The sequence below is a fragment of the Dunckerocampus dactyliophorus genome, chromosome 2, assembly GCF_027744805.1.
Source record: "Dunckerocampus dactyliophorus isolate RoL2022-P2 chromosome 2, RoL_Ddac_1.1, whole genome shotgun sequence".
Taxonomy (NCBI): domain Eukaryota; kingdom Metazoa; phylum Chordata; class Actinopteri; order Syngnathiformes; family Syngnathidae; genus Dunckerocampus; species Dunckerocampus dactyliophorus.
In genome coordinates, this window is record NC_072820.1 from 27506911 (window position 1) to 27651089 (window position 144179).

Here is a 144179-nt window from a genome sequence, read left to right on the forward strand (position 1 = left end):
CAACGCTGGACACTCGTCCATATGTGTGTGCCAGTCAAAAGGCTAAGCAAATAACCCGAAAAAATGAATTAATAGGACTCGATGAGCAGCCTTTCTTGGCGGTGGAAGACACTGGGTTCGCCGACTGCTGTCTCACTTGGAGCTGCGTGCTTCTGGAAGTCTGGCTAGAGCTCCACTAATGTACTCTCACATCCAAAGTCTCCTTAGGCGTCTCATCCTCTGTAAGTTTCACCACTGGTATATGTTTCCTTGGAGAAGTAAGTAAAATGTTTTTGTCTTAATTAAATTAATTTTATGGTTCTTTTTTTTTATATCACATAGCCAATAGCATGGTTGCCAGGGATTCTAGGCCCCATGAAAAAAAATCGCGTTAGCCCCCCCCCCTTTTATTTTTTTATAATTGCCTATGTTTTGGTTCCCATGGCAGTCAGGGGACCTTGGAATTGTCCTAACGTTCCACCCCTGGCCAATAGCACCCATCATAATTGAAAAATGTACTGTTAATCCATCTGATCGGGCTCGGTGTCAGACGATTTCACTCATGGGTGATCGGAATCAGCAGCATAAACCCCTAATTGGAGCATCCCTAGAAATAAGACATTATTTCTATACTAAACTCGCCATTAACAGTCAAGCACAATGAGCCCTTTGTGTTGATCACCACTAGATGACACTGTTTCCTTTGTAATTCCACCAGCTGGCACAATTATACCCACGCTGTTTTTTAACGGCCCTTGGCAATTCTGTAAATACAATTATATATGAAACAGAAATATAACAAGAAAATTAATAATTTTATGATAATAGTACAAATATTAGGAAAATAAAGATATAATGTCATGAAAAAAGTGGTAATCTTTCAAGAAAAAAAGCCCTCGTTTTACAATGAAGTCGTAATATTATCAGGGAAAAATATTCAAGAAGCATAAAGTTAATATTTTAAGAAAAAAAAGTCATAATATGAGAAACAAAACAAAGAATAAAGATGCACATTTTGGAAAATTAGGTTGGAAAAAACTTGACAATGAAGAAGAAAATAAAATCTAAATATTTTAGGATAATATGGAAGCTCAAAAAGTCCAAAAGTTTGGACACCCCTGACCTATAGGTATAATTCGTAGCTATACCGCTACCAGCCGCTAGAGAGCAATATCTAGCACGGTGTCATCACATTTCTATCGAGCTTTATCAAGCGGAACTTAATGTTCAGCCCTTTTTAAATCAAGGTACCCTAAATGGCAACGCAAACTCCCTGTCAAAATACAACAGACGCCACATTTATTTATTTTTTCTATTCAACTTTATTAATGCCATACAATTTACAATAACATAGCGTCAAACCATGGGCATTAACAAATAACAATTGGATAACAACAACACACAATAAATCCTATAGAAATCGAGATTAAGGAAATAAAAATGTAACAGAAAAGTGATTAAAAAAAGATAATAATAATAATAATAATAGTAATTAAAGTAAGATACACCAGGGGACGTGAGCAATGAAAGTAAAGGATATTGAAGTGGGAGCACAGATTTATAGTATTGATAGCTTTGTGGTTATTAGCAGAGGATATTGATTGGAGGTACAGCTTTAGTTACAACAGACGCCACATGTCTCACTAAAACGCAGCAGAACCGTGTAATTTCCCCCAGCCAATCAGAGACGAGAGCAGGGATAAGCGCAGCATCGGTCACGTGACTCGCGATAGAGCCATGGGTTATGGTAGGGGGCGGGACTCTGCGTCTGGGCGGACCAATAGTGTCACTGCGTCGCCTCAGCTTGCGGCAGCTCGGCTCAGAAGCAAAAAAGGAAACAAAAAGGCGAATAGCGGTGCGCGTGAGCCTTAAAAATGTCAGTGGATTATTTAGGCGTTTAAAAGCCGCCCTTACTGAGCCGGCAAACGCTGGAGACGACGGTATCGCGGTGCTGACGACAACAAGAAGCATGGTGGAAAGACGGATGGCCTGGCTGTGGAAGGTGAGTGGAGGGAAGGATGGGGGGCGGGGGTCGTTGTGTTCTTTTCTTCTAACAACAAGGCTGGAAGATGATGCAGGTGCTGCATCGCGGACGTGTTGACAGGGTTCAAATGGCGCTGCTCTGCGCTTCTCTGGCGGAGAATTTTGGAGGTGTAGCTTATTTGTAGCGGGTTTTTCCAATGGAATTAGGCACTCACGTTAATGTCAGGCAAGTCATGGAAGGACAGAAGCGAACTTTTGGGATGCTCAGCTCCCAGTCAGCCTGCAGTTAGTGTTTTTGTGATTATTAAGCCTTTATTTCAGTGGCGCTCGAGGCAAGCTTGCACGGTTATGCTACTTTTTGGGTCTTTATATAATCATATTGCTTGATTTTATTGTGTGAATGCTGAAAGCCTTGCTTTTTGTTCCAAGTGAAAGGCCTTGTAATCAAGCGTTATTTCTCTGTTATGAACAAGTGCAAATATGTTGCGGTACTTATGTTCCACTCCTTCCATACACTTGCTGCTTTCTGTTGAAGCAAGAACACCATGAATTTTGAATGGCAAGGTGGCAGAGTTGAAAGGTCAAATTGGTATCAAGCATTCAGAATCAATCGCATTATTTGTCTCCTTCTTTCTTCAGATTTTGCAGGATTGTTGCTTATTTCCATCACACCAACATAAATAAAAAATAAACTTTTACACCATGGCAAGCTGTGACTTTGTAAAACAATATAACACTACACTTCAGTGCCACGCTGTCAGGGTCCGTCAAGGAGAACATTCTAGTTGTTTTATAGAGCATATTACAGAGCTTAAACGTCGTATACGTTGCATCTCGTAGGGACTACGTGTTTGTTGAACACCTCAGACACACATCTAGTGTTTAAAAGACAAGCCATAAGTATTATAATGATAACAAGAGAGCAAGGTTGTTAAGTGACACTTTAAAAAGTAAGTTAGCGTGGATGTGATACCATTTCTAGCTCGCCTGTGATCCAGCTAGCTAATGCCAGAGAGGCAGTGCAAATGGGTAAAAGACGCCAGAAAGTGGAATGAGATTGAAACGTGAGCGATCACACACGCTGGCATACTGTAGATAGCTTTTTGCATGATAATAAGGAATAAAGTGCAGTGAAACATTTTTATGGCATTTTCAATTGTTTTCAAACTCATTGTGGTCAATATTTGCATAAATAATAAGCTATATATGTATCTATATAGCATATGCAGTATATACATTCATACAACATATTACTTAACACTGTTTTCAAGTTAATTTTTAAGGTGTGGCGACTTTTATTTTGTAGTGGCAGGCCCCCACGATCAATTACATGAGTGGAAACCCTGGGTGAGCTACGGGCTACAATCATCATCACAAGTTACTTTTTAAAGTGTCACTTAACAACCTTGCTCTCTTGTTATCATTATAATACTTATGGCTTGTCTTTTAAACACTAAATGTGTGTCTGAGGTGTTCAACAAACACGTCGTGTGTCCATCTTTAGACAGTGATGCTATCACAGGGGTGTCCAACAGGTACTGTAGCTCATATGCTAGCAGTACCTCACCAGCTGATGTTGAGTAGTTCACCAAAGAATATTTGCTTCACCTCTTAGTAGTTTTATAAGTGTTCTATTCAAACATGACGCCTGTATTTAATGACAAATTAGCACACAGAGTGGAGATGTTTGTAAATATACTCAGCAACTTTGCCATTAAATGAACAGTTTTGCAATGTTCTCTGTTCATGTTCTGCTAATTGTTGAAAAAGCATAAATAAATAAGTTAATCAATAAATAAGTCATATGAAATTGCTATTTGTCATTAAAAAAAATTGCAGATGCATCAGCGGCACGACACAGCGGCGACAATCCGTCCTCGCATGCATTGCCATTCATACACCACAATAAGTCTTGCTGGTGTTTTCTAATGTCAAATGTCATATTAGGTTAATACCATGTAAATCAAAGCGGAGGCTGGCGAATCAAAAGCTAACTTCAGCCTTGTGGTGCAGCAAAGGATTGAATATCTAATAAAACTTGAGTGATGTTACTGTGAAAATCAGTAACATACTTAATTGCTTACATTTATATCCTTCTTTTGATCTCTGCTCTGCCGTCTTGTCAGCGGATGTTGCATCCGAGGAAGCTCCTCCTACCTCTTCATTTCAAGTGTAGTTTCTAGAGCTGTACACCGCTTAACACTTACCCATTACCCCTTGATTTAAGGAGAATTGAGACGCCACTTGATGCTCATGAACGCATAAACCTGGGGTAAGGGCTAAGATAAAGGGTAATGGGTGGAGTTGGGATTCACACTTACTGTGTATTTCACCTGGCTTTGCAGCTATCCAACTATCCAACAATACGTGTAAGCACATAACACTATTTAAGTACATTTTCCACATCGTCATCCCATTAAAATAATGGTCTAGCTCAGGGGTGCTCACTTTTTTAGCTTGCAAGCTACTTTTAAAATGACCAAGTCCCAAAGATCTACCTACTACTATAAATATAGAAAGTATATATATTTACTATATTTATTTTAAAAAATATGAGTAGGTATTTATATACGTTATACATGTATATCAGGAGTGCACGCACTTTCTCAGCATGCAAGTACAAGTCAAAATGATCTACCTCTTTCTATAAAACAAACAACATATCCAAAATGTCAACAGTAAACTCTGAAATTCTATTGTAAATACTAATGATTAGTATTTCACATTCACATTTTCAAAGTTTACAAGTAATCAAAATAGTTTATATCATTATTAGATTCAATGTGGAAATAAAGATCATTCCACATAACTCCTAAATAGTTGTGTACTAGTGAGTGAGTACTGGTAATATGTCAGTCACATTAGCTATGTCACGTTCATTAGGGCACACAGTTCATGTATTACATCCAGTTAACATTTCTTATCAAACATTACCGATATACAAGAATGTAAAATGATGATGCAAGACAATGCAGCCCAAGTCAAGGCAACATATTGAAAAGGTTTCACTAATGAGCACATTTGTAATTTCATCATGAAATAATAGTTTAAGAAGCCAACGTGTAGAAAACACTCATTTCTGTAGTAGAGTTCATGACGCCAAGCAAAGCCAGTAAACAATACACTTTTTTTCTACGTAGCTAGCCGCTACAAGTGATCAGATAACTTTTGTTGTAGATAGACATTTTACCGCAGAGTTAGTTCATCCATAATCACAATCATAAAGATGAAAGTTGCATCTTCGTGTGTAGCTTGAAACGCTGCGGGGAAGCAAGCGCGAATCAGGAGGGGAGTTTAATGTCAGCTGACTGATGTCATATGACAACTACATAGTGACGTTTACGCGATCGACCCAAACTACCTCGGCGATCTACCGGTAGCTCGCGATTGACGTAATGGCCACCCCTGGTCTAGGTCATATTTTTTTTCTCAATATAATTTCTTTTTATTCACTGTTTACTACTAAAACAAAGCATATTTGTAATGATTCACAATTAAAATGAACATGAAACAGATTCATTTAATTATCTTTTAATAATTGGAAGGTTACATCTACCAACATACTGTATTTCCCATTGCACACAACCAGCATGAAAAGTAAAGTGCACCAGTAGCAGCTTGCAGGAATCAAATTAAGAAACTTCAGCATATTCTGAGTAACCAACATAAAAAAAATGCATTTATTCACAAAGACTTCTGAATTCAAACTAAAATCCTGAGCATAGAATCTCTTTATATTTATTTAAAATATTTTTGTATAGCAAAGTCAAAAAGAGCTTTCATAGAAAATATGATTTCTGTACCAGCGGCTCTCATACAAGAATAATGCTTGCAGACGTCAGTATATTATGAATAACCAAAAAAAACATGTTACCCTTATTCACAATTGCAGTGTCAGTAAAATGACGTTGCGATGGGACGTATCTGGGTTCCAAAGTGCGCAACAAAGCAGGAAAGCCCTGCTCCTTTAATTGAATACAGCCACAAATCCTTGGCAATAAAAGTAGCGACTGACTTTGTGATTCGCCTCACCTTTTCTGAGTTGGGTGGAAAATTAGTTATCACCTGCTCGATGGTTCTCTGGCTGGGAGCAGCTTCAGCTGACTGTTTTTCCTCCTGGTTTGGTGGAAACGTGCTATGTGCTTTCTCATATTTGTCGTGTTCCCAAAATATTTTAAGCTTGTATGACAAAGCTTGCATTTTGTCTGGCTCTTGTCCAGCTCATTTTTACCTGAAAGCCAAAGTGCTTCCAGTTATTTACACATACCTTCCACTTCTATCATGTTCTATTGATACTCTTAAAAAAAATATTTTCTTTTCAATGAAGATATTTCAAAATAACACATTTTAGAACTAGAATTATAATAGCGTGAAACAGTGATATTTTTGGCCAAGATTATCATACTGTCAGAATCTCATCCCGGCCCATGCCTTGCCTTTGGGTCAGTAGAGGTTAAGAAAGACATTCGCGATTCAGCATTCATGGTCCTGCAAATTTGTGCATTTGTGGTCGAAAGTTACCATATGTTGGTAATAATCAATAAATACGTCATAATAAGGCATTGTTGCTACATTTTGACATGTTTACGTCTTTATGCTTTACTGATCATTTGTCTTCCTCAAGCCTTGAGATTTCACACTTTGTTTGGCAGTCCTTGAAAACACCATAGTTGTGTTTGGCTATGTTAGCATTAGCTTCCCCTAGGTCTGTCACGATAACAAATTTTGCTGGACGATAATTGTCCTACAAATTATTGCCGATAAACAAGATTATTGTCAACATTATTTTGAGGCCATTTTTTAATTAATGTAATGATAATATATGGCATAATGCGAGTACACCGTATCAAGAGTGATAAACTTTAATTTCTTAAGAATATTTAACATTGCAATTGGAATGTCAAGAGCCTTTAAATTAAATTCATTAAACAAAGAAACAACATAATACATTAAAAAAACAAAAAATGCCAAAACCCCCCCAATGAAAATAAAATTGCTGCTTAGTCTCTTAGCAAAAATTGCACTGAACCCCCCCCCCCCCCAAAACAACAAAAAATAAACCCTGTCACTGTTAAGAAAAAAACACTCCACTAAAAACCACACACAACAATAAAAATAATAAATAAAATGGAGTATCATGTTTGTGTAAACAAAATTGCACTTCAATAAATAATGAACATTGGGTACTATTACTTAGTAGGAAGGCTTAACATGTAGCAAACAACACTATCTGTGAGCGTGAACCATGTTGCGCTGTTTTGTTTATATTTACTGTACTTTGCCGACCAAATGCCTCAGTAAGCGTTGACTGTCGGGACGAAGGCTCCGCTGCACACCGAGCAGCATTTTTTTTTGTTTTCTCACTTGCAGAGTGATTTTATCAGGTGGGCATTTTCACAATGGAGTGTTGTCACTCGCTAGCAGACCCGACTCCACACACTGGGACAAAGAGACTTAATGACTGACAGGAGGGTTCACTCACTCCGTTCATTCCGCTATAGAACCAACGCGCACAGGTTTTGAGACAGAAGCACAGAGTGAACCCTCTTGTCATTCAGCCTGTTTGGTAGAGGAAAACAAACACGCATCCACATGGCAATTTATCGAGGCCGGCAAAATGATCAAGTTTGTTTTTATGTGTCGTGTGATTAATTCATTTTTTGATTATTGTGACAGGCCTAGCTTCCACAGTCAATCCACCCACAAAACATGCAGCAAGGTCCAGGTTAATATAAGATGGTAAGTCCTTACTGGAATTCCAACAGGCAAGCAGTGTGGATTATGTAGCTGCGGCTTGGAGAAACGCCTTCTCTTGCTTTCGTGCAAGCCTGACGACCAGTCTACGCGGCTAAACGTCCTAAAGTTACAGTGAGAAATTTCAAGTCAATTTCAAGGCTTATGGGGTTTTAATAAGAGTGCCACCATGTGGTGTGTTTGCAGAGCAGCGGTGTTCAATCTCTCGGTTCTGAGCGTCCAAGCCTGCAAAGCCCGGTGTGCCCGTCACGTCAAGTGTGGCACGGCCGTCTTGTCAGAGCCAAGCTGTTGTAACCCTTCACGTACTCTCTCACCAGGCTCGAGGCATCGCAACGAGCCTCACTGCCCTTTTTCCCCTCTGAGTGGCGTCCGACGTGTCATTGAGCGGACGTCTGAGCGAGCAGAAAGTCTTGCTAATTGCATTAGTGTTGATCAAGTCTGTGTGTGCCAGCTGCTCCACAAGCTGCCGTGCTAGCATTAGCATCTATTCTAGCATGACATGTCCTACTGGGGGCACTGATTCTGGATCCAGACTGCTAATGAAGTCCAATTAACATCCCGGTGGAATGCGAGAGGAAACACACTTGGCTGTTGCACCTCTAACAAAGTCCACAGTAGAAAATGACGGGCCGAGTTTTTAGGGCGTGAAATAAGGAAATGTCAGTAAATCCTTTTCTGACATTTGGCAAATGGAAATTGATTTTTTTTCTGCTGCTTTTGCCCTTGAAAAATGCATACACACACACACACACGCATGCACACGCACTCACACACACACACACACACACACACACACACAGATGGCAGAAGATGTACAGCAGAGGTTTGGACCTACCTCATTTAGACCCAACAGGGATGTACATCAACACCAGCTTAGCTATCAGTGGTGTAACAATTCATTTGAATAATGATTAGATTAGTATCACGATTCGTGGTTGTCGATACGATTCAAGGACGATATTGGTTCATTTACAACAATACGATCCAAAACGATATAGCAACTTTAAATCGATTCAGTCATTTTTTAGCCAAAAATTCAACCAGTGTGACTGTGAAATAAATACCTGGATACCAGAGAGTACAGGTGACGTTTCCTAGATTCCTGTTGCTTTTTTGTAAGGGAATCAGGTATAAATTAATTATGGATACAAACAAACAAGTAAACGACAATTAATGGTAAATGCATTCACATTTTATTTGAATAAAGTGCAACCAGCACTTCAGGTTGAATTAACAATGAATGAATTAGGAGGTTGAATTAAATCAAGTCTGTGATTCATTCTATCTGATAAAACATGACTTGAACTTTACTTTGATACATCATTCACTTTTGTACCCCAAGTATTAAAGAAGTTAGTTGTTTGTTCAGTCAGAAGTTAGTTACATGTCATACCAGGAAGTAGTGTCTTTGGTTCCCATTGCTTTAACATTGAGTCAAGACAACGTTGATGGCCACGCAGGAGCAGGAAGCCGGAAGCATGTCGACAATCCAGAGGTAATTCGTGCTACCAGTGGTTTGGTAGCCGTCTCAGGAAACTGGGGAAGATAAACAACTGCGACCAGTACAGATCGTGGTTTTATACTGTATCGAAACTGCCTGGCAGATGTTAGATTGATGTAGTTGGATCATAGGGATATAAATCCATTCATTGATGGAGTGGATGAATCGTTACACCCCTAATAGTTATATGTGCTAAAGTGCTAATATTACATTTTAACATCATGCTAGGTTAGCATATTCATGAAAGACAAACTACAGTCGTCCCACATCGTGTTTGAAATTTCACTGTTTTTCAAAATTATATGAATTGATAAATGATGCTGTTTCATGGTTCAATACGGCAAAAATTTGTCAAAAATATGCATGTTTAAGAAAATGTCACATATTTTTTGCCTAAATGAAGCATTTTCAAATATTGTAACATTGTAAAATTAAACAAAATACAAATATAGGGCATTCAGAAGACAAAGACAAAAAGACAAAAGACATTGTAGATGATATGTAGTAGGAATGTCCGATATTGGCTTTTTTACTGATAACCGATATGCTGATATTGTCCAACTCTCAATTTACGATACCGATATCAGCCGATACCGATATTGATATGTGTAACATCACATATCTCCTGTCGTGAAAGCTAATGCTAATGGATACAGCATCAACAACAGTGTACAACATTGTAAATCATTTGAGAAATACTTGCGATTAGGCTTAGGCTGTGACGTTTGCTTTAAAAGTCAGCAGAGTAGCCATTTACATGTTTTTGATCATCCAGAAGTCCAGGGAAAAAAGTGTATAGTGAAATTTTACGTAATTTAATTAAATTAATAAATTTGTCTGGTGTTAGTGAATTCAAGTATTTTGAATATTGTGTCATTTTTATATACATTTTTTTTTCAAGTATTCGGTATTGTGTTTCAGTGTATATGATTTTATATATCTATATATTGATGATGACTCTCCTAATCACACACTCAGATCTTACTGTCGCTTACTTCCGGGAATTGTGACATTCCTACTAGTGAGGTTAGGCGACAGAAAATGGATGGATGGAAGGAGTGAGCTAGCTTGTTACTTACTAGCCACCCACGTTTGTTTACACGCTTGAGAGGCGGTTTGATAAGGTCACCTTTTGCGTGCCAGCAAATACAGAAGCCCATAGGTCTATATACAGCATTATGTTTATTATTAGCTTTCATTATAGGGAAAAATCCCGAAACCGATATTGACCAATATTACATTTCTATGCCAATATCGGGCCGATAACAACTGTGGGCCGATATTATCGGACATCCCTAATATGTACTATTCTACATTGGTCACTTGGTGTCAGGTGTTGTAATGTTGCTGGTGTTGGTGGACGTACGTCGCTTTTAATGTTAATGATGGATAAGGAGGAAGTGTTGTTATGGGAGAGAGAGCGAAGTGTTGTGTTGTGTTGTGTTGGAATTGGGCACTACTGTTTGCGTCCAGTTTGGCAATAAAATTTTAAAAGAGCGTCAGTCTGTGTGACTCTGTGTGCCCAAACTTCTTCCACCGAGTGCCGCATACTGAAAAATCATGATGCGGGGGCCACATTGATATTTTACATTTTGTAAAGCAACCCATGTTATATATATTTCAAGTAAAAAGACAAAGACAATTATGAATATGAATTTATTCTCCTTACATTAAACTTTTAGGCTCATTTTTCCATTTTAAAATGTTTTTTTTAACAGATATTTTAACTGTATTCTTTTGACTTTTTTGTCATAGTATTATGACTTTATCCCAAAATGTTTTGATTTTGTTTTTGTACTTTTTCAAACCTAATTTGTTTTTTTTAAATTATTTTTCTCATGATACTACGACTTATTTTCTGTTTTATTATTTTTATTCTGTTTTATTATTACTTATTTTCCTAAGCCTAAGCCTATGTCTTATTTTCTGTTATAATGTCTACTATATTGGATAATAGGAGTGTAAAGGTGACTATGGAGGTGTTATCGCATGTCTCGAGGGCTCTAGTAATGTTTAAAAGCGTATTTAGAAAGTTGTAAACAGGTTTTATATGCTCTAACTACCAAAATATTCCATTTATACATACTGTAAGAAATCCCCATGGAAATTCACTTGTCACGGTCAGGTCTAGAACCAATTAACCGCCATAAACAAGGGATTACTGTCCATGATAAAACTTACTGTACATCTCCCACACCTGTAACTGCCTGACGGATAGTTGGCACAGCTCCAAGCTGCATTTTAAGATGTGTAGTGAAGCCTGTTGTTTTAGAAATTGGTGGGCTTATTCACAGGGCGCGCTCATGTAGCTAGTGGCGGGTCTGAGCTGGTGTCACGTCCACAAGGATGGAGGTTTTTCTTTCATGACGTCATGGAAAGCAACCAACTGAGGGAGATGCTAGACGTGTGTTCATAAGCACGTATTACCGCTAGAACATCAGTGAAAAGTCCCTTTGGCATCATAGGGCACCTGTAAAAGCTTTGCTAAAAGGGAGCATGATATAAAATTGTTGTGTTAGCAAGCATCTTCTAGTACATGATGATGATGATGATGATTATTTTGACGGTGAACATGTGGTGCACAGGAAATATCCTCTGGGGGATTATGTTGCATTAGATGCGACTAATGCATTAGTGTAATGGCTTGTGACGGCGTGAAGGTCACACGTAGTGTAAGGAAAGTACGCTCCCACTTCCAACAAAAGGACATCGCCTATGTTTTGTTGTTGCCTCTTTCACAACACATTCACATCAAATAAGAAGCTTTTTTTGAGTGTAAAATGTACATTCTGATGCTGGCGGCACAGCAGATTAGCACTCATTTGACCTGAATTGAAGGATTGTGCTGTCACAGCTCATAGAAGATTTCGCTTTTTATCTGCGCTACGTGACACGGAAAGATCACGCCAACCGTCACCTGCACTTGCTCCCTATGCCAGCCCATTATACTAAACACATTTAAAGGTTATTTTTGAATCTTTTTTACCAATCCAAACCTGAGTAATTCCATAAAGATGTAAAATATCTCCCCATTTTCCTCCACATTTCAATGCCCTTTTAGTATGACGCCCTCTGCAGGATATGACGGGAACTGCAAAGCTGCAAGATTTTGCCCTTTTTTCCCAGCGCGCTCCTGTTTTAAAAGTTTCTTGTACTTGAACTTTGAGGAAAAAAAAATCCTCAGGCAAAATGGATGTAACACATCCAGGTAAAGTCAGGCCTTCAAAATAAAACAAGCGTGGCAGTAAAATAACATGTTTTTTCTTGCGTGCTGGTGGACATTCTGGTGGAAGAACACATCTTCCATCATCTTCTGTAAAATGTCCCTTAGTTTCCAACGCAAGTGTTGACAGGTATGGTAGTGTATCTCCCAAAGTGAGTACTTTACAGCTCTCATATTTCAGCAACTTCTCAAGGAATATTACTATAGACAGTAAACATGCATATACAGTGTATATATATATATATATATATATATATATATATATATATATATATATATATATATACACTAAGAAAAAATAAAGGGAACACTAAAATAACACACCCTAGATGTGAATGAATGACATATTCTTTTAAAATACGTTGTTCTTTACATAGTTGAATGTGCTGACAACTCAATCACACAAACATTATCAATGGAAATCAAATTTATTATTATTATTATTGGGGGTGTCTTGCTGTCCAGCTGTTGTCTTTTCCATTTGCACAACATGTGAGATTGTTGCTTCTTAGGTGGACAGTTTAATTTCACAGACGTGTGATTGACATTGTGATTGATTAAGTGTTCGCTTTATTTTTTTGAGCAGTATACTTTAGATCAGTGGTCCCCAACCTTTTTTGACCCACGGACCGGCTTGTGTTCCCACAAATCTCCCGTGGACCGGGGGGGGGTTTGTACATTATAGCGATCTAATTTATCTTATTTATTATGTATTGTGTAAAACTAAGACATGAATAACATCAAATTAAAAGCACAAAATGAATGCCAACCAACCATCCACTAGTTCAAGTTCCAGCCAAGTTTTTCCAGAGAGATGATTACATGGCTGTTTGATGTGTGTGGTAAAAGGCAGTGTGCTAGCATGAATTAACTTGAGACAAATGTGCACATTAGCACTCAATAAGGCATCAAAACTTACCTTTATGCATTCCCACATAGTATCAGCATTTGACACCAAATATGAGGTGAAGGAAAAATGGTAAAAATACAATCTGTCCGGCATGAGATAAAGTTAGCACACGCACAATGGACATGCGTCAAGTGAGACGGATGTAACAGAGAGAATCCGGCCACTTTTCAAAAATAAAACATAAAAAAAAATGAAATAATGGAAATTATTTTTCTTTCTGTGCGGCCCCGGTACCAAATGACCGGGCCGCGGCCCGGGGGTTGGAGACCACTGCTTTAGCATAGTCAGTGTGCAGCTTGTATAGCAGTATACTATAGGTGTACCATCAACACAGCCATTATTGTGTAAATATCTGCCAACACAAGGTGATTGTGTATTACGTCACAGTCTGGGGCTGCATGAGTGCTGCCGGCACGTGGCATCTGCGTTTCATTGAGACAGACAAGAACTCCCAACATCTACTGCAACATTGTGAAGCAGAAACTGGGCCGTATGGCAGTTTTCCAACATAATGTGTGCTTGCTGTGAATATTTAGCATGACCACCATTTTTATCAAGCGTTGCCTTAATCCTCTTGGGCATGGACTTGAGCAGAGCTGCACAGGTTTTTCCTTTCTTCACTCCTCCATGAGGACATCACTGCTGGACACCTTGCACTCCTCCAACTTCCCTTGCCCTTGAGGATGCCCCACAGGTGTTGACTTGGGTTCAGGTGTGGAGGAGACATACCTGTCCACTCCATCACCTTCATTTTCATCTTTCTGAGAAGGCATTTGATCATCTTGGAGGTGTTTGGGCTTCTTATCATGTTGGAAAACTGCCATGCGGCCCAGTCTCTGTCTCATATCAGCACCTTCCTGGTGCGGGCAGCATTCCTGCTTCCCCAGACCATGACCGGTGGTAGAATTGCGGCATCAGACGATGCTAAAAGACAAGCGTTTAGCTTGGAGATGAGCGCTAATGTGGCGTGACTTCTGTACCGTGAAGAGTCACCGTGTCATGTCTCTCTGATCCCATCGGAGCGGCAACTCCATCCAGGACGTTTGATGTTGCGGATTGGAGTCGGAGGCGTGAGAGAGGGCTGCAGGAAGGACGCCGCCATGGCACTGTGCTCCCACCCATCTTCTTTCCATCAGATGGCTTCAAAGAGTCCGTGCCTTCCGGAAAAAAAAAGTTTCCCTGGTGGATTCTGCCGGACTGGCGGTGCCACGCTGGATCTCGTGACTGAAAACAACTTTTTTCTTCCCGCTTCCACGAGCGTTGACGCGCGGCGCTGCCTCCAATCTAATGAAACCTTTTCTGCTTCTCCACCTCCTATTTGTTTGCTCATCACTGCCGCGTTTCCTGTCTGCTTTCATCTTGCACAAAACAAAAGCAGCTGTGTTGCTGAGACAGGAAGTGATGCCACGGCAGGGGAGTTGTCTACTCTGATCATCCCACAGACTTTGATCATGGCCAGACAAGAAATCTATTGATTTTTAAATGCTACACAACAAAAGTTCAATTCAGGACTTTATTCCATTTCAGGACTTTATTCTTTCAATGACGGAATGTCACTGGAAGAACCCTATTGATTTTATAGGTCACAGTAAAGCAGGGGTGTCCAAACATTTTGGCAACATAGTGAAAAGTGAAAAGATGCAACTTTGCCACTTTGCTATTTTGTAAAACAACACATGTGGATATGCTAAGAGGTTATATGCAGTATATATTTCAATAAAAAACTGCATCTCAGCTTATTGCTGTTATAGGTAAAAAAGCCTGACATGTTTATTTTGGTTCACATTTATTTCCTCTTTCTCGTTTGAGTGGGTCACAATGGGAAACAACACAAACGCTGGCCAATGAAAAAAACACCCGTGGAGTGCAAATGGCCCCCAGGCCACACTTTGGACATCCACAGCATATCAGAGCCACCATGCTTGCGGTTCATGCTTGTGTGTGTGTGTGTGTGGTTGTTGTGTTCAGTAAGAGTTAAAGGTGTGCTGCTGTTCTTCTGCGCCCACAGAGGAAGTCGGTGATGGCGACGGGCCTGGTTGTGGCGGTGTCTCTCTTCGTGGTGGCTGTCAACTTCCAGTGGCAGCCTGCGCTGAGTGAGATGTTGGGCGGCCGTTGGGCGTCGTCCAAGCAGGCCTTCCAGGCCTTCATGCCTCACCTGGGCTATGTCAGCATCCCCAAACAGGAAGTGAGTCTTTCTCTCATTGCATGTCACTTTCAAAGGTTCTCCTCCGGGATTGGCTGAATTCATGAAAAGGCGTGCATGATAGCTTCTCCACCGTGTGCGCACGTCCTGGCTTTTGTACCATCGCATTCTTCCGCCTTCAAACGGCTCGCTGCAGGATGCTCCCTGCACAATTTATGCAAATTGAAATAACAAAAGCGCCGTTAATTCCCAGCGCATCAAAATGTAGCTGCTGGCAACACGAGCGAGGATTCGCCGTTTGGGTATGTCGGCGGGAGGAACGTGGCAGAAATTGGCAGATTAATGTTGAGCCTCGGGATAGTGAGGGGTGCCAACACGCAGCATGCACGGAAAGGCAATCACGTTTGGGCTCCTATCTCCGAACTTCCTTCTGAGATTTATGCAAATGAACATCACATCTTCCACGCATTGCCACGCCTCCAAACAGGAGGTCTGGTCGTGGCGGTGCTCATGTTGGAGACGTCATAGGCACATGAACGCCGTCATGTAAGCCGCCAGCGACACCTCATACATCTCCCGGACAGTAATCTCCCACCATTCTTAGCGAGGTGTCACTCACAAGAGGCTCTCACCTGCTGGCCTCATGCAGGGTGGCGTCCATTTTTTCTTCCAGGATTGTGAGCTCATCCTGACAGAAAGCACGGCTTAAATTGCACTTTTTCTAAAGGAGTCAGGTGGCGACACGTACACATCTTGTGTTGTGTAAGGAACGTGAAATCATACAGTCATGGAAAAAATGATTAGACCAGCCTTGTTTCTTCAGTTTAGTGATCCATTGTAATGCCTGGTACAACTAAAGGTACATTTGTTTGGACAAATATAATGATGATAACAAATATAACTCATAAGAATTTAATTTAAGAGCTGATATCTAGCAACTTTCATGGTTTTCTTAATAACCAAAATCACTTAAGTTCTTACATGAATAGCTATAGCATTGTACTGCCAAAAAATGTAACTCTTATGAGCTATTTTTGTTGTCAATGTTATATTTGTCCAAACAAAGGTACCTTTAGTTGTATCAGGCATTAAAATGAACAAGAAACGGAAGAAACAAGGGTGCTCCAATAATGTTTTCCATGACTGTGTTTTTGGTTGAATGATTCATCCCCTCCTGGATGAATTCTGGCCAACAAGAAGGATGAATCTTTCAAAGCGAGACACTTGACCCAGCGGAGGCCCCTTCCTCCACCAGGGTGCTAACGTAATAATCATTACTTAAAAATGAGCGCCGTCTGGTGCATTTCAATCAGCTGGCAGCACAACAGCCATCATTTAACGTCTTCAAGTCTGCCTTTTCCCGCCGCCCGCTTGGCTGTGAAGGCGTCGGGGGTGCTGGAATTACGAGGATTATTAAAACCGCCTCCCCTTGAAACGCCTGCGGGAAGGCTGTAATATTTTATTCATTTACAGGATGTCACTCCCACATACTTTACACTTGCACACACTAAATTCTGCCTTTTTTAATGAATTGCAATGTGATGTCTGGCAGTTAATGTTCACTGCCACGTTTATTTTGGGATGATAAACTGGAAGTCTCCTTCAAGGCTTCTTCCCGGTAAGTTCGCCTTTATCAAAGTAGAGAAAACACATTCATGACGGCACTATAATATTACTCATGCTCACCTCGCCCCTCTGGTCGGCATCGTAAGTTCCTGTTTCACAATTCTCTTCACCGGTCTTGTGATGGGATACTTTATGGAGCGCTGTTAAGCCAATATAAATGAGTATCAATTGCTTGTATTTTACAAGCACTTTAACAAAAACAGCCTATAATGTTGTGATTGGACAGCAATTAAGGAAATCCAGCAAAAATGCATTGCTGCCTCATGTGGCTCCAGGATATACTGCAGTTATAACACACAGAGTAGGGGAAAAAAAAAAAAAAGAAAGAAAAAGAAGGGGGGAAAAAAGGTCGACAGAGACAGCATTGCAGGGCCATCCACCATTTTCTATGCTGCTTGTCCTCCAAAGAAATGCTTTACTCAAACGAAATTCATTTTGGGAAATCTTTAAAATGTTGTTTTTTCATTTTAAACCCGTATTGGTACATGTTTGTATATTTATTAGGTATACCTTTTGGGTGTTAAGTTGCTGTATGATGAGTTTAGTGTTTTATGTAAGATGACACCGTGTGTCACACTGTTATGTTGAGTAATGACCTCCTGTAATTTCCAATGGGTTGACAATCTCGTGAGTTTTTTCATAGCTCATGACTGGCTCCTGTCAAATAAAGAGTTGCCTGGTCCTCACAGACTCATATAATATGCCATTTTATATACATCGATGCGGCTTATACGGTATATCTGCAGATCAGATTTTTACTTTAAATTTAGACTTTATCGCCATAATATTTTCTTGTAACATTAAAACTTTTTACGCAACCTAGTTTAAAAAAAAAATGATTTTTTTAAATCATTATTATGATCATTATTTTATTTATTTGTATAATGGCTTTAAAATGATGTTATTTTTCTTCATAATATTATAACATATTATTAATATTATAAAATTCTGACTTCTTCTAGTTAGATTATTTTCTCTTAATATTTCCTCTTAATTTTTTGACTAATTTTTTGACTAATAATATATTGTATTAATATCATTCTAAAATTACTACTGATTTTTCAATTTTTGCTGTTATGTTTTTTAAAAACTTTTTTGTTAAATTGTATTTTTTGAATGTTCTGCAGGCTAACAAAAAAACAGATGTGGGCTGTACGTTGAACACCCCTGCTGTAGCTGGAATTCTGTACATTTATTTAAATGAAAAAAAAAAATCAAATGATTTACAGACAGGAAACAGGAAGACTTTCTGTAATGTGATGTTGAAATTGTCTGTAATTGTATCATATGTAATGAAAAATATTCATAATATGAATAAAAAAGTAAGAACATGTAAATAAAATCCATACATTAAATATATAAATTGTGTAATTTTGTCTTTGCACCAATCATTTCAGAACAATGTAGACTTCCCAAAAAACAAAATATTCCTTTATTTGTTTCAAATGGTCCAAACATGTCAGTACATTTTGAATATTGCACATTTACTTATCGATATGCTACACGCTAATGTCACTTAATTAGACTTTTTTACGATTTATTGGGTTATTCATTGCTACTGGCCCAACTCTAAAATCACACACCCAGTTTTCACCGGTCGTTTATTTATTACTGGCAGTATTTAGATTTTTTAAATTTATCATTTATCACAGAGAAGATGCACGGTGCTGCCACCTACAGGACACATGTGTCTAGCCTTGGCCATATAAATGTGAGAGAAATGCTAATCTGGTGCTAAACAAAGATGAATGTGTGTAAGTTTATTGTAGTAGTAGTGAAAGGCAGCAGAGACAGTTGTTTGGTGCGTTTATATGACTGACTTGTGAGCTGCTCACCTGTCGTCCGCAGCCTCTGAAGCTGAAGTGCGAGCTGTGCAGCGTGGTGTCCAGCTCGGGCCAGATCCTGGGCCAGGCGGCGGGCGCACTCATCGACCGCTCGCCGTGCATCTGGCGCATGAACAACGCGCCAACGCGGGGCTTCGAGCGTGACGTGGGCCGCCGCACCACGCTACGAGTGGTGTCGCACACCAGCGTACCACTACTGCTACAGAGGCCGCAGCACTTCTTTGGCGAGCACAACGACACTGTCTACGTAGTGTGGGGGCCGCTGAGGAACATGCGCAAGGACGGCAAGGGCATAGTCTACAACATGCTGCGCCAGGTGGCCGACAGCTACCCGCATGCTCGCATCTACGTCACCACAGAGGACAGGATGAACTACTGCGACATGGTCTTCAAGAAGGAGACGGGGAAGGACAGGTGAGTCCTCAATATCATTGCTTTCACACTTAAAGCTCCTCTGTGATGCAAAAGTGACTTTTGATTGATTGAATAATGTTCTAATAATAGTATGTATCCATAAAGCCTGTCTATTGTTAGGAATGGAATATTTTCCCACTGCTTTGAACAAGACATGTTGAAGTCTTGTTGATAGCAGAAACATGACACACTATCACCAGGCCATCTTGGTCGATACGCACACACTCTGTTCTCATAGCTATCTTGCACACAAACATGCACACGCGCACACACACGCACGCATACACACACACTTCGTTTCTAGATATGTCACCATATCGTAAGACAGGCTGGTGCCTAATATCCCAACAACAAAAGAAGGCTTCACAGAAGTTAGGGTGTCCAAAGTGCAGCCTGGGGGCCAAATGCTGGCTGCAGCTGTTTTTTCATTGGCCCGTGGCACATTCTAAAAATATCATTTAACAAGAAAAGTAAAAAAAAACAAAACACAGGAAAAATGGAAAATTCAGCAGTAATTTTACAAGAATAAAGTCAAAAGGTGTTGTTTTTAAAAAAATATATATATATAAATATATATTTTAAAATATTATGTGATATGAACAAAACAATGAATGGAAATTTCTGGAAACTTAGATTGCAGAAAAGAATATGTTACAAGAATAAAGTCAAAATAATATGAGAATAAATCATAATTATGAGAACAAAATTTACAAAGATAAAGTTGAAATATTTGGGACAACAGACAACAAATGAAAAAAGCAGTAATTTTATGAGAGTAAAGTCAAAGTATAAAGGAAAAAAGTTGTATTCTAACAAGAAAAAAAGTCACAGTTTTACGAGAATGAACTTGTAATATTATGAGGAACAATAATGTTATTTTAGTAGCATCGAGTTAAAATATTAAAGAAAAAGTCATAATATTATGAGAAACCAACAAAACTAATCGCTCTCTCCAGCGCTGGCATTAGAATTGCTTGTGTCTACTCCTGTTTGAATTAAATTGTAAACTGTCTTTCAGACTTCTAGACTCAATTCACAATTGTTAGAATCAAAGAATCTGGGGGTACTTTCCCAAGAATGGACAACATCGCATGCTCAATTCAAAGAAATAGATCTGATCTGAACACCAGAAGCTATCATCTCCATCCCTTTGGACAGAAGAGGCGTTCAAACACTCACTTTTCAAGTTGCGTTTTTTCATGACATCATAAAGGAAAAACCTCCTTCCTCATTGCATCATACCACCTCTGACCCACCACCACTTTGGAAAAAGCAGGCTTCACTACACAGTTTAAAATACAGCCTGGCACTCTGCCAACCTGGATGGTCCGTCCAGCATGCCCCATGTTAAATGGTGAGTGGGGATGGGGCGCATCATGAGGACTGGCTTCCACCCGGCAGACAAAAATGCGTGTGGGAAAGGACAAGCTGCTTAATGAGGTTGCGATGTTGTGTTGTGCTGCCAGCAACGTCTGTGGAAACACACAACCCTCTGACAGCGTGTTGGCGACACACTCCACATCAACACAGCAGCCAGATTTATTACCTCTGCCAAGTACAAAAGCTGCAAGGCTGATTGTTTGTTTCTCACTTAGCAGGATTCCTTTTTTGTTGTGGTGTTTGATGTGTTGAGGCAACACGCGGCGTATTTTTTCAGCTTCACACTGCATCACTGTGTGTGTGTGTGTGGTGACTCACATACCTGGAACATCGCCGTGACAACGAGGGTTGTAATCCAGCCTGGGACAGTTGTCATTCTTCTCTTTCTTTCTCGCAACATCCATCTTCATCCTCCTCCTCCTCAGTGAGCCACCTGTGAAACACAAAGTCATCAGGATGTGGCAGGAAGCCAATGATTTCATCAATTCACACACGCGCACTCCAGTAAGTCTTCTAACCAGGAAACATGAACTGCTGAAGCAAGCGGATGCAAAAAGACACGCAGTAAAAATGCACATTTTGAAGAGGCCTTTTATTTGTGGCACACCTGTGCAATCGTCATGCTGTCTAATCAGCATCTTGACATACTACACCTGTGAGGTGGATGGATTATGACCTGGATGAAGTGCTCACTAACACAGATTTAGACCGATTTACGAGGAATATTTGAGCGAGATAGGACTTTTGTGTAGAAAGAAAAAGTTTGACGTCTTAGAGGTCAGCTCATTTAAGATGGGAGCAGAAACAAAAGTGTTACATTTATATTTTTATTCTTAGTTAATAAATGACCACATGAGTGGTCAAAGAGAGTTATGTTTTCCTTTCCACTTTCTCATGCCCGCCAAATCATTATTTTGTAGTTTTGGTAAATAAACGCCCCGACTGGAATTTGAGCATTTGTGTTGGCATGTAGTGTAATATTGCTGCTTCCTCACATTTTATATTCATATTCAGCTGTTTGTGTTTGTTTTGACTCGTAAAATACCATAAATACCGATGTACAAGGCGCTACTTTTTTCTTAAACTTTGAACCCTGCGGCTTATACAGCGGTGCAGCTAACTTATGGCCATGTTCTACTCTTGTGACATCTCCTTTACTTCAAACTACTACTCGTTTAAAAACTGTGCTGCTCGCGAGTCAGTGAGGAAACGGTAGCTCTTTCTTTGGCAGGAGCCAATCATGGGCTACAATTGAACTCATGATGAGCTTGTCAACCTATCGGAAATCGCAGGAGGTCATTACTCAATATCAGTCTGACTCACCGTGTCATCTAAGAAAGAACGCTAGAATCATCACACAGCAACTTATTACGTAAAAGGTAGATAAGAAATATACAAGACCAGTACCGATACAAGTAAAAAACAAGCAAAACAGCAACTATTTTATTTCTTTCTATCATGCATTGCTTCTCATCAAAGCAGTTAACTCAGTTGTAATGATGGCAATGGCCGCAGAGGCTCCCTCCGGTGACGCAGGCCGTTATTGCCGTCATTGCAACTGATGCTTTGATGCGTAGCAGTGCATGATGGGAATAAGTTCAAATACACCCTTGTTTCTTCAGTTTCTTGTTCATTTTAATGCCTGATACAACTAAGGGTACCTTTGTTTGGACAAATATAACATTGACAACAAAAATAGCTCATAAGAATTACATTTTTTGGCAGTACAATGCTTTAGCTGTTCATGTAAGAACTTTGGTTATTATCAAGAAAACCATGGAAGTTGCTAGATATCAGCTCTTAAATTAAACTCATGAGTTATATTTCTTATCATCATTACATTTGTCCAAGCAAATGTACCTTTAGTTGTACCAAGCATTACAATGGATCAATAAACTGAAGAAACAAGGGTGCTCTAATCATTTTTTCCATGTTGTTTTTGTTTTGTTGTAGTGTTTTTTTTTATTCTACACTCCTGTTGGTACTTGTTTTGTATATTTCTTACCTGCCTTGGTACTGTGTGATCATGCTAGCATTCTTTCTTAGATGACACGGTGAGTCAGACTGTTATATTGAGTAATGACCTCCTGCAATTTCCAATGGCCTGACAAGCCAATCATGAGTTCCTTGCAACTCATGATTGGCTCCTACACTGTTCTCTTTTTCTTTCAAAGTACCGAAATGAGTAATTCAGTGGTGTCCAAACTCTGGCCCGAGGGCCTTTTTATTTTAAATGTTTTTTTTAAATTGGCCCTCAGTACATTCTAAAAACACAATTAAACAACAAAACTTCAAAAAAGTCAGCAAAAATTGAAAAAAGATCATTCATTTATTAATTAAGTTGGAATTTTTAGAAAATTAATTTGGGAAAAAGTTCTAATTTTACTATAATAATTTCAAAATATTATGAGAATAAAGACATAATTCTACCAGAAAAAAATGTACAAGAAGAAAGTTTATATTTATATAATATACAAATATATATTTATATTTGTATATTTGTAAAAATAAGTGTAATGTAAGGCGAAAAGGTTTACACAAATAACACACTTTTTCACTGATCACACAAATGTAAAAGTGGCCATCACATCCTTTCATTTTTCAGTATGTGGCCGTTGTTTAATTGTTAATTAATTGTTAATTTAATTAATTAATTGTTCAATAATTCCGCATGGAAAAAAACACTTTATATATTAAACATTTTCATACAAAATTTTTATAACATTTTTTGAAAAAGCTATTTTCTTTTGTACTTTCTGCTCTTCCCAGTCCCACATTGACTTCTGTGCTGTTCCTGTTGACTTCCTGTTTGGATTCCTAGCAGCCCATTTGGTCAGCAATGAATGGCTCCCTCTGCTGGCCAAGTGGTGACATGTGAAATGTAATTTATCACGTTGGCTGTAATCTGCGAGCTGCCGGCATTATTGGCCACTTTCTGCTGTTGGATGCTATCAGCGGGAGATAAGCGCCCTTACGAGCAGCTGGGACTTAAATCACACTTGGCAGCGCTGCCACCTGGTCCTGCTTTCCCGCCTAAACCGGGTCTGCGCCTCCGTTAGACGCCGCCATCCCGTTTATGGGTTTACGCCCCCCAAATCCATTCAGCCACTTTTTTACTAGCAACTGTTTTTCTTCTGCTTTTGACTGAAAAGAAATTCTTTCCACTCGACCAACAAACACAAGAAACAACATCAGTCAGTACTTTCTGACAGCGCCCATCAAAATACACACTTGACACACATGGCTGCGAGTCACATCCCTTATGACATTTTACAGCAACTTCCATCTTTCCACAAACAAACCTTGTCTTTCTTCACATACGCTCGCTGACACACTTACCGCCTGAATGGACAGCCTAAAAAAAACCCAAAAAATTAAAGCTGCAACGCAAAGGAGCATGAGCTTTTGTTGTACTCAAGGGGTGTTTTACAAGAACAGAAATTAACTACAGTGCTTTTCGTTATGAACTGATTCATGTTTATTTACCAAAACACTTTTCCTAGTCTTACTACACTGTCTTCTGTACCACGCCTTCTCTTACAGAAGTTTTTTTTTTAATTTTATTTTGTTTCTTTGCAATGACAAATGAGCCACGGCCCGTGGTTGGCTTCCAAGCCACACTTTGGCCACCCCTACTTTTGTGGATCTTTGTCGGGGTCGGGCTTGTGGTGTTGGCTCCATGAGCAAACTACATCTCGGATGGAGGGCGGAGTAGACTACGGGTGTGTTCAACAGTCAAAATGTCAGTGCATCAAGCTCTAGGTCAAAGTTGATTGTCTCCAGGTGATGAACTTTTAGTGGCAATTGACCTTAGCTGTAAAGAGTTGTCGAAGGTCAAAGTTCACTAGTAGCGAGGTAAAAAAAAATAAAAAGGCAAGAAAGCACATGGTGTCATACCTCAAAGGAAAGATCTGGATGAGAGCTTTCCAAATATGCCATTAGTATGCCCACATTCCCTCACATGATGGCTTGAAAACATCAACAATCTCCATCACCTATGAAAATAACATAAAAACACGTCCCGTCATTGTTTCTTCTTTTTTGTATGTTCTTTGACAGGTCAATGATCAAAATCAACTTTGCTGCCATTTTTACGAAGTTATGTCCAAATGTACTGTTGCCATCATGTGGTAACACAAACAGCAGGTGACATTCATTTGGGAGTTAGTTAGTTCGCCGTCCTGTCGTTGGTGTTGCACAAGAGAAGGAAGCAGCATGGTGTGTGTTGTGTGCTGTGCAGAGGTGCTTCTTATCGCCCTCTGGTAGAATGAAGAGACGCTCCAGCGAGCTCATGCGGCCGCATTGCTCATTCGTGTCATTAAAAATAAATTGCAGTTGCTCCGTGGCCCTTGTAGGAAGCAAAATAAAAAAATACATACTTGTTTGTACCCTGCGGCTTCTCACGCTTTGGGTTTGCAGAGTCCCAGAAGCTCCTGCCATCACACTCGGCTGCTGATGTTTCCAATTTTTTGTCGCTGTCATGGAGCTAAAGCAGGGCACGAAAACATGAAAGAATACCTCCAAAAGTCAGCATTATTGTATTTGCATTGGATTGTGCCGTGTAAAGAGGCCGTTGTGTATTTTTGTGTCTGCAGGATCCAGTCAGGCTCTTACTTGAGCACCGGCTGGTTCACTCTCATCCTGGCCATGGACATGTGCAAAGAGATCCATGTCTACGGCATGATCAACGACACCTATTGCAGGTAAAACTCCATCCATTTACAATAAACCACTCCCCCTTTTACACTGAACACTCCCGACTACCCGGGTTGGGTTTCCACTCCAAAGCAGTACCGCCCTAGTGGAAACCACGAAAAGCAAGCCTCATTGAAGGCGTCAGTGGGAACGTGACATGCTAACAAATGCAGGAGAACATTTGAACACATTTTGTTTACAGTGCTTCTATTGTATAATTGTAGTCAACTCTAATATTATAGGGGTGTTACTTCATGTTTCGAGGGCTCTAATAATGTCAAAAAATGTATTTAGAAAGTTGTAAACAGGTTTTCCATGTTTTAACTACGTAAATATCCATTCCATTTATAAATAAAGATATCCTACGTATCACGGTTGTGTCTGGAACCAATTAACTGCCAAAAACGAGGGATTACTGTATAAGGCATAAAACAAGCTAAAACGAGGGTGTCCAAGGTGTGGCCCGGGGGCCATTTGCAGCACGCCACTAGTTTATCATTGGCCCACGGCACATTGGAGAAATAAAAATAGACCCTAAAATAAAAAAGAAAAAATTGGAAAAATATAGCAAAAAATACACAATGTAAAGAAAAAAGCAGAAATGTTGATGCCAATAATTAATTACACAAAGCTCTGGCCTTAAATGTATATAAATTGTATTTTTTAAGCCTTTTTATGAGATGGAACAATAAAAAAAATATATCAAAGCGGTCCCCTGCACTGCGATTGGCTGGCGACCAGTCCAGGGTCCAGCATGCCCCCGCGACCCTAATGAGGAAGAAGCGGTATAGAAAATGGATGGATGGACGGTCCCCTGCATCCTTTGATTTTTCTGTGATTTTTTTGTGCATCCTTTTATTTTTATTTTTCATTGGAAAAGGTTTGAACACCCCTGATCTTAAACAATCTCATTGTTGTGTGGTGGAAAATTTCGGTTTGCTCCGATTGAGAGAAGAATTGAACTGCTCAGCGACAGATCTATCTTTTGATATATTTATGCTGCGGAAGGAGACAGTTGACAACAGGTCACATAGGAGTCTGACACAAGAGTCTCCTCAAAGGGTGGGGAGAAAGAATAGTTATACAAAATCTATCCGGAAGGGAAGTCGGTTGCAAGGATATGCGCTGCCTACTTAGCCTAAAGCACACCGCTAAATTAACTTATTTATGACGGCTGGAGGCCTTGTTTTGAGGACAGAGTGATTGTTTTTACAGACAGAGGGATTTGATAAACAGACAAAATGTCTCCAGCCTTGAGTCGTTGATAAACACAATATAATGAGTTATTCCAATAAGCCAAGGTTATATGAATGTGCACTACAGAAAAATCAAGTCATAACACATTCATAACTAACACTACGAACACTGAACGATAATACTGATAGAACATAAAGTTGCCACCACATTTCCACCCTTGATCATAGAAATGATCATAAAACTCAAGTAACTAAAACCAGGAATAAACGATCATGACTTCTACATGATCTATTTTGAGTAAATAGAAACGTGAGTATGTACTGATTGACATGATCATGAACCCTGAGGGAATAAAACAGACAGGCGTAAACAACAACAAACACACCGCGCTTTTCCAAGTTTAACATACATCTTCACAAAAACACCTTAGAAAATGCATGTCATGAAAGACATTGATTTTTACGTATTTAGAGAGAGCATGTTACGTTCTGTTGTGGGTGCAGACGCACATGCAAAGCCAGGAAACTGGTGTCATCGTAAGTCTTTTAATAAAATAAAGTAGCAACACAGGTAAATAACACGAAAGAAGCCAATGATGAAGGTGTAGGAGAAAAAACTGAGAGTGTAGTACCATGGAATAAAGTACAAAATAAAAACAGGGCACAGAGCAGAAGCCTTGGCTGGAAATCAGGAGCAACAACTGGGCAAAAGTTAATGGAGATGCTCACCATAACTGGTCCAAGGGTTGAAGAAGCTAAGTTGTAAACTGCATCAAAAATGACTAACTAGCAAAAAGCAATCTACAAAGCACGAAGTGTAGTCCATGCATGAATGACGAGCAGGAGTGGAAGAAAGAAGCAGCATCTCCCAGGTGCATACGGTCAGCGTAAGTAGAGCAGTAGGCAATCAGCAACAGCTGCGCCCAGTTGTTCTGCCTCCAGCCAGCCAGGCTTCCGAAAAGAATAAAAAAAACAAGCGAGGAGAAGGCAGGGACAACAACAAAGGACGGAAATGTGGAAAGTGACAGTACCCCCCCTCTTAATGGACGCCACCTGGCGGCTTACCTGGCTTCTCCGGAAAGCGATTATAAAAATCAGAGAGTAATGTGGGATCAAGAATAAGAAATTGGGAAATCCATGAACGGTCCTCTGGGCTGTACCCCTCCCAGTCGACCAGATACTGGAAGCCCCTGCCCCTTCCAAGATGGTTTTGACTTTAAAGGCCATCGACAAGCCTGGGAGGATGTGGCACCTCTGGAGGGCTAAGGTTGCTGGAGGTGACCGGCTTCAGGAGGGAGTCATGGAAAACAGGGTGTATCCTGAGGGAATCCGGAAGCCGGAGCAGAACACAAGAGGGATTAATGACATGCTCAACAGAGTATGGGCCAATGTACCTGGGTTGTAGCTTCTTGGAGTGGGCGAATGAGATGACAGCCGCACCGTTTTTCCAGGTTTATAATCCGGGGGCAGGAATGCGATGATGGTTGGCCAGGCGCTGGTTCCGTTCAGACGTGCATGCTAGAGCCGCCCTGGTGTTGCCCTGGCGGGCAAGCCGCAGGTGGGCGGACATGGAAGGGACTGCTGACTCCAGGGAGAGGAAAGCTGGAGGCTGGTACCCGTAGGCCCCATGAAATCGGGAGAGGCCTGTGGTCAAACTGATGAGGGTGTTGCAGGCATACTCGATCCAAGTTAAGTTGAGGACCCAAGAGGTGGGTTGCTGGTGGCACACAGCGGATGGCGGCCTCCAAATTCTGGTTGGCCCGCTCCGTCTGGCCATTAGTCTGAGGATGATAGCTGGAGGACAAGCTGGGCAATGCACCCAAAGCTTTGCAGAAGGCTTTCCAGACCGCAGCAGAAAATTGTGGACCTCTGTCCGAGACCACACCGACAGGGATGCCATGGAGCCGGAAGACGTGGTGGTCCAGCAGATCAGCTGTCTGAAGCTTGGGAAGGGTGACACTGGCAACTTGGAAAAATGGTCCACTATCGTCAGAATGACCGTTGGAAGGTGGAAGGCCTGTAACAAAGTCCAATGCAACATGGGACCATGGATGGGAGGGGATGGGCAGCGGGCGTAGGAGTTTGCTGAAGCCTGATGCGATGGCTTGTTCGGGGCACAGACGGACACCAGAACAGGGAGGGGCACCAGAACCGCTGTGAAAGAAGGAAGATGGTGCGAGACAATCCCGGGGCTGTGGCATGACCTTAGAGAGGTGGTTCATGCTCAAAAACCCTCCAGTGTGGCTGAATTGCAACAATTCTGCAAAGATGAGTGGGACAAAATTCCTCCACAGCGCTCTAAGAAGCTCATTGCAAGTTATCACAAACGCTTGATTGCAGTTGTTGCTGCTAAGGGTGGCCCAACCAGTTATTAGGTTTAGGGGGCAATCACTTTTTCACACAGTGACATGTGGGTTTGGATTTTCTTTCTCCCTTAATAATAAAAAGTTTAATTTAAAAACTGCATTTTGTGTTCAGGTGTGTTGTCATTGACTAATATAAAAAAAAATTGGATGATCTGAAACAAGCAAACACTTTTTCACACCACTGTATTTATGATGAGTGCTATTGGTTTGGTTTGGTTTAATTTATTTCGAACACGCATATGTCCGGAGTGGCCCGGAGTGCCGTATAAAGGGGAAATGTCAGGACAATTCCAAAGTCCCGTGGCTGCCAGGAGGCCCAAAAAATAGGTAATTACTAATAAAATTGTAATTAATTGGTGGGCTCCAAGTGAGAGAGCAGTCGGAGGAACCAGGTGTCTTCCACCGCTGAAAAAGGCTGCTCATCCCTTCCGATGAATTCTATTATTTTTCGGGTTGTTTGCCTAGCCTTGTGACTGTCACGCCCATACGGGCGAGTGTTGTCCAAGGTTTTGGCTGTGTTAGCTGCCGATTGACCTAGCTGCACCGTGAGCCTTGAAAAGTCCCCATACTCCGTCACATGTTTGTTCTTCAAATGCCATATTAAATTAAAGCTTTTTGATACCCCCACCAGATATGTGTTCACAGTTAAGTTCCACACGGCAGACATGTTTGTGTTTGTTTTGGCACGCCTGCGCAGTGTGAATGAAAGTGGGAGGAGGACACTACCCAAGATGTTGCAGTGCACTGCACGCAGGGATCACTACAGGCTGGCTGCACGCTGCAATAGTACGAGCCACGGGTGATCGGCTTTTATGAAAGGCATTTAAAATATTTATCACATGGTTTTTCACGGAAATTGAGCGATACTGACAGGTGGCCGATCGACCGAAGCATCCCTAGTTAAAATGCAATGTTAGCACTTTTGATAGAGATAGGTCCTTTTTTTTAAAATCTCCAAGAAAAATCTAGCAGCTCTGCAAGCGTGTCCTAATAAACATAAATAAAATAATCACCTTAAAAATAAAGCAAACAAAGCAAAAGAGGAGAGTTAAGAAAAATAAGAAAAGAAAATAAGAATAAATAAATACGTAACAGATCAGGTCAATTTCAAGAATACATAATAAATAATAATACATAGCCATAATAATACATAATAATTTAACAAGTCCAGTCCTGTGTCTTTAGTGTCAATTGCTAGTGTTGCTAATGTTTGTGTCCTTGTGTCCCACTTCTTACTGTTACTATGTCATATGTGATATGTGGCATTTGTTATGTTAGTGCAGAGTTACACTGTAAATGTCAAAAGTACACAACAGCACTTCTTGGGGACACACACTCTGTCAGAGACAAACACAGCTCCTTAGCATTAAAGTCACGCACACACTGGGTGCGTTCCAAGTTGGCTTTACTAAAAGCACTTTTAAAGTGTGTAAATTCCAGCATTGGGGCTAATACACTTCCTATACACTATTGTAACACCTCTTATTTACACTTATTATGCTAAAGTGCTAAAAGGATGTCATCTATTATCAATGTCTCTCTACCAGGACAGAGGGCTACCGCAATGTCCCCTACCACTACTACGAGGCGGGCAGCAGGGACGAGTGCGCCGAGTACCTCCTTCACGAGAGCGCCCCCTACGGAGGGCACCGCTTCATCACGGAGAAGTCCGTGTTCGCCAAGTGGGCCAAAAGCCACGCCATCAAGTTCTTCAACCCTCCCTGGCAGCTGTCCTGATCTGCCAAGAGCTTTCATCCTGGGTTCCGGGCGCCATCCATCGGTTTTAGGTTGTTTTTCCACAGACGGGGGAGGCTTGGCTTCTCATTGAAGTCATGCAGCAGCCTGCCAAAGACTTGTGTAGATGTCCACAGGCACCAAACATGTGGAGGATTCAACTCGACCAAACAACAGCATGGTCATGGTAGCCGTCTCAGAACCACGTGAGCCCTCCCAGCCTGAAGGTGGAAGGTGGACACTCCTTCAAGTTTCAGGATTCCAGCCTTGGAGGATGTCAGCAGCTTTTATTTTGCTTTTTGAGGTTAGCTCCACGTGTTGACTGGCTCATTTATCCCGCAGAGATGTGCGCAATTCCGAGCTCCGTCCTCACGGAGAAAAGGAGAGAAGGAAGGAAGGAAGCGAGCACTGATGCCATGTCATCGTGCTTCATCATGTCGTGCCTGCACTTCTTTTTTTTTATGTCTCGCTAGACTTTATGCCTCACATGCGCGCCCTGGAGGGAGCGGTCAGAAGGAGGGCGGCCCAGAGGGCGGCGAGGGCGGTGATTCACGAGGCTTCACGGTCAGCCTCGCTGCTACTTGCGCTCATTTCTGCTCCCTTTCAGCCCACTTGTCCTCCAAATGTGAGCTTAGGTAAAAGTATGGAAAAGCAAGCTGAGCAAGCTCTGCATTGAAGGCATTTTTCTAAATGTCACACGCGATCAAGGCAGTAATGACGATGTCTTGTTCCGTTCCTCTTGGCGGTAACTCCACATTTGCTTCATTTGGGTAGAAAGTGTAAACATTTCACCACGAATGAGTGCAATCCAAAGCACATTTAGCCACTAAGTAGCACAGTGGGACACAAATCACTGCTCTGTGTTTTGCTTTTGTCGTTTGAATCCACTCATATGCTAATGAGGTTAGCAGGAATGAACGTAGCACACACATGAATCTAGCTGCCATGGTAACCTGGTACATGCTGTAGCTGCAAGACGTGCTCTTGACTCACACTTGTGAACCCGCCCACATGATGCATGTTCTTAGCATGTAGCAACGAGGAGCTGCGTTAAGTCTTTGATTTATTGACATCACCTACCCGGGAAAAGAAGACAGTAGCAACACTGGCGAGGGTCAGAGGTTGGATTTGATGATGTCACGCTGCATGTTTATCACGTATTTGCTGTATTTCCACTCCCACAAACACCCTGACCGTGCAGTCATCCGGCAGCTTTTACATCACCTGACGTCTTCAGCCTGCGTTCATGGTTGGCAGGCCACCACTAAGGTTATTTGAGTGTGGTACACGCTGCTGCCCACAAATGGCCCTCGGGCTGCGATTTGGACACCACCAAAACCTTTGCCTCTACAACGATAACAATGCTGATATTTCAGGTATTGATGAACAGCATTACATGATAAAATATTACTGAGCTTGTACTCTGCTTCAGACTGGAAGGTGTTTCTAACACCGTGGAACCTCGGGTGGTTTGGTCATCGATCCCTTCCAGAAGGTCTGACCAAAACCCAATCCTTTTTTCCCATAAGAAACACCCAAAAATATGAACACACAAAAAAAACGCTCCTAGAGAATAATGATAATTTTACAAACATAAAACAAAATGAAACACATATAAATGATGAATGAAATGTATAAAAGGTCATTATTTAAGTAGACTAGCAAACACAGATGGATGCTGCTTCCTTCTAGTTGGTTAAAGAGTTGACTTTCAAGAGATGTGTACTTGCTCACTTCAAATGGATTGGAAACTTCAGCAGCAGGTACAATCATCATTACACACACTGGCCCGCTTCACTTGCTCTTATGTACGTATCCCTTCAACCAGTGATCCACAACCCCCGGGCCGTGGGTCATTTGGTACCGGGCCGCACAGAAAGAACAAATAATTTCCATTATTATTATTATTTTTTTGGATGTTTTATTTTGAAAAGTGTCCGGATTCTCTCTGTTACATCTGTCCCACTTGACGCATGTCCATTGTGCGTGTGCTAACTTTATCTCATGCTGCACAGATAGACTACTACTGTATTTTTACCATTTTTCTTTCACCTCATATTTGGTGTCAAATGCTGATACTATGTGGGAATGCATAAAGGTAAGTTTTGATGACTTACTGAGTGCTAATGTGCACATTTGTCTCAAGTTAATTCATGCTAGCGCACTGCCTTTTACCACACACGTCAAATGAAAGCGATGTAATCATCTCTCTGGAAAAACTCCAGATGTTATTCATGTGTTAGTTTTACACAATACACAATAAATAAGATAAATGAGATCGCCATCATGTATGACGACCCTCCCCCCAAACCTGTGTTGACTAGGACCCTTTAAATTACATTCCTGTTGGAACAGACGCTATCTTCCTGCTTTGCTACCGCTTCTTTCGTGTTTCTCACCTTCTTTAGCAAACTTTTTTGTAGCCGTATTTAATAAAAACCCGCCTTCCTCTATTCCTCTATCAATCAGAAATATGCAGTTCGCTTGAATGCCTCATCAGCACAGTGCTTTAAAGGAGGAAGGAAGGAGATCGTTCTGTGTGCGTTCTATGAACAAAATAAACCACATGCAGATAATAAAGATGATAAAGGATTCCCTGTTTGGAATCTGTCCATATCAGGGGTGACAAAACTTTTTCCACTGAGGGCCGAACACTGAAAAGACAAAGAATGCAGAGGCCACGTTGATGTTTTATATTTCGTAAACCTCTTGAGCTTATGTAGATATGCTAAGAAGTTAATGTGACAAAGCGTATTGTTAATATGAACTTTTTCTCCTCACGATACACTATTTTGCTCATTTTTGCATTAAGAAAATGCTTTTTTACTCGTAACATTACTAATATCTAATTAATATTAGACTAATATTAGAATATGTAATTACTATTAGACTTATATATTATACATATTGAATTTTATTATACAATTTTTTCAACCTAATTGCACATTTATTCTTTGTTTTGTTTTTTTTCCTCATGATAATAATAACATCCTTTTTTTCTTTAATGTTTCAACTTTATGATTCTAAAATATTTTTTCCCTCATAATATTACGACTGTATTTTTGTGAATTGACAACTTTTTACAAGATGTTATTTTATCTTTATTCCCCTCAAATTTGGACATTATTCTTGTAAAATCACTGCTCTTTCCTTTGATATTTGCTGTTGTTTTTTTTTTTTACTTTTCCTGTTTAATTTTATTTTTAGAACGTGCCAAGCGCATTTTGGACACCACTGGTCTATGTTGTCCCAACTCTAAAAGAAGCACTAACCATTACATGGACTAGTTTGTTGGCCGCACTGTTTGGCCGAGATGAAGCTTTTATTATGTACTACAGTCTATAAGAAGTATGCAGTATTATGTGGTAGTGCACATAAGTGATAAAGGTACATATGCAGTCATGATGTGGTACTGCACATAAGTGAAAAAATGTAAATATGCAGTATTATGTGGTACTACACACAAGTGAGGGTCGTTTCTCTTTGTAGCTCAGCATTTGGAATGTGTGCGGAATTTTAAAAAAGTGTGAATTTGATTGCAGTTATTTGTTTTAAATGCTCTCATTATTGTTTTTTTAGTTTCTCCCCATGTTTCCATTTTAGTCATTTTTTGGTGTCGGTCAAGCACTTTCCGTTTTGTGTTGAGGTCAAGTGTCCTTGTACACGCTGAGTGTCATATTGAATGTAAGATTTAGGCTGAATGTTTATTTGTAACGCAGCTAACGTTGCCCCTTTCTGCAAAATTAGCATCACAGTACGACATGTTTCATGAAAATAATAATATTGCTGTTTGATTCTAATTGAATGCATTGTGTCTCCTATGTATGTTGTTTTTGGCCATTAAAAGAAGCAAAAAGCGCTTGATCCACGTGGCTTCTCAATGTCTTCTATAAATGGAGCTCAAATGTTGTTTGGTGTGAAGGAGATGAGCAGGCCAGCTTTTATTATCAAGCAAAAACAAGACAAGTACTCGCCCGTCATCCCCAATCCTTAAGTGAGACATGAACACACGTGTCTTTCTCTTTTCTGGGTTCTAAAGATATAAAAACAGATAAAACAAGACAGCTCATTACTGCATGGAATAGGATCCACCTATGCCGCCTACAAAGACCACTATTAAAACACCTCCAAAAACCTCCAACATGGTTTTATGGTTTATATGCATGCTGTGACCATGTAGTAACAGGTACATTCATGATACACATGTAATACTTACAGTATTTTGGCCACTTTAAGCATTAACCGGAACCTCCCTCCTTGGTGCATTGATTTCACATAGCAATATAGAAACGAACATCTACATCTAACTTTTCCAAACTCAGAAATAAAAACACAGCAGCAGTGGTGTCATATCAAATATGTAGCCTTACTTTTTTTGGAAGTGGTCTGAGGCACTGACGTGCTGCAGGTGAATCTGTGGTGAAGCTAGGCGCTAGCCAAACTAAAACTAAAGAAGCAGAAAAATATATAAGACATATAAAAATAAGTTGACAACAATCTTCAGAGTGTGCAAGCGAGAATATTATAGTCATTTACTAGATAAGAACAAAAATAAATAAATAGTATTATAAGGAACAGCACTAAGAAAGCAGACGACCCTCATTATTTTATTTTTTTATGGTTGGAAACACTAATAAGGATGATATCAATGAGGTAGTTGAAATGTTCAATCATTATTTTGTAAATATATAAGAAGAAATTCCAAAACTCCAGACAATGGACCAATGGAATGAAACCATAGATAGGAATCTCAATTCCATGTTTCTCACTGATGTAACTAAAAAGGAAATCACTGACATTGTCACAAATTTTAAGGCAAACACATCAACTGATTGTAATGGAATCAAAATGGAAGCAATAAAAAGGGTTATCAATGAGATTGTAGAACAGTTAACATATACTGTATCAGTAACTTATCGTTTCAGACTGGAAAATTTCCTAACAAAATGAAAATAGCTAAAGTTTTCAAAAATTGAGATAAACATCAATTTACAAATTACTGACCAGTTTCCTTACTACCCCAATTTTCTAAAATTATGGAGAATCTATTTAATAACAGGTTGCACAAATTTATTAATAAAATGAATTACTAGCAGGTAGCCAATACGGTTACAGAGCTAACATTTCAACTTCTATGGCACTGATTGAAATCACGGAGGAAATTGCTAATGCTATAGACCACAGAAAGTGTGCAGTTTCAGTATTTATGGATCTTACAAAAGCCTTCGATACAATTAATCACAATATTTTAACAACAAAATTAGAAAGGTACGGAATCAGAGGATTAGTTTTGAATCGGGTTAAAAGTTACCTAGCAAACAGGAAGCAATTTGTAAAGCCAGGAGAATACACATCTGGGAGTTTAAATATCACGTGTGGAGTACCCCAGGGGTCAATATTGGGACCAAAACTGTTCAATTTGTATGCCAGTGACATTTGTAAAGTGACAAAAGACTTAAAGTTGGTATTATTTACGGATGATACCACTGCCTTTTGTTCTGGGGAAAGCACACAGGAATTAATTAAATAGGTCAAGGCTGAAATGGTCATACTAAAGACATGGTTTGATAAAAACAGATTATCCTTGAACTTAAGTAAAACTAAAATAATGGTATTTGGTAATAGCAGAAAGGACACGTACGACCTAATACAAATAGACGGGGTGGACATTGAAAGGGTGAAAGAAAATACATTTCTGGGGATCATAATAGACGAAAAAATGACAACACTTATCTGCGAGAACAACGCTGTAAACCCACAGCATTTCAATATGTGGAATTAAATTATGGAACAGATTGAGTAAGGAACTCAAACAATGTACAGAAATGAGCAAATTCAAAAAACAATACAAGCAGTTGATGTTTGCTAAATACAAGGCAGAAGAGTCTTGATCATCTTGTTTTTTTTATTATTTATTATTATACTGATTATTATATCAAAAATATTACATGGAATACAGGAAGTGAATAACATGTACCGCACTAGATGTGGAATAGATGGGGGGTAGGATTAAATAAGCTTTGCATCTTCCTACTCCTTTTGGACATGTGGAACTGTGAAATGATGTAGATGATCTTTGAATGATGTCTCTATCTAATATGGTCTTGGGCAGGACCTTGACTCCTCTGCATTTTTGTTGATGGAAATGTTTATTTGCTTTCTTCTTACAAAGAATCAACACTGCTGTTATTCATATAATCTCTGTGTCACCATCTTGTATTATGCGTGATCGCAAAATGCAGAGACGGGCATGAAGTGCACGTAAAAGCATTTAATTATCAAAATTTGCAGAGCAGCAAAAAGGAATCTACACGTGGCACAAGGCAATAACAAATACAATAAACCAACAAAAGAAGTAGCTACCAGGTGAAATAGGACACTGAAATTAGTGCCAGGTGCAAACCAACAGAAAAAGTAAGGGTAGCAAAAAAACTGAGCGAAACAAAACAGGAAGTGTCACAAAATAAGGGCATGAAAAACTAATAACCAATCTGTCACACCTTGTCCACAAGGGACAAGTTCCAGACATCCCAAAGTTGTTCACCATCACCCAAGGTGGATGGAGGGAGTTCCGACGGAGGGTCAGAAGGGACCGCCGTTGTCCACTCAACCAGTGAGGAAAGTCCAGATAGCCATATAACTTCCATCCTAGCCAGAAATAACAAACCATGGAAGATGGGACATGTCGCTTTTTCCTCTCTGCTCCTCGCCACCTTCCCAACAAGAGTCTTCAATAAAGGTAAAAGTGAAGTTAAATGTTCATTTATCAATGTCATCCCTCATTTAGAATGATCGTCCCTCGTTTATGGTGGTTAATTGGTTCCAGCCCCAACTGAGATAGGTGACTTTGTGCAAAGTGGGATTCAATATCTCTAGACATGACAATAACACCCTGATAGTCACCTTTATTATCTAATATAGTAGACATGATAAGCAATAGTAAGACATAATAATTCACCATTAGCAATGGGAAAGTTCCTTGTTGTTGTAGTATCGCCAACATAATGTGGGATGATAGCATGGCATTTTAAAAAAAGGTAAACATCACTCTATCATCCATCCTCTTGATTGATATACAGGACGGCCAGCCTGACATTAATCTGGCATTAGTCTGACATTAATCCCATCCTGCTCTGGTCCGGCCGCTCCATATTTGCATAACAACAAAACATTGAATAAATAAAGTCAAATTAAATCTGTATAACAGGGGCAGAGTATCTTACACTTTTCCCTGGCAGAGCAAATCTGTTGAGCATTTAGAAAACAATACTATCTGCCCTAATGGCTGGACAGGAGAAAGGGAGAAAAAAATCATGCATACAGTACAGGCCAAAAGCTTGGACACACACTTTATAACCCCATGGTCCCAACCCCACCAATAAGGCAAGAAATTACACTAAGTTACCCTGACAAGGCAAACTTGTGAGGTGAAAACCATTTCAGGTGACTACCTCATGACGCTCATTGATAGAACACCAAGGGCTTGCAGCGCTATGAAAAAAAATTATAAGATAAAATATATGTCTAAAATATAAGACATATTTAGAGTTATTTCACATTTTTTTGTTATTTGTGTTTGTGTTTGTGTTTTTGCATGTGTTCATTCATAGTTTTGAGAATCTGTAATGTAAATAGTCATCAAAATAAAGAAAACACATTGAATGAGAAGGGGTGTCCAAACTTTTGGCCTGTAGTGTACATAGACGCACACTCCAACAATACTGCCAGCTTTGTTTACACCACATTGCTTATGCGCAGGCTACGGGATCTCTGAAGACGAAAACTGAGTAGGGAAGAAGGACAAAGTAAGAAGCCAAAAACGTAAAAATTGCCACAAGGAATAGGAGGACTTTTTTTCAATATGTCATGTTGGACTGTGGGGCCGCACGGTGGTCTAGTGGTTAGCATGTTGGCCAACACAGTAACAGTCGGGAAGACCTGGGTTTGATTCTCCCCTGGGCATGTGGAGTTTGCATGTTCTCCCCGTGTGTGCGTGGGTTTTCTCCGGGTACTCCGGTTTCCTCCCACATTCCAAAAACATGCATGTTAGGTTAATTGGAGACTCTAAATTGTCCATAGATATGAATGTGAGTGTGAATGGTTGTTTGTCTATATGTGCCCTGCCATTGGCTGGCCACCAGTCCACGGTGTACTCCGCCTGTCGCCCAAAGTCAGCTGGGATACGCTCCAGCATACCCCCGCGACCCCAGCGATAGATGTTGAACTCTGCATCTGTGGCTGACTTAATGTAAGCTAATGTCTCATCAATGTAACATTGCTGATGCCTAGTGACCAGAACACTACGTATGACTTGTCTTTCAACATTTTTGGATTAAGAGGCTGTAGTCAACCACTAAACAGCAATCATTTATTAATTCATTTATGAAAAACCGCAAGAGAGTGAGGGAGCGAGTGACAACTGTATCGCACATCGTTTTCTGTATGGAAAACTAGAATTATTCTCTGTAAAATGTATTTTTGTTCATGTTCTGGAAGGGATTTATTGGATTTCCATGATTTCCTATGCGTTAAATTGTTATAGTCAGACCTTTTGGAAGGAATGAATAATAAGCGGCGGTACCACTGTAACAGCAACTTCAACACCTGCAGAAAGAAGTAAAAAAAAAAAAGAAAAAAAAGAGTGTAGCAGAGCGAGATGATAAAGTGGGATAAACATTCACATTTAAGGAGGTCATTAGCCGTGACAAAGCAGCAGAAAGCCTGCTGGCTCGTCTAAAATTGAACCACAAGCACAAACTCAGCCCTGAAACCACTTTGGTCACCACATGTCATCTCCTCCACCATCTAGTAGGAATTTGCTTTGGATCAGCGTGACTTAGAATAAAAGGGAAGCCACTGTGAGCGGAACATTAGAGCAGCACTTTTTCTTTTTTTAGAGGAGGAGCACTCAGACGCACAGAAAGTAAATTCCCATTAGCCCAAATGCAGGATGAACACCTTCATGGCTGCACAGAGCAGGACATTTGGGAAGGGTTAGGTTACATGGGGGTGGGATTTCACACACAAGAGGAATGAGTCGGCTTTTTTTGGTTTCAAAGTGCTGCAGCTGAAATGGGCTATAAAAGTTATTAGAGCTCACAATGGTGCTAAAGCTGCAAAATGCATTCAACAAGTACGCAAAAGGCAAAGCACTGTGGCTCATTTGGCGTTAAGCTCAGACTTACACCAGGAAAGCTTGGAATTCATATTGCATGAAATGAGATGAATCTTTGAACAGAACCAGCAGATACACCATCTTTCATATTTGACACTGAACAGCACTAAAGAGGAGACGTGTTCATTGGAAGCAGGCCACACTGGGACAGAGGCTTCCTTCCTTCCTTCCTTCCTTCCTTCCTTCCTTCCTATTACTGTATATACGTACAGCAAATTCATAGCAAACTGCTGAGTCAACATTAATAGCACTGATGAGTTGATTGGAAACAAGAGTACATCAAAGTGCAAATGGGAATGCGTCGTGAAGTTCCGTATCGTAATGGCACCAGTGCCGACATCTAGTAACCAAATTGTAAAAAAGAGATGCCTCATTTGGGTGCTAAATGAATGCAGACTCAGCCCCATGCAATAAGTGCTTGAAGGTGATATTGTCCAAGTAACATCTCGTCAGTAAAGTAACAGTCTTTTTCATCTTTATTGCTTTGTTGTCACGCCAACAGCAGTGCTCAGTGCCGACACAGCACACACATTTCTCTGTCGTTCTACACACCAGCAGCACAACGCTTCCTCATTATCCACCAATCATGGTCACAGTCAGCGAGGTGCATTCATGAACAGCGGAATTCTGAGTATTACCACGCACAGTTCCTGTGTTCTGTGTTGCAGCATCATCCAATGAACAGCACCATCTCCCAACAGAGGATCAGTTTCAGTGGCAGATTACTATCACTGCCCCGCTCCACCAAAAGACTGTGCAGCTCATTCCTTCCCCACGCCATGCGGCTTTTCAACACAACAGAGGGCATCTGCTTGGGCATCTCCCTGTATGTGCATGTGTGTATCTGTCATCTTCTATTCAGTACCTATCATAATATGTATCATATTTGAAGAGGATCAATCACAAGAGCTCTGTGCCTGCAGTTACGTGGCAAATTCATGGCGGCGGATGGGAAGTCACAACCTGGCCATTTGTTTCACCTCCAGCGAAGACACACAATAAGGGGACACACGGCGCAATAGTTGTACCTCGCCTGCCATGAAACTACATTCCCTGCTCCATCACGCCTGAGGAAAGCATTTAATTAAAGACTAGAAACACCCTCATGTCACCTGTCAACAAAGCAAATCAATCCCATCCCAATGTGGCCCTGCAGCAGAAAGCAGCCCTTCACGCCCGCTGAACAGATTGTCCTGTAATGATCCTGCACTGCAACTTGATATCAGATATGCTGATTGAGGTTTTTTTCATTGACCTGATTATTGCCATACATTCATTTCACACTGAATGACCTGCCACACCTTAATTCAGGGGTGTCCAAACTTTGTCAAGTGAGGGCCACATCATGAAAAACCAAAGGATGCAACTTTGCCGCTTTGATATTTTTTAAAGCAACACATGTAGATATGTATATTTCAAGAAAAAAACCACATGTCAGCTTTGTGATGTAGGCTAGAAAAGCCTATTGTTACTATCAACTTCACTCTTTGCTTTTTTCTTCCCCCATTTTTGTTTTTTTCCAAATTTTTAAATATTATTTTTAAATAATCGTCATAAATTTTCTTTTTCCCTCTTATTCCCACAATGTTTGGACTTTATTCCCATAATAGTAGAACTTTTTCCCCTACATTTTCCAAAACTTCCAACTTTATTTTGTTTTGTTAACCATAATATTACAATTATGTATTGTTTAATTAATATTTCAACTCTACTATTATAATATTGAATTTAATATTTTTTCAAGGAAAAATTTGGGTTTGAATCTCCCCTGGGCATTTCTGTGTGGAGTTTGCATGTTCTCCCCGTGTGTGTGTGGGTTTTCTCCGGGTACTCCGGTTTCCTCCCACATTCCAAAAACATGCATGTTAGGTTAATTGGAGACTCTAAATAGTCCATAGGTATGAATGTGAGTGTGAATGATTGTTTGTCTATATGTGCCCTGCCATTGGCTGGCGACCAGTCCAGGGTGTACCCCGCCTCTCGCCCTAAGTCACCTGGGATAGGCTCCAGCATACCAAGTGACCCTAATAAGGATAAGCGGCATAGAAAACGGATGGATGGACTTCAACATTACGAGTAAGTAAGAGTAAGTAAAAAAATCTTTAATATTTTAGCTTTATGCTACTAAAATGACGTTAGTTTTGCTCATAATATGACGTTATTCTCGTAAAATTATGACTTTTTTACTTAGATTACAACTTTTTTTTCTTAATATTTTGAATTTTTTTCTTGCTCTTCTTATTATTCTTGTAAAATTACTGCTGATTTATCCATTTTTGCTGCTGTTTTTTTTTTTGGGGGGGGGGGGGGTTCTTGTTAAATTATATTTTTAGAATGTGCTATGGGCCAATAAACCCCCTGCATTATTCTTATTCTAAGGACTTGTGTGGGTCATAAAAAACATGATGTGAGTCACTGGATGGAAGAATTCAGTCGGGCATTGTGGGTAAGAACATTCGTGACAGAAAGTAACACCCTTTGTTTTCTTCTCTCAAGACACCTGGTAACCAACATCTGAAGATTCCACTGATGGAAAACCAAGCAAGAAACCCTAAAAATAAGAAAGAATGAGAGCTGTACTAACCTTCTGATCTACCACCATCACGCATGCAGCCTTGCTTAGTCACCACCCCCAACAGGACAGCTAGTGGGTCTGCTTTAAATGAGGCATCCTCGTCATTTGTCACGGCGCCCGGGGGTAATGAACGGGGTGAATTGGATGTATGCTCTAATTATGGAAAGGACAAAAAAAAGGCAGTTCTTGTCAAGGTTCTTCCGACTGGAGCTCCCATAGGGAAGCACTCATACATCAGCAGTCATGCACACACACCCAAACACACCACACACACACACACACACACACACACACACACACACGAGTATTTGGACACGTTAGGCTTTTTGCCTTCATATGCCACCGCACAATCAATATGTTATTAAAAAATACAACTTTTACTAGGTATTATGGTCATTTCATGCAGAGGACATTGGATTTTCATTTTCATTTTTTTTCTACAAAAATAGGCCATTTTTTCCAGAGTAAACACATCACATTCACCCTAAGTCAGTATATACAGTACGTGATAACCCAGGTCAAATGTAAATGCCAGACATGTTTATGTCTTTATGCTTCACCGATAATGTTTTTTCAACAAGCCTTGCAGCCCAAATGAATAAAATAGATCTAAAGAACTACAAAGGCCACAAAACACAATTAGTTTAATAACTAAAAACACCATTAAATTAATAAATTTTGAAATAAATTAAAAATGCCATCAAATCATTACAAATGTCATGAAATATATAAATCAGTTACGAAACAAAAATATTTTCATGCAGTAATTAACAAAAACATTTGTATATTTTAGTTATTTAAATATTGCATTTCACAGTTTAATTAAATAACGGATAATGTAATCAATTATTTTCACGTTTCAATTCAGATTTCATATTGCTCTAAATCAGGGGCATCCAAACGTTTTTCCAGGGAGGGCCACATCGCGAAAAATCAAAGGATGCAACTTTGCCACTTTGATATTTTGTAAAGCAACACATGTACTGTAGATATGCATGTAGAAGTTACAGTATACTGTATATATTTCAAGAAAAAAACTGCACCTCAGCTTTGTCATACAGTGGTGTGAAAAAAGTGTTTGCCCCCTTCCTAATTTCTTATTTTTTCACACTTACATTTTTCAGAAATGTAAATATTAAATTTAAATATTAGTCAATGACAACACATCTGAACACAAAATGCAGTTTTTAAATGAAAATGTTTATTATTAAGGGAGAAAAAACTTACATGGCCCTGTGTGAAAAAGTGATTGCCCCCACATGTGCAAATACAAAGACAATCAATAATAAAAAAAAATGTACACATGTAGTCATGTTCTTTTTCCATTTTGTCGTTTTGCATCAGTCCATTCAGATTTGAGCCATATCCTGACGAATGAAGACGTTGTGAATGCCTAATACATTTTTCCGCATTTTGTAATAACTTTTGCAATATGTAATAAGTTGTTACAAAATGCAAAAACATTTATTACAAAATGCGAAAAATGTATTACAAAATGCGTTCAAGAATGTTATCACAAAATGCGGCGTTATTACATAATAATGTGAAAATATATAACATTATTACATATTGCACCATTATGACATAACACACTACAGGGTTACTTACTGGAATGTCTTGCTTTATTAATGGCGTTGGGACCATGGGGTTGTATTGTGTGTGTCCAAACTTTTGGCCTATACTGTACAGAATATGTAATTTTTGTAGTTTTTTGTAGTTTTTTTTATAGAACTTGTGGAATGGTACACAGCAAATTGAGGAGTGTTTTTTGGTGTTGATGAGAATCTTGAAGTTGGAGTGTCACTCTTACACTATTTGGAGTTGATCTAACACTGCATTTTCTTATAAAATGTTAAATTTAACGCTGGATCATGAAAGTGTTGTAGTTAAAATGGAGTGTTGAAAATGTTCAAATCTTGTTAGTGTCACAATAAAGACATTCAACACTTCCACACTCCATTTAACGCCTAACAGTGTTCACGTGTCTTAAGCTCCGCCCACGGACATTTCATTTAGACTCCACCCCTCACTTCACGTTGCTGATGGAAGAAGTTGACAATTAGGAATCATTTTGCATCAGTAGGTAAGTAAACGTTTAAATAGATGAACTAATGAATTGTGTTGTACCTTGTTTACACATAAAAAACGTTAGTTTTTGGTGTGATATTTAAGACTAATAAACTGAGGCAGCTGTTTTCACCCAAAGCCTTTGCTAATGTTAGCTCGTGTTTTTGCTAAGCTATATTTTCTATTTAGTGTTGCTGTGAGCTGAATAGGCACTGCCTGTGCAACATTTGGCAAAGTAAGTGAACGCTACGTTATATCTTCATTTTTAATGAGCTAATGGCTAACTAGCTAATTAGCTAATTGGCACGAGGAGCCCCCACAGTAGGCCTGCTGGCCCACAGCAAAGGACTTGATATGCTGTACAGGATACAAGATATCAAGGTTGGCAACTCTAATTGTTACTTTAACTTAAAAATAATTGTCAGGCATGTGTTGGAAGTGAACTACACATTTTTTTTTTAGAATGATGCATCTTTATTTTTCTTCTTGGTTCACAGAAAACCTTTCCTTGAGTCTTACATGAATGTGGTAAGTAATATCTTTTTTTATCAAGGCATAAGACCTGCAACTGTGGCTTTTCCATATTTATTTTATTATTTTAGTAGGATTTTTTATATTATTTTATTTATTCTTATTCTCAGAGGTGGATGGAGATGTCTTTGATGAGCTCGTCAAGTCAGGTGTTTTGACTTTCAAGGTCCTTTTATCAGTGACAGGTAAGGATGTGAAAACATTTGAAAATGCATGAGGTGGTTTAGATATCACAGGCAGTGTGGACCCCATCAGGTACCTTGGTTTTGTCCAAATGAGATATTATTGTCATGATCTTTGACGACTCAAAATGTATTTTTGGTCTCACTTTACAATAAGGTACACAAAAATACAGTAGTTACTGAGGAACTAATTACTAAAGCACAAATTTACAGTAGTAGAGGATCTAATGAACTAAAAAGGAACCAATGAGCAGAGTAGTTACTGAGGAACTAAAACACATTTAGAGTAGTTACTAAGAAACTAATGAAGAACTAATGAGTAGTGGTTAGGGTTAGATAGGTTTGTTCCTCATCCTGCACGACTGTAATTTTGTGTATCTTATTGTAAAGTGAGACCGTATTTTCATTTGATATTCAATTTTTAGCCCTTTTTCCATAGGTTGAAATTCCCCAAAATTATTTTTTTTGTTTTAGTAGTAATTAGTGTTTTGTACTGTTTTGTAGAGTAAGAGATTCATTTGACTGGAGATGAAGCAGACTTCACTATCCCCAGCTTCACCCCAGTTATCGCCAGTTGGTGGCAATAACAGGTTCGACAATTCATCCTTCAGCCCACAAGAAAGAGGAACCCAACAGAACCAATAGATCAGGATGAATCAAGACAGGTGAGCTTTGAGTAAATGAATGTAAAGTGTTTATATGCATGACATTGTTTTATTTAAAAATGCTCTTGAATTCCCATGAACACACTTTCATTTTTAATATTTTTGGAAGAAAGTCAGTGGTGTTTTGAGGGCCAATCCGAAAGGTGAGGAAATCTTCAAGGAGTGCAACAAGACTAAAACACTACCTGATGCAAGGTGTAAACAGATGGTGAACATCCTGGTTGCAGATACGATGGAGCTGCACGGGTCACTTCCCCCTTCCCATTAGAACAGTCATTCCAGACTGTCATCAACTGCAGTAAGACCATGTACTGTGGGAATGGTTCTATCTGTGATCATTAACGATGACGTGTTTGGAAAGGAGGGTTCCACCATCATGTGTGATGACAAATTACACCCGGAGAATTGTGACTTGTTTTCCATACGTCAAAGATCCATTCTCCAAACCTAGATATGTAAGTGTCTTTTCAATGTAAAACCCAAAGTACTGTTTTTGTTTTTCCTTTAGGTGTGTAGTTTGTATTAAACTCTTGTTTCAAATATGTTCATAGTTAGCTTAGCTTAGCGGCAGTGGCTCGGGAGGTAGAGCAGGTCGTCCAGAAATCGTAAGGTTGGTTGGATCCTTGCTCCCTCCACCCAGTCACTGTTGTGTCCTACACTTCTCCTGGCTCTCAAAGTTGTTCCAAGACTGTTTCTTCAGGATGGTCCAAAAACCAGAGGAGAACATCTGTTAACTGGTCAACAGCTGCTTGGTGAGGAGTGCAGGGAGGCACTATCTACAATAAGACATTCAACTGATGAATCCGTGGTCAAAGAAGATGAGAGCAACTTTCCAGTATCGACAGAATATGATCCAAGCACAAGATGTATCATCGCCTGTCCTCAGTGTGTTCCCTCGCTTCCTTGATGTTCCTGGATTGGTAAGGAAATCTTTAGTATTTGGACTAGTTCAGTATTAGATTACCCATTACGTCAACCATGTGTAAACCTGTAGGCCTACAGTATATGAAATATTTATGTCTTGTTTCGAGATTGACCAGGATTTCTCAATGATGTTTGCTGATGAAGTATCTCAGAGGTTCCTGGCTAAGTGGTCAACTGTCTTCAAAGCAAAAGTCATTGCAGACTGCAAGACTCTCCCGCAAAAGCGATGAGTTGCTGTCAGGAACTGAACCTCAACCTGATGACAGCTGTGGTCAGAAACAGTTCTGTATTACGCAAATAACTTAAAATATTTATTTCCTAGCTGTTTAAAAATGATTTTTTTTCTTTTAGGCTGGGGCAGTGATACATCCTCCATCCTTCTACTCCTGCATCTGCTCCCTCCCACTTCTAGAGGCCAGGAAAAAAAACAGCAAAGATCAGTTTGGCTCAAGCAGCCAACCATCTTCTCAGACATCTTAAGGTATGCAAAGGTCCATTTTTACATATCAAAACATGATTTCTGTCTAAAAGCATTCATTTTAGGTTGCAGATGTTCTTCAATCGGCTAATTGTGTTGATTCAATGTCGCAATAAGGTGTGCTAAACACCTGAGAAATGGAAACCATGCAAAGGGGTTTTAATTGTTGTTGTTGCCTTTTTCACCCACAGGAAGGAGCCAGTGTGACCCCCTTCCAAGACTGTTGACACAAGACAACCATTTCTCCTCTGCATCAGTGAGCGAAGGTGACATCCAGAGGTTCTACATTATTATTGACCAAAAGCCGGTTCCATGCAAGGCACATACATTTATTGCAGCTTTTGATGAACTGTTCAAAGCTCACTATGTCTTCAGTCTCTCGTATGGTTAAAAGTGGATAAGAGCAAACATTTGGGTCTGAATGCTGCCCAGTCATGGTGTCTTCTATGTAGCACTCCACTTATATTTGGTGATGTCATTGAAAGGAATAATGATCACTGGAACTTGCTCCTCCTTTTGATGCAGATTGTCAACATAGTGTTCTCCTACAGCATAACTGATGGAATGATCCTTTACTTGAAACATCTGATGAGTGACCACCACACTTGGTACAAAGCATTGCTACCTGGTAAGAAGTTGATTCCCAAGCACCGCTTGATGATACACTATCCAAGATGCATACAAAACATTGGCCCTCTTATCCATACGTGGTGCATGTGTTTTGAAGCCAAACACAATTTTTTCAAAAGGCGTGGTTAAAATTTTTAAAAATCTCAGTCGTTTGTCGTGGCCTTCACTATGAAAATAATTATTTTAGAAGATTTGCATTTGGCCCTACAACATCAAAAACAATCTGCAACTTGAAAGGAGGGGAGGAACGTGGTCAGGTATGTCTGCAAGCATCTTCCAAGTGTGTCAAGTACCAACTGGGTGAGAAGTTACGGTATAGAGCACCACGTTGGTGTGTTCATATGTACTGGATGTAGCTTTGATCTACCTGTGTTCAAGAAGATCTGTGATATAATAAAGCACAAAGAATGTGCTTTCATAATAGCTGTAATGTAGAAACTATGTACTATGAGGACCTGTTTAACGCGTACTGCATAGAAGACCAAATGCTTGAGTTTTCTGTCATGTTTAAATGAACTGACTCATTTCAGACCATTTGACAAGCAGTGCTCTAATGACAGTTGTCAAAGAGCATACATACTGTAGTGCCTGCTGTTATTTAAGCTACTGTCTGTTGGAAATGAAATGTTTTTGAATAAAATGTATGAAGCCGTCAACTAGTCATATTTTTTATTTTTTACAATTTATTTTGAAGTATTATATTAACACTTTTATAGTGTTAATGTTGCAACTCCTTTTGAGAGTAAAATTACACTATAAGAGTCAATAAATGACTCTTAAGAGAATAAAATTGTCACACCTCACTGAGGTGTTAAAAAAATGTGTTAAAATTTTTAAGAAAAAATGAGTTAACTCATGGAAAAACGAGAAGATGGTGTTCGTGTTGTGTCTCGCTTCTACATCGTGTTTTTGGGAACACTCACATGAAGAATCATGTCTTCGCTGAAGGTAAAAGTAATCTTAAATGTTCATTTATTCCTTTCATTTGTCTTTTATGTGCATTTCAAATTGTTGTAAAACCAAAAAAATGTTGTATTGTGTTCATTGTACGCTAACCGGAAAATGTACGCAAATCGAGGCAAAACGTTGGTGTAAATTTTCAACGTTAACTGAAAAACATGCTAACCGGGACGGATACTAACCGAGTTTCCACTGTACAAAGATGAATGAGTAAATGAGTAAATATGAGAAATATTAGAAAGCGATTTCCCTCCATGAAGATATAGTGTTGTAAAACCGCTTGCTAAAATGTAAGCGGTGAAGTTGAACAATTGTGTGAGCTTGAAAGAGAAAATAAGCAGCTTGCGTTGCCATGCAGACACCTTCTCTCCAAGGTGCCTGCTGAACTTTTACCACAATTTTGCCAGCATAAAAACAGGCAGTGCAATTGTACTGAATGATATTTGTGTTGTTGTGGGTTATTCCGCTTGGATGTGACAAACACTATCTGGTTGCTGCATCTTGACTCAGGAGTTCAGGAGGCTGCTGCAAGCTGCTGCAAATGCAGGCTATCGCCCACAAATTGCTCCAATTTCCAAGCGATGCTGCTTTGAAAGATTCATGTCTCTGCTGGCCTGTCGCTGCCCTTCGTTAAGTGCACACCATCCAACATGGCCGTTCTTTCCTCCTTGTTGTTGCTGTTTGCCTTCCAAGCTCTTGCCATGCTATTCCCGACTCACTCTGATGGGAGTTACTGCCTCTGGGGGGTCTCTCTTGTGTCTCTCCTGAGGAAATAGTGTTTTTCACTCTATAAGTAGATTAGACATCACCGGAGGGGGGTGAAATGTAAAGCAAGTACAATTTGGATTTCCTGCATTATTCTGCTTGTCTGAACCTCCAACTGGTACACACTGGAACCTCCAAACGGCCATGAGGAATTGCAGGAAAAATACTCCAAAGTTGCACAAAAATGTAGAGTTGGAATCACAGACATGCATGATTCCACTTCAAAGACTTCAAAGAACCTCATCAGCGGTCTGTTGAATAATTTACTCTGCAGCATGTTACGTTTTTCTTTGGCTTTTTGTAACAAGAAGATGAATATACATTTAGTGCAGGGGTGTCCAAACTTTTTCCACCACAAAAAACAGCAGCAATTATTAGTATAGTTATAATATTACGAAAAAAATGGTCATGTTACGGAAAATATATATTTTTGAAGAGAATAAAATCGGAGCAGGGAAAAAAACATATAATTTTTAGAAGCGTAAAGTGGAAATAATCAAGAAAAAATACAGTTACAGTCGTCCGTCTCTACATCGCAGTTCGAAACATCGCTCCCTCATTCTATCACGGTTTTTCAAAAATCTCTCTCTCTCCCTCTCTCTCTCTCTATATATGTATGTAATAATGGGCACTCATTTATTGAGTGGCATTGTGGTATTGTGTGGTATTGTGTGTGGTATTCTGTTCACTGGGCGCCAGTAATGTTATTTTGATTACTGCATTACCTTACTGCATGTAGTCAGCCATGACATGTCCGACAGGATAGAGTGAAAAAAAGTTCTCCTCCTAGTTAGCTTGCTGGCAAGCTATGCTTAATCCGCAGAAGCCAGACGCCAATCAGACATTGAACTATGGCATCGCTACTATGAATGATAGTACAGTAATATGGAAGTGGCGGTGAGCAAGGCATTATTGGAAGCACACATTCAGTGCCAACCTACCTCTGTGTTCCCAGCGTCAGAGTCCGTGAGTGACATGTGGGTGTTTTTTCCATCGGAGTTGAACAGCTGCTTGCTACTTATTGATGTCCAAGCAGAAGTTGTTGTAATTCTACATTTGATCAATTTTACTTAAAATTTGTCAAATCAACCCATGTAGATGTTCGGACTTGTCTGCACCCTTAATCACAGAGCGCTTCTATTGACGTTCATTACATTTGACGCAGCGCCAACTTTTAATAACACACCTCGTACATAGAAGAGATCTGTGTTGATAATTTAGCAACATTGTCGCTATATTTAGCCAGTAAGGGTGCGCATAAAAGTGTTTCTTGCCATGAACACAAGCCATGAACAAAGGGGAAGAATCTGCCTAGCAGGCGAGCGGGAGTGATCGCCACCTCCTTACTGCCATGCACTGCACGTCTGAAAGCTGTAAAAATCCTTCCACAACGTAACTCAGCCCCTGACCAACAGAGCCAAGAAGGTAGAGTTTGGACACAATCCTCCGTCGGCTTGCTTCACCACACCTTCGTGGCAAAACATGCATGGGGTCCGTTGGACATGTCTGTGTGGAGTTTGCATGTTCTCCCCGTGCGTGCATGGGTTTTCTCCGGGCACTCCGGTTTCCTCCCACATTCCAAAAACATGCATGTTAGGTTAATTGGAGACTCTAAATTGTCCATAGGTATGAATGTGAGTGTGAATGCTTGTTTGTCTATATGTGCCCTGAGAATGACTGGCGACCAGTCCAGGGTGTACCCCGCCTCTCGCCCCGAAGTCAGCTGGGATAGGCTTCAGCACACCCGTGACCCTAGTGAGGATAAGCGGCATAGAAAACGAATGGCTAGATATTGCTCCTGTGTCAAATAAATATGGCACTTTTTCTACAACTTCTATTGCATATTGCAGTATTTGTCTTATATTGTGTTTACTTGTGGCATCACAGTAAAAGAAGCATCATGTTCATTTGGCGTTGTGTTCATTCATTCATTTCAGTATCACTTCACATCAGTATCAGTAATGAAGTGCTAGACAATATCAGTATATGGGTAAAAAAGCCAATATTGTGCATCTCTAGACTTGGGCCGATAACAAACAAGCTTCGGGCTGCAAATGGCCCAACCAATCTATGCTCTTGGAAGAACACACGGCAGGCCAAGCGTAAAAAAACACCACATGCCGCAGTGGCAGCTTTCAGCACTCCACCACGCTGTCGAAGGACTTTGAACTTTGTTTGCAGGGAAAGAAAATGATGAAACATCGATTACTATTTATGCTAAACTCCAAATAGAAAGTGAATGATTTGCAGGACTCCCTTGGAGAGTTCATGTCAAAGCTTTTTGATTGTATTTGTTGGCTGCTCTGTGGCACTTTCTTACAGAATCAACATATTTCATAGAAGAAAGACTTGAATGGAGGCCATTGTGCTACATACTGGAGGCACTAGCATGAAATCAGCAGCGGAACAACAGCAGAAAAGATGCACCAACAATAAACCATTTCTTGTACGTATGTTTAGGTGACACAATCACCACCCAGGCTGCTTCTGTCACCATACATTCTATAGATTCTACATTCTACTTTCTGCATTGTCAGGTAGCACAGGAGTGTCCAAAGTGCAGCCGGGGGCCATTTTATTGGCACATTCTAAAAATATAATTTAACAAAAAACCTACTTTTAAAAAAACAAGAGCAAAAATTGAAAAATCAGCAGTAATTTTACAAGAATAAAGTCAAAAATATTAAGAGACAAAAGTTGTTAACGAAAAAAAGTCTAAATTTTACAAGAATAACTGTCATGTTCCGCAGGACGGGAATGATGACTTCCTGTCCTGTACTCTTATTTTAGAATGCTGCACTTCGTGGGGGGGATTTGCAGCCTCCTTACTCCAGTGGACTTGTACACAGCTGTTTACTATTGCAATTAGTGGAGGTTCAAAGCCCAGCGTCGTCGGCGGTACGGTGCTGGTTCATGAACTCATTTCTCTTTGCCCATGTCACCTGAATGTTCTACTGACCTGTTGCTGCCTAGCACTACTGTGTATGTTTTTCACAGAGCCTTTTCCCTTTTTGTAGGACTGTGAGTACTGCACCTGCGTTAATAAAAGACTTTTATTTTCACACCGCTGTATCTGGCTCTGCATACTGGGGGTCAAGCACTCGACAGCTCCACGCACCGTGACAATAACATCGGAATATGAGGAAAACTACGTCATTTTAGGAGCATAAAGCTGAAATATTAAAGAAATATATGTCTTTATAAAGTCAGAATGTTATGAGAAACAATGTAACAAGGTTGTAATGATTACAAAATTAGGTCACGGAAAAAGTTATTTGTAATAAAGTTGTAATAAATGCTTTAGTAATAAATTAAAATCAAAATATTATGGGAATAAAGCCAGAATTACAAAAAGAATATTACAGGAAGAAAGTTTCAATTGTTGAAAAATTTTAAATAAACAACAAAAAACAGCTGTAATTTGAAGAGAATAAAGTCCAAATATTAAGAGAAAAAAAGGTGCAATTTTACGAAAATAAACTCAGAAAATAAATAATGTCATTTTAGTATCGTAAGGTTGAAACATTAAAGAAAAAATTCTGTTTTTTAAAAAGTGGTAATATTATGAGAAACAAACAAAATAAAGTTGTCATTTTTGGGAAATTAGTTTGGGGAAAAAGCTATAATATTCTGGGAATACAGTCAAAATATAATGGGAATAAAGTCATATTACAAAAAGAAAATTTACAAAGATTATTTAAGAAAAACTTGAAATATTTGAAAAATTAAAAAATAGCAAAAATGGGGGGGGGGGGGGGGGGAAGCAAAGAGTGAAGCTGACACTGATAATGGGCTTCCCCACCTATATTACAAAGCTGAGATGCAGTTTTTTCTAATAAGTGGCAAAGTTGCATCCTTTCATTTTTCACTATGTGGCTCTCGCTGGAAAACTTTGGACACCCCTGGCCTATCACATAAAGAAGGGTAATGCTGTAGAAATGACAAGCACGGAATGCAATTTAAAACAAGAGGTCACATTTTCTTTTTTTTTTTTTTTAAGAGAAAGCTTATTTTTAGTTTGGAGAAATGAAGTTGATATAATACATCAAAGGACAAGATGGGCTTTGATGGGCTTGATCCTATGCGTCCTAGCAGGAGAAAAGATGCATCAATAAGAAATAAAAAGCGCTTTGCATTAGGAATACATAGCAAGATGGGGAAAGACGGGGTGAACAGGCTGCAAATGCATGCAAAGGCTTTCTAAATGGTGATGGGAACACCAGCAAAAAGGGTTAGGGTGTCCATTATGTGCCAGGCTGGATACTGCTGGCATGATTTCGTTCCGGTGTTGCTCTTGCAGTAATAACCATTAAGCTTTATCGCCCTGCTGCAGGTGGTCTCTCTAATGAAGTCTTCCTCTAATACTCCCTATACTACGTCGTACATTTAGGCGGGCTTTAGGACCCGGCGGACGCCCGATAGTGAACATCTGTCTCTTTGCTCTTTGGACCGAGCCAGACTGAGCGCTACAGTCCAGTCTGCATTCGGCAGACCCGGGCAGCAAGCACACAGGAGGCAAGGCTTAGCTGGATCAGGATTTGGACCATGAAAAGGAGTGGCTCCAAGCACACCGAGCCGTCCTAAGAGCGCGCCCGGCAAGATGAAGACACCGCTGGTAAATGTTTGGCTTTTGTCGTCTATTAGGACTTTAAGTCCTCCTCGCAGGCAAGTGTTTGCTCCTAAAGCAGATCAGTTCTGCGAAGTGCGCTCCAAATGCCATAAGCTTGCTGAGCTCACGCTGTCGGATCAAGAGATTAGATTCGGAACAATGGACCCGCCAGATGTGCCACAGTAAGCTTGTTTTTCCTTCAACTTAAAGACAATCCGCACATGGTTTACATTTATTAGCTTGTGCGCGTATGCGAATGTGCTTTTGCTTGGATGCAATTACGCGCGATAAAAACAAACAAAATACAGTAAATGCGTCACGTACTGCATGGAGCCGCTTCATTGTATGCAGTCTGCATGGCAAGCATACTCTTTACACGTGCATGACATGTGTACACTTTACACGTGCATGACGACTTCAATTGCCTTCTGGTCTGGCGTTTGGGTTCCTAATGAAGTTACTTACAGACGTGCACCTGGACGCACCATACAATAGCTGACAGACAGACAGGTAGCAAGAATTTCACAATAAATGCATAAACTGTGCATAAACCCAAGACAGACTAGTGAAGCGAATAGAGTCAGGTTCCCTAAATTTGAGAATCAATATGTCTGCATCCTTGCAATTTCCATATCCTGGGAATGTGACAAATTCCACATTTGTATGGACCACATCACAACTCTTCAAACGTCCCATTTTCACAGAGAAACTAGTATTTTGCCCGGCTTTCCCGGCATCCTCCCGTTTCAGTAGTTTCCTGTATTTTTCCCGTATTGTCACTGTCATGGGATTAAAAAAAATCTCTCTCCTGTTCTGCAAAGCTTTCAGTTTGCTCGGCAACACCGCTCAAGCAATATCGGTGTAAGGCATCCTATAGCCGGTTAAGTCAGGCCTTCAAATAAAAGAAACATGCCAGTAAAATAACACGGTTGCACAATTGCACAATTGATTTTCCGTCATTTTCCCGGAAAATGTCCCTTATTTTCTAATGCAAATGTTGACAGGTATGGACTACATTAGGCTACATCTTAAAGCAAGCAACATACAGTACACTAGCAGTTCTCATCCAACAGCATGAGGACGTGTGTCCGAACTTTGGACTGCTAGTGCATGCAGCAGATGTAGCCGCCGGAAGCAAAACCGGAAGTACAAACAAGAGAACAAGTTAGAAATGTGGTGCTAATTTGGGAAAAAAAAAACAAAGAACCATGTTTGTTTTAAAATGTTGCAGTACTGTGTAGACACTACAACGTGGACTAAAAGGTAATGGGGTGAGGTTACCCAGGCAGGTAAAGTTAGCGCATCAGTGCATCTGCATCTGTGTCATTTCAGCATATTAGGAATTTGATAAAGCCAACATTGGTATAAACTACCTAGTACTACCACATGTTGAAGCAGTGTGTGCTAGACTGATTTCTCAGGAGGTGTTGCTGATGACATAGTTGCCTCAACGGGCTGCTGATGAAACCAAAACAAGAAGTAAAACCACCAGGACAATGGTGAAATGTGGTGCTAATTTGGAACAATTAAAATGTAAAAATGTTTGCTTTGAAATGTTGCAGTACTGTAAAGACGCACTACAATGTGGACTGAAAAGGAATGGAGTGAGGTTCCACAGGTGGGCCAAGTTAGCACATCAGTGCATCTGCATCCTTGCAATTTCTGTAAATGAGGAGTTTTGACAACAAATCCCACACTCACTACACTACGCCACACATCTGGAAGCAACGTCATTGATTTCTCTACTTGGCAGCAAGCAGCAGATGTCGCTGACGTTCTTGTTGCCTAAACAGGCTGCTGAAGAAAACAAGAAGTAAAAGCACGTGAACAACAGCAAAGTTTGGTGCTGAAGCGTTAAATCAAACAGTTTGCTGTGAAATGTTGCAATATTGCATAAATACGGTCCAATGCGGACTGACGGACGGTGGAAAAAAAATTAAAGGAACACTTCGAAAACACATCAGATCTAAACTGGGGGAAAAATGATCTTGAATATCTTTCCTGATAATAAGTGGGTGATGTATTAGTAACAAAATGATGCCACATTATTTGATAGAAATGAAAATGATCACCCTATAGAGGGGGGAAATCAAAGACACCCCAAAAATGAAAGTGAAAAAATATGCAGCACACTGGTCTATTTTGCCAAAATGTCATTGTAGCAACTCAAAATGATTCTCAGTAGTTTGTGTGGCCCCCACGTGCTTGTACGCATGCCTGACAACGTCGGGGCATGCTCCTAATGAGACTACGGATGGTGTCCTGGGGGATCGCCTCAAGGAGGAACAGGATGAACACTGCCAGAGCCCTACAAAATGACCTCCAGCAGGCCACTGGTGTGAATGTTTCTGACCAAACAATCAGAAACAGGCTCCATGAGGGTGGCCTTAGGGCCCAACGTCCTGTAGTGGGCCCTGTGCTCACTGCCCAGCACCGTAGAGCTCGATTGGCATTTGCCATAGACCACCAGAATTGGCAACGACACCACTGGTGCCCTGTGCTCTTCCCTGATGAGAGCAAGTTCAACCTGAGCACATGCGACAGACATGAAAGGGTCTGGAGATGCCGTGGAGAACGTTATGCTGCCTGCAACACCATTCAGCATGACCGGTTTGGTGGTGGGTCAGTGATGGTCTGGGGAGGCATATCCCTGGAAGGATGTACAGACCTCTACAGGTTAGATAACGGCACCCTGACTGCTATTACGTACCGGGATGAAATCCTTGGACCCATTGTCAGAACCTACGCTGGTGCAGTGGGACCTGGGTTCCTCCTGGTCCACGACAATGCCCGACCTCATGTGGCTAGTGTATGCAGGTAGTTCCTGGAGGATGAAGGAATTGATACCATTGACTGGCCCCCACGTTCACCTGACCTAAACCCAATAGAACACCTGTGGGACATTATGTTTAGGTCCATCCGGCGCCGCCAGGTTGCTCCTCAGACTGTCCAGGAGCTCATTGATGCCCTGGTCCAGATCTGGGAGGAGATCCCCCAGGACACCATCCGTAGTCTCATTAGGAGCATGCCCCGACGTTGTCAGGCATGCGTACAAGCACGTGGGGGCCACACAAACTACTGAGAATCATTTTGAGTTGCTACAATGACATTTTAGCAAAATGGACCAGTGTGCTGCATATTTTTTCACTTTCATTTTTGGGGTGTCTTTGATTTCCCCCCTCTATAGGGTGATCATTTTCATTTCTATCAAATGATGTGGCATCATTTTGTTACTAATACATCACCCACTTATTATCAGGAAAGATATTCAAGATCATTTTTCCCCCAGTTTAGATCTGATGTGTTTTCCAAGTGTTCCTTTAATTTTTTTTAGCAGTATATATATATATTGAAGAAATAACTCTTGGCAAAAGAGGAAGGTGGTGTCCGTGTGGTGTCTTGCTGCCACATCTTTGGGAACACTCAAATCAAGAATCACGTCGTCACTGAAGTTAAAAGTAACATGAAATGTTAATTTATCTATTTCATTCATCATTTATATATGCATTTGGAATTGTTTAGTGCATGTAAAACTATAATTGTAAAACTATAAAAACATGTTTTGTGTTAACATTTTGGGCTTTCTGGAACGGATTAATTGGATTTACATGATTTCTTATGGGAAAAATGGATTCAGTTAGCGTCTGTTATGGTTAGAGTCGGACCTTCTGGAGCGAATTAATGCTAACCAAGGTTTCACTGTATTAGTGATATCCAATAATAATGACCGAACGATATTATCGGCCGATATTGGCATAAAAATGAGATATCGGATCATATTGGTATGGGTTTTTCTGCTGATTTTTGTGTTTATTTGTGGTATCACAGTAAAAGAAGCATCATGTGTTCATTACATGGCATCAGTATGAGGGAAGAGCTGCTGTCGATATCAGTATTGGTAATGAAATGCTGGACATAATCGGTATATTGGTAAGCAAGCCAATAAGGGGCATGTCTAATATTGTATATTAATGGCTTCTTTTGCCAGCGCCATGGTGTGGCCATGCTTCTCGTGCTGCTCTTGTGCGCCAGCCTCTTCCTGGTTTACAGCGGCAGTTTCAACGGCGCCGGCAGGGACGTAAATGATACGCGGCGTCAAGAACAGCTGTGGCGGCCCACCGGTGCTTCCGTCAGGCAGGCCGTGCCTCACCCGCGCACCCTGTATGGTTACAGCGGCATCATGGACCATAAGGTAGATAGCAGATGCACAACTACATTTGATATTTGTCATATTTGCATGTTAATGAGGAGCATTTTTATTGACACACTGTGCTGCAATAAACAGCAGGTATTTTTAAACCAGACAGAGTCCCCCCATCCTTGTCATTCGTCACAATTATTGGCAGCATACTTCCCTGTCCTTGCTAATTATCAGTAAGGCCAGCAGAGAGGTCCTCCGCTGCATTCGCTGTGCTCTAATTGAGAGGCTCGGGAGATGCGGCGCATCATCCACCACCTTAGCCTCCTGTCTATATTTGCCAGCAGAAAACAATCAATGTGATTAATGGGGGGTGGGGGGGGCTCTCTCTCCTAATCACCTTGTAAAGGTTTTTTGTCCAGCATGCAAAGCAACGTGCATCTCTGCAGCCTGTCGCTCTCGCGTGTGTGCAGTGATCCACACCAGCGACTCCCATCCAGCAGCTCCCCTTATTGGCTTTCACGTGTCTTACAAAGATCCCAGCAGCAGCCCGTTTAGGTTGGAAAAGTTGGATTTGGCTTTGAGCGGCATTATTCCATTCACTTTATTATTTCATTGCAAGAAAGACTGTGGCTAGATTTTGACCGCAGGTTATTTTTTACAGCAGCGACGTTGCTCGATAAACAATATGTGATTAAAGCATGCATATCATACAAGGGCTATAATAAATATCCGTTTTCATGACCCATGATCATGATATTACATCTGCTGTTGTATTAGTAGCCCTTGCTTTTCAGCACTTCGATGTTCATCACCTCCACCAAGTGCAGGTTTTGATTGCCGAATGTTTGTTAGTTAGCAGAACTTTGAGACGGACGGCAGATGGACCAAAAACAAAGCTACTACATTTTGGTGGACATGTGGATACAAGTGCAAAGCAAGGTATTGCATTGTTACAGAATGCTTGCATTAGGGTGTAGTGGGGCAATGACCCACCCAGGTTTTCTATGCAAGTATGAAAAAGTATGGAATTAGACTTGTATTAATTTCCAGGTCTGGAAAAGCATGGGTATGGAATACCTTGTTTGGCCTAAAACACAAAGATAATAGGTCTGTTGTCATGGATGACTAAGGAAATTAAAAAATATTCAGATTTTAGAGACTGAAATCAGAGCATTTTCACATTTTTAATGTGAAAATGAATGAATTGAATACCAAAATAGTTGTTGTTTAATTGGACAACTGACAATTAATTGTTGCAGTTCGAGATAAAGTCTGGAATTTAGAAATGTCACTTACGTAGGAATCCTGAATCACCCACCGGATCCAGCAGATGCCGCTGTGGAGCACTTGGGGGTGGACATGTTTATGAGAATTCAGGGGGCTTCACAGACTAAACAAAACAAGTGTGAGGATCTGCTTAGCGAGTCAGCTCGTCGCTCCCCGACGGCAGTTGGGTTAATATTTCCTGCTTTGCTAAATGAACTTTTTGGCTAAATGGAACACCGGAGGCTCTCTGGAGTCAGTTCATCCTAAAACAACAAAACGCCGCTGGGTTGGCCACAGATGGCAGTATCGTTATTCATGAAAAGACATCTAATTGAAGTATGCAAAACACAAATGTTGGATGTTCTATTCTTGGCATGGGTTGCATTTGAAGCTTGCATGACACCATCAGGTGTTCCAGAGCTAAGCTGCTGAAAGTTAAAAGCAATATTAAAAACAGAATTGCATTTTATGACCCCAAAACTCTGTCACGTTAGAAGTCTGTTTTTCCGTTGTATTTGCTATTTATTTCATCATATCAGCTTATTTACATGCAAGAATCCATCCATCTATACCGCTCCTCTTCTTTAGGGTCACGGGGATATGCTGGAGCCTATCCCAGCTGACTTCGGGCGACAGGTGGGGTACACCATGGGGATCCAATCGCACATATAGACAAAGAAGCATTCACACTCACATTCATACCTATGGACAATTTAGAGTCTCCAATTAACCTAACATGCATGTGGGATGAAACCGGAGTACCCGGAGAAAACCCACGCACGCACGGGGAGAACATGCAAACTCCACACAGAAATGCCCAAGGGAGAATCGATTCCCGATCTCCAGACTGTTGCTGTGTTGGCCAACATGCTAACCACTAGACCATTGTGCGGCACATGCAAGAATCAAATAGCCAAAAACAATGTGGGATTTTGTAATGTAAAATACTCCCGCATTTGAGTAGTTGGAATAGCGGAGGCGAAGGTAGCAGGCATACCTGGGGAACACCATCACTAAACCAGAAGCATCAAGAGCAGGATTCCCCCAAGGATACAGTAGATACAGGCCAAAAGTTTGGACACACAATACAACCTCATGGCCCCAATCCAATTAATAAGGCAAGAAATTCCATTAAGTAACCCTGACAAGGCACACTTGTCAAGCGAAAACCGTTTCGGGTGACTACCTCATGACGCTCATTGATAGAACACCAAGGGTTTGCAGTGCTAGCAAAAAAATTATAAGACATAAAATATACAGTATATCTAAAATATAATACATATTTTGTATGTCTTATTCACACTTTTTTGTTAAGTACATAATTCCACATGTGTTCAGTCATAGTTTTGAGAGTCTACAATGTAAATAGACATGAAAATAAGGACTCATTGAATGAGAAGGGGTGTCCAAACTTTTGGCCTGTACTGTACTTCAACAGGCCAAGCTAGTAGTCTAAGCATCAATCTTCTGAGAAGACCGCTCTGACTTACAGGATTTCCTATGGCAAAAATGGATTGGGTTTTCATACGATTGGGTTTTTCACGGACTCTTTGGACTGGATTAATCATGAAAATCGAGGTAGGGCCGTATGTCATGCGTGTCCTCCATGATGCGTGATTGTGGTTCTTGTGTGCGGTAAAACATTGAAATTGGGAAGTGTGGTCAACCTGTTCAGAGGCTGTTTGGCTGCGCTCAGAGATTTATTGTGAGCATGACGTCCTGCGCCTTGGCTGAGCGGCACACAATGAAATATGGAATGAATGTCAGGTTTTAAGATGTTCACGGCAGCTTTCAAGGCTCCAGACTGACTTTTTTTTACTAGCACAGTGGTCCCTAACTTACAATTTTAGGAGTGCAAGCAGAAAATTTAGACCACCAAAATCGACTTGCAGAGTGAACGTTCACATTTCCTCTCATTTTCACTGTATTACTGATGAATACTATTAACTCCAATACCGCCCTGTTTTCACGCACGTCGGCTCGCCTTCTTTGGTGTTTGTCTCCTTGCTTCCTGTTTAGGAGTTAATGAGGGTTAGCAAACTAGCTCATTTGCGCGTTGCTGTTTGTCAGCACTGTTTGTGTTTTATGGGACTGCCAACATTTCACTGTACTTTATTTACAAAGCACATCTTCAAACAGTGTGCTCATTGCCTTTATGCTATTTTGTGGTCATTTGTCATTAAATACAGGTATAATGTCTTAATTGAACCATTACAATAAATACTAAGAGTTGAAGCAAAAACAGAGCAGAGAGAGCAAGAGCAGAGAGCAATATTGTTAAGTGACGCTTTAAAAAGTAAGTTAGCACGTACCCCATGAATGACAGCCACTTGTAGCTTCCCTGTGGGGCAAAAATGAGCTCCGAATGAACCGCATTGCTTGTTTGCTTTAGACAAAGTGTAACCGTGGTAAAAAAAAAAGTTACATTTGGAGTCCGTGGACCAGAGACTAGGCGGATAACACTAGCTAGCTAGCTGCCGCCAGAAAGACGGAAGAAATGTGTACCGTAAAGCACCGTGTATAAACCGCACTTTTTTTCCACTGGTAAGAAGCAAAAAATCGGGGTGCGGTTTGTACACGATGACAGGTCTGTGACCAGACGCAGAAATTGACGAGAAGCACATTTTAGAATAGCCGTCTGTGGGTCAGACAGTTGCTTTGACTTTAGCGCCCTCTGCTGTACAGTTGCTGAAAATGCTTGTGTATGCAACTAACTTATCTGACGGCTGTGTGTATTTTCACACAGTGAAACCATCTCTATATACACTGAAGCTAACCTACGCTTCCAATGTAAAATACAATGCAACGTTGGCGTTTATTCAAATTCACACTGAAGCAATGCAATAAAATAATAGAGAAAAAGAGAAGCAGTGAAAGATAAGATATCAAAACATCTCTGAAAATTGCAAATTTCTTTATTTAGATTTTTTATTATTATTATTTTTATTAATCTGTGCTTAGCCATAATATTAAAGATCTAGATGCCGAAGTTCAGATTTCTCCTTTCTTCTTCTTTTTGAAATTGCTTAGTACCTTTAGGCATGTTGATTTGACATGAAAGAGTTGGCAAGCATTTATGAACTAAACATTTTTTTTCCCCCGCCGTGAGCCTGAAAATGGGGGTGTGGACACGGGTGCGGTTTATACACGGTGATTTACGGTAAACAAATATGGTAGAAAAGTCGATCGGATGCAATTGAAACGTGAGTGATCACATGAATGAATTGACTCCACAGTTTAAAGACTGTTTTTCATTCTCACAGTAATAAAGGACAAAGTGGTGTACTTTTATCTGGTCGGACATGTACGAGTAGATGAAAAATGTACTCGCAATTTCTCATATTTTAGTCGCAATCTGGAGCCCTGGCTTTGGGATAGCTCTTACTGGCTGAAATGTGGATATTGAGCAAGGGATTGGATGAAGATTTGTGATAAACCAATAAAACTATGGAAGCAGATGCAAAGCAGTAAGCTTGAATGACATCAATTAGGTTGTAGCGAGCGGCTGTTATGCTTGAGCCAGCTTGTTATTATGACGACCCTTTGCATTCCACCACTGCACTCCCAATCAATAGCGTGTGATTTAAGTGCGCTTTTGCTCCTACAGCGTGTGTTCGTGAATAATGCAGCCAGAGTTAGCATTCCGCTTTGTAGACCAGCTCCGGCTCATTTGGACACCACAAGGATGTCGATGAGGAATAAGAGACGTTGTATTGGAAGACTTAGGGATCAGTGTTAGGAAGGTGGGGTGGAACGGGCGTATCTCACGTTTAATGTCACAATTTGGTTCATTTTGTTTGCAGTAAGGGAACTAATCAGCGACGAGTAGAATGTAGAATGCAGGTGCGCTTTGAAATGTTTATTATCCCACAAATTGACGGTCAAAGATATTTTTGTCAACATTTTTTGAGACCAAATAAACCATTCATTTATTTTCTATGCCGCTTATTCCTGCCAAATAAACCACTGTTGTGATAATATACTGTATAATAATAATAATAATAATAATAATAATAATAATAATAATAATAATAATAATACAGCTCACTGTTACGTCAGGGCTGTCCAGCTGTCCTTTGATATTTATAATACATTTAAAAAAATTATAATAAAAAACAACATGCATGCATTTACATAAAACAACATATACATATGTTGGGCCGGGCCGCACGGTGGTCTAGTGGTTAGCACGTTGGCCAACACAGTAACAGCTTGGAGATCACAGTAACAGCTTGGAGATCGGGAAGACCTGGGTTCGATTCTCCCCTGGGCATTTCTGTGTGGAGTTTGCATGTTCTCCCCGTGTGTGTGTGGGTTTTCTCCGGGTACTCCGGCTTCCTCCCACATTCCAAAAACATGCAGGTGAGGTTAATTGGTCTCTAATCTAAATTGTCCATAGGTATGAATGTGAGTGTGAATGCTTGTTTGTCTATATGTGCCCTGCGATTGGCTGGCGACCAGTCCAGGGTGTTGCCCAAAGTCAACTGGGATAGGCTCCAGCATGCCCCCGCGACCCTAATGAGGAAGAAGCGGTATAGAAAATGGATGGATGGAACATATACATACATTATACTACTTGAAAGCTGGTGCTTGGCCAAATGCAACGAGCATCAATAGAAGCACTCTGCGATGAAGGGTGCAGACAAGTCCGAACATCAAGATGGGTTGATTTGGCAATTTTTTAAGTAAAGGTGATCAAATGTAGAATTCCTAAAGCTTCTGCTTGGACATCATCAAGTAGCAAGCTGACGCTGGGAACACCCCGGTAGGTTGGATTGCAAAGTGTGCATAAAGCACTTCAAGTGTGCGTCCAGTAATGCCTTTCACACTGGCACTTACATATTACTGTATTATCATTCATAGCAGCAATGCCATAGTTCACAGCCTTGCTTGGCTTCTGGCTGCCCTGTTCTCGCGATACATCTTTTCTCCAAACGAGAAATCTACATACAGCTGTCAAATGATTAAACATTGTAATCAGATAATCTGTTTTAAAATTAATTAATCGTGTTTAATTACCATTAGCAACTATGTCTGAAATTTATTTAAATGTATTTGATGAACAGAAAGATCAATGACAGGACAGGATTATACTGTATATATTTGTATGTATTAACAGCTCCAAATGAACTGAATATGTCAATCAAGCTAAAAGATACCACACAAGTCTAAAAATCTATTTGTCTAACACTAGTCTCTTTAATAGTAGCGGAACATTTCAATCACAAGTTAAACTGTGTTATTATGAGCAATGAGGGGTTGCCTTCAAAGACTTAATTTAAGGTAAATTTACTTGTTTTCAGTGTATTTTCCATTATCCATTAAGTTAATGGGTTCTTCCATATCCCATTTCCGACAATTCCTGAAAATTTCATCCAAGTCCAAGTGATTTTGAACACAAACGGATCACCGCTTGCGCTGTCCGCTGCACCTGGCGGAGGTAATAACACCACAAGACTGAATCACAAGCGCCTGGGATTCTTTGTTTGGCCACTTGAGTCCACGGAATGATATGCAGGCAAACAGACTAGCTTGTGATGCAATTTTTTGCCGTACAATCTTCGTTGCTGTGCCACTGCTCTGCTGACATAAGGAAAGTAACAAAAGTCAAAAAAAGGGGGCGGGGTGTATAGGAAGAAGCGGCACCTGGGAAAGCCTTGAGTGGAGGGAAAGAGACTGAAGACAGACACTTAACATTTCATGCTCTTTTCCTCCCAAAAGCAGGAGAGGAAAGTACTTTACTTTGGCCATGATTGCCTGTCTGACACCAGAATCTTCCAGACTGATATCCTGCAATCAAGCGGAGGCCAGGCAGTAGAGAGAGAGAGAGAAAGAGCGAGACAGAGATCAGTGTAAAGGAGATGGAGGCGTGTTATTGAACATGACTGGCAGCATGTTGTCTCGCTGGAAGGGAATGAACTGGCTTCAGCTTTCCTCTCTAATGAGGCGTCTTTGCTCTTATTATGTACTGTATACGTACCGAGAGGAACACGCTCTCACAAGAAAATAGCACAATTTTTTCCCAAAAAAAGCCATTTAATTTGTTCAAAAGACTCTTTCGTGAGCTACTTAAATTAATGAGCGCTGCAAAAATAATATGGCCTTTAAATGATGGCAAAATCTCGCATCATATTTCTTATTATGCCATCATTTCCAAATCAATCAAGCAGAACTCAGCTAACGTGCTTGATTTCCCAATTAGCAAATGTAGCTAATTTGATCGATTGTTGGCTGGCAGTAAGACATACCTAGCTGATATTTCAGGATCCAAGCTGACCCAGCTGGACCATCTCTGGACCATGCAGACAGTTTTGGGGCATATGGGGGCTGCAAAGTGCACTCTGACGAGGTCGCCGGTAGGAGAACGGGCGCCATCTCTCTCTCCAGAAGTGACAAGGTGTTGCTCTTGCCACGCTGGCTCTGGCAACAGCTGCGCAAGCGAGATGTTTAATATTTCATGTGGCGGTATCGTCGTCTCGCAGCGACAAAGCCATTCTTCAGCCTCCATTATGACTTGCAATCAGCCAGCTGGGTAGCCAGACACAATGCTCCCCCAATTAGGCATCGCGGCGGTGGATTTGAGGCCATCTAAGAAGGGATGACGTCTGCGTAGGCACGGCGGTCTCTTGCCAGTTACAGTATGGAATCCTCCTCAAACTCAAAGCGACAGGCCATCTTTAAGAGGCCTCATTAAAAGTCCAAATGTTCTGCTGGAACCCAAGAGACGATGGAGGAGCAGTCTTCCCCGTTTGGATTCCAAGTCATTTTGAAGGCGCTGTCTCCGTCAGAGTGGGGCCTGGAAACAATTATGTCAGAGGAGGGCTGGTGATAGCGGGTGCATCTCCCGAAGCATTCCCTTGGCGCCATCACCTCGCTCTGCGTGCTTGGGGAACCACTGCTGAAGTCATAGATTTTCACCATAAAGCGAAAGGCGCGGGCTGAATAGTAATTTCATGCCTCTCGTCTTTTGAAGCGCCACATTGGGGTGAGTGCGGGGCTCGCCTCCTCTGGCCACAGACAGACCGGAGAAGGATGTGAAAAGGTTAAAGAATGAGAAATGGAAGCTGGAGAGCTTTTGCTGCAACATCAGCTTCACTCGGATGACGGGGGCTGCTGAGCGCCTTCCACCTCCGCCACCAGCAAGCAGCGTTTGGTGGGAATGATGCAAGCAAGCAAGCGAGCATCGTTTCTTAGCTGCTCAAGGCTGGATGCATTACTTCAACATTTGGGACAGAGAGGTTCATGTCCTCCATGGGGGAGAGAAGAAATTTTTCTGCTATCTCCGCATTAGAGCCCCAGAAATGACATGTACTCTTTAGCGCACCTTTTTCCTTCTTCTCATTTTAGCTGGAAACAAGACAAGAAAAGTAACAAAAGACTCAATTGTCTGCTTGAAGACTGAAATCATTCAGCGCTGTAGCACACGTGTCCAAACGCCCACATACACAAAAACGGAAGAGTGTGGGGGCCGCTTTCATTCATTTTCAATAAACATGCTCCATATTGGCTTTCTTACTGATATCCAATATGCCAATATTGTCGGGCACTTCATTACCGATATTGGATATAGACAGCAACTCTTCCCTCAGACTAATGTAATGTGTAATGACGCTTTTACAAATATCAGCCTAATGTAATGTGTAATGACGCTTCACATGATTTTCCTTTTACAAATAAACTAGTGCAAAATACTGCAATATGCAATACAAGTTATATAAAATGTGTCATATTTACTTGAAACATTTTGTCCCAACAAACTAGTCATTAAAAAATGATGTGCAATAGTCAAGTAAAATAACATGTTCTCCTACTATCAACGACTAAGACAAGTTAGTGTTCATAAATTCACAAATAAGAATCCAATGAAATAATGCTGGCAACCAATCCAATCAGTGAAATGATCAAGCATCTGTGGTACAGAAGCTGCATAGCTTTCAGGACCACCAGTCGCTTATTAATGGATTTTCCTGAAGAGTCATTCCAATAGTGTAACTCCAAGTCATTTTTCTGGGATGTAGTATTAGATTAGACCAGGAGTGTCCAAAGTGCGGCCTGGGGACCATGTTTTTTTTATTGGCTAGCGGCACATTCTAAAAATAGAATTTAACAGGGAAAAACTAAAAAAAACAACAGCAAAAATGGAAAAAGCTGCAGTGATTTTATAAGAATAAAGTCAAGTATTAATTGAAGAAAGTTGTAACTGAGCTAGGACTCAGTAATTAAAGTCTACACACGACGGCTTCATTGATTGAAAAACTAAACTTTTCCGTGCATGAAGCTTCTACTTGAGTCGGTAATTTGGCCGCTATATGCGGTCAGATATTGACCAAGGGAGACAAAATGGGTGGCCGCTGGCCGCGTTGGACAGGTGACTGCTATACACAGTCACACTGTTATGTGGGAACCGGAGTAGCATGCATCACAGCCGATGACGGAGCCACTCATATCATATTTACATACCGCTGAAATGCCGACGGTGTTCTCTTTAAGCCATAAAATTCTGAGGTCATGCACCCTTGTCTCGATACGGTCCATTGCCTTTCTCTTTAGTGCGGTCCATGTTTGCTATGTCATATCTCTCTCTATAACTCTGATATAAACAACCTTAAACGGGGCCCGCAGCCATAATACATTGTGCGATCACGTGCAAGTATCCCAAGTTTCGTCTTGGCCGCGTGATCATAAACAAACAGGACGGTATTTTGGACACTAAACAAGCCAAGGCAAAATTTTAGCAACAATTTAACAACACGTTAACCGAGGTACCACTGTACTTACAGTTAGCCAACATCATGTCTTGTCAAAGCATCTTCCTGCTGGAAGTGCCTTCTGCTGGATTCATAACTACAGCACTGTTTTTCTCCTGCAGATAGAGCTGTCAAACCACTTTTAAAAATGAACTCATTGACTGCCAGCCATGTTCAGAGCAGAGAGCTCCATACTGCCAGAGTTTTTGGGCATTTTTTCTGAACTTTCAAGACCCACAGAATATTGAGTTTTAGGACTACATAAACATTGAAACTATCTAAAGAAACCTTAGACTCTCTTCTTTCATCAGAAAAAAAACTTTGTTTTTAACCTTTTTGGGTCTTTAGATATTGGCGGTAGAACATAGTAGTAGTTTCAGCAAAAACACCTGATTTTGACCAAAAAACAGAGAAAGCGAGCTTTTTCTGCAGAGAAGCAAATTCAAGCAGAGTGACGGTGGGGTCTGCTGGATGTGGGGATGAATCCCTGCTGCTGAGCGATCCAGACGGCAGCCACTCGTCAGAGACACGTCAATAGACGTCTTTGGCAGTGAAAGAGTTAAAAACAAAGAACCCATAAATATGCAGGGAGGCGAATGACAAACCATGAATAGGTGGCCATCTACCGTATTTTAAATCCTTATTGAAATCTTACCTTTGTGGACTGGCTTTTAACACAGGTAAACAGGTTAACGACGGGAGCCAATTGGGAGCCGATTAGTTTTTTCCTCATCTTTTTGTCTGTTAAATGCGAATGTCATTGGTCAAGATGTGTGGCAGCATCTCTGTGTCCACACCGAACAGGGGGAGGGCCGGGGTTAAACACACCCTGTGGTGCTCTTGGAGCCCCTTTGTTTGTGAGAAATTTGCATGAAGAGATTTGACCTATTTTGACTTAATTTGTCTATTGAGATGGGTCTTTGTTTTTGTATTTTATTTATAATATAACATTATAATATATTTTTGTAGCTGCTCATTGAGGTTTATAGAAATCCATTTAAATAATAAACCTTTGATGTCATGTATTTTTTACATTACTAATTCATTTTACACAATACACATCATTTGGTAATAAATTAATTGAAAGGGTCGCTGACATGATTTTTCAACTTTGCTTAAATATGTTCTATATTTTTCGTGATTATGTTCTGCCTTGTTTGTTTTTTTACAAAAGCAAACGTTAAATTGGTAAAAGTTACATTTTTGTATGTGCCGTCCGCTATTTTGGGGCTCAACTTCTTAGACAAGAGGAATTTCCCAAGTCACGTCGGGGAAGGCGCAGCCAGAGTAAACAAACACGAGAGAATGGATGAGATAGAAGATGTTTACAGTGATTATAGCAAAGACTTGAGCGTTGTGTCATTAGTTTTCAAGGAGGAAAACATCGGGGGATTAAATAGAAAACTTGCAGAACATGGAATTAAGCCGTATTTATTGGAACCACCTCCAGTGGGACTATATGTCTGATGCTGAGCTGTCCGATGACAAAAGACATGGAGATGAAGCTTGGTCGGCTTCAAACACAAAATGGTAAGTGTAAATTACCTTGGAGTTGCCTGTCCTTCAATTATTGTTTTAAATCAGCTTCTTAATGAACCTAAAGGGCTCTTTGGAGCCTTTTTCATGCCTACCCCCGGCCCAACATATCCCTCTGAAAGTAAGTTTTATAACATGTATAATGCTTTGAATGTTTGTCGTTATGGTGGCATAGTGGTTACTATACAATATGTGAACTTAGCACACGTAGCAACGTAGCATATATTTACAAACAATATAGAACATATTTAAGCAAAGCTGAAAAATCACGTCAGTGACCCTCTAAGACGACAAAAAAAATCGGAGGAGACACTAGGGAGCCAAAAGAGCCGGCTCTTTTTAGTGAGTCGAGCCAAAAGAGCCGAAATTTCTAGTTCGTAATGAAATCATACAATTTTCAGAATAAAAAACAAGCTGTTGGCCAAAAGTGGCACCCGGGCTACAGTTTGGACACCCCTACCTCACAGAGTTGAAATGAATTTGTTTGTTTACTTCCTTTAGAAAAATACTTGAATCCAACACCTCACAGCCTTTTGCCACTTTGTCTTTTCCAGCCACAAGATGAGAAAATGGCTTAAAGATTGAAATTAATTTTGTCCAGGGTATAAATATTATGTGCTTAGCTGCATATTCAATGCAGGGGTTATTCATTATCTAAATAATGTCTCTATACAGAATGTAATAATGATACAGTAATAATAATAATGCATATTCATTCTATTGCTGTCATTTAGCAAGCATGACATTCATGTTGCACCGCATGTGTGTATGACACGTGGCTGTTAGCAAAGCTCGGCAGGGCTAAGTGGGTCACTGCAAGAGTCCACCATTGTCAGCAAACTAGAATTGATTTTGGGGATGGAGGCACAGGAAGTAGAATGCGTTACTTTCACACTCCTGACTTTATCACAGGCTCACCCTAAAAGGCCTTTGAGTGAAAACACTGCTGTCGTTGGTTGTTGACTCACTACAGTAATATCCTCATTTGAGTCACACCTTTGATTATCCACACACCATAAACGCTCTCGTTACAGCCGGGCTGTTTATGTAACTAAAGCACAAAGAGGATGGAGTGCTAATTGGAAATGGGTGATAATTAAATACAGGCTTTTATTTCCTAAATGTCAAAACTCTTAATATACAACTACTTTGTAACTTCAATAATGATTTAGAGTGCATGAGAAAGTGCATCTCTCTTTCACTGCATGGTCATTTATCTGCAAGTATACTGCACAACACAGCAGCAACACAGCCAATGTTGTAATAGCGCTAAGGAGCAAACTGCAGTGTCAGCATGAATATGATGATACAGGAGGACAAGTGGACAAGTGTTTGTTGTCATTTTAAGTGCATGTAGGGGTAGATAAAGCTGACCACATATTGCAAGCTACTGCCATCTTGTGGAGTTGAAGAAAACTTCATCAGGTAGCTTCCAGCCACAGCTGGTAATGCCAATGTTTTCTGACCCGACGCTAATTAGATACCCCGGTGGTTATTTGCTTTTGTAGACCATGCACCTGGCAAGTATAGGAGACTCGCAGGCTAATAGAATCGAGGAGTTCATTGGATTGGCAGACCAGGGAGATGAAGATGAATAAAAAGATGATTTCTATGTGCTCTAGTCCTCATTGTTGAACTACAAAAACAACGTGAAAGAGGATGTAACATAAAGAAATGACAGCGTGTGGTCTTCCTTGGAGATGCTAACATGTAGGGCTGTCTTTGACTAAGGATTTTCTTAGTCGAATCTGAATTGTTAGCTTTTCTCCATCGTCAACTGATAGTCAAATATTGTTTTGACTAGTGGGCTGATTTTAAAGTTAATGTACATGCCATTTTGTTTTTATGTGGACACACATTTTAAAAAAACTTAAAGATTGCTAAAGCTTATTCAGGGGTGAAAATGCATGGTGTGCAGGAAGAATGCGCCCATGTTGGTACTTTGTTGAATATTTGGCATGACTTTCAGATGAAAGGCCATACATGTGTTCAAGTTGACATCCTGGGTTAACACTGCAGCATGCAAGAAGAAGTGAGGCAGGGAAATGAGTCCTGCAGCTTCAGGCTGAAGCTCTGCAAGGCCAGCAGAGCCTTTGCACGCTCCAAGATGGCAGCCGTGATGTATTATTGATGCTTCCCCCTGTTTAGCCTGTGCTCGCTGTTGTTGTTGTGTAGTAGTAATTGCCCCCTCGAGACTTAGGCTCTCCTGCATTTGCTCTTCATGGACAAGAAGAAGTTTGGCATGGAGACTGAAGATTGGCCTGCTTGCCCTCACTGGCAAACCAAGTGCAACAGCTTGCCACACATGCTAGCTTTAGCTTGGACTCGCTTGTGAGATGTAGCGCAGCTGATGTGATTGGAATATACACCAATACAAAAGTATTGGGACAAGTGGCGATCACATCTACTGAAGAAAACAGCAGCTAAAACAGCTTCTACTAGAGTTTGAAGTGTCTCTGTGACAATATTTTGTCCAATTGTACGGTCAGAGGTCACTGATCTAATTGACCTAATTGATCCCCAAGATGTTTTCCCACACTAAACTCATCCAAGTATGCTTTTTTGACCTTGCTTTGTGCACTGGGAACAAAGAAAGGTCTTCCTCAAACTCTTCCCACACATTGCTTAATTAAATGATTAAGAGGATTATCCCAAATACTCTTTCCCAAAGAGGGAAAGTTCTCACACAGCTGCGCAGTCTGTTTCAGCCCGTATTCTCACACCGGAACCAGACTCATTGGTGCTTTGCTCAATCCAAAATGCTGCTGCTGCATCCTCACCTAGCGGGCACCTGTGCACTCAACAGGAGCCTAGTAGGCACTTGGAAAAATTCCCACAAATTTCCAAATGCATTTCCAGTTGTTTACTGCATGTTAAACTATAATTGTAAAACCATAAAAACGTGTTTTGTGTTAACATTTTTGACTTTCTGGAATGGATTCATTGGATTTACATTATTTCTTATGGGAAAATTTATTTGGTTAGCAGTCGTTTCAGTTAGAGTCGGACCTTCAAGTACGAATTAATGATGCTAACCAAGGTCCCACTGTAATTACAACAGTCACTTTTATTGCAAATGTTGATCTGAAATTGAATGAGAACATCAACGTTAAGCTAGCAAGAGGGCTTGGAGGGGGAGGAGCCATGCGTTAAAAATAAACATTGTAGTGTTTTCAACAAAGATGTTGGTAAACCACAACTGAAGACCTTGGAGTTCAAATGCAGCGTTTAATTGTCTTCATGGATATGTGTGGTGAAAACTGTAATGAGAGAAAATAAACTCCATCTCAACACATTCAGCCATTACAACCCAAAGTGCTTCAAGCTTATTCAATCACATTTTGGCAAAGTAACCATTAATATCCAAATCTATCAAATCAAATTTACAGCATTCCTGCGCGGTAATTCAACGTGGATGGCATCTAACTAATAGTATCATATAATACAAACCTATATAAACCATGAATATACATCACAACAACTTCTAATTACTTTTAGCAAAATAGATATATGTTTAGCATTATTTATGTAACCCATGAACTTATTGAGAAAATACATTTTTATGGCCGTATCAATTACTCGCTGGTTTTCTTCTTCACTGGGAGGCAGAGAACCAACTCCCACGTATAGCATGGATCTGTTTGTACTTGTTTGCTACGTGAAACAAAATAAAGTTTTGACTTGTGATTTGGATAGTCCTGAATTATGTCATTCAAATTGTAAACATCTTAATCAAAATAGCAGTCTGTCATCTACAATAGTGATTTGCTTGAATTGACTCAATTCAAAGAATCAGAATGATAAATTGTTTATTTATAAAATGTCAAAATAGTGTATTGACTTTGATGTATCTGAATCGTAATTGGATAATCAGGAATAATTCAATTGGAGATTAAACAAAACAAATTCAGCATCTGCACACATTTATTTTAAAACTATAAAAAAAGACACTAATTGGGAATTCTTGGTTAATAACCAAAATAATGAGTTACAATTGTAGATTAAATGATCATGTTTGACTTTAAAAGTTCAAACAATAATAGAGAATAAGGTATTGGCATCATATGTATGTATGTTTGATTGTACTCTCTGGCACATCTTGATCTACATTGGATTGGATTGATTTTTTAATACAGAAAAGTGCACCCCCCATCCTTCAGTTATTGTGTATGTGGCCAAGGATGGAAAAGCTGAGGGTGCAGACAGTGCAATTGCGCGCTCTTGCAGTGTTTGTCTTTAATTGGCTGTCTTGCTGCTGCCGACTGTAACCTCCATCCGTCCAGGAGGAAACTGCAACCGCTGTGATGACCCACCATGCACACGCATACACACACACGCACACTTGCCATGAATACAAAAGACGGCGCGCTGAGCGGGTCAAAGGTTGTTGTTTTTTTCTTGGGCTGTGAATTTGCAGCGGGAGGGGGGGGGGGGGGGGGGGTTAATGGAGGAGAAGGAGACGAAAGGAAAGACAGACGGGGGATGTTTGGGCACAAACAGATGGGGACTGATGTGAAAGTGGGGGTGCGTGACAGGCAAGAGGCAGGCTGAGAAAATGAAGTGACAAAGGGGAAAAAAAGAGCAAGAAAAAAAGAGTGTCTGTCAGAGAAGGAGGCGCTTTGGAGAGCCTGGTATGTAGGCCAAGGCCTTCTGAGGGAATTCAGGGGCGTCCTTTGATGAGAGGACGTTCATTTTCTCATCTATCATCTATCATGTGTCACAGGGGTGTCCAAAATGTGACCCGGGGGCCATTTACGGCCCACAGCACATTCTAAAAGTATCATTTAACATGAAACCTTACAAAAAAATCAAAGTCAAAATATTAAGAGAAAAAAGTTGTAACAGGAATCTTAATTTTACAAGAATAATATTGTAATATCATGAGAAAAATACCATCATTTTGGTAGCCCATTCATCCATCCATCTTCTTATCCGACATTTTAGTAGCATAAGTTAAAATGTTAAAGAAAAAAAACATGATTTTTTTAAAGTTCACATGGAGGCAGCTCTGGGAAATGGAAGCAAACAGTTACTGTACATCAGGGGTCACCAAGGTTTTTCCTTGTGAGAGCTACTTTTACAAAATGAAAATGGCCAAGAGCTACTCATTTTTGTAACATTTATTTTCAGAGCTTATTTTAAACACAAAAAAAGCGAATATACTTGTTTTACCAGAACATGAACAAAATGCTGGTGTCCACAACTCACATTTTGTATTTCAGAATGCATTTCTTTCTACTGTTCTTTCATTATTAACTGAAAACCTGAATGAAAAGCAGGCTTGTGGGCACCTCATGTGGCCGTGTGGGGCTACCTGGTGCCCACGGGCACCACATTGGTGACCCCTGCTGTACATCATAAGAGCAACATATGATGTCCTTCCATCCCCAAAAAAACTTCACCAGTGGTATGGCGAGGACCCAACCTACGCCCTCTGCCCAAACCCAGCGACTCTCAAACACATCTTGACCAGTTGTAGGACCAGCCTCATATAAGGCCGCTACATCTGGAGGCACAATCAGGTCCTTATGACTCTGGCAGCAGCCCTTGAGAGCAAGAGGAACACCATCAGCTCCTTGCCCCTGAGAGCTACCAATTCCATCTCCGTGCCACCATTCATTCAGGAGGGACAGCCTAACCACCCCACTACGGAACCAGCAGCTGGACAGCTAGCCATGGCCTGGGATTGGAAGATGCTAGTTGAAATTGGCAAGCAACTAATAAGATCAATCTCTGAAGCGGCCGAAAGAAGCAGCCAGTGGCTATGGATCAAGCTCAAGGACCCTAGCTGGGCTCAAAGCAGAGGGGGACACACCTGCCAGGTGTTGCCGGTGAGCTCTCTGGAGGTGGGCCTCCAGTGGGCCTATCATCGAAACACCAATGAAGGAGGGTGCCAACCTGACACCCTCCCTCCCACAAGGTTACAAGAATAAAGTGAAAATATTATAAAAATAAAGTCATAATTACGAGAACAAAATGTACAAGAAGAAAGTTGAAATAGTTGGAATATAAAAAACAACAACTAATGTTCCACGGGACAGGAGTGAGCACTTCCTGTCCTGCGCTCTTATTTTTGTGTGTCACACTTCCTGCTGGGGGGAAGCTGCAGCTGCAGCTGGCAGCAATTGCAATTAGATGGGTTTAAAAGCCCTCTTTGCCTTTTCACTTCTTGTGCTTGGCCTGTGCTATCACCTGAGCATTCCATGTACCTGTTAGTGTTCCAGTTGCCTGTTGTCACAGAGCTTTTTCCCTGTCACCTTTTGTTCCGTTTTCCTGTCCTAGTAGTGTTTTTTGTTTTATTAAATATTTTTTATGTGCACACTTCTGCCTCCTGTCTTTGCATACCTGGGGTCAAGCACTCGACAGCTCAGAAGACCGTGACAGAATGAACCAACCAAGAATGACCCCCGCGGAGACACCGCTAGGGATTTTTTTTTTGACATGGCCACTCAGTATGAGCGCATGCTGCGGGACCAGGAGGCACCTGCTGATCTCCTAGAGGGTATCCGGGAGCTGAAGGCTCGGACCGCTCAGCTGTACAAGCCTCCCGGACTCAAAACCCACCTCTGAATGCATCTCACGGTAGCGACAATGAGGAAGTCCCGTTCTGAGGCTGAACGGACTTGAGATGGAATTGCACTGCTGTTGATGTGTTCAAGTCAGAATACACTGTGCCACCGTCTGTCATCATAATGGAGAGGCATGGCTTGCCATGATGCGTATACATTCATTAAGTAATTACAGAAATAAATTAGTTAACGAGTTATTTTTGACAGTTCTAGAAAAAGTGCCATACTTATTTGCAACAGCAACTTATGACTTACAGCAATGATACCATTTGGTAGCACGTTTCTATGTGGCACAAACATCCATATAAGAACAAAGTAAAGTGCAAAGTATGACACTCTGGTCTAACACAGTCAGTGAAATGATAAACTGGGCTCATTCAGCACGTCTCCATCAGTTGCTTCTTATTATTTTGATTATTCTTTCTTATTATTTTAACGTTATTCAGCGCTGCGTGAGTGCGGGTCATTCTTCCTGAGGTGTGATATTAGGTCACGGGGAGGGGAGACATCTTATGTAGTACATGTGAAGCATAAACAGGTAAAACATGTACGAATGATGGCTTTTGCCTTGTAAGCAGATTATACTACTTTCCCCCACAAGAGGCAGCAGTGAGTCACACCTTTATAGAAATTGGGAAGAAACAGCCTATATTATTCTAAATCAGCATTTGCAAGTACTCTTCAGAAAATACTACTCCATGCTACATGATGTCTCCTTTTATTCAGAACCCCCCCCTCCACTCATCAGCTTGCTTCAATTCGAGATTCAACTTTATATACTACAGTGTTTGTGCATCTTTTGTGTGTGCGCGTGTGTGTGTGTGTAGTTTGGTGTTGGCCGGTTGTTCTGTAAACGGCTGCATCTTTCCCCAGCAGCCAAACAATTGCACTTTGATCACAACAAGGCGAACAGAGTTGCTCATGAAATGTCTCTTTTCTGTTGACTATGCCAAAGAAGAAGAGTGCTCTTCTCCTTCTCCTGTTGTACTTCCTATTGCAATTGGAAGTACTTGGATTGGTTTGGTCGGAGGGGGCTGACAAAGAGGAGAACATAATGGCAATAACGATGTATGGCATGGCTTGGTATAGAGGGGACAGGCATAGAGGGAAGCGACAACAAGACCGCAACATGACTAAAGACCACATCACCTGCTAGTGCTTGCAAGAACGTTTCGTCGACATTGTGGGTGTTGTTGGGGATAAAACTTGCAAACATACAGCACTTCAGAGTCACACTGCTAGCGATTGAACATTTATGTAAATTTGGCAAGCCGAACGCATTCTGTAGTGCACAAGAAGGCACGGAAAAGACTGACTGACAATGGTCTACAATCCCTTAGCCAATCAGGATGCAGACACAATGCGTGGGTTCTCCCTTAGCCAATCAGGAAGCAGAACACAATGCACGTTCATAAGCTGTAATGAGGTGAATTTGTTTTGGCGGGAGGGCACAGCATTGTTTCTCCAAGGGCGTCAATCAAGCCAGAATTGCCACTGTTTGTGTCTTCATTCATATTTGAGTTTGCTTGCTCACGACGCTAGCTTGACGCTGTGTGTATCCACTTACTCTCAGCCTCGCCTCCACCTACTGGGACAAAGAGACCGAATGACTGACAGGAGGGTTCAGTCTCTCCGTTCATTCGACTAAAGAACCAACGCACACAGACAGATGCAGAGTGAACCCTCTTCTCATCCAGCCTGTTCATAAAGAGAGAGGAGGAAAACAAACACACATGTCAATTTATCGAGGCTGGCAAAATTATCGACTTCTTTTTGTTTATTGTGTGATTAATTGATTTATTGATTACCGTGACTGGCCTACTTATGGACAAGTCCCGCCCCCGTACTCCTGCAAAGATGTTTTGCTTCATGGCGGCCATGTTTTTCAACCAGTCTTACTCAAATTTGACTAACGTGTGCTTGTCAGTCCCCTAAAGGTGTGTGCTTAAAGGGATAGTTCTGATTTTTTGATATGAAGTTGTATGACATCCCCGTCAGCATTGTAGTCCATTAACAGCGACTTACGGCCCACTTGGTTTCCTAAGTCCAGTTCCGGTCGGATTTTGGTGATGAAGAACGTAGTTCCACTTAGTTGCTGGGAACATTTCAGTAAAGAGTTTGGCTTCTCAAAACAATGTGCATTGAAAAAAAATATGACCTCACAAAACGCTCGGCATTATATTTGTCTCCCGCCGTATCCCTGCACATTGTCGCCTGTGCATTCATGTGTTTGTGATGAACACATCACATACACATGAACACATGACATCACATACAAGAAAAACTACAACCGAAACCAAAAACAACAACAAAAAAGACCCTAATAAACCAAATGTGATTTCAGGGTTTGGTTTAAGAGGGGGAAGAGAGAGAAAACAAGGAACAAAAAGCAATGGCAAAAGACCATTGATAAAAGATCATCATATGCCAGTACATGGTTTGAGAGGGGGGCAAGTGAGGGTGCTTGTTTTGACAAATGTTCTCCATCTTGTGAGCGGTTCAAGAGTAAGATATTTTGCTTCCATAAATACGTAGAGTCATGTGAAACTGTCTGTGAAACTGTCTGTGTCATGATAGCGTGGTGACACGGCAAGCAAGGCACCAATCAGTTCAGCAAGGAAGAGGAAGAGCACACAGGGAACATTGCACATCTTTCTTCATTCACTGTCCACCAATCAACAGCCTTCAGGTACCATTCGAACCGTACCGAGAGGGTGCCAAATAGTTCTTTTGAGAGTATTTGGGTACCCTCCCTAACCTCTGACAGTGTGTCAAATGTCAGAATGGTGCTCATGATGCCAAACAACATCCTGCAGTGCGGCATGATTGCCATCTTACCACATGCACAAATTCCTCGCTGGCCTTTGCTCGTAAGGAGGGCGCCTGTGTTATGCATGAGCAGCTGAGGGCACTGAGCAGTGACGGTGAACCCCCCTCCTCCCAACAATCAAGAGGGTGATCATGTGTGCTAACATCTGCGGTTTTTCGTCTTCCCACGTGTTCAGTTGCACACTGGATAGTGGAAGCTCTTTTTGCATGAGTGACATGTGGCGGTTTATGCAGTGCAGTGAAGGCCAGCCTTTCCGCGGGACAAGGGTTGACCATGTGACTGGCTCTTGTCTTTTTCTGGTTCATCAAAGCAGGCCGAGCAGCCTGTGAGTGTGTGTGCCCAAGTAGGACTTTATTGGCTGCCAACTTGCATATTACAAGTCCAGCGTGCTCATTAATTACAGTGATTGATTATACTGAAACAAAAAATCTCCCCTTGGCTAATTTTGGGGTGCTGATTTTGAATCTGATGTCCGTTTTTTTCGTATCAGCCTTCATTTTTGGTAATCTTATGCTCACTCCCCCTAAAAAGCTTAAAAATGCCATATAGCATACACAAAAAGTAAAGCAAACCAATTTCTGATCTGCGTTCTTTAGGCTTGAAGCTGTGAAAGCCAGATTCTTGCTGAAACTGCTCACTTTGCATTGGTTCACTGGTTCATTTCACTAGAAGCAGGAGGGATATTCTGTCTTGTTGAGCTTCACTTCTCTTGGCAGTTGTCATAAGGCAAGATTTCACCAAGACAAAAGTGATGGGAAAAAGCTATTGCGGAAGATGGAATGTCAGTATGATAGCAGACTACTGCTGGAGTTTAATACGTGAATCTTCGGACGCTGACCACTCCCGCCAATCTAAAATAAGGAAGCTGTGACCATAAAATTACAGTATGTTCTAAGTAATTTTATTTCCTCCTCTGTGCTTAATTTATGCCATATCCATTACTTAGTACCTGCCTTTGTCTTCACAGCTTCACATTAATTTATGCATTTCAGCGTGCAACAGTAAAAAAAATATGATCACATTTACGAACAATTGTGACCCGTTACGACAAAACCTCATTTTCTAAATCGGCACGCTCAAATTAGCTAAAAAGCACGGTTTTCATTCTTGTTTCTGCAACTTCATCAAATTTTGTACACCTGTGTTTATTTATGTGGAAGCGCTTCTGCTTGTACTTCTGTCACGTGCATGAATCCTCTTTGCTACTGAGCTGTTAAATCCTTTCTATCAATGCCGTGACCCATGCCCACACACGTTATGCTGTAACTATAAACCTAAATAAAGACATGCCACTGAGAGCTCCAGTGGCTTAAAAGGGGACAGACAAATAGACCAGAACAAAAAGCATAACAAAAGTCAACATCGCCTGCTAGTGTTTGGTGTCATTTAGTCAAAGAGGGGACAGACAGTGAAATCAGAGAACAAGAAGCTATAACAAGAAGACAACACCACATGCTAGTATTTTGTTTAATAGGGGACAAAAAAGGAAGAGAAATAAGAAGCAGCGACAAAACATCACATGCGAGTGTGTGGTTTAAGAGGGGACAAAGAGAAATCAAAGACGAAAACATTACAACAAGACAGCAACATCCTATTATGTCAGGGTTTGGTTTAAGAGAGGACAGACGGAGAAAAGAAAGAGCAAGAAGCAATGGCAAAAGACAACAACATGATCACATGCTAGTGTTTGGTTTGAGAGGGAGCAGACAATAACATAACAAGACAACATCATCATATGCTCGTGCATGGTTTAATAGGGGCAGACAGGGAGAATAAGAAGTTAATGACAAAATATAACATGATCACATGCTGGGTGTGGCCTTAGGAGATCAACACCCTTTATTAGGTGTATGCAACTATTAGGCAGCTTCATTTCCTCTGGCAAAATGGGCCAGAAAAGAGATTTAACAGAATCTGAAAAGTAAAGAACTGTAAAACATCTTTCATAGGGATGCAGCACTCTTGAAATTGTCAAAATTGCCAAGATATTACGACGTGACCACAGAAACATAAAATGTTTTGTTGCAAGTGCACAAAAGGGTTGCAAGAAATGTGTCGAGAGAAAAACATGCAAATTAACTGCCAAATATTTGAGAAAAATCAAACGTGAAGCTCTCAGGAACCAATTATCCTCCAGCGCTGTCATATTCCACAACTGTAATCTACCTGCTGTGTCCAGCAAGTGGCGCTTCTCTCTCTGTTTTTACACATTTACTCTACTAGCTTTTCTTTCCAAACACATATATATATATATATATATCTTTATATTTGGCCTCTGATTTTCTTCTTCTTTGTAAATTGTGCACCTGATGGCTTTGACATTCTCTTTTGCAGTTTTGTTGACAAAAATAGCAGCACTTAATTGCAATCTCCCACCGTCACTCAACTAGTAGTCAAGGCTAAACCAACTCATGCTGAATGAGTCACAATTCCAGCGGCTGAAATGAGTTTGAGGTGGCTCGGGCATCTAGTCCGGATACCTCTCGCACGCCTCCCTGGTGAGGTGTTCCGGGCATGCCTAGTCGGGAGAAGGCCGACCTAGGACATGCTGGAGGGATTATGTCTCACAGCTGGCCTGAGAACGCCTCGGTGACCAGGAAGTCTGGGCTTCCCTACTGAGACTGCTGCCCCCGCGATCCGGACCCGGATAAGCGGAGGAAAATGGATGGACAATTCCAGAAGCTAGAGACAGAAACAGGGTGGTTACAGAAGACAGTTGCCATTTATTCTTCAAGTATTTATCAGTACTGCTGTCAAAATGAGAGGAAATGTGAACATTTACTTTGCAAGTCCATTTCGGTGTGCGCCCCTAAATTTTCTGCTTGTGCTCCTAAAACTTAAGTTAAGGGCCACTGTGCTCCCACTTAAAAAGTTAGTCTGGATCCCTGGCTTGGTTTAAAGGGGGACAGACAGTGACAATAGATAACAGCATGGTCACATGCTCGTGCATAGTTCAACGGCGGACAGACAGAGAGAAGAAGAAGCAATGACACAAGACAGCAACATGGTTACATACTGTAGTAGTGTATGGTTTAATGGGGACACACAAAGAAAAAGCACTGATAAAAGATAAAATGATCACATGCTAGTGCATTGTATGGGGGACAGACAGAGAAGAAGCAACAACATGGTCACATGCTAGTGCTTGGTTTAATAGGGGACAGACAGAGAGAGAAAAAGAAGCAATACAACTACTGTGATGAAGAAAGTTTATAAGCTGCTAATGTTAGAAAAGCAGAAGAGAAGGAGGGCTCTGGGAGGTGACAGATGTTCTTTGCTATTAAACAAGCTAAAGATATTTGCTGAAACGTGCAGCAATCATCTGCTGGCCTGTCTCTTTTTATGTGTGCAATGAGATAAAGTAGGCCAACGCTGATGACAATCCTGTCATTTTGTTTTGCTAATCAGCAGGAGAGTGGAAGTTAGGATGCAGTCGCCGCTGCGAGCGTTTCCCGAGTACAAAACCAGAAATTTCACGCACATCCATGATTCATGCGTCCTGAAGACCAGAACAATGAGCGCCATTGCTGACTTATTAGGCAGAGTGGATGATACGCGGGATAAACGCAACATGACTCTGAGTGGTTTTGATTCCCCAACGCCACCTGGACTCTTGAGGAGGATGGGAGGGAATAAGTTACATGATTCCAGACCATGCAGCCTTTTTCTCACTAATAAACTCACAGGGGGCTCCTAATTTGTGGCCAGAAAGGCGGTGCTTGTTTAGCCAGCAGATGGGAGAGAATGGAGTCAGTGGAGCATTTGGAGGTCCTGCAGGTGGAATAGAACTCCTGACCTGCCTCCCAGCAGCCAGATGGGCTGTCAAGGTGCTGTCAGGTGGGAGAAGCGAGCGCAGCGGGACGGAAGGAAGAGAGGATGGATGTCGTTGCTTCAGGTGCTGAAAAGCACCAGGACCTCATTAGATGCACATTTCATCAAGCACAATAGTAACAATGTGGCCCCATGGCCCAACATGTCTCCTTTTTCTTTCATTGGCTTCCTCTTTGTTGGTCCTTTCCCACCGCAAGGTCTCATTAATCACATGAGCCGCCTAGTCTTTCCTTAAAGTCAGAGTGAGCAGGCCAGGCTGTGATAATGACACCACTCTTGCTAGCAGCATTTCTTCTGCTGATGGACGTTAAAATGCACAGCATGCACGTGTTATTGCAACAAGTGTGAAAATAAGTGGGGAGATGTTTCACAACCACGTTACAGGTTTGATTTGCAGTGTGGCTGATGTGTCAAACAGCATAAAACAAGTAGAGCTGTGGTATGGCTGTAGCAGAGCTGGAGTAGATCTGTGCACAAATACAACAATGCTAATGAGTCATGTGCATGGATTTCTTTGAAGGAGCACTCTGCCAGCGGCATACAGAAGAATCCACACAGAAGGTTTCACACAAACAGCGTTTTGTCCAGAAAATGTATGATGTGCAGGATAATGTGGACAGGAGGTTGGAAGCAATACTGTAGAACAGATAAAGAAAGTAGAGGGCATCTAATTTGCTGACTGGAAGCAATAACTTCTTCAGTGATTGAGCTGCTTGTCAAAAAGGCCGCGTTTCAATTCCCACACTTCCATACTTATACTATGTACATGCATACGCAAATACTTTGACAGTGCAGTACAGTCTAAATCCATCAGTCATTACTGGTAATGATGATCGCACTATTTATTCACTTCCTCTTCTTCTCTCCTTTTGAATTATGAATTGTAACCACTCGTTAGTCCCTCCCCTTCCACTACTTAGCCAAAATGGTTAGGCTCCAATACTGCACACTCACTATTTGGGGTCTGTATTTTGCCGTACAGTCAAACCTCGATTATCGAATGCCCCAGTTTTTTTATGATTTGATTTTCTGTGAAAATTTTGGCCCAAATTTTGTTTCTGATTTTCATCCGCTCCTCATCCGCACCATCTTCCCTACAAGAGTCTTCAATAAAGGTAAAAGTGATGTTCAATGTTCACTTATTGCTCATTTATCGTTATCTCACATTGTTTTCTGAAGGTAGAACTATAATTATTCTCTATAAAATGTATTTTTTGTTGATATTTTTGGGTATCTGGAAGGGATTTACATTATTTCCTATGGGAAAAATTGCTTAGATTTTTGCACTTTTTAGTTTTCATCCAATCTTTTGGAACAAATGAATAATGCAAACCAAGGTAGCACTGAGGAAAAGGCTTCTTGAGACGTCATCTGTACTTCTGTGTAGAAGGTGCACCACTAGCACTGAGGAAAAGGCTTCTTGAGACCACTAGCATTGTCCCTGCGATGTTGATAAAGCCTTTTTTGGAGCATTTGCTTAGTTTCCCCAATGTAGTGCTCTTTGCATTCCTCATCTTTACAGTGGATGGAATAGGGACAATGCTAGTGGTCCTCAATCAGCAGTACATCTACACCTGAAAGCTACCAATCACTCTTTTCAGGACAGCGAGGTTAAGATTTTGGCCAAAGAAAACAGATGGTTTGAAAGAGGAGTAAAGGAAGCTATTTTTGTCAAACAACAGAACCCGTCATTGAATCGGAATGGTGGTTTGAGGTTTAATTTGGACCCTGTGTTCAGCAGGTTACTGAGACCAAAACCCACAGCTCTTAGTCTTGCAAATGAGGTGAAGGCAGGGCCGAGCCAGAACAATAGATGCTAACAAGCCAGTATCAGAGTCGTTCATACCCAATTCAGGGAGCGACACTTCCCTTTTATCGTAGGTGTGAATAACAGGATAGGATTATACCACTGCTCCGCCCAGGCTTAGTGTAACGAACCAATAGGAGGAGGGTGTTGGCACACCAATTTCGCCCACTCTTACTGTATTTAAGGCCTAAGCTACCAGCACTTATTAGTTTGCTGACGAAGCTCTTCGGATGAGGAGCGAAACGTCCGACACCTTCTACACAGAAGTACAGATGACGTCTCAAGAAGCCTTTTCCTCGATGAACAACTCCTGTACGACTGAGAGCCTACACAGACGCAAGGTAGCACTGTACAATGTGAATGTCCGTGTGGAAGAACACAAATAGAAACAGGGCCTGTGAATGCCATGGTGTCAAAGTGAAAGGTAATAGTCATATTTGTCCCGAGAACCTGTTTAGCACTAAAATCTAACATCTCTGATTTGCTCTACTTTGGAGAAGAGGCGCTCAAAGGTTTGCTTTTTCTTCATTGCTTGCAAGTGTGCTGCCTTTGTTTGTTCACTCTGTCTCTTTCCTTTTCCCATATTTTCAAACATTTTTCATGTTTCTCAATTTTCTCTCAGTCTTTTATTTTGATTGATCTCCCCTTCTTCAACTTTTCTTTTTCTTTCTGTAAACTTTAACGCAACGCCAAAAGTTGATGTTCACTATCAGCGCCGAATTCCATGCAACACCATCTGCACCCGGCTTACTATTATTCAATCTCATTATGGCGATCTACTTCCCAAGTTTCCATGCCGGGAACATTTTCCACACCCTGACAACAACACTTAATGCCTTAGGCTACAGTACACTGTGTCTGTCCGGAGTTCCAGAGAGGACTTACACTAAATAAGTCCCGGACTTCTGCACTTAAGGAAATTACGTGTGAATTTCTCGGCGATGACAAATGTCATCGTTATACCAAAATAAGAGTCCTGGCATGGAGTGGTATCACATGGAAATTCAGGCAGTGGAAATTCAGTTGGTGGAATCCCGTGGCGACTAGTCAGAGTCCGGCTTTAAGTTGGTCCTCCCGTCTAGAATGTGTTGAGGAGGAGGCAGATCAAGTTTAGTGGTCCGGAGGGCCAGTCACCGTCCATCGTCAGGCAGGATGTGGATCCAGGGTTCCCACTTCTGACAGCAAGTTGTTTTGGAAATCTTTCTATCAATAAAGATTGTCCACAGAAACCAAGTTGTCTTTGTCCATTTTATTTCCAAAGCTCTGAAAGGCACAATTGAAGAGAGGGCCTTCACCGTCTGTCCAAGAGTGCAAGCAAGAAAAGGACACAAACAGGCATGTAAAATGATTGTGGGAAGGTACAGGAGTGACAAACTTTTTCTTTTTTCTTCTAAAAGGGAGTAAGTAGACACTCCCGCTATTCAAAGGAAGCCAGCCGCGATATAAGGCGGACAGGCTGACCTGAAAGCATCTAGCTAGATGAAACAAGAGTAAGATGTGAAGTGTTCACACAAAAATAATTGGTTCAAAACAGAGCAAAAGTTCATAAAATGGATATATTGAGTTTGCCAATAGAGGAAAAATAAGGAAAATTCCTTCCTTGCACCGTCACCATTGTCATCTGCAGGAATACAGGAATATGGTGACGTTTGTGCAGCCATGGCAAAGCAATATGACAAGCTGCACACGCCCAGGAGCTTCCATCCCTCCCCATTTGTCAACAAAGCCTTTTCCACCTCAAATGTGCAGTGAAGCTTTCCACCAGCATTGCCTCAGGTGCGCATGTGTGTCTGCTCTGCATTCGTCTCAGTGAAGCAACCAAAGGACCAACCTTTGACAGTGTTAGAAGACAAGCAGATAAAGATGACGCGCTATCTTGTTGTCATATGCCAGGGGTCAGCAACCTTTGCTATCAAAAGAGCCATTTTACCCCCTCGCCCACTAAAGTAAAACAGTCTTATAATCTTATAAACTTCCAAAAGTTTGAATGTGAATTGTACCAGTTATAACAGCAGAATACAACAAATAGAAGTGCAGTGTGCATGTGTAACGGATGCCATGTGGCGGGGTTACAATAGGATCATCTTGGTTAAACCTCACTACCGTACGCCTGAAGAAATGTGCAGCACAGTGATTTGACAGCCTATTTCTTTTAGCTCGCTGACTATGGCGACAGCTGTGGTGAGCGACGCACTCATATCCAGAGCGAATTACCAGTCTCCCACGGTTTTGATTGACTGTCAGATTTGGAGGGAATTTTGGGGTATGAAAGTAGTTCAGCTGATCGAGTACTCTTGCTGCTAAAGGATCTTGCTAGTATTGAAGGTAAACTTACATAAATGTAAACTTACCTGATATGTTTACTCTGGTAACAACAAGTTCCCATGACGCTCCGGGAAATCTGACACGGCAAGTATATTTTTCCTCCATGTTTACCTAGGAGAGCACACTGAATAGCATCCTGTCCTCTCATTGGTCGGTCAATGAAACTCCCCGCTGATTGGTCCTCATCCGGGCGACAGCGATGAAAAGTTAAACATTTTTCAACTTTCTGGGATCGCGTCGCAAACATAAAATTTAGCACGCACGGATTTCGCGTGTCACGTGGCTGGACAGAGACTCGCAATAATCGCCCTGTCGCGCAGGTTCCATTGAAAATTGATGGACTCGATGTGACATCGCCTCTCGTGTGTGGCGCCCATCAAAGAGATGTGGTTGCTCGTTCGAGCCCGTCGTGTGCAGGGCTGGACTGCAGGAATGATCACTGTTACATATGCACATCTACTTTGGATTAAATGACAACTTTTCAGGAAGTGTGGAGTGTTTGTGTTGAAAATGTCTTACAGCATTTTGTGTTTCTCGCCACATATTAAGCATACATGTAAGCCAGCATTGTTGGCAGAGAAGACAAAGCCATCTGTCCGTGCAGAATTAAATCTATTTTTTCTTCTGAGATGTCTCTTTTTGGGGGGATATATTGATGGTTGGCCGCACAGTGGCTGAGGGGTTACCATGTTGGCCACACAGTCAGACCTGGGTTCAAATCTCTGTTGGGCATCTCATGTGCTAACACTTCTTCTCCCATGAATTCAGCCTCTCAAGATGCACTGCCAGACGTGCGCCCTGGTGACCAGCTCGGGCCATCTTATTGGGGGCAACCGGGGTGAGGAGATCGACCGGGCCGACTGCGTCATCCGCATGAACGATGCGCCCGCCTCTGGAGGCTACGCCAGCGACGTGGGCCGCCGCACGTCGCTGCGCGTCATCGCCCACTCTAGCATGCAGCGCGTCCTGAGGAGCCGCCAGCAGCTGATCAATGCTAGCCAGGACACGGTGTTCGTCTTCTGGGGGCCCAGCAACTACATGAGACGTGACGGAAAGGGTCTGGTCTACAACAACCTGAGGCTGATGAGCCAGGTCCTGCCCAAGCTCAAGGTCTACATCATATCCTGGCAGAAGATGCTGCACTTTGACGAGCTCTTCAAGAGAGAAACTGGCAAGGACAGGTAAGACCCACCTCTTACGTCTTTCCTTCAACACAAGCTACCGTTTTGGGATAAAAATACAGTGGAACCTTGGTTAGCATCCACCCTGGTTAGCATGTTTTTCAGTTAACGTTGAAAATGTACGGCAACATTTTGCCTCGGTTTGCGTACATTTTCCGGTTAGCGTACAATATGGCGCGCATCTTGTGGTGTTATTAATACACTGCATGAGTCCAACTGTGTTCTTAATGTATTTTTATCACAATATGTCCTGAGCTTCTAACAAAGAAGCTAGCTTGCTAATTACAAAATGTCAACTAGAACCCGAAGTTAGCTACGTGGCCCGGTTAGCGGTTGACTTTCAAAAATGTTAACACAAAACACTTTGCCACTATTTAATGCTACTATTTTTTTATGCGCGATTAACGTGTACCCACAGCACATACTGTAGTTTGAGAAAATGCAGCTGTGTGGCAGTTGATGCTGAACTACAAGCGGGAACAGATACTGAGCATAAAGGAACAAAGAAAAGGGTATTTTGAATGGTAAGTTTAGCTTCAAAGCCCTGGCAGATGGCTCTGCTGACAAGACCAAAGTTATTTGTATCTGCTGTCATCGTGAGTTGAGTCTCAAATGCCACTTGCTGGAGAACTCCACGCTAGAGCACTGCAGGTATTTTTAATTGTCATTTATACAGTGGTACCTTATACGAGTGTCGCTACCAGCAAGTGTTCTTTAGATGCGAGCTGTCTCTCTGCTGATTTCTTTGCTTTGAACTGGGAGGCCAAATTTGGGTCATGAGCTGCTAGTTACTGACAGGTATAGCCAAGGACAGCTATTTGGAGATATGTGACAAAGGCAGAACTGAGTGAGCACACAGTGCTCAATGAGATGGCAGTAAAGGCTCGCGGGGGAATTTATTAGTGTTATTATTATTTATTAGTGATTTATTAGCTTTTGTGATTTAACTGCTGCTGTGTTTGCCAAAGAGGAGAGAATAAAACTCGCATGTTGTGTCATACTTCCACGTTCCTGAAGTTGCCAGACCAAGAAATGTGTGGTAAGGTGTGTAAGAGAATGTTTGTGTGTGTGTATGTCTCTGTAAAAGAGTGTTTGGAAGTAAAGTATAACCTATGGCCTGACTGCACTACAGTATACGCCGCAGTCCTAGTTCGAGAAACTACTCACTGCTCTTCAGCACTTTATCTTTTGTAATGTGTCAATATTTATTTTTCTAACACCCTGTTTTCATTTCACTTAGTTTTGGGGTGTTTTGCAAACCTTTATTTGTCATGTTAGTCACAATTATATTTTGTGAGATGATGATGATGATGATGAAGAGAATGATATTTGAGTGATGGACAGTTTACCTTACCGATGTCTACTTGGTGTACATTGTGTTTGTTTTTTATACATTAAGGTCCACTTTGTGTTGAGCGGTTTAAAAAAACAGAATGTTTAATAAACATTTGCATGAAGCAAACACATTATCCAGTCTCATGTTGATAGGTGTATTAAAAACTTTAAAATGATCTTTCACAGGTACACTCATTGTAGATAAAAACATATTTCTATCTGCGATTAATTGCGATTAATTACAAGTTAACTATGGACAACATGCAATCACGATTCAATAGCCCTAATATACTGTATATACATTTCCAGTTGTATGTAAAACTATAATTGTAAAAGTATAGAAATGTGCTTTTTTGTCTTTCTGTAATGGATTAATTGGATTGACATTATTTCTTATGGGGAAAATTGATTTGATTAGCATGCGTTTCGATTAGAGTCTGACCTTCTGGAACTAATTAATGACGCTAACAAAGGTTCCACTGTATTTGTTTTTGCTAAAATTGAAGATCATTTTGAGTTTTCACCAAGCCAAAGGTGGTGTTTTTGTAAACACTGACGACAATTTAAAGTCTTCAGTAAACATAACGTACAGTACATGTTTTGGGAAACATCAAAGACTATTTAGAGCAGGGGTCACCAACGTGGTGCCCACGGGCACCAGGTAGCCCCCCACGACCACATGAGGCAGGCCTGCTTTTCATTCAGGTTTTCAGTTAATAATGTCAGAACACTAGAAAGAAAAGTATTGTGAAACATAAAATGTGATTTGTGGATACCAGCATTTTGTGAATGTTTTGTTAAAACAAGCATATTTGATCTGTTTGGGTTGAAATAAGGTATGAAAATCATTTCTACAAAAATGAGTAGCTCGTGGCCATTTTCATTTTCTAAAAGTAGCTCTCACAAGAAAAAACGTTGGTGACCCCTGATTTAGAGTCTTTAATGAAGGTAACCTATGTGTTTTTGGAAACATGAAGACAATTTAGTCCTTAATTAATTGAACGCACAGTTCAAAAACCATTTAGCGTCTTCAACAATGCGCACATGCCTCGTGTTGTAAAGATCAACGAGTTTTTTGTCATTTGCCGAACATATTTTGTAGATTTTGTAAAGCGAAAAGGATACTGACTCTTGAATGAACCTTGTATATTGTATTTGTTTTTGCTAAGTCATTGAGAGTCTCCAAAGAATCTAAACTACGTGTTTGTGTAAAAGTGCATGATTCTTTAGGTAATTAAAGCCTCCAAGAAGCTAGCATTCTTGTTTTTAGAGACACTGAAGACATTTTTAGCGTCCTCCGCGTTTTGGGAGCATGCGAGGAAGTCAAAAGTACGCAATGCAACGAGTGTCAATGCAAGCTGATGAAGAATATGGTAACCCCACACAAAAAATGCCTGAGGAGAGAATGAAAGTCAAATCTTTGTTGGTGTGAGGCCGCCGTGTTAATAGGCACAGCACCCTTTCCTCCTTAGAGACTTAACTAGAATGTTTGTGTTGTTATGGTGAAGGATTTTTAAAACCTAAAAGGAATATGCCAAGAACCAAACCTTTACATTCTGCCCTCGCTCCATTCATAGCAAAAAGTTTTATTTTTGCCAGTGTTGGTGTTCCTTGGTACCATAATGCATCGATTTGGTTTTCTATTCAAGCAGCAAATGTTGGATATAAAAGGCTTCCCAAGAAGACAAGAGGGGATTTTTATACAAACACAAAATAGCAAAAAACCACAGCAAAATGTTCAAGGTAACAAAACGTACTGAGTTCAAGTAATTGCAGGCAAGTGCTTGCAGTCTTTGCTTTAGATGTGGAATAAAAATGCAGTCAGTAAGTTAGTAGCTTGTTTTTTTTTTTTTGCCATCTCTGCCCGAGTCTTTGTTGGCCGTGTCTGAGGAGATTGAGTGTGACTCCAGCTTAAGATGGATGTCAGCAGGGAAATTGCCTGCCGGAGGATTGGCTGAATAGCTTGGACATCCATACCCGTCACCCCTCCACCCTCACTAAGCCCCCCGTGTCTCGATGGTTGCAGAGATCAAGCTCCTTCTGTTGCCGGCCTTCTTTCCTGCTTTATCTCATTGCACTTAAAGAATTGAACATTTGTGTAGCTTGCTTTTTGGGGTAGTTAACCTGTGAAAGAACCACTGTTTTTTGGATCCTTGTACATCTTTTACTAGCAAGATGACTTGATACAACTATCAAAAGTTCCCTGGATGTATCTTGGTGTAAGGACCTACACCAGGGGTGTCCAAACGTTTCTCCAGTGAAGGCCACAGGGAAAAATGAAAGGATGCAACTTTGCCACTTTGATATTCTGTAGATACAGTATGGTATATAAGTTATGTATATTTACAGAAAAAAAACTCAGCTTTGTGATGTAGGTGAAAAAGCCGATTATTATTATCATCATTATTATTATTATTATTATTATTATTATTAATATTATAATAATATATTATACATATGTATTATAATATTATTATTATTAATATTATTATTATTATTATTATTATTATTATCAACTTCACACTTTGCTCTTTTTAACGCTGTTTTTTCTGTTTTATTATTTTATTTTCTGTATTTTTCAACTTTCTTCTTAAATAATATTCATAAATATTATTTTTGTAATATAATGACTTTATTCCCATAATATTTAGACTTTATTCCCATAATATAAGATAAAAGGAGGCTAATACGCACTGCCTGGAGAACCCAGTGCATCTCTCCAACATAGAGTAGGGCAGTCACTGCTGTCATCCTGAAAGAGAAAGACTCCCGCAATATCAACCAATTCAGAGGCATAGCCTTACTGAACGTGGAAGGGAAGATTTTCTTTTCGGTGATGGCAAAATGTCCAACACGTCCAAAAATGTCCAACTACCTTCTGGCAAACAGCTACAGTACATAGACACCAGCTATCAGAATGCAAGCGTTCCTGGTTTGCCGGCATGTGTGGAGCTCTATGATCTGGGATCAGATCCAGATAGCAAAGCGGAACAAACCAGATCTGCATATGGTCTGGCTAGACCTCAAAAATGCATATGGATCTGTTCTCCACCAGCTCATCGACTTTGCTCTCGATTTCTTCAATGTACAATCATGCATCCAGAGCCTGGTAGCAGCTACTTTGTCAACTTCCATGTCTGCTACACAACCCAGGAGATCTCACCGGCAGTAGGCATCGGCTGGAAAAGGGGATAGCTATGGGCTTCTTCATCTCGTCCATCCTTTTCATGACAGCATTCAAGATCATCCTGAACAGTGGAAGGCAGATGGTCAGAGGCACCAGATCCCAATCAGGCGAATGACTCCCGGCTATCCGTAGCTACATGGATGACGTCACAACCCTCCTCACAGCTGCATGCACAGCCAAGCTCCTGAAAAGGCTTGAAGAGCTGCTCGCATGGTCCCGGATGAGGATAAAGCAGCTAAGTCCTGCAGACTCTCCATCAGAAAAAGTGTACGGAGTGACAACATCTCCTTCTCAGTTGACGGCGAGAAGATCCCACTGCTGGCAGACCAGCCAGTACGAAGACTTGGAAGGCTTTACACAGCTGACCTATCTGACAAACACATGACCCTGACTATTCATCAACTATGTTCTTTTTCACACTTCTTATTTGTTATGATTGTCATATGAAATACTTACGGTGACAAGAACTTGACTACTATTTTACCACATTATTACATTACCCTATCATGTTCCTGTGTATTTTTAACCAGCAAAGAGTCCACTTGAAATACAGGAAGTGAACAAACATTATTGCAATTCATGATGGGGGGTAGGATTACATCAGCTTTGCTTCTTCCTACTCCTTTAGGACATGTGGAACTGTGAATGGTAATATGTGATGTATTCCAATGTAACTTGTATGCATGTTCAAAGAAATTAAACCATAACCAGTTATGTACCGTAATTTCCGGTGTATAAGCCGCACTCACTGAATTTTGAGAGAAAACAAGATTTGTACATACGTATATAAGCCGCATGTGTGCATGTCATAACATGGGATATATAGTGCACAGAAAGACGTGACGCGGAAAGACTTTTTTAAACTTTTAATAAAATAAACAGTGCGTGCCAAACAGTGGTTCAACATGGCTATTTAAACAGTGCAGAACCGTACACAGCTAGTCAAACAGTGCCGAATAGTGCATGTAACATAGATAACAGTAGCTTATCAGAAGAATCATTCATCGCTGTCCTTTTGGGAACTAAAACCACAAAAAAAAAAACATAGAATTGAACAGCTTTCCAAGTCCTTCGTCACACACGTCGTCAGTCTCTCTCTCTCTCTTTTTCAGTATGCTCTCAGTGTTGTCCTCTTCATCTGGCAGTAGTCCAGTCTTTCGAAACCCGTCTCACCATACATTAATTGAAGCTAAACTTACGCAAAGCTTGACAGCCAAATGGATCGCCTTTAACTTAAAGCGGAATCATATCCGTTTCTTTGTGTGTTTTCTGTTGGGAGCTTATGACTACCGGGTTATCACAGCGCATGTGCAGAACACATCTACAACCGGGCAACCCTCCTGAAGAGCGCATTATTTGAAGACCACACATCCATACATAATAAAGACGCTGTAATTTTCGGAGTGTTCGTTACACTAAAAATGTATGGACACCCCTTACATACAGCCTGTGTGAGAACACCAACGTCAACACACCTGCGTGTTGCTATTCATAATGAGGAGTTTAGTTGAAGTGTTAGTTTAATTGGAATGTGGGCCGTTGCCACATGGACAGCATTTAATAGCAGCAGCAGCAGATGTCTCTCAGTGTGTTGAAGTGCCAGCTTCACATCTTGATTAAAGCACAATGGACTGCTTTCTTTTCATTAGCGGAGCGAGCTCTCGCAAGGGTAAGGACTTCCAATGAATGTGCTGGAATTGGCAGCAAAGTCCATCTTTAATATGAATTAATTAATTATTAATGAATATTCGCAAACACGCATCACAAAATTAAGAGCACTTCATAGGTTTTTGAAGCATTTTGAAGCTCATGTCAAACTTGCATGTTATCATGCAAAACACACATTTTGACCCAAAATTAATTTAAAATTAATTAACCAATTAACTATGTTCAATATTTGTAAAAGATATGTTGGATGATTACTTATCTATTTATCAGTGCTCATGTGAAATGTTACCCAAAATGTGACCATGCAAATAACACAATTTTGGTGCAATTAATGGTGTTCAATATTTGAAGTTAATTAATATCAAAAGATGTTTTTTACGAGTGCGGGAATAGTGGGTACGTGGCTTCAGGTCAAATGTCAGAAGGGGTACGCCTCTGTAAAAAGTTTGGGAACCACTGCTATACATCAAGGGTCACCAACACGGTGCCCGCGACCATATGAGTCGTCCGCCAGCCTGTTGTAAAAATGATTACGCCTTGGGCGCCGGCACCCAAATTGTCGCCATGGGCGCCGCCATCTTCGTCACCACCCATTCCCATGCACCGCTCAATGGTCCGAAACTGACATCTGAAGCAAGCCTCCAGACTGTCTGTCGAAGGCGAGCAGCGTGCTCCGAAGGACGGTGGGGCTCTGCCTCTCGTCGCCGCATACCGTCAACAGCAATGTCTATCGCCTCCTTGACCTTCGGGTGACCATAGCCTTCACCACGCTGTGCTGCCATGCCAACCGGTGTTTCACTTCTGACACCAGTGTAACGTCTGCACAGACGCTATTATATGCTAATATAGAAATAAAGTGTTGCATATTGATATTTATCTGTTTCTTTTCTTATTTAATCATTGTTGATCTTTATTGTGAGAAATCATTAACATGACCACTGTATAAGTATCATTAATTATTAATAATTACATATAGTGAAACGTAAATTGAGCAAACTGGCTATTTCAGTGTGTATCAAACTGGTAGCCCTTCGCATGAATCAGTGCCAAGAAGTAGCTCTCGGTTTCAAAAAGGGTGGTGACCCCTGCTATACATATTTTCATAATAAGTAGATAATTATGGTATTTAGAATGTTACAGGTTACAATTTGCAGTGTTCCTTCCACAACAGTGTGTAGTGCAAGCAGTGGTCCTGATTTTTATTTATTTTTTGCATGTTTGTCACCTTTAAAATGTTTCAGATCATCAAACACATTTAAATATTAGTCAAACACAACACACCTGAACATATAATGCAGTTTTAATGTATTTTTAAACACTTGGGACACCCCTGATCAGAGGAAGTGCCTTCTTTTGATGTAATTCCTCTCCTTAGGCCCGCGCTAGACCCACGGGCACATGGTGGGAAGTTGGCTTGTTTTGTGATGCGATTCATTTGCATGTGATGAGGCAAAAGAGTGTGATGCAGAGCGCTATTCACTCTGTCCCCTTTTGCAAAGGTAATCAACTGCTCAAGTTCCATGTCTTTCATTCAGGCTTTCTCTTTTTTAGTCAGGGTGGATGTTTTCCACAAGAGCAGCAAGGGAGGGCTCACTGTGAAGGACTTCTGAAAGAGATTTTCAAAAGCACGAGTAAACATCATTTCTATGATTCCAGCCTGTTAGGGAGAAAGTGCAATGAAAGCGGAACGCCTTAAAAGCGAGCAGGTCATCTGTCAGCTGACACTTTGTCCTTGTCGCACGCACAGCAAGGCTACTTTACGATTAACGCTTTGATTATTTGACAGCCTTTATTTGTACTGTATGAGTCGATACATATGGATGGACGCCGGATGCGTGTTTTTAATGAAGCGGTGACGTGAATGATCTGCCGGCCACCGTGGAATCGACTGCTGCGTTTGGATGCAATACCACAGGCGTGGCAGAGCTATCTTACTTCATCACGTGAAAAAAAATCAAAGACGGTTGCGTCTATAAAATCCATCTAACTGCCGGCCACTCTTGCAGGAGGATATCGAACTCGTGGCTGAGCACCGGCTGGTTCACGATGACCATTGCCTTGGAGCTGTGCGATAGGATCAATGTCTACGGCATGGTGTCGCCCGACTTCTGCAGGTGAGATGGTGGCGCTGTATGTAAAACACGCTTACGCTCAGTCCCAGAGATGCCACAATCGTGTATTGGAAGTGTGTTTGCCTTGATGCTGGAATTTGAACGTGCTTTTAATAAGCCCTACTGGGAGCGCACCCTTTTATGTGTCATCATGGTAGGTTAGCATATTCACTAAAGAAAAGCGAAATGATATAACTCTCACGTCTGTAACCAACTGACGGATAGTTGGCAGCTCTTATTTTGAAGATGTGGAGCTAAGCCTTTTTCTGTTTGTAGACACAGAGAGGGCTCATCTAGCTCGGGGCGTGTCAGAGGTGGTGTGATGTCCATGAGGAGAGAGGTTTTTCCAAGCCACACCTTGAAAAGCAAGCATTATAGTGCCTCTTCTCTTCAAAATGGCACAAAGAAGCAATGGAGATGATACATTCATCACATTTGGTGCTCATAAACAGAGACATGCGCACTCGGGATCCAAATGTTAAGAACAGCTGAAAAATTGCAAGAATGTACATTTTGCACTGTTGGGTCTTAAAGGAAAACTGCACTTTTTGGAGAATTTTGCCAATCATCGACAATCCTTATGCTAGACATGAACTCACGTCTTCCTCTTTTCTGTGCATTCTAAAGATATAAAAACTAAGAGGCAGCTCATTAGAGCGCGAAATGGGAAAGACCTATTCCGCCTAGAAAAGCCACTATTAAAACACCCCCAACAATGTTTTATATCCATGCTGCAGCCATGTAGTAACATAGTAACAGGCACATTCTTGATAACATGCAATACTTACAGCATTTTGCCGTACTTTGGTCATTTAAGCATTACTGGCCCAATTGAAGGTTGTTACTGGTGCTGAGTGCAGTCCAATAACCAACAGGCGCCATCTGCTAGAGAAGGCTTTTAAGAACAAAAATAGTCTTCAAAGGCCTTCAAACGGCATAAAATTACATGTTTGGAATTTGCAGGAGAGCATCAAACATGGGACCCTGAAGGTGGAAGAACGCTGTATTCTCTGATGAGAAAAAATGTAACCTTGGCGGTCCCGATGGCTTCCAACGTTACTGGCATGACAAGGAGATCCCACCTGAGATGTTTTCTACCCGGCACAGTGGAGGGGGAGTAATCACGATCTGGCCTTTTTCCTTCAATGGAACACTGGAGCTTCAGGTGGTGCAGGAGCATCACACGGCAGCTGGCTATGTGGAGATGTCGCAGGGGGCATCCCTCATGACTGAATTTTTCAACAGGACAACACTGCAGTTCACTAAGGCCTTCTTACAGAGGAATAAGCTCACACTTTTGGACCATCCTGGGTGTTTACAAAAATGGACATTAATTCCAGACAGTGGCTGCCCTCCATGAAGCCATCTTCACCACCTGGACGAACATTCCCACTAGCCTCCTGGAAACCCTGGCATTAGCAGGCCCAAAGCCATTTTCCAGCTGATTAACAAGAATGGTGTAGATACTCATGACTCCTTTTGTCAACATTTTATTTTTAGGAGGATTTGTTTTTTTTAAGCAATGGTCTTAAACATTTGATCAGCTGATGAACAGCCTGTTTCACTTCAACGCTTGTTTGGAATAAATTGTTGACTTCAATATTTTTTCATTTCACTCTTATTTCTTCTTTTTGCATTTTGAAGCTCTAGAACCTCCAAGATGCAACAGTGCAAAATGTACATTCTTGCAATTTTAAACTGGTCTTAAAATTTTGATCAGGAGTGTATTACTGTTACAACATCATTCAAAGGTCACTTTTGCATAATTGAGGACCTTGAAAGGGATAGTTCGGATTTTTGACATGAAGTTGTATGACATCCCCACCAGCAGTGTAGTCCACCAAGAGCGACTCACCCCACACTTGGTCTCCTAAGTCCAGTTCTGGTCGGATTTCGGTGATGAAGAATGTAGTTCCAGGTCATCGCTGGGATTTCACAAGTACGTGTTCTAAAGAGTAACACATTTGCATCACAAAAATGCCTACTGGAAAAATCAGATCTCACAAATCGCTCTGCGTTATATTTGTCTCCCGCCGTATCCCTGCGCACTGTCACCCCTCCATTCTTGTGTATGTGACGAAGACGCTTGCATCTATTTCCGCGACGGAGCGCCGCGGCCATCATGTTTACATGTGTGTTCCAAAGCGGAAGAAGATGTGAGCGTCTTTGTCACATACACAAGAATGGAGGGGTGACAGTGCGCAGGGATACGGCGGGAGACAAATATAACGCAGAGCGATTTGTGAGATCTGATTTTTTCCAGTAGGCATTTTTGTGATGCAAATGTGTTACTCTTTGGAACACATATTGTGTTGAGAAGCCAAACTCCTTACTTGTGTAACCCCAGCGACTACCTGGAACGACATTCTTTATCACCGAAATCCGACCAGAATTGGATTTAGGAGACCAAGTGTGGGGTGAGTCGCTCTTGCTGGACTACACTGCTGGTGGGGATGTCATACAACTTCATATCAAAATGAGGTAATATCCAACTTCTCTCCATTTAAATGTACATTGAAGTGACGCGTATCCTGTCATCGTACTTACATTTACATGAACTAAAATGCAAGTCAACAACTATACACCACAAAAGACATCATCGAGAATCAACAAGACAGAAGTGAAGAAATATGAGGTTCAATCGTGTTTTCTTTAATCGTTCCTGTTTGTGCATATGAAATCAGTCATTGTGCAATACAACATATAAAAGGTAACGGTCCAAAATGTATTGAAAGCAGACGCTGAGGCATTCCCCATCTTCAGACATGACATGGAAAAGGACGAAGCGAGAGTGCTGAAAGGAAGGAGCAGCCATGAATATTTCACCCGCAGCATGGGAGGTATTAGTGACAGATTAGTGTTCGCACTGTGAACAGGCTATCTTTAAAAAAGGATTAGCCAGTGTAAAATATCAAGGACTTGTTTGAAATGAGGCCAAAAAAAAAAGCTGGTCTTAAGTCTCATTGACAATCATTGAAAATCAGCAACAGTCGCTTTTTCACATCTGGAAGAGTCAAATAGACACACAGCATCAATGATCGCTTATCGGTGCAATTTACTAACCAACACCTCAACACAATACTATACTAAACACTACACTACTAAACTAGTACTGAGTCCGTCTTCTGCTGCACCTTTGTCTTCCCAGCAGGGATCCTGAGCACCACTCGGTGCCGTACCACTACTATGAGCCTCGGGGCCCCGACGAGTGTGTCATGTACATATCGCACGAGCGTGGGCGACGAGGCAGTCACCACCGCTTCATAACTGAGAAGCGAGTCTTCGCCAACTGGGCACGGACGTTTGACATCCACTTCTACCAGCCCGACTGGAGCCCCACCCCTCTGCCTGCCAACCAGAGCCTGGAGGGGGCCGTCATGGCGGCGCCACTTTAAAATGCGAGACGTGACGGGACGGAGACCGAGGGTGGACTAAGCTGTATCGAGTCAACACGAGACAAGACTTGTTCATCCTGTTTGTTTTGAAATATTACTCCTGTTTCAACGCTGCTGCCAAAGCACCGCACTGCGTCGACTGAAGGCGTTCAAAGTCTTGCAGACTTTTTTTCCCTGACAAACAACCCTGTGAAGGTGAAGTTATACGAGAAGGGAGCATCATCAGCTCACACTCACTCGGGAGAGCTTGCACTGTCAATCATTGTGTGTGTGTGTCTGTGTGTGTGTGTGTGTGTGTGTCAGACAGTGATAGCTAGTTCAATTTAAACTTAAGATGTTCCCCAGTTTCCAAAGATGAAGGAGGTCAAATGAAATGAGGTTGTGCCACACAAAGAAAGCGCCCCACAGGCTCAATGAACATTTTTTAGGTCATGTTCACGACAAAAAAGGCTCAACATCATATCATATCATCATCTATATAGAATATCATGTAGAAAAGCTGTCAACTACACATTAAATACCTTCACGTGACTGATCGACTCTCACTATTCCATAAAGTCATAGGATTCTTGCATGTACACGTTTAGACGGAACGGAGGTCAGGAAAAGGAGCATACCACCCTCTAGTGCAGAGGTTTCAAACTTGTAGTAGTGTAGTAGTAGTAGTAGTAGTAGTAGTAGTAGTAGTAGTAGTGTAAATGTGGCCCGCGAGGTCTGAGCTGAGCCAATGTTCCTCATAAAAAGCAAGTACAAGCCTCCACTGAACTTACAGTCCGCGACTCACATAGAGAAATGTATGGGGGGGTCAATAGACAGAACACTTAACTACAAACTGCTACGACAGAAACAAAAAAACGAGTGACCGCACAGCATGTAACAGGTAAGTAAACACATCAGGCAACTACTTGTACTACTACGGGGAATAATTACCAACTCTAAACATATAACCTCAGCAACGTTTTCCAAACCAAGTCCCGCAATGCATGCTGGGAGCCAGCATCATATCGAGCTATGGCGATATTGAATCTCTACTATGGATAATGATACGCTCTGGCCATGTATAGTTTCTTTAATTATTATTGAAATATAGCCGCTATAAACGTCTATCACCGTTCCCTCTCTGTGAGCCAAGTCAGCATTTTACATGTCATCGAGGAGGGGCTCTTGGCGGCAGCAGTGAAAAACTGGGCAGAAACCACAGAAGAAATGAAAGCTGAAGAAAAAATAAACAATTGGCGTGTAATACACCGGCGAAGAATGGTAATGGTTTCATTTGATTTGAACATGTACACAAGCTATAGTGGAATACATCACATAGTACAGTTCCCAGTTCCACATGTCCAAAAGGAGTGGGAACAAGCAAAGCTTATCCTATCCCCGATCCGTTTCACATCAATTGCAGTACATTTATTCCTGTATTCCAAATGCGGTCTTTACCAATTAATACATAGGCAAATGATGAGCACATGTACCAATGTGGTAACATAATTGTTGAGGTTGTTTTCACCATAAATAATTCATATCGCAATCATAATACATAATAATCAGGTGACAGGAAGACAGCTGGATCATGAATGTAATTTTCCAGTAGTGATAAGAAATGAAGAGCAGTGGAGAATAGAAAGATACGCCAGCGTAGTTAAAATCCAAAGTGTGGACTCACTTTGGCTTTTATAGCGCGGACCAAACAACACTGGATATGGACTTTGCAGTGTGGAAGAAGTGTCTGACGAAAATACAACACACAGGCGCCCTGACAGACATGCACAGCAACGTCGTTCGTCACCATCTCGTGGAGAATACCGTGCCTAGGATGTTCGTTTTTCTATTCGAATGCTAAACGTTGTGTTGTTCCATCAAGAGACGTGTTTAGTTTACCTTTTAGATTTGTTGTGCTATTCAATCTTATCCAGTCATTCCCTGTCTCTTTCAGGTGAATATGTCATGACTACCATACTACACTAAATATTTATTTTTGATATGCTTCCACTTTATGGAGTTGGTCGACTTGAGAGACATGAGATGTTGTGTTTTCTGAATGAGTTTCAAATAGCTTTACACCCAAACTAAAATCCTGTTTACACTCGGGATGTAAATCTCTTTGTGATAGACAGAACTATTTGATACAGTGCACAAACGATACGACTCGATTCTATGGTTAATGTTTGCTGATGTAGACAATCTTACATTATAAAATAAAGAAGCCAATTCTATAAAAGTGACATTCTTACAGTATTTTCATATGTGCAATAGAGCACCTATCCCCAAGTATGCTGTAAGGCAGGGGTCCCCAACCGCCTAAACTTTAAAAAAATAAAAAAACACACAAAAAAAATTGTAAATAACTACATTAAATTTGATGTAAATGGATATCAATTTTGGAAATATGGGTCATTACTTTATTCCAAAAATAATATAGTTAGAAATCCCACAGCTTTGTATATGTTGTTTGTTGTGAGCGACATGTCCCACTTTGTTCGATGCTCCTGGAACGCACCTTCTAACCTTCTCCCACCCTGCACAGATAGACTACTATGCTGTATTTGTCCCCTTTTTCTTTCACCTCATATTTGGTCACAAATGCTGATACTATGTGGGAATGCAAGGTAAGATTTGATGACATTAGTGAGTGCTAATGTGAATACTTGTTTGTTGGATTTGTGCACAACTCCAAGGTAATTCATGCTAGGAAACAGTGACGTATAATCTCTCTGCTAAACAAACTCCAGGCTCGCACCGGTGGATGGTGGCTCTGTATGTATATGAGTGCTTTTAATTTGATGTTGTTCCTGTATTAGTTTTACACAATACATTAAATCGCTTTAATGTACGCATTGCTACTATTTACATCCATTCTTGTCTTCTGTCACAGTTAAGCTACGGTGAATGAGCGACAATCATTTTGCTGGCAGCACAGACTCTTGCGTTGTTTAAGAGACGGACGGACGATAACCAGTGCATGTCTCTGCAAACAATTAATCTAATTGAAATGAGCAGGCTCTTTGTTCCCGTGCAGAGAGAACAAAAGAGATAAGACGGACTGACAGTATCAAGTAATCACTCACAATAAGCTTCCTCCACAGTCAAGTACAAATTATAGAAATTCGTATAAACAGGTTTGATGCTTACCTTTTAATTTAGGTTTTGCGGCCGCTGACTGTGAAGAAAACTATCGCGATGTAAATCTCACCAGGGAATCCCGGACGAGCCCCCAGTTGAAACAATCAGGCTCTTTGTTCCCGGGTAAAAAGAAAAAAAGATAACACGTTGGACTGTTTCTGAGTTCTAAATCATTTAGTGACCACTCTGGAAGATATGACAAAGCATTTTGTGTTCAGTTTTGTTGTCAGTGACTAATATTTCAATTTGTTTGATGATCTGAAACATTTATGTGTGACAAACTTGCACAAAAAAACACCTCCACACCACAGCAGATCTCTTGGAGAACATGGTTGTTTATGGACAAGTATAATGCTCAACACAACCAATGTTTTAACAGCGTTAACTGCCCAGTCTGACAAGAGGAACATCAGTTTCACACCTACAGCTGAGTAGCCATACCAACATTTTAAAGCGCATGTAGAGCCAGATAAAGCTGCTGTATACTGCTCACTTGTCATAGTTCATTAGGAGGTTGCCTACAGCCGTATATGTTAATGTTTTTTTGTTTCTTTTTGGACCCCGTGCCCATTAGTGACCCTGGCGGTGCATCTGATTGATTTTGTCTTCATCTTTGTGCCAAAAGGAAAGAGAGGACCCGTCGGTCCGAGGCTCATGTGGATTTAGCCTTTGTGCGCTTCTATAAAAAAATGACACGCTCACAAGGCTTGACTTGTGTGTGTGCAATGCCTTAGTGAGGATCACACATCCTAACACCCTAACTCTTTTTTCTGCTAATTAGCTGTGGCAAGGATTATGAACGATTCTGCTACGGATGCTTTATTTCCTTCCTTTCTTTCTCGTTTATTTCTTCCCCCTTTTGAGGATGGGAGCAAACCTGTTTATTAGCTCTTTGTCACGAGAATTCAAAATAAATCCAACTTTTTGGAAACAATTTGAGGGTTGTTCTTTCTCGATACAGGAGGTCCTCAGTTTACACACTGCCATGAATGCCATAAAAACTTAGGAATGTCCTATCTATATATATATATCTATATATATCTATATATATATATATATATATATACTGCTCAAAAAAATTAGAGGAACACTTCAAAAACACATCAGATCTAAACTGGGGGAAAAATGATCTTGAATATCTTTCCTGATAATAAGTGGGTGATGTATTAGTAACAAAATGATGCCACATAATTTGATAGAAATGAAAATGATCACCCTATAGAGGGGGGAAATCAAAGACACCCCAAAAATGAAAGTGAAAAAATATGCAGCACACTGGTCCATTTTGCTAAAATGTCATTGTAGCAACTCAAAATGATTCTCAGTAGTTTGTGTGGCCCCCACGTGCTTGTACGCATGCCTGACAACGTCGGGGCATGCTCCTAATGAGACTATATAGGTGCGCTCAAGTCCGGAATTTAAGGTACGCACTTGAGGTGGGGAAATAGATTCTTAGATGCATCGTGATGTGGATATTGACGATTATTAATGGATTCATAAATGACAATAATCGATGCTGATGGAACAAAACAAAAAAAAAAAACACAGAACAGCACGAAGGAAAGCAGAAGTGCCGCTCCGACAGTTTATGGTGGTGCACCGAAGTGGAAGACGCTACCAAAATGGCTGAGCGTAAACCCCGACCCGCACCCGCTGGATTTAAAGCGAGCATCTCAAAACACTTTCATGTAGTTGAAGGTAAAAATGAGCTGGACAAGAGCCAGACAAAATGCAAGCTTTGTCATACAAACTTAAAATATTTTGGGAACACGACAAATATGAGAAAGCACATAGCACGTTTCCACCAAACCAGGAGGAAAAACAGCCAGCTGAAGCTGCTGCCAGCCAGAGAACCATCGAGCAGGTGATAACTAATTTTCCACCCAACTCAGAAAAGGCAAAGCGAATCACAAAATCAATAGCAACTTTTATTACAAAGGATTTGTGGCTGTATTCAGTTAAAGGAGCAGGGCTTTCCTGCTTTGTTGCACACTTTGGAATCCAGATACGTCCCATTGCAACGTTATTTCACTGCAATTGTGAATAAGGGTAGCATGGTTTTTTTGGTTATTCATAATATACTGACGTCTGCAAGCATTTTTCTTGTATGAGAGCTGCTGGTACAGAAATCATATTTTCTATGAAAGCTATTTTTTACTTTGCAATACAAAAATATTTTGTCAGAGAATCTATGCTTAGGATTTTAGTTTGAATTCAGAAGTCTTTGTGAGTTGGTTACTCAGAATATGCTCAAGTTTCTTAATTTGATTCCTGCAAGCTGCTACTGGTGCACTTTACTTTTCATGCTGGTCTGTGCAATGGGAAATATGTTGGTAGATGTAACCTTCCAATTATTAAAAGTTAATGGAAGTAAATTAATGTTTCCTGTTTAATTGTGGATCATTACAAATATGCTCGCATCGCATGCCTCTGAATCGTAGTCGCATCGAACCGTAAGGTGGCCACAGACTCCCCACCCCAAGTACTACATGCAAATTATTCCCACCAGCCTGGTTGCCAGAGATTCACACAAAATGTACACATGATATTTACCTTCTTTTGCAATGTAGGACTGCAGAAAGTCAGTCAATGGGCATTTGTTAGCTAAATAGGTCATATTTAGTGTAAGAATGAAATAAGCTGCTTGCTGCAGTTCAATATTGACCTCAGTCTGCCAAGATCTAATCATTTCTCAGTTTTGAGGGGAGGAGGGGAAAAAAAAAAAATCAATAAGTGATATTACATTCTGTGGAATGTCAACCAAACTTAATTTCACAGGATTCAATGTGGACAGTTTAATAACTACCTTGTCCAAATCGAATGCTACTTCATTTAAAGTTGCTGATCCATGAGCGATGTTCTTTAAACACATAACATGCCATCTTTAAAGGGAAGCAAGTTTATTCATCAAGGTTCACTGTGCTATACAAGAACAATCGAGTCTTGAGTATCATAACAAAAACAAAGCGTTGTCTGCCATGCTAGCCCTCATTCCGTAAAGTGCACTTCATGTAATGATGACAATGCTTGCCAAGCAACACACATACGTCGTTTTAGCTTCACTTGTGCCTGCACAGCAAATGCTGTATAAGCCTTTTGAATTTTGGAGAATGATTGACATTCCAAAGGTTCCCTGAAAAGCGGCTCCCATGGCGCCACCTGTCAGGACACGCACGCAGCACGGTGACTTTGCCTGTCATTCATAAAGTGAGCGGGATGCCACGCGGGAGCTAACAGTGAGGCTGCACCACGACTAGAGACAAAAAAACAGTTTTGAGGTTGATGATAGAGATGCATGTGGCTTTTAATCGTCATCATCGCACACTCAGTGCCTCTGTAACAAAGCGGTGGATGCCTACAAAGGGCGGACTCATCTAGCCAGGGCCAGGGCAGCAGCAGCATCACATCCACAAGGAAAAAGGCTTTTGTTATGAAAAGCAAGTGTTTGAGCGCCTCCTCTCTCAAAAGTGGAGTAAACAAGTGAAGGAGAGGATAGAAATTTATTTCTATTTCTGGTTTTAGGCTTTAGAAACACATGAACACACGGTTAAAATCAAATTTGCATAAAAAGACTTTAGGAATCATAAAGGCTGATGTTCTATATGTCAACGTCATGGCAAAGAGGCAGGGGAAAACATTTGCTCAATTGTAAAACAAACGGCTCAATATGCGATAACGATTGGGCAGTCATCCAATGATGTATTGGCTGTTCTGTCTTTTGAGGTGCCCGACTGGAAGAGGAAGATGGAGTGCAAGCAACTCACTGGGTTGCCCGAGCTGCTCCTTGTGTGGAAACACCATGGCAAGGTGTGCATATTATCTCAAGCAGCGCCACTGTTTAACAAAGTTCAACAGACAAAAAAAGAAGGTACCACTACCCCCACCTGGCACACCTTCAAGGACGCCAAGGTCTGCCATATTACCCACCATTACCCAGTAATTAGGGAAGCTCAGTTAGAGACTAATGTATTCGTGTCATCTTTAATCATGGCATCAGCATCTCGCCAAATGAGGAAGTAAATCACACTTGCTGGGAGAATCTGCAAGAACAAAAAGAGATGACTATTGTATTAATGCTGTGTAAGATTAAAAGGTATCCAGTGGCTGATGCTAACACATCTCGCTTTAATCATCAATCACTCGTCCCGGCGATGAGGCAGTGATGTACAGTGCTGCGTGAGGAGCGAAAGGGAAAAAGACAAATGAAAGAAAGCACATTATATCACGAAGGAGATGGTTGCGGACAGCCGGTGGCTTACTGGCTTATCACTCACTTATCCCCCAACTGTGAATGACCACAGAAATGGCCGTCCATCAGCAGGAAATGCATTCAGCGCCGTACATGTCTGGGAAGCTAATGAACGGTTTCCGCTGGGAGGGCAATTTGGCGAATGGGAAAGTGGAGATGTGATATTATGTCGGATTGTTACCCTCCCAGAGCATATGACATGACGGGCAGGGGATGTAATGTGCGCCAACAGGGGAGACGTTACGCAGTCATCTCTCTGCAGCACCAGTCACCGCCAATCAGCCCGTCCTCACTCTGCATTTTCCTCCAGAAAATGTGGAGAAATATGTGGAGCAGCCTCATTCCAGGGCTTGAGTTCAGTGCATGCTTACCCCGAGTGGTGTGGCGATGGTCTGCAGAACTTTTGCAAGCAAACCTCCTCCTCCTAACTTCAAATACATCACATTTGAAATACAACCATACGTCACATTTGAAATACAACCAATGTCCCAGTGTCAAAACTTCTCAAGGTCCACCTTTCCTTTTAACATAGCTTCAGTAAAGGTTTCCCTGTCCTCTTCAGGTCGATGCCCACAGAGGTGAAGCCACATCAGAAGATGTGTTTGAGGTGCTTGATGCCGTACGTCCTGAAAAACACCAGCAGGATGAGGGTCCACAGGCCCAGGATGAAGCCGTCGGGAGGGTGCCAGTCTTTCTGTTTGGGTTTCTACAGGAAGAGAGTGGGTGGGTGGGGGTGGGGGGGTGGGGGTGGGGGGGTAGGAAGGAAGGGGGCGGTGGGTGGGTAGAGGGGGTGCAGTTTAGTAATAGTGTGCATATTTCTCCTGTTGAGGCCAGCACTGATTGTGCTGTCATTCAAGCAGGCGGGCTCTCACACACACACACACACACACACACACACACACACACACACACACACACGGCCGCACACACACAAGTTTCCAACAAAAAGCCGCGCCCAGACTCATCAATACACCTCCCTTGCCTCATGTTTGTCCCGTTCACCGGCACGTCATCATTTTGTGTATGATTATACTTTTAAATCCGGCCGGTATTCAACATGCGTCTCACAAGGAGTGTATTTATATGCTAATGTGCCGGCAGTATTTCGCACCCAGATGAGATTTAACCTCTACAAAGATGACAAAAAAGCCCAACTCTTCAGTTGGGGACATACACCGCAAGCAGGCACTTAAGAGATTTCTGTCATTCTCACTATACAAGTCGCAATTATTTACTTGGAAGGCAGCCTGAGAGCCACAACTGCGAGACTTGGCAGGGATGAACGCAGACAAGTTCCCCGGATGGAACACTGTGTGCGGTCCAGTACAAAAGAACATGCAGCAATGTGTGCGTCGGTGTCTATTTGGCATGCCGAGGAACACATTTGCTAACCAGCAAACATTGACACTACAGATGGAGATAAAGGTGGACCGACAGGAGGAGACATTCAGTCCCTCCAAACGTTGTGGCTCTAGTGAACTGGATTAAACACAATTTGGACGCTCGTCTTAAGGCCGTGTCCACAACTGACAGGTGAACTCTTGTGTGATTGCGCTGATCATGCAGTTTTTAGCCACCCTGCCCTGTTGACTCAGTCCAACCTTCCACATGCCAGCAATTACCGACTGACGCATTCCGTAAACCTTGACCTCACCATGTTCCAGGGAAGATGTCTGGACACAGATGGTGCTGAAGTATCCGATAATCTCCAGAGGTCTGGTTACCATCCCAGGTTACGTGACAATGCTGCCCATTTTCAGTTTGGAAAAAACAAGTGCCAAAAGTAAATCTTGCCGGTGTCTGCCTGCAAATACAGACCCTTTCCAAAATATTTGAATGTCATGGAAAAGTTGTTTAATTTCCATAATTCCATTCAAAAAGTTAAACTTTCATAGATTATAGATTCAGGGCCCACAATTTAAACGATTTCAAGTGTTTTTGTTTATTTTTACACAATTTGGGCTTCCAGCTCATAAAACCCACGAAAACAGGAATTCAAAAAATTAGAATACTGTGAAGAAATCACCATTTACTTCTCAGTTTTGCAGGAAAAAAAGAAAGAAATTAGGATCACATCAAATCAATCAAAATAGGGTACTTTCAAAACGATATGTCAATCTTCAATACTTGGTTGGGAATCCCTTTGCCTTAATCACTGCCTCGATGCCACGTGGCATTGAAGCAATCAGCCTGTGGCATTGCCTGGGAGTTATGGAAGCCCAGATTTCCTTGATGCTTGCTGTCAGCTCTTCTTTGTTGTTGGGTCTGGTGCCCCTCATTTTCCTCTTGAGAATACCCCATAGATTCTCAATGGGTTTTAGGTCCGGTGAGTTGGCTGGCCAGTCAAGCACTGTGATGGCATGGGCATCAAACCAGGTTTTGGTACTTCTGGCGGTATGGGCAGGGTCAGGTCCTGCTGGAAGATGAAATCTGCATCTCCATGCATCTCCATACAGATCCTCAGCAGAAGGAATCATGAAGTCCTCTAAAACATTCTGGTAGACTGTTGCGGTGACCTTGGATTGAAGAAAGCAGAGTTTACCAACACCTGCACCGGATATTGCACCCCAAATCATGACGGACTGTGGATATTTCACACTGGACCTCAGGCAGCTTGGGTTCTGTTCCTCACCCGTCTTCCTCCAAACCCTTGGACCTTGATTCCCAAATGAAAGACACACTTTACTTTCATCGGAAAAGAGGACCTTGGACCACTGGCCAACAGTCCAGTCCTTCTTCTCCTTGGCCCAGTGGAGACGCTTCCTACGTTGGCTCAGATTCAGAAGTGGCTTGACCCGAGGAACCCGACAGTTGTAGCCCATCTCCCGGATGCGTCTGAATGTGGTGGTTTTTGAAGCTGTGACTCCCGCCTCATTCCACTCTTTCTGGATCTCTGCCAGATTCTTGAATCTTCCCTGTTTGATAATCCGCTGAAGCCCACGGTCATCTCTTTTGCTGGTGCATCTTCTCCTGCCACATTTTGCCCTTCCTCTAGACTTTCCATTGATATGCTTGGACACAGCACTCTGAACAACCAGCCTCCTTAGCTATGAACTTTTGTGGCTTACCCGTCCTATGGAGGGTATCAATGATGGTCTTCTGGCCAGTTGTCATGTCTGCAGTCTTCCCCATATTGAACCCAACTGAGACAATTGAACCAAACTGAAGCAATTTAATGACACCTGGGGAAGCCTGTGCAGGTGATTTGAGTTTAGTAGATGATTAGTGTGTGACACTCAGTTTAAAACATTCATGCCCTGCAAAATTTGGGCTGATTTCTTCACAGTATTCTAATTTTTTGAATTCCTGTTTTCGTGGGTTTAATGAGCTGGAAGGCCAAATTATGTAAAAATAAACAAATAAAAACTTGAAATCGTTTAAATTGTGGGCCCTGAATCTATAATCTATGAAAGTTTAACTTTTTGAATGGAATTATGGAAATTAAACAACTTTCCCATGACATTCAAATTTTTTGGAAAGGGTCTGTATATTTCACTGTTCAATCAAGTGGAATCAAAGGAGATTCTCTTCCATACGGAACGCAAATAACTTGAAAGCCAGCAAGTCCAGACAGGGTTGGGAGACAAACGACAACACAACAGATGCGGCTTAACACACAATATAGACAAACATATTTGGCCACAAGAGCACCACTGCAGGAAGTGAAACTGGAAGAAAAATAAGTGTGCTTTTGTAAGCGTTTCAGCTTGAAGACGTGAACTCCATAGGCCAGCCTGGAATGCTGATGTGACATGATGTGGGAACGTGCAAGCACCAGGAGCAGCTGACGTGTATGCGTGTGCTGAAGCACAAGGGTGCAGGAAGATCGCGGGGGACAGTGACACGAAGGCGGGAGTCACATCCCAAAGTACGTGTTACCACATGCACAGGCTCCGTAATGTTCGGGAATATTGCTGGCTGTGGCCAGCACGTAGAGGAAGTAGGGCAGTGAAAGGGGTTGCAAGTGTGTCGTACTTATAAAGCAAGTGATTCGTGACACACAAGTGCGTGCTGCTCGCCAAATTGGTAGCTTTTAGATCGTGGGTGCGACTTGCAACCTGTGCGTTCTAGGTGTACTTCATGTAAGGCTGTTGTGTGTTTTACTCACTGAGGACGTATGTGTGTGGGCATCGTATGAGGCTCGTGCAGCCCACTCACTTCGATTGCAAGATGGCCGTACTGAACTGACTATCGTGACCAGGAGAACCAGAGTGTACAGTGGGAAGAGCCACCAGCCATGGCCAGGCAAGGTGGATTAATGTCGGATACGCTATGTGAGCAGGTGCTGTGCGTCCACGAAGGTTTGGAGAACCAGAGTGTACAGCTGGGGGAGCCGCTGCCGTGGCCAGGCAATGTACACAATGTATTTTTAAACTTGCGACGCACGCAAGGGTCACGCACTCCTCCACGCACTCCTGCAACGTTGTCCTGCGTGCACGCAGAAAATAATTTGCATCCCAATTTTCTTACTACGGGCTTTGCGTACTTGTCTGCGGGTTTGAAAATGCGTGCGGGCCACACGCGTGTTTCTTGCAATTTTCCCCATTTTTGCACGTAGCCAGCACGTAGTAACGATGTAACTCCCCCTTTAGCCACGCCAGCACTGCTAACAGGAAGACAAAGCATATGGCCACTCAAATGAGCAAGCAGTTAGCACAACATAGAAATAGAGGTGGGAAAACCTCAAATCAAGTAAAAGTGCAATTTGTAGTCATCTGCGGCATCCTGGTTAAGTACCGTTTTCATTTGCGATGGCCCACGAGGGTCTATGAAGATTAATAATGCTATTGTTTCGGACAGCTACATTGAGCAACATCACATTTTCACTTGCGCAATTTAATTTGCTACACAATTCAAGTCCAAAAAGGACAAGGAAGAAGCAGATCTTATTTAATCCTACCCTTTCTCCATGTCCCAATTAAACGCTCGATTGAATCCATATGTTTTGAAATCACCTTTGCGTCTACATTTTATACGACGCTTGTCTTCATTAGGGTCACGGATGAGCTGCAGCCTATCCCAGCTGACATTACATCACACTTTGTTCGATGGTCCTTGAACACACCATTGTGCGTGTGCTAACTTTCTCCCACGCTGCACAGATAGACTATACCGTATTTTTCCTGTTTTTCTTTCACCTCATATTTGTTCCCAAATGCTGATGGTATGTGGGAATGCATAAAGGTAAGTTTTCATGACGTTATTGAGCGCTAATGTGCACATTTGTTGGTACACAACAATGGTTCTATGGTATCGTTATCACAAAGAGGCTGCAATGTAGAATTTGGACTAAAGTTCACTTAAAGACGCTGCTGCTTCAAGAAGGAAAATAAAAATGTAAAGGTGAAATTGCGATACATAAATGAGAAAGGAGAGAGAGGCAAGGGGAAAGAATCGGGAGCGGAAGCTTGCCTGCCAACATGCCTGTTGGGCGACCTTCACTGATTGAACAGTTCACATTTGACTGCAGCCAAGGACAGATGCATCCACAAAAGCAGCCTGCCTCGGTTACGCCAGCTTCTTTTGTGTTGCTTGTTCAATTTACACAGTGAAATTAATTAACGGCAAACCCATTAGATTGACTGGAGATAATTATCATGCTAACAGTCGTTGAGAGAGGGGAGGGGACGTCTCAAACACTTGCCAAAACACAAACATTACAAGGTCAAAAACACTGCAATTAATGCAGCACGTCACTGTGTACCTTTATTGTACTCCATTGCCTGCAAACACTGGGCTTGCAGGGTGCATTATTGCCTTATAAAGTCAATTTTTGCTTATCTAAATTGCATCATTTGGCATTATATTCATTCCAATGGGAGCCAACAGAGTGGGCGGCCAAGGCCTCTGATCTACGCCATCCCACGTCCACTCTGCAAGAGTGTCATTGCGTGTACAACGTGAAAGAATTCATTTTCACTCTTTTCAACACTCTCCATTCTCTGAAGGCGTATTGTCAAGCTGGCAGAAGAATAAATAACATTTTCAAGCCAGAGACCAGCATTTCAAAATAATAATAATAATAATAATAATAATAATAATACCAAGCAGAATACACAAGAAAGTGGGTGGAGAAAGGCTTTACGTTTTTTACACCACTGAACATACTGAGCCTGATTGAGAAAAGGGGGCTCATCATGCCACCAGTGACAGTGCATGAACCAACACTTTAGCCACACACACACACAAGTTAGCATAAAGCACATGGCCACATATCTGCTGTCAGTCACACTGATGGCTTTTCTATTTACAAGTCAGCGCGTGGTCTTACGGCAAATGGGAAATTGCTTTGCTGAGTGACGAGTAGACAATCAATGATTGGATTTGTGTTTGTTGCCACAGGCGCGGGGCCTCTGGGGAATATTCAAGACATTAAAATTGTGCAAGATTTGCTCTCATCTACAGTTCTTTGCTCAAGTGCGTCTGATGAGTGTCAATATGTGAATTTCAAGTAAAAAAAAAAAAGATGGAGAGGGATTCTCTCAACATGGCAGAGACAGCAGAGCTGGCAATAAGCTTGAAGGGACATTGGTCATGTGTCCCTAAGTGCAGACAATTGGCACGCAGGCCAGACAACAGCAGGAGTAAAAAAATTAATAAGAAAAACCTGTGGTAATATGCATATGCATCCATAAGGAGAGAAAGGCAGAAAAAGAAATGCTAGAAGGAAAAGCAGATGCAGTGTCTCAAATGAAATACTTCCATCAGTACACATCAGTACGGTATTCTCTGTACACTGTGTACTTTGTTTGCAAATGTAGTCAGTGTAGTGTTGTCCCAAATAAGATTAGTCGTTGCACACCCACTGGTAATGATGATTGGAAAGTAAGAAGCCAAAAACATACCACTTCCACACAGCACTTTTTTTCCCACTCTATCATGTCAGACATGCCATGGCTGACTCCATGCAGTGCAAGTAAAGGTAATGTAATATAAGCTAATGTTTCATTAGTATATTATTACTGATGCCTAGTGGCCAGAATACTACATATGAATTGTCTTTCAATATTTTTTGACTAATAATACGTCATAGTCAACCACAAAACAGCCATAATTTATTAAATCATTTTTGAAAAATCACAACAAGAGTGAAGGACCAACTGTACCTCTTCTGCTGCTATGCAGCCAGGATGGCGAGTATTGATGGTGGTTAAGAGTCCAGCACTGCACACTCACCATTTTGAGTGTTTTGGGTGCAACATCCAGGGTTCAGTGCACTGCATTTTGCAATACCTCTCAATGTGAACACACGCAGACGCACACAGACAAAAGACTAAGACCACTTTTACATAGAGGGTCTTTGAGTGTCCTGTGGACCCTCATCCAGCAAAACCATGCGTCATATAGAGGATCTCTGACCAGGATAAACATATTGCTGTGTGTTTTTGTCTTGATGGTTTTTAGGCATGGTGGAGCCTTGACATTCTAATAAATACCAAATATTGAAAAATACTGAGAGCGAAGGCCGGTCTTATATAGATATCACCAATGAACACAGATAGTTCTGTAAGGCCAAGGGTCATTTGCTACCGGGCCGCAAATAGACTACTACTGTATTTTTAAGCATTTTTCTTTCATGTCATATTTGGTGTCAAATGCTGATACTAGGTGGAAATCGAGGAAAAGGCTTCTTGAGACGTCATCTGTACTTCTGTGAAGAAGGTGTCGGACGTTTCGCTCCTCATCCAAAGAGCTTCGTCAGCGAACTAATAAGTGCTGGTAGCCTAGGCCTAAAATACAGTAAGAGTGGGCGGAATTGGTGTGCCAACACCCTCCTCCTATTGGTTCCTTACACTAAGCCTGGGCGGAGTAGTGGTTTAATCCTCTCCTGCTATTAGCACCTCCGATAAAAGGGGAAGTGTCACTCCCTGAGTTGGGTATGAACGACTCTGATACTGGCTCGTTAGCATCTATTGTTCTGGCTCCACCTCATTTGCAAGACTAAGAGCTTCTGGCTCCACCTCATTTGCAAGACTAAGACCTGTGGGTTTCGGTCTCAGTAACCTGCTGAACACAGGGTCCAAATTAAACCTCAAACCACCATTCCGATTCAAAGATGGGTTCTGTTGTTTGACAAAAATAGCTTCCTTTACTCCTCTTTCAAACCATCTGTTTTCTTTGGCCAAAATCTTTACCTCGCTGTCCTCAAAAGAGTGATTGGTTGCTTTAAGGTGTAGATGTACTGCTGATTGAGGCCCACTAGAATTGTCCCTGCGGTGTTGATAAAGCCTTTTTTGGAGCATTTGCTTAGTTTCCCCAATGTAGTGCTCTTTGCATTCCTCATCTTTACAGTGGATGGAATAGACCACATTGCTCTGTTTTTGGTTTGGAGTCTTGTCTTTAGGATGCACTAATTTTTGTCTCAGGGTATTTACTGGTTTGAAATAGGTAGGAATTTTGTGTTGTTCCAACACAAAATTGGACAACTCCTGTACGACTGAGAGCTTACACAGACACTAGGTGGAAATGCATAAAGGTGAGTTTTGATGACTTATTGAGTGCTAATGTGTACATTTGTCTAAAGTTAATTCATGCTAGCACACTGCCTTTTACCCCACACATCAAACAGCAATGTTATAATCTCTCTGGAAAAACTCCAGGCTTCAACTGGTGGATTGTGGGTCGGTATTCAGATGCTGTTTATGTCTTCATTTCACACAATACATAATAAATAAAATAAATTAGATCGCTATAATGTACGAACCCCCCCCCCCCAGTCCGCGGGAGATTTGTGGGAACACAAGCCGGTCTGTGGGTCAAAAAAGGTTGGGGACCACTGCTGTATGCCATTATTTCATCACTATATTCCAAGTGCACAACTCTGCGGAAAACGTTGTCTTCACCCCAGAGAGCTGCCCCGACCGGAAGCACGAATTAATTGGGGAACAAGGCAAGCACACATTTTCCTGCCGCAATCACACGCACATCCATTCTGCCGGATTTCACAGCTGTTCCTCCGCACCGAGACCAGGAGCCACTCTTATTTCACATGCTGAGGTGTCACCATGGAGATGGCACAAAGACATCTATTGGTGGAGTGTTGGACACAACCTACTACACACTCTACAAATTAAGCATGGACGGAAAACGAGACTGGAATAACTGATCAAAGTGCAACAGTTCAAATAAATAAAAGCCTGATGAGTGTTTGGTTGCTGTAAAGTGAGTCAGACGTTTGTGTGATTCTCTTACCTGGTGGATGATCTCTGACACTGGTAGTTGATCCACATATGAGAGTCTCTCCATTTCCAGCTCCCCACCGTTGAAACTGAACAAAAAATAAATAAAATGCACAAACAATAAGGTCATAAAACAGGAATTGCAGTGTGTGTGTGTGTGTGTGTAGCTGAGGTGTACATCCATTTCTCATATATAGCTGTAGAAATCAAGTGTCCATGGCTGCTGAATCACTACAATACCCGTTAAAAGCAATACAGTACTTTATTTGAAATCAATCCCACATAATGCTGCTTTGTATGCTTCACAGTGTTGCTAATCAACAAAAAAAAGCTTTGTGTGGATATTTAAGTAAAAAGCAGCATGGTTGCATCCAATTGCTTGAATGTTGACAAGTTGAACAAAGTGGACAGAAAAAAAGGTTTGTATTGAGAATTGATTAGCTCCTGAGAGTGCAAAGCACCGTGTCATATAAGAGAAACAGCCAGCAATCAAAGTCACAGCAATCATCCCTTCATCTTATGAGCATCCATCACTAATTAGGCCAAGTACAACTGAGAATAGCGTAAGAGCTCGTCTCCATCATTGGAGCACTTCTAGATTCTTCTCTTTTCTCTGCTTTTCATGTCAAAATGGGCTGGGCTCAAGTTGGGGCCAAAGAGGAAAATCCAATGTTTTCCAAGTATAAGACACTCTCCTCGCTCCTTTTTCACTTCAACCAACAAAAACATTACTACTAAATTTCCTGAAATTGCAGCCTGCGCTCTAACACCTTGTCCAAATAAAACAGTGCGTGCATCGTTCACTTAAAAAAAACATAACTTCCCCCTGGGTTCCATCTCACACTATAAACGACTGCTATTTATCTGTGGTGACGTCATTGTCTAATTTGCATAACCTGGGAGAAACAAAAAGTGAGTTAAAGAAACAAAAAACAAAACAAATGTTGACAAATACACATTAACTTTCTTCCGTCGCTTCTTTTTATTGTTTTTTTAATGTCACAAACAAGACTGAGCCGCATGTGCTTCCAGATGTGGGAGATTTTGGGAGTTCGAACTGAAGCTGTCTTTTTTGTTCAACTCTAGCTCCACAAGTTTGCTGGGCCCAGTGAGCGAACCGTTTGCATAATGAGGTGGGTGGGGTTACCGCAAAAAAGGTCTGCAAATTACCTTCATCTTTATTACATTGCAACTAACAATGAAAATCGCAATGAAAACATGGAGACCAGAGGAAACCCACAGTCTCTTGTCCATTTGGACATCCAAAGAAGTGCAGAAGCAATTTTAAACGGTGACAAGAACCCAGCCAATACTGGAATGCATCAAGAGCCGAGATGGCTATTAGACATAATAATAAAATATAAGACATCTTAGACGTAAATAAGATCACTCACATTGACAACATACTTCCAGCGGTGGCTATTGTCTCCTCAATGTACCGTTACTGACACCTAGAGACCAATGTAGAATACTATTGTACTGCCACTGTTTGTGGGTAAAGAGGGACTCATGATGTACTTTAATGGCTTTTTTAACGAGCAGAGAACACATGCAGTGAACATTCACACAGGAGCTGCTGTCTCTCCACTGCTAACCTGCTGCTAGCACTCAGCTACAGTCAATTCTATGTAGCTGGCGTAACACACGTCACTTCCCTGGCTCTGCCTCCTAAAGGCGCACACAACAGATACTGTATTACACTTCATACCATGTCTTCTGAATGCATTATATTTGTATTTTTGTTTATTTAGCCATTTTTATACTTCAAATGCATAACTTAGACCAAGACATCAAATGTGCTTAAAAATGCATTTTTTTAACTAATAATAGGCCGTAGTCAACCACAAACCAGCCATCATTTATTGATTAATTTTTGAAAACCCGCGATACGAGTGACAGCACAATGTTTGAACTGCGATGTAGCGAGGAATGACTGTACTCGCTATATACAGTATAGCGACGAAGTGGCTACGTTGTAACAACAAGCTACATGCACAGTCAATCCCAGTATAATGTGTGTCAAAATGTGGCGGGCTGCCACAAATAAATGTAGGGGAAACACTGTTCTAATACTACTGTCAATAAACACCCCTGGCCACTAATGACATGAATAAATATGAATACTTCATTGTATTCCGTATAAAATGGGTAAGATGGCCTCATCCTGCCTTGTCTGCAGCTTCCATCTTCAGGTCAAACTATACTGCATACTATCTATTGTTCTCGGGTATTACCATATCTAACTTATTGTGTGGAGATAAGGAAATAACTATAAAAGTAGATGCCACTCGCTAACCGTGCTACAAAAACGATCAGTTAGGATACTCCGTAAAGCCGGTTATGGAGAACATACAAACACTTTATTTCTAAAATCACAATTATTAAAATGTGCTGCTCTGATAACTTTCAAACGAGCTAAAATTATGCATAAAGAAAGCAACTTGCTAACCAAAAATGTTATACAATTCTCCTCAACAACAGCAGAGAAATATGACCTTGGGAAAAACTTTAAACACATATATGCACAAACAACGGTAAAAACCTTCAGTTATCAGTAGGTGGAATTAAATTGTGGAACATATTGAGCAAAGAACTCAAACAATGTATTCAAATGATACATTTTTTTTTAAAAGTACAGGCAGTTTATTTTTACAAAGTACAAGGAAGAAGAATCATAAGCCAAAAAAGAATTATCCATGTGACTTAGCATCCTCCAATGCTAAGTCAAATGACAATTTCACTACTCTTCATGTCTTATCACTACTTGGAAGTACAGTAGTACCTCGCATAACGTAAACCTCCTTTTACGTAAATTCCACTGAACGTAAAGAATTTATGTAAAGTTTTTGCATTGTATTACGTAAGAAATTCCATATAATGTAAAGCGTCAAGTCAGTGCAAGTTCAGACTAACAGAGTACACTTGGTAACGCCTTCTGACGCTTCACGCTCTCATTGGCTGATTATCGAGGCACCGCCTACGCTCTCATCTCATTGGCTGATTATCGGGGCACCGCCAACGTTCTCATCTCATTGGCTGATTATCGGGGCACCGCCTACGCTCTCATCTCATTGGCGGACTTATACAGCACATACGTGAGTTTGTGAGAGAGACAGGCTTGTCCCTTCAACCTCCTTCCTCTTCGTAGTCGCCCTTAAACTAACTTAAACAATTAAGTTACAAATTAAACTTTTGCACACAGCATTATTGTGTAGTGCGTGTGCGTTTGTCTGTGAGACCAGCTGACTCTTAGACTCTGAGTCGCGTTTCGACTCAGGCTAGTCCTCCTCCTCCTCCCCCTCCTACTCACCACTTGCGTGCTCCTGATCAAGACATCTCGTGAACGGTAAGATTGTTTTTGTTTTTCAGTTTTATTCATTTACAGTAATCTTATTTATTCCCTTATCTTATATTGGAATGTTAATCTACTATGTTTATGCTAATGTTTTCTTATAATTTCCCACCATATTTGGTGGACTTTGAATATTTTGAAGAGCCAAAGGGGTGAGTTTGGGAAGATCTTGGAACCTATTAGGCTATTTACATGTATTTTACGCTTCGTATAACATAAAAACCTTATAACATCAACGTTGTCGGAACGGATTATTTACGTTGTAGGGGCGTCTACTGTATTACATTGTCTGTACTCACTCATCATCCAGCTATTTAACTGTCACCTATTAACTTCTTCAGTCATTATATAATTATTATTATTATTATTATGGATGTTATATATTTATATAACTTTTTTTTACATTTATATTGATTTACAACTTCAACTCTGATTGTAATGCATCGTTATAATGCATTATTCTCTTATTATTCTATTCAGAGTTTGCAAAGGGTATATGCTGAATACAGGAAGTGAACAAATGGATTAGCAATTGATGTGAAACGGATGGAGGGTAGGATTAAATAAGTCTTGCTTCTTCCTACTCTTTTTTGGCCATGTGGAATTGTGAACTGTAATATGTGATGTATTCCACTGTAATGTGTATGCAGGTTCAAAATAAATCAAACCATCACCATCAACTAATCAACTCCAATAACGGATCAAGAGACTTTTGCTAACTTGGTCAGTCGCTGTGGGTCACAAATCAAATGAGGTTTTCAGGGTGACTGGCTATGAAAATTGACTTGAATTCAATGGTAATCACGGCGCACCCGCTGTGTTGTTGGTCAACAGGCGCCGCCGGCTGGAGATGACTAAGTGCACAATGTCATTACACTGTTCAGCCAGTGTATAATGAAGAAGACTGAGGGGTCCATTAAAATGTCCTCTCAATCGCTATTCACTTAATGAAAGAGCCAGTTCTGAGGCAAAACGTGCATTTGGAGATGGTCGCGATGAGAGCGGAGGAGGGCGTAAAGTGAGTGGTCAATAAAAGTAGACAAAATAAAGCAGCACTATAGTTAATAACAGGCCGTATGCTATGTGTGATTGTTCTCTTTCCCAGCTTTCCCAATGAGGAAACGCAGTGGTTGGCACAGCGCTGGCAGCAAATGCTTTGACCTGATTTTGACCTCTCCTAAAAGTTGAAGTGGATTTCCCAAGGGTAGGTGGCATCATTAGTTTGCACGTTGGTACCAAAATTACTTTCCATCCATTTTCTATTGCCCTTACTAGGGTCTCAGGGGTATGCTGGAGCCTATCCCAGCTGACTTAGGGCGAGATGCGGGGTACACCCTGGACTGGTTGCCAGCCAATCGCAGGGCCCATATAGAGAAACAACCATTCACACCCTCATTCATACCTATGGACAATTTAGAGTCGCCAATTAACATGCAGGTTTCTTAAATGTGGGAGGAAACTGGAGTACCCGGAGAAAACCCACGCATGCATGGGAAGAACATGCAAACTCCACACAGAGTTGCCCAAGCAGAGATTCAAACCCAGATCTTCCACATCTCCTGACAGTCATAAGCTTCAAATGAAATATCTATTTCTAGGACCGAATTAGGGCAGTTCAGCAACACTGGTGGTGTGTTTCTGATTTGCATTATTGATTCGCATTAGTACTAATCAATAATAAAGTAAGATAGAATGTTGTACAATAACTTAATGGCCTAGAGCCAAAACATCGAATGATTAAAATAGGAATGGCAAGTGCCTCTAGTTGTCCACTTACAGTCCTGCAGAATGTGTTCAATAGGAGCGCAGTCGACTGAAGTTTTAACATTTAATGTGCATTCATGAAAAAAAAAAATTATTTGTAAAAGGACTGATTTCTGCATTCGCTGTCTTTTATGGAACTGCTGCTGCTTGTGTAAGCCAAGAAGAGGGAAGAACCCAAATTCACATTGAACAGAGGAATGAATCGCTAAGGCCATCTCGTGACAATGCTTGTTTATTACACCCTGCAAGCGCTTTTTTATGCAAAATTTGCGTGTACACTGTGCAGTTCACCACGGCGTGACGCTACAGTCAAGGAGGTCGCCTGTTGAGTTCTCTCTGCTGTGTATGAAGTCCAACAAGCTGGGAGCTACCCCGATGACACACCTGAGCGTCCAAATGCCAATTTATACATTTTGCTTCCATTCTGCACTTTCAATCAAATCAACACTTAAAACAGCTATCCCTTACCCCTCTCACCACCAGGTTAGGCGCGTTCACAAGATTCAAATGGTGTCCCAATTCTCCTTAAATCAAGGGGTAAGTGCTAAGGTGTGTACATCCCTAGAAACCAAGTGTGGTCGGTGAGCAGACTTGAAATGAAGGGGTAGGAGGAGCGACAACACCCGCTGACATGACGGCAGAGCGGAGACCGAACAAAGCGTATGTATACATTTAAGTAATTACACATAATTATTGATTTTCACAGTAACGTCACTCATGTTTCTATTAGATATTGAATCATTTGCTGTATTCGCCATGGTTTGAATTGTTGGTTGTCGCTAGTTATAACTAGCCAGCTAACACCGATGTCTAACTTCACTGCAATCTACTGCATTCAATAAATTATTACACAATTATTAGATGGCGACAACATTAGCTTGTTAATTATAAGTTGTACTTTAAAATCTAGGGAGTCTACATTCCTGAACTGTACTGTGACATTCGTTTTATATTATCACTCATGAAAGTAGCACATCGTAGTGAAGTCTGTTTGCTGTGAATTATAGCCACCCTAGTCCACCGACAATTCTCATGGTGAAATATGTTTATTGTATTCAGCATACAGTATGGATGGTCATGAAGTGAGCTAAATAAAACATGTAAACAACATGTCCATGTGGGTATTCTTTAGTTTAGTTTAGTGGGTTAGGGAGCTATGTTGAGTGGAATGCCGGACTTGCGTGTTCAGCAAAGGTAGCGCTCTTTGACTTGTGCTAAACTCATCACCTGGTCGCAACCTGGTTATGTCCAGGCTTTCAGCTTAAAATCAGCTATGAAAGTGCCACTAGTCCACTGTCTAGCTAATTCAGAGATGGCATCAGCATTTATTTACAACGTACGTCGCCCCCGAGGGGACATGGAGGAATTTTTTTTTTTTAAAGAGCATTCCCTGAAGATATTATTCACCTATAAGCGCGATCGATTTTCAGACAAGAGAATACGCTAGATATGCTCACACATATATTAATATTTAGGCCAATGTTAGCAGATGTAAATGTAACAGCAGTCCTTGTTTGACCCGTTAGTCTTCTTATATTACTATATTTGCTGGAGTTATGAATAAGCACTCTGAGGCCTCAATCAACTGGAAGAAAACACGTGTTTATAATAAGGAAAAAATGGTGAGAAAAAAATGAAAAAGGTCACCACAAAACATGTCAACACTGCCATCTAGTGTTCACAATGAGATACAACAAGAAGACATACAGGGTCAGGCAAAATGATCTGACACATTTGTAGGTTAAATAAAAGGCAAATAAAGAAACAAAAAGTGTTTTTATTTTCGAAAAGTACATATAATGCCATTTTTTTCATATAATGCCATTTAGCTTTGTTTCTTTATGATGCCATTGTTTTTCGTTTCTTTTTCAGTTGCTGCCATGAATTGGACTGGTGAGCATCACGCTTTCATTGTGGAAACGTTTATCAAAACAAACGAATCTGTAACTGCAACACAACGATCGTTCCGTTTGCACTTCAATCTTGGTAGACATGATCCCGTACCAGCTCCAAACACCATCTTGTTATGGGTTACCAACTTCAGAGTTACTAGATCTGCATTGAGTGTGTGGACAATAATAGATCCCATTTGATCGATTTAATTTTTAAAACATAACGAAACAGAATGGCATTATATGTACTTTTCGAAAATAAAAACACTTTCTTGTTTCTTTACTTTATTTGCCTTTTATTTAACCTACAAATGTGTCAGATCATTTTACCTGACCCTGTATTTCAACATTAAAAAAACCACCTATTTATTTTTAATGGATAAGTGTTAAAACAACTTATAGTTGTTTACATTGAAATATAATTGCATTTTATGGGTTTTATTCTATTTATGTATGTTACACGTAACCGCATATGATGTTTACGTCTGCGTTGTGTCTCAGTGGATGTCATAAGACGACAGAAAAGATAGAAGAAAAAATAGAAATATCCCCTTGCTAACCAAGTATTTTAACAAAAGTCACTTATAAAATAACTTCCCAACATATTACATTTATTAAGTATGGTTATTAACCATTTATGTTCATACATTTAAAAAATTAGTACCACAGCACGTGACATTGCAGAAGCGCTTCAGTTCTGCTTTGTGTTTGGTTGCACGTCCTCGATCTTTCCTTCTCTCAAACCCCTACTAAACAAAGGAGAAAAAAAAACACACACACACAACAATCTGACACCAACTGCCAACATCACACCGCGAATATATGGAACCCCAAAATACATAAGAAGGACAATCCATTAAGACGTATTGTGGACAGCACAGGCTCAGTAACTTCAAATTTATCAAAAACAATAGCAGACCTCATAAAACCATTGTTGGGCCACACCAACAGCACTGCAAGAACTCAAAACTACTGGTTCAAGAACTGAAAACCAACCAAGTACAGATTAAATATTAATATCTCATGATGTGGTATCCTGTTCACAAAAACTTCAATTAATTTTTTTCTCATCAGAGAATAAAACTTTTTTCCACATTTCAGTGTTCCATGTTTGATACTCCCTGGCAAAGTCTAAACGACGTCTTGACTTTTTTGTTCCATAATGCTCAGGATCTTTCAAAAAATGTAGAATGACTGATTTACTGCACCCAACCTCAGCAGCAATGGCACGCTGCGAGAGGCCTTGCTTATGCAGTTTGACAATCCGACCACGTTGAAAAAGAGAAAGCTTCTTAGCTTTAGTCATCAACCATATCGTTCATGTCCAAATAGACTGAATTTGCACTGTATCTCCCTCATCTCTCTGCACTGTGTGTGAGCTCCTGGCCCGCCCCCCTCTGTGCATGCAAGAGGAGGGAGGCTGCTCAGTCGAAGCGACTGGAAGATTTAGTCAGAATACTTTGAATTCAGAGTATAAACAAATATTTTTCGCTACCTAAAAACTTGGCACAAACTGCAATACGAGGAATGTGTGAAGCTGTATGCTGGCTGCACGACTCTTGCCACAACACAAAGTGGTGTCCTATCACATTGCTAAAGATATGGTATGGTCCCCGTTGCAACAGTGGAAAAAGTGAATTTATATTTTAGCTATTTTAGCTAGAGCGAGGACGTGCACATGAGAAACCAAACAGAAAGCAGAGCAGGAACAACTCAAATCCGCCATTTCTGACCATTGCAAGAGAGAACCACAATATGGACGGAAATGGAGCAAACATCATTGGAACGGAGGACAACAAACACCACCACTGGATCAAAGAGGTACTTGAAATACGTAAACGTGCCCACAGGACCATAAACCGGGGTGAGGGGGCATTTTTACTCTCACAGAACTGGAATGTGGTCGGACAGCAGATGACACTGTCGCCCTGCCTTCACTGGCAGGAAGACAGCGCCAACATCTGTATAAATCAGATGACAAGACAGTCACAGGAACATCACATGACCACTCTGAAGAAGACTGCATGTGAGCAGTCAAAACTGTCTGGTGTGAAAAATCTAACACTGGCCTGAAAGAAAAACTGTTCAAATGAACCTCATTGGATGGATGAATGAAAGATGAATGAATAATGGCTTCACTGTGAGTACCTTGAATGGTGCTATATAAATCTAGTCCATTAATATTATTAGAAAAAGTGAAATAAAGTTAGATGTGATGGAATGTTCCCGTTTGCCAAAGTGTGTCATTAACTACAATTCTTCAAACAAATATATCGGTAAATATTGCAGGTGACCACATAGGCTGTATATTCACTTACTCATCTCCCACCAGCTTTATGGGCTCTGTCAAGTTGATGGTTTCCATGGTGATCACCACCTTGCGGACGTTACCAAAGAAGTCGGTGATGAGGACACTTCCTGGGTCTCTCAGGAACAGGTCGGTACGGTGGCCTGGAGTGGACACACACTGGCTCTTGGGGCATACTTTGAACTGGGGAGGGAGGGCACACAAAGATAGGGAAGGACGTCACATTGACTTACATTAGTACTCACTCATTTGGATGTATCACTATCAATTAGCAGTCCCTCCAGCATTTTACAGGCTGTTTTTGTGATTGTTGCGTCCTAAAATGCCTGATTTCGCAGAAGCTTTTTTACACAAAGTTGCAGCATGAGGATTATCTCAGTACCATAATTTCAGGTGTATAAGCCGTACCCACTAAATTTAGAGGAAAAACACGACTGATTTGTTCTTATATAAGCTGCACCGGTGTATAAGCCGCAGCATAAAGTGGCATATTGTGGTGCACACAAGTCAGTGACGACCAGTCAGCTCTTTATTTGACAGATGCCAGTCATTAGCTATGAATCAACTCATGACAAGCTTGTCAACCCATTGGAAAATGGAGGAGGTCATTACTCAATATAACAATCTGACTCACGGATTCATCTTGCAAACATTAAACTTATCACACAGCAACTACACTCAAATGTTATACCTCAGAAATATAGAAAAATGTAAAATGGGATATTTAATGCACAGAAAGACGTGACAAATATTTCTTAAACCCTTCATTCAACACATCAATAGGATGAAACTAACCTGTCTCACGACGCTCTAATCTCAGCTAAGATTCCCTATTAGTGGGTGAACAATCAAACTCTTGGTGAATCCATGTCAAAATTGAAAAGTGTCCTAATTCCGTTTAAAACGTTGGCTCTCTCTCTTTCGGTGAGCTGTTTCCTTCAATGGCAGTAGTCCTACGTGAAGCAGCCATGTTTCCTTGTCTTGACAGCCAAATCCATTGCCATCCATCCATCCATCTTCAATGCTGCTTATCCTCAAATCCATTGCCTTAACTTGAAAGCGGCATCGTATAAATTAGTTTGTGTGTTTTGCATGCTGGAAGCTTGCCACTACCGGGTCCATTGCGAATGTGCACAAGGCTTTGTTTCTAAGTGAGAGACAATGAGGGATTATCATGTCATCTCTATCTCTGTCAATGTTAACAAGGAAGTAGAGACGTGAGGCAGCCATGCAGCGACTCATTTGATTGGTTAGACCACGGGTGCCCATTACGTAGACCGCAAGCTACCGTTACATCGCGAAGGTAATGTGGCTTGATCACATAAATGTCACATGATATCAATCAGCTGACATTAAGCTCCCCTTGTGATTCGCCGGTGCTCCTCCAGTGACAAAGAAAGTGGTGAGCAGACGTCTCAAACTACACACAGAGATACAACTTTCATCTTTATTATTCTGATTACGGATAACCTAACTTCGCGTTAAGATGCCTATAGCTATAACAAAAGTTATCCCTTCATTTGTAACGGCTAGTTATGTAGAAAAAAAAGTAAATTGTTTGATGGTTTCGCTTCGCGTCCTGAACTCCACTATAGATAGGCGGGTTTTGTACATTTCCGCCTGTTAAACTATTATTTCATGAATAATTGGAAAATGTGCTCGTTGCAAAAACCTTTTTAATACGTTGCCTTGACTTTGGCTGCATTGTCTTTCACATAATCATTTTTTCTTGTATATCTGTAATGTTTGATAGCAAATGCTAGCATTTGCAGTTAGCTAACTGGACGTAATACATGTACGGTGTGTATAATGAATGCTACGTAGCTATTTAAACTGGCATACTACTCAAGTTATGTGCACAATTATTGAGGAATTATGTGTAATTATCCTTATTGCCATACTGAATTCTAATACTAATCATTGACTTGGACATTTTAAAAGTAGCTCGCAGGCTGAAAAACTGAGCACCCTTGGGTTAAGACAGTTGACGCGCGCATTTGGGCACCGCTCAGGAACAAACTTGATTGGTTAAAATGACAATGCCTGGCCGAAATGTGTTGGGAAGTTGCGGGGATTGGACTAAATTTTGAGGCCGTGCACAATTAGTGGGGATTGGTTGACTGCAACATCGCCAGGGTCTGAATTACAAAAAGCCTGAAATCACATGATTGCCATTGCCATGAGAGTCATTTTTCTTCAAAAACAAAAGGTAGTAGGTCTTTGCAGACAGCATTGACATTGATGACTAATGAGTTGTATTGATCCTAACCCTGGAATGGCACAGGAACAAATAGGATGGAAAAGTAGGAAAAAAGCAATCAGCATTAGATACATCTTATGGATGGAGGTTTGAGACTCTTGCCTCATGGCATTGGATCTCTACCCTGTGTGTGTGTGCGTGTGGCTGGATGAAACGGGGGCTGCTGCTGAGTTTGAATCATGGCTAAAAGCAGCCTGTAACCAGCACCATTGTGTCAAAGGTCAACACCCTATCCAGGCTAATCATACATTCTGTTTCATGTCCAGCCAGTCCTGTGGGACCAGTGCCATTTTAACACTACATAAAAGACCTAAAGAAATACACCTTTTTTTCCTCAATGAATGAACTCACCAGGCTATTCATGTTAGTTTTGCTGGCAGGGTGGATGTCTTCTAGGAACTCCAGCACGTAGAAGGTGTAACGGTCCATCAGATGGACTCCAATGCCCAGATCCGGTTGGTGCTGGAATGAGGTGGAAAAAAGTCACATGAAGTATATTTTTACTTATATAGGTTCCCTATTAAGCAGTAAGTTCTAACAGTAATATACTGTATGTCCATAGAGCCCTGTTTATGAGCACCAAACTCCATCATCCCTCTCCCTTGCTTGCTCTACTTTTGACAGCGCTCGCTTTGTAAGTTGTGGCTTTTCATGACATCATGAAGGAAAAACCTACTTCCTCATGGACATGATACCGCCTCTGACCCGTGTAAACACCTACCACTTTGTACACAAGCAGGCTTCGCTACACATTTTATAGTGCAGCCTGGAGCTCTGCCAACTATCCACCAGTCAGATACAGAAGTGGCAGCTTTAGGTTTGAGCATTTAGTTTTTCCTCCAGCAAATATGCTACCATAGCATGATGTTGCTGCTGAAATGAGAGTTTACCACTTTAGCATCACATAGCTATGGTGTTGCTAATGTGTGCGTCCTCCGGTCCGACTCCTTAATGTTACTACATTGTATGTGATATCAGGCATCTATTACGTAAGTGAGGTACAGTGTATATGTGAAAAGTACACAATGGCGCTTCTTAGAGACACACACACTGTCAGAGACAAGCTCATTAGCATTAACACTACAGACTCACAAATCCTTAAGTCGGGCTTACTTAAAAAAAAAAAGTCAGAAATGTTTTTAGTGTATTCATATTTATGGCTATAGCAACCCACCGACAAGGAGTCCTCTCCAGCTTGACTGCTGGCCAAAGCCATGAGGTTTGGTGAGTAGAACCTCTCGTACATGGAGGCTCCCTGACAGGTGTCGATGATAAACAGCAGCTCATTATACCTGCCGACACATACAAACAATTTAAAAAACCTGCATCTGCCATATCAAACACAAACTTAAAATTATCTTTCATGTAGCAGTTGCTATGGTAACTAAGAAAGGCCCATACTACCATCACACAGAGCTGCACTCTCACTTCTCTCCCTTACTAAAAGTCTCAACTTGTCTTCTCTGACAATGCAAACATTGGGAGTTTTTTTTATTTATTTATTTATTTTTTTAAGTCCATCTGCCGGGGCTGAGGAGCTTTGGTGACAATGAGGCCGGTGCCAAGGAGTTGTGTCTTTGGAAGATGTCATTTGGCAGCTGCAATCACACTAGATAGAACATCCTCATCAATGCGGTGTCACTAAGCTATGTGCCAAGCAGCCCCGAGCTCAGACACACACTCTCCAAAGACGGCTTCGGAGTGGCAATCGAGACTCTACTTCGCAGACTTTACAAACTCCGATTCATTCATTTGTTAATGATTGAGGATGGAAATGCTGGTTAATGCATAAGAGCATATCATAGCAACCTCAAGATGCCAGATGCACACTTAGGCAACGTCCACACAAACACGGATAATTTCAAAAATGCACATTTACATGGAGCTCATGGAACATCATGAATTTTCTTTTTGTTTTAATCGCCCATGCATGTTATAGGGCACACACACATCTACCACTAGACACCACAAACTGAAACCAGTAAGCCAATAACGTCATGTTTTTTTGTTAAATAAGCTTTAAAACATGAGATAATGTTTCACATTGCTTGTAACACAAACCAAAAAACGTAATTTTTTTTCATCCACACACAAACGCCAAAGCTGTAGTCTTTGAAAATCACTTCAAAAACTCGTTTTAAGGACGAAGCACACGTTCTTTAAAATACCCATATTCATGTCATGGCCTTATTGATGCTTGAGGCAGCAAAAGTCCAATACTTTAGAACCTATAGATGAGAGGTGCCCACCAATTGAAGAGAAATTGAAGAACGCTGGGGTTCCACTTTGATACATTGTGTACATTACAGATGCTACAAGCAATGGTCAATATACGCTAAGCTAACTGAATAAAATGTAGGGGAAATGTAGGGGAAACATGTAGTTTCCCCTACATGTAATTGATCATGGCGACCTGCCACTACAAAATAATAATCGCCACACCTTAAAAATGAACTTGAAAACAATGTTAAGTAATTTATTGAAAGAATGTATATACTGCACATGCTATATAGTTACACGTATCGCTTATTATTTACGCACATATTGACCACAATTAGTTTGAAAACAATTTAAAATATAAAAATGTTTCACTGCACTTTATTTTGAAAAACATTAACTGGAATCGCCTCTCTGCCGTGTCGGCACTTGCTCATCTAGCGTCTTGTGTTGACGTTCACTGTGTTACTTATTATCGTGCAAATTTTTAAAAAAATAATCCGTAAAATGTGTAGTCAATTGACAACAGCTTGTCACATGCAAAGCCTATCTACGCTAGCGTATAACAACAGAGCCTGGGTTTGTGGAGCCACTTTTGCTGTATACCCCCGAGTCGAGATATACTTTGTAAATAAACTACAATTGAAAGTTGGCAGTCACATAAAATAGCTCACCTCTCCTTTCTTTTTGTCAAAGTAGCTTTAATAATGTTGCAAGTTGGATACACCCGTGCTATCATTACCCAGGACTCTCAATTTATAATCTTTACACAGGTCACCTTTGTATACCAAAATATTAAAATTATTTTATTTTGTTGAGTTATTTTGAAGTACAAAATATATTATTGAACAATTAATTTCCCATGCATTAGTTTTACTCTAAAACAGACATCAAATAAAATGTATGTTTGTGTCAAATAGTACAAAAGATTGTACCTGGTTAATAATATAGCTCATTAACAATGAGTGAATTTCTTCATATTTACACCATGTCGCAGGCCCATTAAAAACAGCTGTGGGTGGCAAATGTCCACTAGGCTGCACTTCTTGACAGCCTGGCTACGGGTGTTTTCTAAAGACTTGCCAGCTGACACCATTTACCTCCTTTTCTGCCACATTTGTTCAAAAGCGTCTGCCATTTCCACATTGCTGATCTCCTCAGAGTCTTGGAACTTCAGGAAGCCATTGCCACCATGGCCTTCAAACAAACAAAAACACACACATACTTACACACATCGCAAACTGCGAGCAGAGACGCAATCGTGAAAAAACGGTGATCCTTAAAGAGTGAGGGGTTTTATCAGGCAAGATAACAAAAGTGTGTTCACAAAGAATACTGTTACGTAGACTACGTCCCAAAATAGCCTCCAAAATACAGCAGAACAGAGAGACTGCGGTGCATGCATGCATGGATGGATGTGTCCTTTAATGACCTGTCAGGTAAATGAGGATGTTGCTTCGGTCATCAGACAGAAGACGCTTGGAGCGAGGCGTGCTGGGCGGAAGTCTTCCAGTCAGAACTCGCAGGAAATTCTCCACGGTCACCTGGAACATTGGACACAAAACATACACATTATCCTTTGCTAACATTTCAAAACATGGGACAACAAATAGGGAATGTCCTTCTGGAAAATGCAACTGTGTTTTGTGGCACACATCAAACAGACCTCATAGCCTCGGTAGTCCACCTCGACATCATCACCGTACACATTCAGCTCCATGTTCTTGTGGCTAAAAACTGTTGCGGGCTTCGGGTTTCTGTGGTTACAAGCCATGTCCTCGGCCAGCATCAAAACTATGTGGCTGGTAGTGCACAAAGTACCACAAAAAGTTAACTTCAATGTTTAAGTACATTTGCCACTGGAAGCCATAATTACCTATCAGGGATGCCTAGACGCTTGACACTTCTGTAGACCGACAGGGTGTTGGCCACATGACGATAGTTGAACCAGAATCTTGACGTGCACACCTATTAAAAACACACATGAAAACAAAAAAAGTTAGTAAACAAGCACACTTGCATGTCTAGCGCCATTAGCCTCAAGCCTCGACCTAAAAAAAAAAAAAACAACAACAACAACAACCAGGTGCTTTATCACGCTGTACTGACCAGAACCGCCCAGTTGTTAGTGTGCCCGCTGCCGAAGAAGTGCCCCGCACTTTCCTGTGTAAAACGTCAAAAAAGACGAATAAACAAAGCGCTTTGAAGAGTCTCTGAACTACACAAAGAACAAAACATGACAGCTAATGAAACAAAACGGTAACATAACAGCTAGGACTGGAAGCGAACAGGAGGCTAGTTGGTGAAATGCGACGTCCAAGAAAGAAAACGGGAAAATTGTCACGGTTTAAAACCGAGAGGTTACACATACCTCAACATTAATGCTGGCCGCTGACCAAAATGTGGCAAATAATATTGATATAGAGGAAATTTTCATTGTGTGCTCGAGAAACTGCATCTAGGAAAAGGAAATACCAAGTTTGTCAGTAGTGAGTGCTTCCGGGTAAGATTTATCAAAATAAAAGGTTGGATGACACCAGATTACCGGAAGTGATCTCACATAATTTACAACAATAAAACAATACGTTTTAAATTGTATTTAACCCATACAGTAATTATGTTTTGTGAGCGCAACAACTACTTAACACAAAAACATCATGCAATCAATTTCTGAAACTTCACTCCAGACAAAACAGTGTACATTTTAGCGTTTTACAGGCATCATTTGAAACTAATCCTGCTACATGCCAGTACCGTTTTATTCCAGCATAGAGATCCACATTCAAATATATATACACCATCCTTGCTTAAAATGTGTTTTAAGTATATTTGGCTGGTAAGTGCTGGTAAGAGTTCATGAAGCATCAGCTTCATGTGTTAATCAGATGATAACGAATCTGCATTATTGTCTCATGTCAGTGTTGACAGAATTCCAAATAGAGGGGATAAAGCCATCAATTAAAGAAGCAAGAGTTTAACTGTTCTTGAGATGACGTGGACCACGTTAATAAGTCCAACTGCAGACGTGTCCTTCATCCTATTGAACGTGGCACTATTTATTATAGCGTTTACCACTGAGACCACCATGCATTTCATATTGGGACTTTCCCTTGTGGCACTTATATAGACCTTCCATTCCAGACTACAGACACATTGTCCATGTCTGAGAGGATTTAAAGAGGATTTGTGGCCTGTAGGATTATTCCAATCCTGAGGGAGTTTCCAGGAAGTCAAAATGAGCCATTAAAAAAAAAGATATGACCTTGTACCCAGTGGAACAGAACATTCAAGTGAACCTGTTTATTTTCAGCTATAACATATTCAATCACCATACAGCGAGTCAAACTGGTGGTCTCAAGACAAACATGCATCAGTTATTCTTATACTTGACTCTATCTGCACTCTGCGATGAGGGAAAGGTGGAACACAACATCGATAGACGGATTGGTGCAGCATCTGCAGTGATGGGGACTTTGTCATGGCTATCTGTCCATTTTGGTGGAGAGGGAATTGAGCTGGAAGGCAAAGCTCTCATTTACCGGTCGATCTACGTTCCTACCCTCACCTATGGTTCTAAGCTTTGGGTAGTGACCGAAAGTACAAGATTGGGGGTACGAGTGGCCGAAATGAGTTTTCTCCATAGGGTGGCTGGGCTCTCCCTTAGAGATAAGGTGAGAAGCACTGTCATCCAGGAGAAAACTCGGAGTAGGACCGCTGCTCCGCTACATTGAGAGGAGCCAGATGAGGTGGCTCACTCCCTGGGGATGTGTTCAGGGCACGTCCAACCGGTAGGAGGCCTCAGAGAAGACCCAACACTTTGGAAAGTAGCCTGAAAGAGGGGAGGCTGGGCTTCCCTGCTTAGGCTGCTTCCCCGCGACCCGATCTTGGATAAGCAGAAGAAGATACTGTAGATGGATGGATGGAAAAATAAAAAGTATTTCTTTAATATTTTAAAAGCAGCGTGGCGCGGGCAATGGGGGGAACGGAAACTTGAAGCGATGTGATGTAAGCTCTGGAGAGTCTGAGGCCTCAAGCAGTGTGGCGCTTGTGCTGGAGCGGACAGAAGCTTCAGGAAAAGTGGTGTAGGCTTCGGAAGCGTTGGGAGACAACGCAATGCGAGCCCCGGGGGCGTTGGTGGGATGTGACGGTGTGGAGCACACACGTGGCATATCTGAGGCTTTGTGTGTCAAGGCGCGGGAATGGGGCGGGGGCTCATCTCCTTTTTGGCTTTGTATGTATGTATGTATGTATGTATGTATGTATGTATGTAGTGTACTTTATTAATCCCACAGCAGGGAATATCACTTGTTACAGCAGCAAGCAAGATACGCAAGTAAGTATTGTACAGGAGACAACGCGGATACAAATGAGGAGTGCAGCTGAAGGACTGAGGACTGAGCCATCGGCAGGCACTCAGGAACCACATGTGTGGATCGCCACATCTCGGCTTGTCATGTCAATGAGGGAGGGAGGGGAAGCTGCACCTTTAAACGCAGAGGAGCCCTCACTGGAGCAGGCCAAGACGTGCACTTGCATCTTGACCGAGCAGATGTGTGAGTGGCGGGTCCAGGATACACTGACTTCATGGGACCCTGCTTGCCTCCCATCCACACCATCGTATCCAGCTCCTCTGGCGTATCTTGCATGCATTGTGCCTCCATCAACCTGAGGAACCGCTGGGTCCAATAGCCGAACTCAGCGAGGTCGTTTTCTGGTTGGAGCATTCTGTCACGTATTGGCTCCGGCATTGTGGTGACGACCCAGAGTATGCAGAAAACAGGACCCAAATGCAGGTAAAAGTATTTATTAAATAATGAATGGCTGCCATACAGTGACAGGGATTCAATCATGAGCAGTAAGAACGCAAACAGATTGTTGTCTACCTTCATCAGCGTCGTGCATGCTCTGTTCCTTCATGTCACGTTTCTAGTCATTCTCATCAGCCTTTATTCCTTGCAACTGTTACCAGTGAGTTGTTCAGCACTTTTTGTATTTTTCCTTATTTGATACTGTCTTTTTATTTGTACTTTGTTAGCTTCCCGGTGACCTTTTGTTACTGGCGTCTTTTGTTGTACTGTACTTAGTTTTTTCTCATCTGTGAACTCCTTCTGATAATGTCATTAAATTACCTTTTTTTATACCACTCTTTTTTGTCTCTGCTCTAGGGTCCCAAACTACTGCCACCCGTGCCAGCACCCGTAACAAAATGTCTGTCTGCATTGTTAAGTAGAGGTGTCACTGACACGGTGTGGTGCAAGTCTGGACCCCAAGACGCAGAGGTGAGAGGCAGGTGAGGTGAGGTCTAGCTGGACTGGGGAGAGTAGGGTGAGAAGCAGCACAAGTGTAGCAATGTGCTACAGCAAGGACCACAGAATCTGGAAAATAAATAAAACAAGAAGAAGGCAGGGGCACAAAACAAGGGAAGGTGGAAGGTGAAAGAGGCTGGCTGATGGTGGCACACATAGCGAATGGTGGCCTCTAAATCTGGGCTGGCTAGCGCTGTCTGGTCATTAGTCTGGGGGTGGTAGCCGGAGGACAAGCCGGGGGAAGCACCCAAGGCCTTACAGAATGCCTTCCAGACAGCAGAAAACTGCAGACCTCTGTCGGAGACCACATCAAGGGGGATGCCATGGAGCCAGAAGACGTTGTGGACCAGTAGATGGGCCGTCTAGAGGGCTGAGGGAAGCTTGGGGAGGGTGACGAAGTGGGCCATCTTGGAGAAGCGGTCCATGATAGTGAGGATGACTGTGTTGCCGTTGGATGTAGGGGCGCCTGTAAGTCCAGTGCCACATGGCACCACGGAAGGGAGGGATGGGAAGCGGGCACAGGAGTCTAGCCGGGGCCTGATGAAATGGCTTGTTCCGGCACAGATGGCACAGGCGGCAACGAACTCCTTGGCATCCGCACAAGGGAAAAGCCACCAGAACCCCTGCGAAAGAAGGAAGATGGTACATGACACTCCTGGATGACAACTCATGTACCCAGCGCAGAACATCAGTGCGGATTCCAGGGACAATGAACAGGCGATTAGCAGGGCAGTTCTTGGCAGGGGAGGACGCCTCTCAATGTTCCACTGAAGAACCCCCAGGATACGGGACTGAGGTAGGATGGTCTCCTCGTGTGCTCCTTCAGATGGTAGGGAGTGCAATCTGAAGAGTGCATCAGGTTTGCAGTTCTGTGAGCCGGGGCGAAAGGTCTTTGTGAATTTGAATCTGGTGAGGAAGAGCACCCAGCGTGTCTGTCTGGGGTTGAGCCTCTGTGCAGAGCGAAGGTAAGCCAGGTTCTTATGGTCCATGTGCACAATAAAGGGGACCTCCGAGCCCTCCAGCCAGTGTCTCCACTCCTGCAGTGGCAAGACGACGGCCAATAACTCCTTGTTGCCAATGTCATAATTCTGTTCAGCAGGGGTCAGGCAGCGGGAGAAGAAGGCACAGGGGCACAGCTTGTGATCGGCGGTGGAGCGCTGGGAGAGGAGATCCCCCACACCGGTGTCAGAGGCGTCAACATCGACAAAAAATTGAGAGTGAGGGTCAGGGTGGACAAGCGCAGGAGGTGAGGTAAAATGACTTTACCGACTGGAGTCCACACACATGGAATCTTAGTAGATGTGAGCCTCGTCAAAGGTTCTGTAACCCGACTGAAATTCCGAATGGAACGATGGTCAAAAAATAGCAAAGCCCAGAAACCTTTGATGGTGCTTCCTCGCTTTAGGAGCGGGCCACTCGACCACAGCCTGAATCTTGGCAGGATCGGCTAGAAGTTGCCCCTTCTCCACAATGAACCCCAGAAAGGAAAGGAAACAGAAGGGGAGTGAAACGTGGCTTTCATATCCTTGTCTGTTAACAAGGAGCCTTTGGAGGACTAGCCGAACCTGTTGGGTGTGCTCCCCCAGCACGGCAGAAAATATGAAAATGTCGTCAAGATAAAAATTAACGAAGCGACCAAGCATATCGTGCAGAACATCATTAATAAATCCTTGAAAAACAGCAGGGCTGTCGGTGAGTCCAAAAGTCATGACCAGATATTCCAAATGTCCGAGGGGTGTGTTAAAAGCTGTTTTCCACTCATCCCCTTCCCTGATGTGAACGAGGTAGTAAGCATTATGGAGACCAAGTTTTGTGAAAATTTTGGCGGAGTGAAGGGAGTTGAAAGCGGAATTTAAAAACGGAAGGTGGTACTTGTTCTTGATATTGATGTTATTAAAGGTGCAAAAATCAATGCAAAAACACTCCAATTAATAATAGAGGATTTAACCCAGTCAATGTGGGGATTACGTCTGACCAGCCAGGTAAGCCCCAACCCCACAGGAGCAGAGTGCGAAGGGATGACAAAAAATGTCATGCTCTCAGGATGATTGCGGGACAAACAGAGCAAAAGGGTCCGAGCCAGGATCTATGAAGGCACTGATATCGACATTTCTATCAGACCAGGAAAGCGTACCTGGCAGCTGTGGATCTGTCATGGCAGAGAGCGAGGTAGGCGAGTCCACTGAAGAACCAGGACAAAGCGAGGAAGTGGCTTGGGGGCATTGGCTGTCAGGATGAACGGGACAGCGGGAGATGGTGTGGTCCGCTTGTCTGCAATAGATGCACAGATCGCGCTGCCATTGTCTCACGCCGGCCGAGAGGAATTGTTGTGCGTATGGGCTCATGCGATGCCGGTGCCAAAAGCGTCTTCACAAAAGTAGATGGCCGGCTGGAGAGGGGGCGATCGTTGAGGCGTGGTGGTGCGGCGCGTCCACGTAGCCAGTTCTGTTCATGGTCTCTTTGGCGCTTGTCGATGCGCACTGCCAGTGCAATTAAATCATCAAGGTTTCCCGAAGTCTCCAAGGGAATCATTTGTTCCTGAATTTGCTCGGCAATAAAAAAAACAATAAAATATACAATAAAAAAAAACATACGCTAGCATGCATGCGGCAGCGGGAGCAAAACTGAGGTGGGTTGTACTTAATTGAAGTATTTTAGAATGTACTCACGTTATTTTTCATCAATCCTCATCCACAAATCCATCAAAGTCCTCATCTTCTGTATTCGACACAAACAAAGCCGTCCTCTTTTTTGTTCGCTACTAGTCTGTTAACTTGTCAGTGTTATTCAGCTCCGAAGCAAAGAAGGAAACTTCTCCTGTTGCTTCTGCCAACTTTATTTCTTGAACGCGGCCACCAGACAGCAGCTCAGAACACACACACATCTCTCAGCATCGTCTCTCCTTCCTGCTTGCCCACAAGGCAAAGGTTAAACAAGCCCCACTACATAGCTGTCCAACCAATGCCTGTAAGAAATGACACCGTTTATTTCCTGGTGTGCACTGGTCAATACTGTAATGCCGCTTGTTGTGGGGAAGGAGAGACTCACGTCGCCGATGCACTTTAATGGCTTTATTAACAGCGGAGAACACTGCAGGACTTTACATCCACGCCAACATAAACACACTTCCCAACTCTCTCCAAACTCACAGCTAGCACTGAGCCTAGCTCTCCTGCTCGGGACGCCCACCGTCACTTCCCGTCACTTCCTGATGAACTAAAGCTGTAATGACACTCTGCCGTATAAAAAGTAAAATATTAAAAACAAGCGTAAGACATTACTAGCACAGCTTTGTTCTGTGGGTCGTGGATATATTCTATCAGTTATTATTAAGCCTCTAGCTTCCTTTTAGTAAGTCAAAACCTTGGCTATGATTGCACTACATTGTCATGTAGACCTACAAAGTACACTTGGAAGAACAAGAGGTGAATAAATGTATTGCAACTGATGTGAAACTGATGAGGGGTAGGATTAAATAAGCTTTTCTTCTTCCTACTCCTTTTTGGACATGCAAAATTGTGAATTGTACTATGTGATGTGCTACTGTTTGACTCATGCATGTTCAGGATTAAAACCATGAACCATGATAATAACAAGCCTAGTAGTGCTGTACAACTTTTATCCGCAGTCCGCAGTGCCCTCTACTGGTCAACATTATTATTTCCCCCCCTTTTTTTTTTCCTCTACTGGTCAACATTCAAACTGGAAGCCAACCTGTCTATAGAGGCCACCTGTCTATAGCGGCCACTTTTGCAGACTTCCTCTAGTGGCCGCTATAGACAAGTTTGACTGTATGTTGACAAAAAGCACTGCATAGTGAACCATCCCCTCCTCCAGGTGAAACTTGGAAGAGTCCAATCAGGGTGATGACATGCACCTGGCCTGCACTCACATGGGCGGCTTCCATGCTTGTGCCCCAACCAATCACCTCAAAGAAAGGAGACACTGATGAGAAATTACAAACAACAAATAACTACTGTGAAAAACCAACTACTTCAGGATCCAATCATTAACAGTTAACGGAGATTAATTATCAAATAAATATAATATACTAGATACATTGTACACAAATAGAAAAGTGAGTGTGTAGGCGGGGCATACACCTGATCAGGAGGGAGGGTTGACAGCTCCCTCACAGCGTCTGCAAAAATGAAAGTGGACTAGGGAATGAGTAGGGTGAGATGCAGCACAAGTGTAGCAAGGTGCTAGGAGGAACAATCCGGCTTCCAGCTGCCAGCAGTCAGCATAAGTAGATAGGCGAGCAATCAGCATCAGGTGCGTTCAGTAGCGCCGTCTCCAGCCAGGACCAGGGGATCTGGAAAAGAAAGAAAACAAGAACAAGGCACAAAACAAGAGGACGTGGAATGTGACAGTCACGATACACAATATTGGCTGCACCAGGACGAGACTATATTTTTACATTACTTAAAAAACTACAATGACAATGGACAAACAAGACTTTTTTTTTTAGCTAAGTCACACAACAATGGAGGTACATTTGAACGAGTCAGCCTCGGAATACTCAGTGCAGGTTGGATTGCAAGGTCTATAGTAAGGGTAAAGCACTTAATGCTTCCTGTCTTCCCTGGTGCACTGCCACTTCCATATTACCTGTATTATCATTCATAATAATGATGTCATAGCTCACAGTCTGATTAGCTTCTGGCTGCCCCATTCCCCGCGAGACATTATCGTGACACCCTGTATTATTTTTTTATGATCATTATATAGTGTTTCTAAAATATAATGATTATAAAAAGTAAATCATGAAATCATATATATGGTCCAGCATACCCCCGTGACCCTAATGAGGATTAAGCGGCACAGAAAATGAATGAATGAATATATAGCGTTTCACGTGTTATTCCAATATATGCTACTGAATTTTGGAATTTCCTTTGTAATCAAAATATTGTTTAAGTTGGCACTTGTGGTCTCCCAATGCTTACCTATCAGTTCTTTCACAAATGTAATGCAACACATAGTTCAATTTGCAACTCCAAAAGGAGTAGGAAGAAGCAAAGCTTATTTAATCCTACCCCTCATCCTACCCCTCCTCCATTTCACATCAATTGCAATACATTTATTCACTTGCTGTATTACGATGTAGTCTGTACCAGTTGATACATGGGAAAATGATACAATGCAAAATGATAAGGTAACAGTGTAGTAATATCATTGTCTTGGTTTTTCTTCAGCCATAATAAATAATCATCACATAATTAGTATAATAGTAAATAAATAATTATCAATTTAAAGACATAACTGAACTTAGTTGCAATAATAGGTGAGTATTGACAATGAACTCAGAAGAATGAAGAGTAATGAGTGTTGTCGTGATTAGATATAGCATTTTGTACAGTGGTTTAAAACTCTTCTTCTGCCATCATCAACTGTTTGTATTGTTTCTTGAAATCGCTCATCTTAGTGCTTTGTTTTGAGTTCCTTACTCAATCTGTTCCATAATTTGATCCCACACACTGAAATGCTGTGGGTTTTTAGCATTGTTCTCGCATATAAGTGTTTAAAGTTTAGTTTTTCCCTGAGATCATATTTCTCCTCTCTTGTTGAAAAGTATTGTACGACATTTAGGGTAGCAGGTTATTGGGACCCTATGGTCCCAACCCCATTAATAAGGCAAGAAATTAGGACTTCATTAGAATAAAACTTTTTTCTCATAATATTATTATTTTTTGTTTTTTATCCTTGCAAAATTACTGCTGATTTTTCTATTTTTATGCTGTTCTTTGTTTTGTTTTTTTAGTTTTAATATTTTTAGGAGGTGGGGCAAGAAGAAGGCTGCTGCTGCTCCATCAGGTGGCGCTGGCGCGGCCACTTAGTGCGTCAACCCTCCTTTTCTCATGCTAAAAACCTGTGTGCATAAACAAGAACAAACACAAGCAACAAAGAAGAAGAAGCTTATTTACTGTAAAAATGAAATGAACAGTTGCTTTTGGTGTTGCAAGTAAATAAATTGTAAAGTTTTCAAAGTGTATCATTTCTGGTAACTTGTGTGTACATTTTTGTCTGTGTATCTACAAATGAATTGTTAATAAAACAAACACTATGTAAAAATCCATGTGTACTATAATATACTGCTATAGTAGCTGTTTGATTGATTGATTGAGTCAGTATTTTGATGGAAACAATATGCATCCAATGCATGATTTAACAAGCTGGACAAAACACCGCTTGACCAACTTCAGCTGGAAAGGCAACAATAAAAGATTGTTTGTGTGTGTGTGTGTGTCGTTTTTTTTTTGTGAGCTTACCCACCTTGTTGATTCCCCCAAAGCATATCTGACATATCAATAAACAACATCAATAAATACTTTCATTGTGTGGCATTTCTTTTACTGTCGTTTACAGTTGCCCCTCACTACATCGCTCTCCCACTCAATATAATTTTTTCAAAAATGAATGAATTAATAAATTCTGTCTGTTTCGTGGTTGACTACGGCCTATTTTTGTCAAAAAATAGTTGGCGATGCTTAAAGTGATGGCCGTGCAGAGATCCTGTAGCCCAGTGGTTTCCAAACTTTTCACAGTCGCGTACCCTTTCAGACATCTGACTGGAAGCTATGTACCCCCTCCTCCTGCACACTTAAAAAACAAACCACACAGTGAGACATCTTTGATATGGTATTAAATATATTATGTATTTTGACATTACGTTAAAAAAATCATGTGCCTTATTTTTCAACTGCACACATAGACTATTAATTAATAATTAAAGGGAGATGGTTTTAGAAGGGCATGATATCTCCTGGCAGATTTATCTTCTGTTTGGTAAATTTATTTATAACAAGTGGTGACAAGCTGTGGTGAACAGATCTTTATGCTTTGGTCTGCAACAACATGTAAACAATCAGTAAAATGCAACTAATGTTACGCTTAAATGTGTAAATAATTATGAAAACAAAGGCACAATAACGTACAGAAATCCATCCATCCAATTTCTATACCGCTTCTCCTCTTTAGGGTTGTGGGGGCATGCTGGAGCCTATCCCAAACGTACAGAAATCAAGAAGGAAATTAATTCAATATAAGGCTTATTACTGAGCCAAATGGACATACAGTGTAAGAACATGCATCATCAGATTGTGCGCCAAGCAAAAATGTACAGCAGCATAAAGCTAACGTTATTAAAGCTCACTTCTGAGCATTTGCGCACAGCATTAACATTTGTGAAAAAGGATGAGGTGAAGGGAAGAATAGAAAATACTGTCTGTGCAGCATTGGAGAAAGTCATACACATAAGTCTCAATCTGCGTCACACATGGCGTGTTCAAGTGCCGCCGAACAAAGTGGCCACAACGCCCAAGAAGACACATTATTCGTGAAAGCATAAATTTACTTGCGCGTGCAAAATTTGGGGCTTTCTAACATAGTTGGTGCATTCAGTCGACAAACAAAAGACAGGCTCATAAAGCTCAAAACACATTAATTGGTCACAGCACCTTGTAAGAAGACCAGCTCTCATTTAGCACACAATATAAATGATCTTGAAAAATCTACAAGATTAAACACTTTCAATGCACAACGTCATCATCAAACTTACTTATTTGTTCATCTATCATACACACAGAACAATGAACAACTTCATACTGTCACCTTTCTTCTGCACTGCACTACCAGCTGTGACTGCTCACATGAGGCGTTCGTGAGCATTTCATAAATCTCAGTGTTCAGCGCTAATGTAGTCAAGCCGTTTTTAATTTGGATTCACATATCCCCTACGGCAATCCGCGTATCTAGGGGTACACGTACCCCACTTTGGGAACCTAGGCCTCAGCCTGTGCATAAGAGTTGGCAATGTGGCGTAAAGAAATAATAATATGCGTGTAAAGGTGACTTTAGGGGTGTTATTTCACGTCTACAAGGCTCTAATAAAGATAAATCACGTATTTACAAGGTCATAAACAGGTTTTTTATGCTCGAACTACAAAAATATTCCATTCATTAATATTAAATCCTACTCCCTGATTCACTTATCATTAACCGCCATAAACGAGTCAATACAGTCTCGTAAAAGACTGTATTGACATTTTTTTCTTCATGTTTCTATTATTCGTCCCTGTATTCCTTGTTAATAATAAATATAAAAAGGTATTTGGAATATTGACCGGCGTCAGGGGGCGGGAAGAGCGATGAGAGGGATGTGATTTACATCACAGGGGGGAAGAAGAGGGAGGAAGAGGACGTTTGCCTTGTTTGCCTGCAGGAATCCGGGAGTAAAGTGTCGAAGATGCTCAGAGCTGAGCTGAGCTGAGCTGAGCTGGTGGTCTGACTTG

General features: G+C 41.3%; 4 protein-coding genes and 1 long non-coding RNA gene across 22 annotated transcripts in view; 4 read left to right on the plus strand and 1 right to left on the minus strand.

Annotated features, from left to right (window-relative positions):
- Nucleotides 1–1762: 1762 nt before the first annotated feature.
- Nucleotides 1763–41246, plus strand: st6galnac3 (ST6 (alpha-N-acetyl-neuraminyl-2,3-beta-galactosyl-1,3)-N-acetylgalactosaminide alpha-2,6-sialyltransferase 3). 3 transcript variants are annotated; one of them, XR_008569511.1, is made up of 6 exons: nt 1763–1981; nt 15359–15535; nt 18968–19377; nt 25353–25460; nt 40592–40759; nt 40847–41246. XR_008569511.1 is itself a non-coding variant. In XM_054767376.1 (5 exons), exons 1-5 carry the CDS (start codon nt 1949–1951, stop codon nt 30749–30751), a joined length of 918 nt encoding a protein of 305 aa, XP_054623351.1. In that variant the 5' UTR covers nt 1763–1948; the 3' UTR covers nt 30752–34966. The 3 variants fall into 3 exon arrangements, 2 of the variants coding, with proteins under 2 accessions (XP_054623351.1, XP_054623352.1); XM_054767376.1 differs by lacking the exons at nt 40592–40759; nt 40847–41246 and adding an exon at nt 30562–34966; XM_054767377.1 differs by lacking the exons at nt 15359–15535; nt 40592–40759; nt 40847–41246 and adding an exon at nt 30562–34966.
- A 2720-nt stretch (nt 41247–43966) lies between these two features.
- On the plus strand, nt 43967–48631 carry LOC129176885 (uncharacterized). 11 transcript variants are annotated; one of them, XR_008569522.1, is made up of 12 exons: nt 43968–44581; nt 44755–44946; nt 45063–45093; nt 45207–45281; nt 45783–45943; nt 46057–46086; nt 46171–46241; nt 46305–46398; nt 46495–46863; nt 46975–47138; nt 47219–47348; nt 47537–48631. It is a non-coding gene; the product is annotated as an uncharacterized LOC129176885 (long non-coding RNA). The 11 variants fall into 11 exon arrangements; XR_008569520.1 differs by having other exon boundaries at nt 43967–44581; nt 46171–46398; nt 46689–46863; XR_008569521.1 differs by having other exon boundaries at nt 43969–44581; nt 46053–46086; nt 46305–46863.
- Nucleotides 48632–54159: 5528 nt separating this feature from the next.
- st6galnac5a (ST6 (alpha-N-acetyl-neuraminyl-2,3-beta-galactosyl-1,3)-N-acetylgalactosaminide alpha-2,6-sialyltransferase 5a) lies at nt 54160–100769 on the plus strand. Of its 3 annotated transcripts, none has more exons than XM_054754472.1 (5): nt 54160–54315; nt 58298–58501; nt 88130–88542; nt 96739–96846; nt 99995–100769. In XM_054754472.1, the coding sequence occupies exons 1-5, from the start codon at nt 54301–54303 to the stop codon at nt 100236–100238; spliced, it is 984 nt and encodes a 327-aa protein (XP_054610447.1). In that variant the 5' UTR covers nt 54160–54300; the 3' UTR covers nt 100239–100769. The 3 variants fall into 3 exon arrangements, with proteins under 3 accessions (XP_054610447.1, XP_054610456.1, XP_054610438.1); XM_054754463.1 differs by having other exon boundaries at nt 54161–54315; nt 99992–100769; XM_054754481.1 differs by lacking the exon at nt 96739–96846 and having other exon boundaries at nt 99992–100769.
- A 6556-nt stretch (nt 100770–107325) lies between these two features.
- pigk (phosphatidylinositol glycan anchor biosynthesis, class K) lies at nt 107326–139003 on the minus strand. 2 transcript variants are annotated; one of them, XM_054754443.1, is made up of 11 exons: nt 132951–133125; nt 132689–132742; nt 132456–132547; nt 132246–132381; nt 132012–132123; nt 131680–131776; nt 129537–129654; nt 128714–128824; nt 126113–126285; nt 116800–116875; nt 107326–108313 (listed from the first exon to the last, which is right to left on the minus strand). In XM_054754443.1, exons 1-11 carry the CDS (start codon nt 133035–133037, stop codon nt 108197–108199), a joined length of 1173 nt encoding a protein of 390 aa, XP_054610418.1. In that variant the 5' UTR covers nt 133038–133125; the 3' UTR covers nt 107326–108196. The 2 variants fall into 2 exon arrangements, with proteins under 2 accessions (XP_054610418.1, XP_054610426.1); XM_054754451.1 differs by lacking the exons at nt 132689–132742; nt 132951–133125 and adding an exon at nt 138555–139003.
- A 5067-nt stretch (nt 139004–144070) lies between these two features.
- Nucleotides 144071–144179, plus strand: part of ak5 (adenylate kinase 5) — a 48401-nt gene continuing 48292 nt past the window's right edge. For all 3 annotated transcript variants that reach the window (XM_054767314.1, XM_054767315.1, XM_054767316.1), the window contains exon 1: nt 144071–144179. This exon is cut by the window's right edge and continues 144 nt beyond it. The gene's annotated coding sequence lies outside the window, so the exon portion shown is untranslated.

Bases quoted from the DNA above. Each gene is read 5' to 3' on its own strand.
- st6galnac5a (XM_054754463.1), top strand. The intron at 88,543-96,738 runs GTAAGACCCACC...CCACTCTTGCAG, and splicing joins AGAGAAACTGGCAAGGACAG to GAGGATATCGAACTCGTGGC. The intron at 96,847-99,991 runs GTGAGATGGTGG...TTGTCTTCCCAG, and splicing joins GTGTCGCCCGACTTCTGCAG to CAGGGATCCTGAGCACCACT.
- pigk (XM_054754443.1), bottom strand. From the start codon at position 133,037: ATGCAGTTTCTCGAGCACACAATGAAAATTTCCTCTATATCAATATTA. The intron at 129,655-131,679 runs GTAAATGGTGTC...ATGTGTCGGCAG, and splicing joins CAAATGTGGCAGAAAAGGAG to GTATAATGAGCTGCTGTTTA. The intron at 128,825-129,536 runs GTGGGTTGCTAT...ACCTCATTCCAG, and splicing joins CTGGAGAGGACTCCTTGTCG to CACCAACCGGATCTGGGCAT.
- st6galnac3 (XM_054767376.1), top strand. From the start codon at position 1,949: ATGGTGGAAAGACGGATGGCCTGGCTGTGGAAG. The intron at 15,536-18,967 runs GTGAGTCTTTCT...TGTCGTCCGCAG, and splicing joins TCAGCATCCCCAAACAGGAA to CCTCTGAAGCTGAAGTGCGA. The intron at 25,461-30,561 runs GTAAAACTCCAT...TCTCTCTACCAG, and splicing joins ATCAACGACACCTATTGCAG to GACAGAGGGCTACCGCAATG.